General features: G+C 38.3%; 3 protein-coding genes across 13 annotated transcripts in view; all 3 read left to right on the top strand.

Annotated features, from left to right (window-relative positions):
- Positions 1-7,488: 7,488 nt before the first annotated feature.
- On the top strand, positions 7,489-72,139 carry LOC125153524 (zinc finger protein 585A). Of its 9 annotated transcripts, none has more exons than XR_007147500.1 (6): positions 41,117-41,415; positions 44,632-44,847; positions 55,017-55,143; positions 55,403-55,495; positions 57,228-63,911; positions 72,128-72,139. XR_007147500.1 is itself a non-coding variant. In XM_047836746.1 (6 exons), the coding sequence occupies exons 3-6, from the start codon at positions 48,398-48,400 to the stop codon at positions 59,561-59,563; spliced, it is 2,604 nt and encodes an 867-aa protein (XP_047692702.1). In that variant the 5' UTR covers positions 41,117-41,415; positions 44,632-44,847; positions 48,359-48,397; the 3' UTR covers positions 59,564-63,930. The 9 variants fall into 9 exon arrangements, 8 of the variants coding, with proteins under 8 accessions (XP_047692705.1, XP_047692702.1, XP_047692697.1 ...); XM_047836746.1 differs by lacking the exon at positions 72,128-72,139 and adding an exon at positions 48,359-48,445 and having other exon boundaries at positions 57,228-63,930; XM_047836749.1 differs by lacking the exons at positions 41,117-41,415; positions 44,632-44,847; positions 55,017-55,143; positions 55,403-55,495; positions 72,128-72,139 and adding exons at positions 7,489-7,578; positions 7,946-8,072; positions 8,404-8,499; positions 19,922-21,082 and having other exon boundaries at positions 57,600-63,930.
- Positions 72,140-98,627: 26,488 nt separating this feature from the next.
- Positions 98,628-123,651, top strand: LOC125152567 (zinc finger protein 573). The gene is made up of 4 exons (XM_047834647.1): positions 98,628-98,660; positions 99,947-100,079; positions 101,167-101,265; positions 121,940-123,651. Exons 1-4 carry the CDS (start codon positions 98,628-98,630, stop codon positions 123,649-123,651), a joined length of 1,977 nt encoding a protein of 658 aa, XP_047690603.1.
- An 8,728-nt stretch (positions 123,652-132,379) lies between these two features.
- Positions 132,380-144,179, top strand: part of LOC125153549 (zinc finger protein 420-like) — a 22,066-nt gene continuing 10,266 nt past the window's right edge. Inside the window, exons 1-4 of one of the 3 annotated variants that reach the window (XM_047836817.1) lie at positions 132,380-132,858; positions 138,335-138,417; positions 140,159-140,285; positions 142,864-142,962. In XM_047836817.1, the coding sequence (XP_047692773.1) occupies positions 138,409-138,417; positions 140,159-140,285; positions 142,864-142,962 (235 nt within the window). In that variant the 5' untranslated portion in view covers positions 132,380-132,858; positions 138,335-138,408. The other 2 variants (XM_047836819.1, XM_047836818.1) reach the window with 2 other exon arrangements.

A 144,179-nucleotide genomic window follows, 5' to 3' on the forward strand; every position in this document is an offset into this window, starting at 1 on the left:
CATTTATATTTGCTCTGATTTTTGCTATTTCCTTCTTTCTGCTAGCTTTGTGTTTAGTTTGTTCTTTTTCTAGTTCCTTAAGTTATAAAGGTAGGTTGTTGATCTCAAATATTTCTCTCTCTCTCTTTTTTTTTAATGTTTATTTTTGAGAGAGACAGAGACAGAGCATGAGCAGGGGAGGGGCAGAGAGAGGGAGACACAGAATCTGAAGCAGGCTTCAGGCTCTGAGCTGTCAGGACAGAGCCCAATGCAGGGCTCAAACTCAAACTAGATCATGACATAAGCTGAAGTCGGACGCTTGACCAACTGAGCCACCCAGGCACCCTGTTCTTTCTTGCTTTTTAATATAAGTATTTATAGATACAAGTTTCTCCCTTAGCACTGTTTTGCTGTGTCCTGTAAGTTTTGGTATACTATATTTTTGTTTTCATTCATCTCTCAGTATTTTCTTTTTTCCACCTCTGAGTATTTTCTAATTTCTCTTGTGATTTCTTCTTTCATACATTGATTGTTTAAAATTGTGTTGTTTAGTTTTCACAATTTTGCGAATTTTCTAGTTTTCATGTTATAGATTTCTGACATCATCACATTGTGGTCAGAGAAGATACTTTATATGGTCTGTCTTTTAAATCTATTGAGATCTAATCTGTGTCCTAACGTGTGGTTTATCCTGGAAAATATTTCACGTGCACTGAGAAGAAGAATGTATATGCTGTTGTTATTGGGTGGAATGTTCTGTATATGTCTGTTAGTTCTAATTGGTTTACCTTGTTAATGGTCTCTATTTCCTTACTTATGTTTTGTCGTGTTTTATCCATTATTGTGAGTGAAGTAATGAAGTCTCCAATTATTATTGTAGAACTATTTTGCCCTTTAGTTCTGTCAGCTTTAGTTTCGTATATTTTGATGGTCTGTCATTAGGTTTATAAATGTTTATAATTGTTATATCTTCTTGGTGTATTGAGCCTTTTATTAATATACAATGTCCTTTGTCTCTTGTACCTTTTTTGAATTAAAGTCTATTTTGTCTGATACTAGTATACCCAGTTCTGATTTCTTTTGGTTACTATTTGCATGGAATATCTGTTACCTTCCACTCACTTTCAACTGGTTTGTGACTTTGGATCTCAAATGAGTCTCTTGTAGACAGCTTATATTTGGATCATGTGTTTTTCTCCATCATGCTGATCTCTGTCATTTGATTGGAGATTTTAATCCATTTACCTGTAATCACTGAAAAGGAGGGACTTACTTCTATCATTGTGCTAATTGTTTTTATAAGCTCTGTAGCTTTTTTTGTCCCTCATTCCCTAAATTCCTGTCTCCTTTTGTGTTTAGTTGATTTTTTTGATAGTGAAAAGTTTAAATTCCTTCTTAATTTTCTTTTGTGTATATTCTCCAGCTATTTTCTTTGTTATATTTAACATCCCACAGTTACAATATTCTAATTTGAATTTATAGCAGCTTAACTTCAATGACATACAAAAGCTTTTCTCCTTTACATCTCTATCCCCACCCCTTTTGGTTGTTGATGTCACAGGATTACATCTTTATACATTGTGTGCCCCCAATCATAAACTGCTAATTCCTTTAAATGCATTAATCTCCTAATTAACCTAGTGTAGAGATACACACTAAGGTCACAGTAATACTAGCTATTACAGTAATAATTGCTTTTTTCTATAAATGTATTAGTTTCTTAAATTGTGTAGAAAACAAAAAAGTTACAAGCCATTGTTACAATAATACTAGCTTTTGTAATTTCTCATTTATTTACCTTTATTAAGATCCTTATTTGGGGGCCCCTGGGTGGCTCAGTCAGGCATCTGACTCTTCATCTCAACTCAGGTCTTGATCTCAGGGTCATGAGTTCAAGCCCTGCATTGGGTGTGGAGCCTACTTAAAACAAAACAAAACAAGAACCTTTAAGATCTTTATTTCTCCATAGACATTCAAGGGGTACTGCCTAGTGTTCTTTTTTTTTCTTTATGCAAATATTTATTTAAATTTGAGTTAGTTAACATACAGTGTAATGTTAGTTTCAGACGTAGAATTTAGTGATTCATCACTTACATACAACACTCAGTGCTCATCACAAGTGCCCTTCTTAATATCCATCACCCATTTAACCCATCCCCCTCCCACTTCCCCTCCAGCAATCTTCAGTTTGTTCTCTATACTTAAGAGTCTGTTTTATGGTTTGTCTCTCTCTCTCTCTCTCTCTCTCTCTCTCTCTCTCTCTCTCTCTCACTCTCTCTCTCTCTCTCCTTTCTTTTCACCTTGAAGAACTCCCTTGAACAGTTCTTGGATGGCTTCTCTAGTGTTCACAAGTTCCATCAGCTTTTATTTATCTGGGAATGATTTGATTTCTCCTTCACTTTTGTAGGACAGTTTTGCTGGGTATAGGATTCTTGGTTGACAGGATTGTTGTTGTTGTTGTTTTTCCATTGAGCACTTTGAATATATCTTCCCATTGTCTTCTGGCCTTCTGTTGAATAATCCTATTGAGGATCCCTTGTATGTGATGATTCACTTCTCTCTCTCTACTCTGAAGATTCATTCTTTGTCTTAATCTTTTGAAAGTTTGATTACAGTGTGTCTCATTGTAGGTCTTGAGTTCATGTTATTTGTAGTTCATTGAGGTACTTGCATATTTATATTCATTTTTGTCATCATATTTGGGAAGTTTTCAGCCATCATTTCTAATATGTTCTCTCTGCCCCTGTCTCTGTTCTCCTTCTAGGACTCACATGACTTGTATGTTGGTCTTTTTGATGGTGTCCCATAGGTCCCTGAGACTCCATTTGCTTTTCATAAATCTTTTTTTCTTTCTGTTCCTCAGAGTTGATAATTTCCATTGTCTTATCTTCAAGTTCATTGATTATCCTGCTTGCTTAATCTGCCTTTGAATCTCTCTATTGAAATTTTCATTTCTGTTATACTTTTTGGCTCCAGAATTTCTTTTTGTTTTCTTTTTAGGTTTTCTATCTTTTTCTTGATATTTTCATTTTGTTTACATATTGTTTAATTGACTTTCTTCAAATCTTTAGTTCTTTGAACAGTCTAAGGCCATTATTTCAAATGCTGTCTAATATATCTGCCGTGAGATCTTTTTTAGGGACAGATTCTGATGAATTATTTTTTTCCTTTGAATGGGACATACTTTCCTTTGTTTTTGTATGCCTTGTGATTTTTTTGGTGAACACTGGACATTTGAATCTAATAATGTGGTAACTCTGGAAATCAGATTTTCTTCTTTCCTCCAGGGTTTGCTGGACTTTGTTGTTGTTGTTGTATTGATTGATTGATTGATTGGTTGGTTGATTGTAGGCCATTTCTGTGCCAAAGATAAGCTGGGTATGTAAACTTAAAGCCTTCTTATGTTTTTTCTGAGCCTTTCTTTAGGCATGCACAGTAACTTTCTAATTTTTCCTGTATATGCAGCTATTTTCTTTTGTTTTTTAAATTAAATTTTTAATTTTAATTCCAGTATAGTTAACATACAGTGTAGTATTAGTTTCAGGTGTACAATGTAGTGATTCAGCAATTCCGTACATCACTCAGTGCTCATGATGATAAGGATACTGTTTAATCCCCATCACCTATTTCACCCATCTGCCCACTCATCTCCCTTCTGGTAAGCATCCGTGTGTTCTCTATAGTTAAGACACGGTTCCTTGGTTTGTCTTTTTTTCCCCCTTTGCTCATTTGTTTTGTTTCTTAAATTTCACATATAAGTGAAAGCTTATGGTATATTTGTCTTTCTCTGGCTGACTTATTTTGCTTAGCGTTATACTCTGCAGCCCTATCCATGTCATTGCAAATGGCAAGATTTCATTCTTTTTAAGGCTGAATAATGTTCCATTGTATATATGTATGTGTAGATACACACACACACACACACACACACACACACACACACACACCCTGCATCTTCTTTATCCATTCATCTATTGATGGACAGTTAGGTTACTTCCATAATTTGGCTATTGTAAATAATGCTGCAATAAACATACGGGTGCATATATCCCTTTGAATTAGTGTTTTGTATTCTTGGGGTAAATACCCAGTTGTGTGATTGCTCGATAATTGTGTAGTTCTATTTTTAAGTTTTGAAAGAACCTCCATACTGTCTTCCACAAAAGGAAATAGAAGCAGAACAGCAAAGACAGCCTAAACCCAGCAGAAGAAGAGAAATAATAAAGATCAAAGCAGAAATAAACAATATAGAATCTAAAAAACTGTAGAGCAGATCAATGAAACCAAGAGTTGGTTTTTGAAAAAATAAACAAAATTGATAAACCTCTAGCCAGGCTTCTCAAAAAGAAAAGGGAGATGACCCAAATAGATAAAATCATGAATGAAAATGGAATTATTACAACCAGTCCCTCAGAAATACAAGCAATTATCAGGGAATACTATGAAAAATTATATGCCAACAAACTGGACAACCTGGAAGAAATGGTCAAATTCCTAAACACCCACACACTTCCAAAACTCAATCAGGAGGAAATAGAAAGTTTGAACAGACCCATAACCAGCGAAGAAATTGAATCAGTTATCAAAAATCCCCCAACAAATAAGAGTCCAGGACCAGATGGCTTCCCAGGGGAGTTCTACCAGACGTTTAAAGTAGAGATAATACCTATCCTTCTCAAGCTATTCCAAAAAATAGAAAGGGAAGGAAAACTTCCAGACTCATTCTATGAAGCCAGTATTGATTCCTAAACCAGACAGAGACCCAGTAAAAAAAGAGAACTACAGGCCAATATCCCTGATGAATATGGATGCAAACATTCTCAATAAGATACTAGCAAATCGAATTCAACAGCATATAAAAAGAATTATTCACCATGATCAAGTGGGATTCATTCCTGGGATGCAGGGCTGGTTCAACATTCACAAATCAATCAACGTGATACATCACATTAATAAAAGAAAAGATAAGAACCATATGATCCTGTCAATCAATGCAGAAAAGGCATTGACAAAACTCAGCAACCTTTCTTAATAAAAACCCTTGAGAAAGTCGGGATAGAAGGAACATACTTAAACATCATAAAAGCCATTTATGAAAAGCCCACAGCTAACATCATCCTCAATGGGGAAAAACTGAGAGCTTTTTCTCTGAGATCAGGAACACGACAGGGATGTCCACTCTCACTGCTGTTGTTCAACATAGTGTTGGAAGTTCTAGCATCAGCAATCAGACAATAAAAGGAAATTAAAGGCATCAAAATTGGCAAAGATGAAGTTAAGCTTTCACTTTTGCAGATGACATGATATTATACATGGAAAATCCGATAGACTCCACCAAAAGTCTGCTAGAACTGATACATGAATTTAGCAAAGTTGGAGCATACTGTCTTCCACAGTGTTTATATTCCCACCAACAGTATGTTATGTTCCCCTTTCCTCATATCCTTGCCAACACTTGTTTCTTGTGTTTTCTATTTTAAGCCGTTCTGTCAGGTGTGAGGTGATTTTTCAATTTTGGTTGTGATTTGCATTTCCCCGATGATAAGTGATGTTGAGAACCTGTTCATCTGTCTGTAGGCCATCTGTATGTCTTCTTTGGAGAAATTTCTGTTCGTGTCTTCTGCCATTTTAAAATTGGATTGTTTTTTGGCTGTTGAGTTATATAAGGTCTTTATGTAGTTTGAATATTAACGCTTTATTGGATATGTCATCTGCAAATATCTTCTCCCATTCAGTAGGTCTTCTAGCTTTGTTGATTTTTTCCTTTGCTGTGCAGAAGTTTGTATTTTGATGTGGTCCCAACAGTTTATTTTTGCTTCTATTACCCTCATCTCAGGACACATATCTAGGAAAATGTTGCTACAGCTGATATCAGAGAAGTTATTGCCTGTGCTCTCTCCTAGGATTTTTATGGCTTCAGGTCTCACATTTAGGTCTTTAACTCATTTTGAGTTTATTTTTGTGCATGATGTAAGAAAGTGATCCGGTTTCATTCTTTTGCATGTTGCTGTCCAGTTTTCCCAACACCATTTGATGAAGAGACTGTCTTTTCCCCATTGCATGTTCTTTCTTTGTCTAAGGTTAATTGATCATATAATTGTGGGTCTATTTCTGGGTTTTCTATTCTGTTCCATTAATCTATGTGTCTGTTTTTATGCCAGTACTATACTGTTTTGGTTACTTGTAATATTACTTGAAGTCTGGAATTATGATACCTCCAGTTTTGTTTTTACTTTTCAAGATTGCTTTGGAGATTTGGGATCTTTTGTGGTTCCCTCCAAATTTTAGGAATGTTTGTTCTACTTCTCTGAAAAATGCTATTGGTATTTTGATAGGGATTACATTAAATCTGTAGATTGCTTTGGGTAGTGTAGACATTTTAACAATATTTGTTCTTCCAACCCATGAGATACATTTGTTTTTTAATGTACTAGACTTTAATGTCTGACTCTCCAAAGGGGAAAAGTGAAACATGTGAGGCGAATAGAGGGATACTGGCCTTTTAAATCTCTTGGAAGTCATTTCAGCTGGAGAGGAAGGGGCTTGCAACAAAGGAGGAATTGCAGCAACAATAACCTGCTTCTTTGTCTGCATCTTTCGGATCAGAAGCAACAATCAGCAATCAGAGCACAAATTCCTGACATCTGGAGGACAGCATCCTTTTCTTTCACCCTAGCTCTTGTAAGCTATGTGCAAGCAGCTCCAAGGAAGTGCACAGGTGACTGCCACTTGGCTGGGGATGGATATCTGCTACTTTTCCAAGAGCTGAAATTGGCTAAAATTGACTGTAATTTACTATCCAATTCTTTCCTCGCAAGCCTTCAACAGACTCCGGGATTCTAAAAACAGTTACATCAGGCAGATTCTGCCAAGCAAAATTGTCATCTAGGTGGGGAGACAGATTCTGGTCCTTCCAACACCACCATCTTCCCATAATCTGAGGTCTTCTCTATTTCTTCATTTCAATAATGTTCACTCTTGCTTGTTACAGCAGAGTCATAAAAGCTTCTTTAAAGTAATTGATAATTTTAACCATCTGTTTCATTTTAACATTCCCATCTATTGGTTGTTTTTCTCTTATAAGTTGAAGTTTTTTTGGTTCTTTTACTGTGTGTTTGGAAAGCCATTCCTTCAAGAGCTTCAAATCCTTAGTGTAGGGGACAGCCATTAAGTTCTACATTCCCTCATATGATCCTTGTGTTTATTATGTTTGTTAGTAGTTGGCATGGACAAGGAGAAATGGACTAGGAAGGAGAGAGAAAATGATAGTTCTGTTTTAAAAAAATGCAAAATGTAACAAATAAAGAAAACTGCCATCTTGGCATCATGATGTATAAATGTATACATTTATACAGTATAAATGGATAGCTTAATGAATTATTACAAGGCAAATATTCTTGTAGTAATGGTAGTTGTATGTAACCTGATGATTCAGAGAGCTGTTAGCAAGTCTGATTTCTCACTTCCCTTTCTTTTCCTTTCTTAGTTTTGTCTTCTTTGAACTCAGCCTGTCTTCAAGGGAAGAGAGAGTAAAGCTGAAGAGAGAAGAAAGAAAAGAGTGGAACTGAATAGTATTTGTAATTCTAAGTCATGGCTGAGGTTATTGGTATTTTTTTCTCTTTTTCCAAGATTACAATAATTTCTTTCCAGGCCATTATATAAAGTTTCCTTATATTGAAACTTTCTTTCAAACTGAGCCCCATCCTGGAGCCTGGTTCCAAGCTCCTCCCTTCCAACAGTGGTGGGACTCATAGTCCAGAGCCTCAGTCCATACCATTCTCTTCTTTTTACACCTTTCCATATTCATTCAGTGAATCAATGAGCAATGAGCAAATATTGGCTCAGTCTTTTAATACGAGCACTTCCCTTAAGGAACCATGAAGTCATCCCTCATCAGATTTGGGCTTTAGTGAAGTAGAGATTATATGATGAATTTTATAAGTAATGCATAGCTTTGTTTCTACAGCAGGTAGTGATGTTCAGGGATGTGGCTGTAGACTTCTCACAGGAAGAGTGGGAATTTCTGGACCTGAAGCAGAGAAACTTGTACAGAGATGTGATGTTGGAAAACTACAGCAACTTGGTCTCATTGGGTAAGGACACCCCTCTCCCGTCTCCCAGTAATTAAGATTCTGCTTTATGTACAGATCTTTGTATAAACAACTTTTATGTATGCATATAGGACAGCTTTTTTGAACTTAGTACATAAAAGTAGTTGATACTGAAAAAAAAAAAAAAACCTGTTACCTAGAATGTCTCCATCCTCTGCTGTAAATTTTCTAGATGCCTTTCATCTTCCCCATCCTTTAGACAATCTTGACATATTTATCTGAGTTTTGCCCTTCTTCACCAAGGAATTAGGTCTGAATTTTGGATATCCTTGACATAACTAAGTCCTGTTTCCTTTTTTATTGTTTTCAATAGGACTCTCTCTTCCTAAACCAACTTTGATCTCCTTTTTGGAACAAGATAATGAGCCTTGGATTGTTGAGAGAGAGTCACCAAAAGGCCTGTACCCAGGTAGGTGAGGGAAATTTAGAGAGGGGGAAGCTGTGCAAGAATAGACCACCTGCTCAGTGAGATGATAGCCCTTAGGTGAGAGCATCCAGAATGTTCTTCAAAGAGGGAGGTGTTCTCTTTTTTTCCACAGTGACAAGTGTTCTGACTATAATTAAGATCCAGTTCTTTCCCTGTTTCTCTTTCTCTTTTGGTCTTAAATAGTTTCTCCATCTCCTGGTGTATGTATTTTCTCTAAATATTACTCTTATTTTAGCTACTTTCCAATAATCTGCACCCATTTCTTCACTAGTTTTTCTTTGATTCAGTGTTTTATTTATTCCATTTTTTGTCAGATCATAGAATACATTCATTTTTCTATGGTGGTAAAAAATACCCACATACATAACATTTGCCATTTTAACCATTTTTAAGCATTCAGTATAGTAGTGTCAATTATATGCACATAAGTTGTCCAACAGAGCTATAAGATTTTTTCATCTTGCAAAATTGAAATTCTCTACCCATGGAACAACCACTTCCTTTTCCCACCTCCTCATCCCCTGGCAACCATTTTACTTTCTGTTTCTAAGAGTTTGACTACTTTAGATATCTCATATAAGTAGAATCATGCAGTATTTGTCTTTTTGTCACTGGGTTATTTCACTTAATGTCCTCAAGGTTTATCCATGTTGTAGTATATGACAAGTTTCCTTCTTTTTAGGTCCAAATAAGATTCCATTATATGTATATACCATATTTTCTTTATCCATTCTACTGTCAGGACATTAGGTTGCTTCTACGTCTTGGCTATTGTGAATAGTGCTACAATTAACACGGGTGTGCCAACATCTCTTCAAGATCCTGTTTTCAATTCTTTTGGATATATACTCAGAAGTGGAATTGCTAGAACGTATGGTAACTCTACTTTAATATATTGAGGAACCTCTCAGGTTTCCATAGTGGCTCTACCATTTAACATTCCCACCAATAGGGCATGAGGGTTTCAATTTCTTCACATTCTTGTCAACACTTATTATTTTCTGTTCTTTTTTTTTTTTTAATTTTTTTTTCAACGTTTATTTATTTTTGGGACAGAGAGAGACAGAGCATGAACGGGGGAGGGGCAGAGAGAGAGGGAGACACAGAATCAGAAACAGGCTCCAGGCTCTGAGCCATCAGCCCAGAGCCTGACGCGGGGCTCGAACCCACGGACCGCGAGATCGTGACCTGGCTGAAGTCGGACGCTTAACCGACCAGGCCACCCAGGCATCCCTATTCCCAGACATTTTAATATGAATCAAAACCACAACGAGATTACCTCACACCTGTCAGAATGGCTAAAATTTACTACTCAGGAAACAACAGATGTTGACAAGAATGTGGAGAAGGGGGAACACTTTTGCATTGTTCGTGGGAATGCAAACTGGTACAACCACTCTGGAAAACAGTATGGATGTTCATCAAAAAATTAAAAATAGAACTACCCTGTGACCCAGCAATTGCACTACTAGGTATTTATCCAAAGGATACAAAAATGCTGATTCAAAGGGGCACATGCACCCCAATGTTTATAGCAGTGCTATCAACAATAGCCAAATTATGGAAAGAGCCCAAATGTCCATCGACTGATGAGTGTATACAAAAGATGTGGTGTATATATACAATGGAATGTTACTCAGCAATCAAAAAGAATGAAATCTTGCCATTTGCAACAATGTGGATGGAACTAGAGGGTATTATGCTAAGCAAAATAAGTCAGTCAGAGAAAGACAAATATCATATGATATCATTCATGTGTGGAATTTAAGAAATACAATAGATGAACATAGGGGAAAGGAAGGAAAAATAAGATAAAAACAGAGAGGGAGGCAAACCATAAGAGACTCTTAAATACAGAGAACAAACTGAGGGTTGCAGGAGGGGTGATAGGTGGGAAGATAAGCCTAATTGGGTGATGGGCATTAAGGAGGGCACTTTTTGGGATGAGCACTGGGTGTTATATGGAACTTATGAGTCATTAAATTCTACTTCTGAAGCCAATACTACACTATATGTTAACTGACTTGAATTAAAAAAGATTTATTCCCAGGTATTTTATTATTTTTGGTGCAATTATAAATGGAATTGTTTCCTTAATTTCTCTTTCTGCTACTTCATTATTAGTATATGGAAATGCTACTGATTTCTGGGTATTAATTTTATATCCTATAACTTTACTGAATTCATTTATTACTTCTAGTAGTTTCTTGGTGGAGTCTAGCATTGTCTATGTATAGTATATCATCTGCAAGTAGTGACAGTTTAACTTCTTTATCAATGTGGATGCCTCTTGTTTCTTTTTCTGGTATTATTGCTGTGTTTAGGACTTCCAGTATTTTGTTGAATAAAAGTGGTGAGGTGGATATCCTTGTCTTGTTCCTGATCTTAGAAGCTCTCAGATTTTCACCATTTAGTATGATGTTAGCTGTGGGTTTTTCATATATGGCATTTGTAACATTGAGGTATGTTCCCTCTAACCTACTTTGTTGAGTTTTTTTTCCTGGATGGATGTTGAATTTTGTCAAATGCTTTTGCTGCATCTATTGAGATGATCATAATGATATTTATCCTTCCTTTTATGGATGTGGTATATCACATTGATTGATTTGCAAATATTCAGTCATCCTTGTATCCCCAGAATAAATTCCACTTGATCGTGGTGAATGATCCTTTTAATGTATCGTTGGATTTGGTTTGCTAATATTTTGTTGAGGATTTTTGCATTTATGTTCATCAGGGATGTTGGCTGTAGTTTTTTCGTGTGTATGGTGTCTTTGTCTGGTTTTATTATTAGGGTAATGCTGGCTTCATAGAATATATTTGGAAGCATTCCCTCCTTTTCTTTCTTTGGAATATTTTGAGGAGAATAGGTATTAACTCTTCAAATGTTTGGTAGAATTCACCTGTGAATTCATCTCAGAGATACTACACTTAAAACAGTTGTCCCTTTGATTTACCATAACAATCCCAATTTTTAAAAAAGTTTTTATTTAAATTCCAGTTAGTTAACATACAGTGTAATAATAGTTTCGGGTGTACAATATAGTGATTCAGCACTTCCATACTAAACCCAGTGTTCATCACAACATGTGCACTCCTTAATCCCGGTCACTTATTTAACCCATTCCCCCCCACACCTCCCCGCTGGTAACCTTCAGTTTGTTCTCTATAGTTAGGAGTCTATTTCTAGGTTTGCCCCTCTCTTTTTTTCCCCTTTGCTTGTTTTGTTTCTTAAATTCTACATATGAGTGAAATCACATGGTATTTATCTTTCTCTGACTGACTTATTTCGCTTAGCCTAATACTCTCTAACTACATCCAGGTCATTGCAAATGACAAGATTTCATTCTTTTTTGTGGCTGAATAATATTCCATAATATGTATATACAAATATATACACATATACACACACATACACATACCACATCTTCCTTACCCATTCATCAGTAAATGGACACTTGGACTGTTACCATAATTTGGCTATTGTAGATAATGCCATATAAACACTGGGGTGCATGTATCCCTTTGAATTAGTATTTTTATATTCTTTGCATAGATATCTAGTAGTGAACTTGCTGGATTATAGGGTAGTTTTATTTTAACTTTTTGAGGAACCTCCATACTGTTTTCCACAGTGGCTGCACCAGTTTGCATTCTCACCAACAGTGCATGAGGTTCTCCTTTCTCCACATCCTCACCAACACCTGTTGTTGATTTTAGTCATTCTGACAGGTGTGAGGTGATACCTTACTGTAGTTTTGATTTATATTTCCCTGATGATCAGTGATGATGAGCATCTTTCATGTGTCTGTTAACCATCTGTATGTCTTACTTGGAAAAATGTCTATTCATGTCTTCTGACCATTTTTAAATTGGATTATTCATTTTTGGAGTGTTAAGTTTGATAAGTTATTTATATATTTTGTATACTAACCCTTTATCAGATATATCAGTCATTTGCAAATATCTTCTCCCATTTTGTAGGTTGCTTTCAGTTTTGTTGATTGTTTCCTTCACTGTGTAGAAGCTTTTATTTTTATGTAGTCCCAATTGTTTAATTTTTCTTTTGTTTCCCTTGGCTCAGGAAACGTATCTAGAAAGACGTTGTTATGGTTTTGGCCATAATTAATTCAAATAATTCTACTTGTCTCTCTCTTCTCCTTCTGGTATTCTAATTATGTGCCCTCTTGACATTATACCGTAAGTCTTGGATGATCTGTTCTGTTTTTTGTTTGTTTTGTTTTTAAATTCACTTTTCTTTTTGCATTCATTTTGGCAAGTTTCTATTGACCTATCTTCAATAGGGAAGAGGGAATCAGAATTCAGTCAAGATGCATACTTTGCATTTGGTGATTCTGTGTATTTAATCTCTTTGGATCTAGAACCATTTTTTTCTATGATAGTAAATTTAAAAAAAAAAAATTTTTTTAACGTTTATTTATTTTTGAGACAGAGAGAGACAGAGCATGAACGGGGGAGGGGCAGAGAGAGAGGGAGACACAGAATCGGAAGCAGGCTCCAGGCTCTGAGCCATCAGCCCAGAGCCCGACGCGGGGCTGGAACTCACCAACCCTGAGATCGTGACCTGAGCCGAAGTCGGACGCTCAACCGACTGAGCCACCCAGGTGCCCCGTCCATGATAGTAAAATTTTAAGAGTACATGTCAGTTGTCTTATAGAATATTCCACATTCTGAGTTTTTCTAATTCCTCACTTACAATATTCTTTAACCTGTACCTCTGTATTCTGTACTACCTGGAAGTTAGATTTCATAGCTTGTTTGGATTCAGCTTAAACATTTGTGATAAGAATACTTTAAAGATGATGCTGTGTATTTTTATATTGCATCACATTTTCCATCCACCCTTAGTAGAAAATAGAGGTAAATATCTTTCAGACCTTGAGGTGGGAAATGACTTCTTAAATAAGATGCAAAAATAACTGACTATAGAAGAGGATAAATATAGCAAGTCGTTACTGATTTCTCAAGTACGCATGGCTTTTATATTGTTTCTATTTGCATTTTCACTTAAAAATCCTGTTTTTATAAGCTGTTTTATAATTTAATATCTAATAATATAAGAGCCCCCATTTTATTTTGTCAGAATATTATTATCTATGGTTGTTATATAAATACCCTTGTATATACATTTTTAATCACCTTGTCAAATATTATAAAAGTCCTTTTGGGCTTTTCATTAGAGTTACACCAAGTTTTATATCAATTTGGCAAGAGTTGACATTTTTCCTACATTGAGCATCCCTTCCATAAATGATGATCTTTTATGATCATCATTAAGAATTTTAAATTTTATAGTTTTATCCATGAAAATCTTTGAACATCTCTGCTAAGAGTTATTCCTTAAAACTTGAGAACTTTTGTTAGTTATTATAAACAAAATCATTTTCCTGTTATAATTCCTAATTGATTATTGCTGACATACAATTTATTTTTCACAGCTGTTTTTTTTATAATCCTTCCATCCTTGCCAAATTGGCTTATTACTTCCATTGGTTTATGGGGTTTGCAGTTTTTGATACCTGATTTCCTTTGTCTTAAGAACCCAGGCTCCTTTCTTGTTGTTTTCCTATCTTAATGTATAGCTCTGATAAGGAGTCTCCTTCTTTGACCAAAGTTTAGTCAGGCTCCTCTGAGCCCTCTTCTTGAGTAGACTTTATTTTTTGGCCTTCTGTCCAAGGTCTGCTGAGCCCATTTCAGCAAGAATCCTGCCAAGGCAGTTTAGCGAGAATTCCCACACTCCTGATACCTAACCAAGTTACTCTGAGTAATTTTCTATCCAGTGACTCCTTCAATCTGCCTGTTGGCTATAAATCCCCAGATGTCCCTGTTGAATTTAGAGTTGAGTTCATCGTTTCTACCCTTGGAATAGTTCAGACCCTTACTGCAGTAATCTTGAATACAGTCTTCCTTGCCTGTTTAACTTGCAATTTTCTTTTTTTGTTTGTTTGTTTGTTTCTTTTTTAAACGTTTATTCATTTTTAAGTCTTTTTAAAAATTTATTTTTGGGGCGCCTGGGTGGCGCAGTCGGTTAAGCGTCCGACTTCAGCCAGGTCACGATCCCGCGGTCCGTGAGTTCGAGCCCCGCGTCGGGCTCTGGGCTGATGACTCGGAGCCTGGAGCCTGTTTCCAATTCTGTGTCTCCCTCTCTCTCTGCCCCTCCCCCGTTCATGCTCTGTCTCTCTCTGTCCTAAAAATAAATAAACGTTAAAAAAAAAAATTTATTTTTATTTATTTTTTATTTTTTTTAACGTTTTTATTTATTTTTGAGACAGAGAGAGACAGAACATGAACGGGGGAGGGGCAGAGAGAGAGGGAGACACAGAATCTGAAGCAGGCTCCAGTCTCTGAGCCATCAGCCCAGAGCCTGAAGCGGGGCTCGAACTCACAGACCGCGAGATCGTGACCTGAGCTGAAGTCAGATGCTTAACCGACTGAGCCACCCAGGCACCCCTTTTTAAAAATTTTTTAATGTTTATTTATTTATTTATTTATTTATTTATTTATTTATTTATTTTTAATTTTTTTTTTTAAACGTTTATTTATTTTTGGGACAGAGAGAGACAGAGCATGAACGGGGGAGGGGCAGAGAGAGAGGGAGACACAGAATCGGAAACAGGCCCCAGGCTCTGAGCCATCAGCCCAGAGCCCGACGCGGGGCTCGAACTCCCGGACCGCGAGATCGTGACCTGGCTGAAGTCGGACGCTTAACCGACCGCGCCCCCCAGGCGCCCCAATGTTTATTTTTGAGAGAGACAGAGTGTGGGGGGGGGGGTGGACGGGCAGAGAGAGAGAGACACACAGGAATCTGAAGTAGGCTCCAGGCTCTGAGCTGTCAGCACAGACCCTGATGGGGGGCTTGAACTCACGAACTGTGAGATCATGACCTGAGCTGAAGTCAGACGTTTAACCGACTGAGCCACCCAGGTGCCCCAACGTTTATTCATTTTTGAGAGACAGAGTATGATCAGGGGAGGGGCAGGGAGAGAGGGAAACGCAGAATCCGAAGTAGGCTCCAGGCTCTGAGCTGTTAGTACAGAGTCCAACGTGGGGCATGAACCCAGGAACTGCGAGATCACGACCTGAGCCGAAGTCAGAAGCTTAACCAACTGAGCCACCCAGGCGCCCTACAGTTTTTCTTTTGACATTCCCATCCTCAAGGTGATCTCATGATCTGAAAAGCCTGCTGCCACTCCAGCAAACACATCTGCATTCTGAAAAGAGGAAGGAAGAAAGAGGTGGTAGAGGGCAAGAAGTGTACATCTCTCATTGGGGTCAGCTCTCTTCAAGTAGTCCTCTCAGAAAATACCATAGAAAGTACCACACAAAACTTTTGCATATATCTCAGGGACCAGAACTTAATCACATGGACACACTCAACTGCATGGATAGTCTTTCAGCTGGGCACATTGCTGCTTCATTTAAAATCAGGATTCTGCAGGTACCTGAGTGGCTCAGTTGGTTGAGTGTCCAACTCTTGGTTTCGTCTCAAGTCATGATTCCAGGGTTGTGGGGTCAAGCCCCATGGTGGCGCAGAGGCTGCTTGGGATTTTCTCTCTCCTCCTCTCTCTGTCCTTTCCTCTCCCTCCCCCTCTCTCTCAAATAAATAAAATGAAAAAAAATTTTAAATCAGGATTCTGTTATTAAGGAACAAAAAGGAAGATGATATATTGGGTATCAAGTAGTAATCATTGCCACTGGTGGTGGGGGTGAAATTAAAGAGACCATACAGGAGTTACTGCAATTCAGATGAGAGATTAGTTTTTTCAGCTTTACTGAGATATAATTGGCATATAACATTGTGTAAGTTTAAGATGTACAACATAATGATTTGCCACATGTATATACAGTGAAATGATTACAATAAAGTTAATTATCACATCACCTCACATAATTACCTTTGTGTGTGTGTGTGTGTATGCGTGTGCGTGGTGAGAACATTTAAAATTTACTCTCTCAGCAATTTTTTAAAAATTTTTATTTATATTTGAGAGAGATAGAGACAGAGTGCGACCTGGGGAGGGGCAGACAGAGAGGGAAACACAGAATCTGAAGCAGGTTCTAGGCTCTGAGTTGTCAGCACAGAGCCTGACGCGGGACTCAAACCCACAAACCATGAGGTCATGACCTCAGCCGAAGTCAGACGCTTAACAGACTGAGCCACCCAGGCGCCCCACCTCTCAGCAACTTTTAAGTATGCAATACAGTATTAACTATGATCACCATGCTGTACTTTAGATTCCAGAACTTATTTATAACTGGAAGTTTGTACCCATAGATCAACATCTCTCCATTGCCTCCACCCTTAGCCCCTGGCAAGCACCAATCTACTCTCTGTTTCTATGAGTTTGGCTTTTTAGATTTCACATATAAATGAGATCATGAAATACTGGCCTTTCTCCATATGACTTATTTCACAGCATAATGCCCTCAAGGTTCATCCATGTTGTCACAAATGGCAGGATTTCCTTCTTTTTTGTGGCTGAATTACATCCCATTGTATATGTAAACACCACATTTTCTTTATTCATTCATGTGTCAGTGGACACTTAAGTTGTTCCAGGTCTTGGCTTTTGCAACTAATGTTGCACTGAACATGGAGGTGCAAATATCTCTTCAAGATAGTGATTTCATTTCCTTTGAATACATATTCAGAAGTAGGATTGTTGGATCATATGGTAATTCAATTGTTAATCATTTGAGCAACCTCAAATTTTCCACAGTGGCTGTAACAATTTACATTCCCACCAGTAGTGTGCAAGGGTTCCCTTTTCTCCACATCCTGGTCAGCACTTGTTATTTCTTGTCAATTTGATAATAGCCATTCTATCAGGTGTGAGGTGATATCTCATTGTGGTTTTGATTTGCATTTCCCCAGTGATTAGTGATGTTGAGCATATTGTCATGGACATTTGTATGTCTTCTTTGGAAAAATGTCTGTTTAGGTCCTTTTCCCATTTCTTAATCACACTATTTTTTTTTTTTTTTTTTTTTTTTTTTGCCATTGAGTTAAATGAGTTCCTTATATGTTTTGGATATTAACCCCTTATCAGATAAATTCTTTGCAAATATTTTCTTATTTGAGAAATCATTTATGCTTCGGTTTGAGTATTGGCAGTGGATATCAAGAAATGAGAAAAAAAAGTGAAGACCTGTTTAAGAACTAGACAAGACTTTCTGAATGTTGAAGAAGTTGATGCCAGAATAATGTTTACCTTTTGGCTTATGCCTCTCAGCCTGGCACTACTTTGATGTCTTCAAAATAATTTCCCTTGTCCACTTTTGTCATTTTTGTGAAAATATTTTTTTCCTTTATTGTAATTACTACTTATTAAGCGTTTAATTTTTTCCAGGGACTTTACCCAAGTTATTCTCTTCTTTTCTTTTTATTACAGAAATTTTCAAATATTTGCAAAAATACTGATGTACCTATCACTGAGCTTCAAACAGTTACCATTATTTTTCTCAGTCTCGCTCTAAATTACTGTTAATTTTAGCAATTAACCTATGTTAAGCGTTACCATCATTTTACAGATATGGAAATGGTACTTACAGATTGTAAGTAATTCTTCCAGTGACATAAACCTTGTAATTAGAGAACTGAGACTTGAAATCCAGTCTCTATGATACAGTTCCTTGGATCTTCCCACCATGCCACTGTGCATTTTATTCTGTCATGCTATCTGAAGGTTGCTTTTACTTCAGACTGTAAGTGGCTGTTGCCATTGGTGAGGCTACTTGTTTCTTATCCTTGGCCAACATCGTCACATGCCAGGCAAATGGTGTTTTATATAGTATCTACTCTAGATACAAAAACTACCTCCTTGTTATCTGCTCATAGCTGACTCATTCCGCCCTTTGAAATTTCCCCAGGATATTCTCCACTTTGTATTGCCATCATCTTGCCCCATCAACTAAGACCAAACATTCTTTTTATTAGTTTCTAGCTCATTAGCAACTGAGACACCCTTTGTCCCATTGGAGGGTATCCTCTAGTTTTCCTACATCAACAAATCTATATGTTCATAATTACATGAAACTTTGGTTATATAATTTTGCCACAATGCATAAAACACCATAAAGATTCTTCGAAAATAATGACTGTGGAGCTTAATTGTTTTCCCTATTAATTTCCTGATATTTTCCTATATTCCCATTCTAATTCCTTTTCCTTAATCCTCACCATTCAATAGCTATTTATTGAACACCTGTTATATGGTAGATATTGTGCTAAAAGCTAATTAAATAGTAGTGAGTTAAACAGACATGATGCTTTCCAATAGGAATCTTACAGTCTAGCATAGAATGAGAAAAAATAGATGAGAAAAATCGTGAAGGTTATGATTAGTCATTTGGGCACTAGAATAAGATTTGGTGTTGTCCAACACAGTTTGAGAGGGGGGATTTTTAGTGTTATTTGTAATTATATTTACACTGAGACAAGAAGGGTGAGAAGGGGCCAGCCATACAAGGACAGACAGTACCTCCAAATGGGGTGCTTGGCTGGCCCAGTTGGAACAGCATATGACTCTTGATTTCAGTGTCTTGAGTTTGAGCCCCACATGGGGTGGAGAGATCACTTAAATAAAATTTTTAAAAAATTGAAAAACAAAAACAATACCTGCTAGAGAGAACAGCAGTGGAAATCACACTAATATAGAAAAGTATTTTATCTGCTCTTGGAACATAGCATAGTGAACTGGGGAAGAGCATAGTTCAGTGATATGTTAGCCAGGGCCAAATCATGACATCACCTTTGAGTTAATGGTAAGTTATTCAAATGTTATACTAAGTACAGAGGAAAACCTTAATGATTTTCCAACCTCAGGCTACATCAGAATCACTAGAGATTTTTCTTTTTTTTTTTTTTTAATGTTTTTTAATTTATTTTTGAAGGAGAGGGAGAGACAGAGCATGAGTGGGGGAGGAGCAGACAGAGAGGGAGACACAGAATCCGAAGCAGGCTCCAGGCTCTGAGCTGTCAGCACAGAGCCCGACGCGGGCTCGAACCCGCAAACCATGAGATCATGACCCAAGCCGAAGTTGGACCCTTAACTGACTGAGCCACCCAGGTGCCCCTAGAGATTTTTCTTAAAGCTAAGTTATATTCCTGTAGTTTGATTCAATTGCTTTGAAGTGATACTTGTACCATTTCTGTTTTTAACAAGTTTTCCAGTAATTCTGATCTGAAGCAACATTTTAGAAACAGTTACCCTGCTTCTTTAATCACCTCTGTGTCCACACTATGCTCACCTTCCATAGTTATATTTGAGATCTTGTCAAGCCATCAATTTCTTATAAGTAATGTGTTCATATTCCTATTCATAAATTTTGTTGTTCCAGGAACTGGAAAAAAATGCATATTTTCTTTCTCATTACTTCTCAGATATGAAATCCCAATGTACAACAAAGGAGTTATCACCAAATGATGACAATTATAAAATAAAGTCATCTCAGTGGAAGATAATGGAAAGACTTCCAACCCATGAATTTGGATGTTCCATTTTTCAAGATGATTGGAAGTATAATCACCATTTTCGGACAGAACAGGGAAATAAAGAAGAATATCTTAAACCTGTGACAGTCACCCATGAAAATATGCAAAGTCTCAGTCAACAAACATCCTATAGTCTACATCAGATATATCATACTAGGCAAAAACCCTATGAATGCAGAGAATGTGGGAAAGTCTTCAATTACCACTCACTGCTAATTCACCATGGGAGAAGACATACTACAGAAAAATGCTATGAATGTAAGCATTGTGGAAAGGCTTTTAGCAGTTGCTCAAAACTTACTGGACATCAGAGAATTCATAATGGAGACAAACTCTATGAATGTAATGAGTGTAGGAAAGCTTTCCACCACCCCTCAAATCTCATTCGACATCAGAGAATTCATACTGGAGAAAGACCCTATGAATGTAAGGAATGTGGAAAGGCTTTTAGTCGTGGCTCACATCTTACTCTACACCAGAGAATTCATACTGGAGAGAAACCCTATGAATGCAAAGAATGTAGAAAAGCTTTCAGTTACCACTCATCCCTCATTCGACATGAAAAAACACATACTAAAGAAAAACACTATGAATGTAAAGAATGTGGGAAGGCTTTTAGCAACACTTCAATTCTTAAGGGACATCAGAGAGTTCACAGTGGAGAAAGACCCTATGAATGTGGTGAATGTGGGAAAGCCTTCCATCACCACTCAATCCTTATTCAACATCAGAGAATTCACACTGGAGAAAGACCCTATGAATGTAACAATTGTAATAAAGCCTTCCGTTACCACTCAAATCTTATCGGACATCAGAAAATTCATTTAAGAGCAAAACTCTTTGAATGTAAGGAATGTGGACAGTCCTTTAGTCATAACAGGGAACTCGCACACCATCAACGAATTCATACTGGTGAAAAGCTTTATGAATGTAAGGAATGTGGCAAATCTTTTGGTCAAGGATCACAACTTATTCATCATCAGATAATTCATACTGGTGAGAAACCCTATGAATGTAAAGAATGTGGGAAAGCCTTTATCCGTGGTTCATGTCTTATTCGACATGAGAAAATTCATATTAGAGAAAGAAAATCTCTAGTACTGTAATGAATGTAGTATTTTGCTTCTAAGTAAACTCTTATGGGACATCAGAGAATTACCAGATGAGAACTCTGTGAATATAGCAAGTATAGGAAGGCATCAGAGAATTCATTCAGGAGAAAGGCCACATGAATGTAATATGTAATAAATTTTTATTTATCTTAATTCTTATTTATCATGTCAGTGATTTATATTAGCATGAAATTATACTCATGTAAATAATGAGGAAAAACTTAGTTTAAGTTTATACTTTATTCTACATTATAAAGAGTCTTTATAATGAATGTAACAAATGTAGGAAACAGTTACCAGGATTTTACTTAACATTAGGGCATTATAAAAACATTCTTTAATATAAAAAATATAGGAAAGTCATCAGTAACCACTTATCTTTTATTGAACATCAAAAGAAAAACTCTGACAGAAAGGCAATAAGATGATAAATCAAGTAAAAAAGTTGATCTAAAACAAAATACTACGCTATCAACTTGGTAATTTAAGGAAGAAACTAAAAGTAAACAATACAGAATTTTTAGTAATGAATGGTATTGAGAGTAGTACATATCAAAAGCTGTATAATGTGATCCAAATCTGTACTGATAGGAAAACGTATATCCTTTGATACATGGATATAATTTAATAAACTATGCAGAAAAACAAACTATGCATAAAACAAGGTAGAAAGCAAATAAAATAACTTTCAAAACAAGAGAAGATAATGAATTAGTAAAAGATAGAGATTAAATCAAGTCAAGTTTAGATTTAGTCCAAATCCAGAAGTGTTCTTTCTAGAGGTCAGAATATGTGCGTGGTCAAGAAAAAAATTAAAAACTAAAGACATTATAAATGAGGAATTTTATTTAACTCTATAAACCGAGATTCTTCTTAACCATTCCACTGCTTTATACAAGTAAATTTGAACGTCTAGAGCATGATTTTCACACTGCTGACATTGGGATCAGATAACTCTTTGTTATAGGGGGCTGTCCTGTATAGAGTACAGTGTTTAGTAGCCTCCCTGTCCTCTGCTAACTAGATGTCAGTATTCTCCCCTTCCCTCTAATTCTGACAAATAAGAATGTCTCCAGACATCGCCTAAAGGTCTGGAGTAGAGTGGAGGGTAAAATTGCCCCCAGTTGGCAACTACTGATCTACATGAAATTAATCATTTTCTAAGAAAATAACCTAATTTTATTCAGGAAGAAGTAGAAAACCTGAATAAAACATAACCAACAGGAAAAAAAATTAAAATATTTAGCAATCTAACCCCTTAAAAGGCCAGATGTTTTTAAGAACACAGAATGCCAGGGGCGCCTGGGTGGCGTAGTCGGTTAAGCGTCCGACTTCAGCCGGGTCACGATCTCGCGGTCCGGGAGTTCGAGCCCCGCGTCGGGCTCTGGGCTGATGGCTCGGAGCCTGGAGCCTGTTTCCGATTCTGTGTCTCCCTCTCTCTCTGCCCCTCCCCCGTTCATGCTCTGTCTCTCTCTGTCCCAAAAATAAATAAACGTTGAAAAAAAAAAAAAAATTAAAAAAAAAAAAAAAAAAAAGAACACAGAATGCCAATACTTCAAGTAATAGATAATTTACATATTATATAAATTCTTCCAGAGCCTGGGAAAAAAATAGAATGCTTACCAACTTATATAAGAGGTCACTAAAACTTGGATAGTTAAATAGGGCAAAGAGTATGTTATAGTTCGAATTATGTCCCCCCAAATCCATGTTGAGGACCTAACCTCCAATACCTCAAAATGTGACTCTATGTGGAGATAAGGCTATTAAAAAAGATGATTAAATTAAAATGAGTCCCTTAGGGTGGATCCTAATCCAACCTGACTGATGTCTTTATAAAAAGAGGAAATTTAGACACACAAAGACACCAGGAATACACGTGCACAAATGAAAGACCAGGTGAAGACCTAACAAGAAGGCAGCCATCTGTAAGGCAAGGAGACAGGCCTCAGAAGAAACCAAACCTTGATCTTAGACTTCTAGCCTCCATAACTATGACACAATAAATTTCTGTTGTCTAAGCCACCCAGTCTGTGATACTTGTTATGGCAGCCCTAGCAAGCAAATACAGAGTACATAATTAACATCAAAAGCCAATTTGGCGGGCACCTGGGTGGCTCAGTCAATTAAGATCAGACTCTTGATCTCAGCTCAGGTCTTGATCTCAGAGTTCTGAGTTCAAGACCCACATTGGGCTCTGCACTGGGTGTGAAGCCTACTGAAAAAAAAAATGTAGGGGCAACTGGGTGGGTGGCTCAGTTAGCTAAGCGTCTCTTGATCTCAGGCTTGTGGGTTCAAGCCCTGCTCTGGGTTCCACATCAGACATAGAGCCTACATTAAAAAAAAAAAAAAAAAAGGCCAATGTAAAGGACTTTTTACATCTTTATTTATAAAAAGAGATGTAGGGGCATCTGGGTGGCTTAGTCAGTTAAGTGCCTGACTTTGGCTCAGGTCATGATCTAACGGTTCATGGGTTCAAGACCCTTGTAGGGCTCTGTGCTGACAGCTCAGAGCCTGGAGCCTACTTCAGATTCTGTATCTCCCTCCCTCTCTCTGTTCCTCCCCTGCTTGTGCTCGTGCTCTCTCTCTCTCTCTCTCTCTCTCTCTCAAATAAATAAACATGTTTTAAAAAATACAAAGAGGGATGTAAAAATCCTAACTGATAATTAAGAAATCAAACCTACCACTGTATTAGAGTTTACTACCATATAATTTACCCAGATTGTCCAGGACCTAACCTGCTCTCTTTCTTTTTTTACTTTTGTTTGTTTCAGGAGTAGAATTTAGTGATTCAACACTTACATATAACACCCAGTGCTCATCATAACAAGTCTCTCCTTAACGCCCATCACCCATTTAGCCCATCTAACCTGCTTTCAATTAATGATATTTCTAGGGTCTGTTATATCTCAAATCTAAGAAAACACAATTTTCAAAAGACATGATCTAGCCCCATCTTCTGGACTCATTTGTTGTATATTTATATAGTCTAAAGAGTTGCAATGTGTAATGTTTATTTGCATAATTTAAATTTTGAAGTATTACAGTAACTAGAATATACAATATTTTTAAGAATATACAATATTTTTAAATATGGTAATCCAAGCTCCCACCATGCTTTTTTTCTTTTTGTGCCTAATCTCAGGTATTTGTTCTTCTATTGCTTAGAATTATATAAACTATTTATATTATTAATTGAATTTTTATTTTTCTTAAATGTTCATTTATTTTCGAGAGAGAGAGAGTGAGCACATGTGCACAGGAGGGGCAGAGAGAGAGGGAGGCAGAGGATCTGAAGTGGGCTCTGTGCTGACAGCAGAGAGCCTGATACAGGGCTTGAACTCATGAACAGTGAGATCATGACATGATCTGATCCAAAGTCAGATGGTTAACCGACTGAGCCACCCAGGCGCCCCTATTTGAATTTTTATTCTATTAAATCTTTCCAACAAGAAACATGGCTGGGGCATTGGTTAAGTGTCCAATTCTTGATTTCCACTCAGGTCATGATCTCATGGTTCGCAGGTTCGAGTCCCACATCAGGCTCTGTACTGATGGTGCAGAGCCTGCTTGGGATCTCTCTCCTTCTCTCAGCCCCTCCCTGGCTCTCTCTCTCTCTCTCTCAAAATAAATAAATAAACTTAAAAAAAAAAAAGAAACACGGTCTTTCACACTGATTTTTCAGATCTTATTATATTCCCTTTAGTAAAATTTTGTAATATTTCATATGATCTCATTGCTTTCTTGTTCAGAACTTGTGTTTCATGACTTTGAAACTAAATATATATAGATATATAGATATAGATATATAGATATATATAATTCATTTTAACTGATTATAGCTTATATAGAAAAGTGTTAATTTTTATATCTGTATCTTTTTTTTTTACTTTATTTAAATCCAAGTTAGTTAACATATAGTATAATAATGGTTTCAGGAGAATTTACTAATTCATCATTTACATATAATACCCACTACTCATCCCAACAAGTGCTCTCCTTAAATATTTCTGTATCTTATATTTAGTCATCATACCAAAGAATATTTTCCTAAAGTGTCTTGGTTTATACAGATGTGCAAATATATGATTTAAATAGAAATAATTCTGACTCTTCCTTTCCATTGTTTACATCAGGTTTTTTTTTTTTTAACATTTATTTATTATTGAGAGACAGAGAGAGACAGAGCATGAGCATGGGAGGAGCACAGAGAGGGGGAGACACAGAATTTGAAGCAGGCTCCAGGCTCTGAGCTGTCAGCACAGAGTCCGATGCCGGGGTCAAACTCACAAACCGCAAGATCATGACCTGAGCCAAAGTCAGGTGCTTAACCGACTGAGCCACCCAAGTGCCCCTACATCAGTTATTTTTTAGATCTATCGATTGCTTTACATTTCTAAAGCCATGTTTAATAGCTGCAATAAGTGTACTCATCCTCATCTCTTTTCTGATGTAAATGGAAATGTCTTCAGCATTTCAATGAGTAGCATATTGCCTGTGGGGTTTGGTAGACAGCTTTGATCATAGTAAAGGGTGGCCTTTTTATCTTTATATGAATTTTATTAGAAAGGACAACTCAGTTTTTATCATATGCCTTTTGGGGATAATCATAATAATTTTTATCCTTTACCTTATTGAATAATAAATCATTTCCTGATATTAAATAAGTACACTTTATTACAACAGAAACTCTATTTTGCTATAATATGAAAGCTAAATATCCCATGTGTTAAGTTTTAAGACAAAGACTATTACAGAGTTATTTAATTTTTAGCATTTTGATTGAAGGGCAAAGTTGAGGATATAATAAATCTGAAACCTCTCTGCATATCTAGGAAAATCCAGCTATTTATAACTTGGGTTATGGTCAGTTCCATTGCAGAAGGCAGCTAGTTAGCAAGCCTTGGAGACTGACAGTTCTCTTGCTAAGCAAATAACACTGAACTGTTGGAGATCAGGTGTGTACAAGAGAATGTTCACCCATGTTATCACAGTGCAGTAAAACCTTGGATTGTGAGTAACTTGGTCTGCGAGTGTTCTGCAAGATGAGCAAACATTTCTAATAAATTTTAACTTGATAAGTGAGCGGTCTTGCAATACAAGTAGTACATGATGCCAAATGTCACATGATCACAACTGAGCCAATGGTTCGTGAAATTCACTTTGATATACAAGTGCTTTGTATTACAAGCATGTTTCCAGGACAAATTATACTCACAAACCAAGGTACTTTAAGTAAAGAAGTACACCAGAAAGTTTGCAGAATACAATAATCTGATAACTGGGGTATATATATATCTGATAATCTGATAACTAGAGTTCTGTTTTTGTTTTTGTCTATCTCCAGTTCAATATTTTAATACTCTTAGTCTCTAGCTTTTGCAAAAAATGTTTATAAATTGCTGCTCTGCTCAGAATTTTGTTGCTGACAATACTGACTCTTTTTTACAAGCTCATATTTTACAACTCCAGCTTCAGCCAAGACTGAACAAAAATAAGTTATGTGTGTGTGTAATAACATAGGTTATAACACACATCCATATAACATATACATATATCTAGTAGACAAAGAACTGAGAAAGAATATAGTAATCAGAGTTCTACATTAAGAAAATGTGAAATTACAACTTTCTGCCTCTCCATAGATGAGTTATTTTTTTAGATGAGTTATTTTAATAACTTATACATCATGTGATAACATTTAGAATTTTTGCATCTTTATTTTTTTTAATGTTTTATTTATTTTTTTTTTAATTTTTTTTTCAACGTTTATTTATTTTTGGGACAGAGAGAGACAGAGCATGAACGGGGGAGGGTCAGAGAGAGAGGGAGACACAGAATCGGAAACAGGCTCCAGGCTCTGAGCCATCAGCCCAGAGCCTGACGCGGGGCTCGAACTCACGGACCGCGAGATCGTGACCTGGCTGAAGTCGGACGCTTAACCGACTGCGCCACCCAGGCGCCCCAATGTTTTATTTATTTTTGAGAGAGAGAAAGAGACAGAGACAGAGCATGAGTGGGAGAGGGGCAGAGAGAGGGAGACACAGAATCTGAAGCAGGCTCCAGGCACTGAGCTGTCAGCACAGAGCCCAACTCAGGGCTGGAACTCATGAACTATGAGATCATGACCTGAGCTGAAGTCGGATGCTTGGGGCACCTGGGTGGCGCAGTCGGTTAAGCGTCCGACTTCAGCCAGGTCACGATCTCGCGGTCCGGGAGTTCGAGCCCCGCGTCGGGCTCTGGGCTGATGGCTCAGAGCCTGGAGCCTGTTTCCGATTCTGTGTCTCCCTCTCTCTCTGCCCCTCGCCCGTTCATGCTCTGTCTCTCTCTGTCCCAAAAATAAATAAACGTTGAAGTCGGATGCTTAATGGACTGAGCCACCCAGGTGCCCCTGCATCTTTATACATAAGAGAAATTGGTGTGTAAATGTGGATTTTCTTCCTATTTCAAGACTTATTTTTATCATAATTTAGGACTAACGCTTATTTTCAAAAAATGAACTGGGGAGTGTTTCTGTCTAATCTGGAATAATTTGGTGGTCTTAAAGTTAGCCTAGTCTAGCACTTAACTAGAACTTCCAGTTGAATGTGGGCTCTGTTAAGGGCCATACTTGTCGTGTCCAGACTTAATGTGAATGCCTCTAGAGGCACCTGGGTGGCTCAGTCAGTTAAGCGTCTAACTCTAGCTTTTGGCTCAGGTCATGATTTCACTGTTCGTGAGTTAGAGCCCCACGTCAGGCTCCCAGCTGGCATTTTTGTGGAGCCTGCTTGGGATTCTCTCTCTCTCCTTCTCCCTCTCCAGGCCCCTCCCAGCTCACTTGCTCGCTCTCTCTCTCTCAAAGTAAATAAAATAAAACTTAAAAAAAATACCTCTAGTATTTTATCCTAAAGTATGTAATACATTTTGGGTTGTTGTTAGAAATATTTTATCAGGTTTAAAATGTTCTCTTCTATATCAGGTTGGGTAAATTTTTTGTTTTGTTTTCAAATTAGGAAGTCGCATTTAACATTATCAAATTCTTTTTTAAAAGTTTTAATTTAAATTCATTAGTTAACATACAGTGTAATACTAGTTTCAAATGTTTTTTCTATGTCTACTGGTGTGCCTTCTAGAGTTTTCTTATTAAGGAAGATGTTTCCAATGGGTTTTATTAAGCTTTTATGAAATTAACAAGTTGTCCCCTATTTCTAGTTACCCAAAAGGGGCTTTCCCCGCTCTTATCATGAAGTAATTTTGAATTTTATCAACCATTTTTGCTCCTTTTGCTGAAATACATGATTTGTCTTCATTAATCTGATAGTGTAGTTTGTTCAGCTGATATATTTCCTGATATTAAATTTATCTTTGCATTTCTGGAATAAACACTACCTTGTCACAGTATGCCTTCTTTTAACTCACAGCTATAATTTATTTCTTAATATTTTATCTAGGATTTTTGCATATATGACAATAAATGAGATCAGTGTATAATTTTCTGTTCCTTGGGTTTTCTTTGTGTATCTGTTATGGTTACAGTAATCTCAAAGTGCATTCAGTAGCTTTCTTTTTGTAGTCACTGAAACAATTTTTGTAAGATTTGAAAGTATCTTTTCCTTGGAGGTTAAAAGTTTACTTATGATCAGGGCACCTGGCTGGCTCAGTTGGTGGAGTGTGCGACTCTTGACCTCAGGGTTGTGGGGTGGGTTCAAACACTAGATTAGGTATAGAGATTACTTAAAAATAAAACTAAAAAAACCAACCTTACCATTTATGCAAGGTATGTTTGGCTGGAGAGTTCTTAAACTACTATTACTTTTCTTCAATGGCTAGTGGCCTATTGAGATTTTGTTTCTTCTCGAGAAACTTTTGATACTTTTAAAAAGTTGGCCATTTAACCTAGGTATTTAAAACATTAGCATTAAATCCATTTACTGATTTTTTTGAGGGTGAAGCAGGCAGAAGGAGAGGGAGAAAGAGAATCCCAAATAGGCTCCATGCCCAGCACAGAGCCCCACCAGGGGCTCAATTCCATGACTGTGAGATCATGACCTGAGCCAAAATCAAGAGCTGGACACTCAACTGACTGAGCCACCCAGGCACCCCTCCATTTACTGATTCTTAATACCTCCCGTAACTATCTACAGTTAGTTAAATCTCTGATAGTCCTAATTTTTATAGCTTTCCTTTTGCTTGATGAATTATATTAAAGTTTTGTTTATTTTTTTCCCTCAAAACCAGTTTGCAAAAAAAAAAAAAAAAAATTAAAAAAAAAATGGGGCGCCTCGGTGGCTCAGTCAGTTAAGCGGCCGACTCCGGCTCAGGTCATGATCTCGCGGTCCGTGAGTTTGAGCCCCGCATCGGGCTCTGTGCTGACAGCTCAGAGCCTGGAGCCTGTTTCAGATTCTGTGTCTCCCTCTCTCTGACCCTCCCCCGTTCATGCTCTGCCTCTCTCTGTCTCAAAAATAAATAAACGTAAAAAAAAAAAAATTAAAAAAAAAAACCAGTTTGCATTGTTATAAATGATACCTTCAGTATATTTGCTTGCTACTTATTATTTCATTAACATCTGATGTTTATTATTTCATTTCTTCTTTCTTTGAGTTTCCTTTTTAAAAACTATTTGAATAGAAAAATGCTTTATTTTCAACTTGTTTTGTAGTTAATGTATTTGAAGCTATTAATTTTAGATGTCCATTTTGACATAAAGTTCTTTTTAGTTTTTTTTTTTTTTTTTAAATTTTTTTTTTTTCAACGTTTATTTATTTTTGGGACAGAGAGAGACAGAGCATGAACAGGGGAGGGGCAGAGAGAGAGGGAGACACAGAATCGGAAACAGGCTCCAGGCTCTGAGCCATCAGCCCAGAGCCTGACGCGGGGCTCGAACTCACGGACCGCGAGATCGTGACCTGGCTGAAGTCGGACGCTCAACCGACTGCGCCACTCAGGCGCCCCAAGTTCTTTTTAGTTTTAAATGTTTTCTGATTTCCTTTACAATTGCTTTTTAACCTATTAAAATTTTAAGATTGTTCTGAGTCTCCAAACATATGTGCTTTATTTATTTATTTATTCCAATTTAATTATCTTGTAGTCTAGCAGGTGGGCCATACGATATTTAATCTCTGGAGTATGGGCAATTTAGGAGAAATACTATGTTTCTGCTTGTGAAGAAGTATAAAAAAGTATTTTTGCAGAGAAGCTTTCAAAATATAGCTTATAAATCAAGATAGTTGTGTTAAATTTTAATGTATTCTTACTGTTTCTAGTTAATCTATCAGTTTATGGACTTATGTTAAAAAAATCTATGATTGTAGACTTGTTAATTTTTCCCCTTGTAATTCCCTCAAGTTGTGCTTTACATACCTTGAGACTATATTAAAGCCATACACGTTCTTCACTATTAAATCTTTGTGGTGGAGTATTTTTTTTGCATAGGACATTTTTTCCTTTACTTTCAGTCTTTATTTTTCTTTCAATCTGCTCTTAATGTTTATCTTTTATAAGTACTATATACCTAGTTTTGTTTTGTCACCTTTTCTATAATCTCTTTTATTTTTTTAAGATGATTTATTTATTTTTTGAGAGAGAGAGTACACGTGCACACGTGAGTGGGGGAGGGGCAAGGGAGGGAGAGCGGGGGGGGGGGGGGGGGAGGGAGAGAGAGAGAGAGAGACTGACTTAAGTGGCTTCACGGATGTGGGGCTCAATCCCACCACCCCAGGATCATGACCTGAGCCAATATCAAGAGTTGGATGCTCAACTGACTGAGCCACCCAGTCGCCCCTAATCTCTGTCTTTTAATAAGTGAGGTTAATCTCTTTGTATTTATTGTAAGTATGATATTTGAATTATTTCTGCCATCTTGTTTTGTTTTTCCTTTAACATGTTTCTTGTTTCATTTATTCCCTTCTTGCCTTCTATGAGTTGACAATATTTTCTCTTGTACTATTTTTAAAATTAACTTATTTATAAGCTATTGATCTTTTTCAAGTGCAGATTCTCAAATGACACACAGTCTCCTTTTCGCAACAAATATTTTATTACAACTCTTTGCCTTCCTAAAATTAAGTTCACAGGTAGTATAATCCCTCACCATTCATAATTTTTTAAAACTCAATATAATGCCCTAACTTGACATAAATAGGAACATTAATGGAAAGAAAATTGTAATACAAAAATGCCCAAGACAACTAACATATTGTTACACCTGTATATACACTTACCATAAACATTACAGCTACAAATGCAGACTTCTACACGTATGTTGGTGATGTAAATACTGTAAGCAGTGTTGCCACCGTTAATGTGATTTTTCCAAAACGACAAAGCTCATGATAAAGTTCTGAATAGAAAGTGCAATTTTGCCTCAACTGCCTTGGTAGTTACATACCTAGAAAATTTAGTATGTATTGAAACCATCTAAAAAAAACACAACACTGTGTTTATATGTAAAATAGGCTATAGGCTCAGGTAATCATTAGCAGGTTTTCACCTATTTAAGTATCCAGCAGGATATTAAAAAACTGTGGTGGTGTGGGACAATTCTTCATTTTACAAGAATGTTTTTTGCATTTCAGGACATCAGCATTTGTGGGCTCCCCACATTTAATGGCAGCAGTTGTCCCACAAATGTCCAGCTCCTCATTCTTGGATTGGTTTCACCCTTACTGAGAATCCCTGACCTTCATGAATGTTCAGTAATGTATTCAAAAGAAAGAGAGAGCACACAAGCAGCAGGGGCGGGAGTATGGGGGGCAGAGAGGGAGGGAGAGAGAGAATCCCAAGCAGGCTCCATGCTGTCAGCACAAAGCCCAAAATGGTGCTCAAACTCACAAGCCATGAGATCATGACCTGAGCCAAAATCAAGAGTCAGTCACTTAACCATCTGGGCCACGAAGACTCCCCAGTATTTCATAAATTTCTATGTTTATTATTTCTTGTATGAGTTCTTCCTGGTTTCTCTTGTTTACTATTCTTGCACTTGTGGTTTCATGTTCATTCACACTTGTCCATTTATCTGATATATTCCTCACTCACAGTATCTTTATAATTTGGTCCCTCAAGCAGGTTTCTGCTTTCTTCTTACCTCCTCAGCATGGCTTCCTCTTGGTCAATCATCAATTAAGAATACCTTCATCTGCTACAAACTATAAACCAGGGCAACTTTTCTTATATAACAAAAAAATCTGCGGAGAGACACCCCAGGCTGGAACAACATAACCACGATGTCATCTGTGTCCCAGGCTCCACTATTTCTGCTCTGCCATCCTTAGTGTGAAGTGTAATTTGTCTTATGCCATGTCCCCATATCCCTGGGCAGTAATTGTGGCTTTTTTTTTACACACATCCCCCTTTCTTGGGCAACATCCCACACTCTACTTCCATACCGAATTTCCCTTTCATTTCCCACTGGGGGATGCGGTGCCATGCAGAATTGATCCTTATGAGCCTGATGGCGAGGCCATCAGCATTCAAGTGCAGCAGGTCTCTGTGGTACCAGCTTTGCACTGTGTGCCTAGCACTGGCGGTGCCTGTGCCCGGCATCAGCAGCAACTGTTCTCCTTGGAGGGGTCTAATGGTTTAATTCCTGACCACATAGCCTCCAAGCCTCATTCTCTGGCCCTCATACACAGAGAGAATGAGTTATTCAGTATCTTTTAACAAATCCTGTTTGGGGTTAAAATTAGCAAGAGTAGGTTGTTCTGTTTGCATCCAAGTACTGTGACTGGTACAAAGAAGTGGCATTGGATGTGATAGCAAGCAGCATACCTTAAGGAAATGAAATTATGGGACTGTTTTTGTGGCCTGGTTGGATTTAAAGGCCAGCAGAGACCAAGAAAAACAATTAACAGCTAGAAATAAGGTGGTTACAGTTAAGGGCAGCAGGGTCTGAAGGTTGATTAATGATAATTTAGGCTGGGACTAGGATGAGGCAAGTGAGATACTTGCCATGGGTGTAAAATGTAAAATCACACCAAAAAAACCCCTCAGTAATCAAAATACATAATATTTTAACACAGTATTTTTTTAATTCAAAATTAGTACCTAAATCCCCATGAACAAAATATCAGTATCATGCCAAGCCACATTGAAGCCTGAGGCTAAAAAAAAACATCAATACTGATTCTGTCTTTCTTTAAAATTTTGATATTTTGCACCCTACTCTCAATTTGACCCACAGGGACCATTAGCACTGAAAAGACCACAAAATCCAACTTGACCTGTACAGCAGTCAAAATCTAGCTCTGGTGGTGAAGGCCTTGCCCAGTTTCAAGCATGCCAATAAGACCTGGAGAGTAGAAAATAGCAGCTTTTTAGCTGCATTGGTAAGACAAATGAATGAAGGCGGTAGGAAATAAAGTCCCCAATTACACAGAGACTTGTATTTTCATGGGTTTTCTGCTGCCAAATGTCAGGGTATCTCTCCTCCCAAGGTGAAAAAAAAGTTCCTGAACTTCCCACCATGTATCTGTTAAGACAGAGGGACAATGCTTGTTTTCTTTGGATTTTGGAGAGCAGCATGGTTGGGTCTATTTACTCTGTGCTTCATAAGGCTATATGGTCTGAGTGGGACTCAGAGAAAGAGAAGGCTTTGCAGATGGTCCAGGCTGCAATACAAGCTCTTTGACCACTCGGTCCTTAATCAAGGATCCAATGGTATTGAGAATGTCTGTAGCCAATCAGGATGCTGAAGGAGTTTGTGGAAATCCCAAGTAGGAGACACTATGGCAGAGGCCCCTAGGATTTTGGAGTAGATCCACACTCACTTTGATAAGAAATTATCATCCTTTTTTGTGAAATAGCTCTTGCCTTGCATTGGGTCCCTGGTAGAGACTACACACCTATTTATGGTACACAGACAACTGCAACCTGGGTCCATATTATAAGCAGAATGTCATCTGGTCTACCATGTTATTAAGGCAGGATCAACAACATTTCATCAAGTGGAGGGTTATAAATAGGAAAGGCCCAAGCAAGTCCTAAAATGTCTCATACCCCCAGTGTGTGTACTCTCATTGCTACTTCTGCCTCTCTCAGAGCTACAGATTCATGAAGAGTTCTGTATGACCAGTTGCAAAAAGTTGAGCCTGATCTCTAGATAATGGCACGATATGCTGACAACCACTAGAAATATACTGCTGGAGATTTGCAACCCCTCATAGGGAGTTTTATAGACTGATTGGGAAGGGAAATTCACCCAATGGCCAGAACTTGGAGAGCTAAATCTCATGTGTGTTCTACATTTTAAAAAGACAGCATGAGGTATCTACACTGATTCATATCCAGAGGTTAGTTTTGAGGATAAATGACTTGAAAAGAGCACACTTGGGAGTACCGATAGCGAGTGCATTTGGGAAGAAGTATGTGGAAGGACCCTTTGCAATGTATTGAAAGAGTGAGAATATTTGTATCTCTTCTCTTTGTCTTACCTCTGTAGAAGTGCTTTGTGATTAAGAGGTGAGGATGACATGCTCTGTGGATATTAGCTTCATCCAGCCACCCCAATGCTTGCTCGTTGGGTTCATGAACCATATAGTTATTCACAGTATTAACAATGTGGATTTACCCTTACTAAGGATTACCTCACTACCGTCAGTTTGCTATAGTATCCAACCATGAGCAACAGGATTATGTCATCACCATGTTGACCAGTCAGCTAGATTTCTTCCACTATGAAAGAGGTGATGATTTTTTTTCTCCTTACTGGGGTAGATACTCCTTGGAAATTAAATTTGCTGCCAGCTATGGATATTATGAATTCCTTATTCATGATCATGCTTCCCACATAACATTACTTTGGACCAAAGAGCTTCTTTTATAGTGAAAAAAGTAAAGCAATGGGTTGATGCTCTTGAGATTTGCTGGTTTTATTCAGTGCCTCATCACCCACAAAGCTCAGACATTTTAGAGCTCTACTATTCTAAAACTGTTAAAAACTGAAAAAGAGTACCATCTAGAAGACCATGCTTTGCAAAGGTGGGTATTGCCCTCACATCCAGTACATGGTCTCATCAGAACCAATATGTGGTATTTTTTTAGGGTCTGGGTACCCAAAATGGAGACTGGGATAGCACCTATTAGTATTAACACCTAATTATCTACCACTAAAATATTTGCTCCCTCCTATTTAAAAAATTACCATCTATGGGCTTTGCTGGTGAGGTCTTAATGTTCAAGGAGAAACTATTCCCTCATATTTATTCCATTGAATTTGAAATTGAGAGTGCCACATAGCCATTTTGGTGTCCTCAAAATCACTGAGTAACATGATATAAAGAGGGTTCAGCATTTAATGATTAATTCTGATTTGCACAAGGAAATAAGGTTCCTGCTATCCAAAAGGCAGGTAACAGGTTTTCCAGGTAGTTTTAAAAGGTTATTGGCTCGGGGCGCCTGGGTGGCTCAGTCGGTTGAGCTTCCGACTTTGGCTCAGGTCATGATCTCACAGCCTGTAAATTCAAGCCCTGTGTTGGGCTCTGTGCTGACAGCTCAGAGCCTGGAACCTGCTTCAGATTCTGTGTCTCCCTCTCTCTCTGTCCCTCCCCTGCTCATGTTCTGTCTCTCTCTGTCTCAAAAAGAAATAAAAACATTAAAAAAAAAAAGGTTATTGGCTCTACCTATATTTTCTTTCATACTTTGTCTTCTACAGATTCATAATATATTAGAAATTTATTATTACCTGTCACCCATCCCCCTACTATTTTATAAGGGGCATATTATTTATATCTTAAAAAAATTATTTTTATGTTTATTTATTTTGGAGAGAGAGGGAGGCAGAGTGTGAGCAGGGGAGGGGCAGAGAGAGAGAGGGAGACACAGAATCCGAAGTAGGTTCCAGGCTCTGAGCTGTCAGCACAGAGCCTGACATGGGGCTTGAACTCACGAACCGCGAGATCATGACCTGAACCAAAGTCAGACACTTAACTGACTTAAGGCACACCACATCTTAACCAATTATTCCACAAGATAGGATTGTGACAGAACCAGAAAATGAATGAACATCACCTAGAAATTCCAAATATGTAGTTAGATGTATTGACTAATGTTACCTGGGATTCACTCTTTTGGAGACTGCATATTTTGATTTGTACAAGTTACAGTTGCATTATTTGAGGGAGCATTTTTGTTTATTTGGTTTATGTTTGGAGGGAGAGTACATACTGATGTTGGGCAACAAAGGGATGGACTGTAGTGGGCATTAGTCATGCCTTCTGGCTGCCTGGCACATTTTGCACACCCTATATTCACGGGGTTTGCTACATTATGAGACCCATCTCCTGAAGCTCCTAACCAGAAACTCCCCTCAAGGTAAGGTACCCTTGGCTCAGAGAAGAATGATGTGGAGAATAAAGGCATACATAGAACTGATTCTGCTGAGTGTCAAAAAGATGCACCAGAGGCCATAGTCCTAACTGCTATATCCCATATCTTTGTTAGCAATACAAGCTGTGGTACCTGTGCACAGTGGAGGTAGAAGTAGCAGTAGGTAATCTGGGCTACTGCAGAATCTTCCCAACTGATCTTCTTGCTTTTTCCCTTGTCTTCTTCCCCTCAACTCATAAAAAGCAGCAAAAGGGATCCTGTTAAAAAGTTAATTAAATGATGTCACTCCTCTTTTCAAAATCCTCTATGGGTCTCATTCACAGTAAAAACTGATGTTCTTGGGGGTGCCTGGGTAGCTTAGTTGGTTAAGTGTCTGACTTCAGCTCAGGTCATGATCTCATAGTTCATGAGTTCAAGCCCCATGTCAGGCTCTGTGCTAACAGCTCAGAGCCTGGAGCCTACTTCAGATTCTATGTCTCCCTCTCTCTCTGCCCTCCCCTGCTTGCATGCTCACTCTCTCTTTCTCTCTCTCTCTCTGTCAAAAATAAATAAACATTTAAAAAAACCTGATATTCTTTTTTAATTTTTTTTATTTATTTTTAAGACAGAGAGAGACAGAGCACGAGTGGGGATGGGGCAGAGAGAGAGGGAGACACAGAATCTGAAGCAGGCTCCAGGCTCTGAGCACAGAGCCTGACGCAGGGTTCGAAGTCACAAATTGTGAGATCATGACCTGAGCTGAAGTTGGACACTTAACCAACTGAGCCACCCAGGTGCCCCCAAAAACTGACGTTCTTAGAATGGTCTTCAAGGTCTGCAACCTGGCTCCCTCATCACCTCTTTGACCTCATCTCCTTATCATTTTTATCCTGGCTCACTCTACTCCCACTGCACTGGATTCTTTGATATTCCTAAAAGTCTTTGTATCTGTGGTTCGTTCTTTCTGGACACTCCCTAGACACTCATATGATTCATATAATATTCATGTTTATAATATTCATAGTATTGGCTAACAGGTTTCCTCTTCTATGAAATGCCTCTTTGTATCTTTTGCTGTATATGTATTGGGTTTGTTATGCTTTACTTTTTTTAAAGATTTTATTTTTAAGTAATCTCCACACCCAACGGGAGGCTCGAACGCACACCCCCAAGATCAAATGTCTTATGCTCCACCAACTGAGCCAGTCAGGTGCCCCTTGTTACGCTTTACTAAATGATTTGGAGTTGTTCCTGCTACCAGTCTCCTATAGGCTTGTATTCTATCTGTCCCAGTTTATAACTTATCTTTTCATTCTCTTTACTGTCATTTGAGGAACAGAATACTAATTTTAAGATAGTCAAATTTATTACTCTCATATTTCTTTTGTGTTCTGTTTAAGAAATCTATTACCATAAGGTCTAAAAAATATTTGCTGATATTTTTTACTAACAGTTTTATTAAAATTATGTTTTGACATTTGAATCATTAATCCTTCTAGGGTTGATTTTTTCATATGGTGCCAAAACCATTTTCTTTATGGTTTTTGGCCTGTCCAGCTTCCCTTCATATGGCAATTACTTCCTCTATGCTTTTTTTAGAAAGCTTTGTATTTCAGTAAGGCTTTCAAAGTCATTACTCAAAATAACCATAGAATTCTCCTGACTTTCAAATTCTTTCTCTATAGGAATGTCCCCCTTTCTTCCTAATGTTGTTTGTGTGTATCTTCTCTATTTTTTTTTTCATCTTTCTTAAAAAAATGACCTCACTCTTTTACAGAGAACCAGCTCATGGTTTTATTATCTATAGTAGGGTTTTTTTTCCTATTTGTTTTATTAACATCTGCTTATCACATTGATTACTCCTTCCCAATTTCTTTGGGAGTATTTTTTTAAAGTTTATTTATTTATTTTAAGGGGTGGGGGGGAGAGAACAAGCATGTGAGCAGGGGAGGGGCAGAGAGGGAGAGAATCCCAAGCAGGCTCCGCACTGTTAGTGTGGAGCCCAGTGGGATCCAATCCCACGAACCACAAGATCATGATCTGAGCCTTCATCAAGAGTCAGAGGCTTAACTGAATGATCCACCCAGGTGCCCCTCTTTGGGAGTATTTAATAGGACTTTAGTAGAATGTGATGGAATTAAAGCTTAATTAATGTTTTCAGTCCTCCTGGCATCCTAATTTTAGGTTAGATTTTCTTCTGGATATCACTTTGGTCCATCCCTTAGATTTTTCATGTATATAGTACTATCATTTCCCTCTTCATTATAAATAGTTCGCAACATCCCATATTATGTTGTCCTTAACCCAAGGGTTATTCAGATGTGTGTATTTTAATGTACATGCATTTGGAACATTTTACATATTCTATTGTCTGTTGTTGGTTTCTATCTTCATTTTTATGTAGTCTGAGACACGGCATATGTGATATCAGTTTGGGGACTTTATGATGTCTTTTATGGCCTACTTTTTGGAGAATTTTTATGATTGTTCCATGAATGTTTGAAAAAATGTAATTTTCTGGTTAAAAATAAAAATAAAATGTAGATATATATCAAATTAGTTATGTTATCCCAATATAGTCTTATACCTACTTTTCTTCTATTTGATCTGTTTCTGAAAGATATGTTAGTTACTGTGATTGTGAGTTCCTCAAAATTTCCCTGTTTTACCAGCTTTTGCTGTATATATTTCAGAGCTATATTGTTAGATAAATTTTATTAGTGTTTTATGCTCTTGGTAGCTGCATCTTATTAAAACATGGAACATCTCTGTCAATAGTGTTTGCCTTGAAATTTGTATAATCTAATACTATCAACACACCTGCTTTCTTCTTGATAATATGCCCTTGTAAATGATTCTTAAATTCATTTCCTTTTTAAATTTTTACTGTGAAATTTTCACACAAATACTAAAGAAATGAGAACATTATAATGAGCTTCATGTACCTATCAGCTGCTTTCATCATTTACCAACATTCTGTTTTTGTTTTATCCTTTTACCCTCCTCAATCAAGTTTTTTAAGCTGACATTTTGCTAGTATTTCCACATAAATCACTAAAAGATTACGTCTTCTTGTAAACATAATCATATTACCAACAAAATTAACCGTAATTCTTGGGCCTCTGGTAAAAAAGTGCGTTCACTAATAGACTTCCACAGATTTTTCCTTAAACCAGTTTTGGGAGAAGACAGACAAGCTGGTGAAAGCACAGTCCAACCCTGTAACTGGCCCAGTTTTGAAGCTAAAGCCCAGAGAGGGGCATAAATAGCCCGAAGATACCCAGCATGCCCACATCAGAGCTTAGGTCTCGTTCCCTCAAAACACTTCCCACCGCTGCGACTGCTAAAAGACTTTTTTTTTTTTTTAATTTTTTTTTCAACATTTATTTATTTTTGGGACAGAGAGAGACACAGCATGAACAGGGGAGGGGCAGAGAGAGAGGGGGACACAGATACGGAAACAGGCTCCAGGCTCTGAGCCATCAGCCCAGAGCCTGACGCGGGGCTCGAGCTCCCGGACCGCGAGATCGTGACCTGGCTGAAGTCCGACGCTTAACCGACTGCACCACCCAGGCGCCCCGCTAAAAGGCTTTCAGAAGAACCTCCTACCACTGTCAGATAGAACGTCCTGGCAGAAGCCAGTATTTAGCTGGGTTTTATTTAAAAAAATTTTTTTTTCAACGTTTATTTATTTTTGGGACAGAGAGAGACAGAGCATGAACAGGGGAGGGTCAGAGAGAGAGAGGGAGACACAGAATCGGAAACAGGCTCCAGGCTCCGAGCCGTCAGCCCAGAGCCCGACGCGGGGCTCGAACTCCCGGACCACGAGATCGTGACCTGGCTGAAGTCGGACGCTTAACCGACTGCGCCACCCAGGGGCCCCTTAGCTGGGTTTTAAAGAATGTTTAGGAATTCGCCAGATGAAAGGAATTGTGTCTCTGCAACCTCCCCGTCATAAGCACCCCCGTGGACTTTAGGCTTCATTCACATAATAATGACGTTGTTCTTAGATTTTAATTTACAAATAAACAAAAATTGCAGTTTCCCTTAGGTGCTTTTCGTCACACGTTGACGACATTAAAAACTATTATTATTTTTGTAATTGTCGCTGCTAATGGAAATGAATGAGGATTCGAGGCTCCATTTCCCTCCACCAGCCCTTTGGAAAGTGCCGTCTTGCCCTGGCGGCATCCCTCAGGAGAGAACTAGACCACACCGACTAGTACCTTATATCCCCGGGGGGGGGGGTTCTCCCACAAAAGGCTAAACTACCCTGCCTGCAGCTGACTGCCCATTCTGACATCTATGTTGCCGGTGGTTTCGCCCAGAAACGGGGCTCCCACTCTGACCTCTCCACATTCTCCCCGAGGGTGTCTCCAAAAATCAGATTGTACTGTCGTGACTTCTCCCCTCATCCGCCGATTTCTCCCAGGATTCAGCCGTAGCACATAAGACGTTTGTCCTCATAACTTGGTGATTTTTCCTCCCTTGCTCCCCTCATCCCCGGTGGTTTCTTCCAGCAGAAAATTAACTCTCAGCCGAGCGGTTTATCCCGGAAGGCAAATTAGCTTTTCTAAATATGACACAGAGCACCATACACCATAGCCAAGACCTCCCTCCTCCCAGAAGCCTACCTCGACCAGAGCCCCACCCCTGTATTCTACGTTGCAATCCCCGCCTCGCGCTGAGAAAACGCGCGGGAGGCCTATTCCTCCGCCGTACGGAATGGACACGCCTCAAAGATGGCGGCTCGCGCTCAGAAGCACCATTAGGCAAGGCCGTGTTCTCGGCCCGACAGCGTCTCTTACGGAAACTACGCCATGTTGGCTATTGGCATATGCGGCTTCCAAGGTAACTCAGAGCATGCGCGATAGCGACTGTCCGTGAGAGGACGTGCCGAAGGTCAAACCGGAAGCGGAAGCGGTCCTCGAATGCTTTTTCGCCGATGATGTCTGGAGCTTCTCCGCTGTTTAATTCCGAGAGATCTCTGAGGTGATTTGGTTGGTCGTGATTAGGGGTTCTGGGGGTCCGTGACGGGTGTGTTGTCCGTGGGGTGAATGATGGTGGTTTCTGGGTCTGTGGCATCCGTTGCTGTGAGGGCAATGATAGGAGTCTCTTGGTTCAATGATGGGGATCTTGAGATGAGTGTGGGATTTGTCGGCTCAGTGATGGGAGTCTGTGGTCAGTGACTGATCTGTGGCGTCAGCTATGGGGCTCTGTGAGGGCTATGATGAGCTCGCTTTCCAAGCATTAGTAAGCTGTGGTGTGTAGCATTTTATTGTTCAAATCTAAGTACTGTTTTTTCTTCAGTTTTAGTTATTTTTTTCTTTCAGTCATGAGTTATTTAGAAGTGCATTCTCTATCTCAAATAATGTCTCTGGGTAATGCTCGAATTTAAAAGTTGCTTTACGGTCTGGTTCATGGTCAGTTTTCATAAATGTCATTTCTATTACATCAAAGCAATGTGTGTCCTCTGTTGTGTTTCATATATAGTCTCACAGTTTATCTTGTTTGCTTGACTAATTACAGAGAAAGGTGAACTCGTGGAGGTGATATGTTCACTTGTCCTTTCTGCTGTCAGTTTCTGCTTTGTATATTTGAAACTATTATTAAGATGGGTTGTTTATTTTTAATAATAAATATGACTAATAACTAAAAAGATACAGTAACAATTCAAGCTGTCACCAATAATTTATAAAAGGGGTCATTTTCCCAATTTCCAGCACTGGATTTTTTTTTCAACTTTTTTTTTTTTTTTTTTTTTTTTTGGGACAGAGAGAGACAGAGCATGAACGGGGGAGGGGCAGAGAGAGAGGGAGACACAGAATCGGAAACAGGCTCCAGGCTCCGAGCCATCAGCCCAGAGCCTGACGCGGGGCTCGAACTCACGGACCGTGAGATCGTGACCTGGCTGAAGTCGGACGCTTAACCGACTACGCCACCCAGGCGCCCCACACTGGATTTTTTAAAAATAAGTTTTTGCTATTCTGAGGTGAAATTATATCTAATTGCTCTAATGCATTTTCCTATTAGTAAAATGGTATCTTTTTGGTTACTTACCATTTAAATTTCCTTTTCTGTGAATTTTCATATCCTCTGTTCAGTTTTTATTTTTCCAGGGCTTTTTTTTTTTCCATATTGATTGCTAGATTTTTTTTAATTCAGAGATAATCTATTTTCACATTTTGAAAAAATATATGTATTTCTTCATTTTTATTTTTATTTATTTATATATCTTTAAAATTTTTATTTATTTTTGAGAAAAAGAGAGAGAGAGCATGAGCAGTGGAGGGGCAGAGAGAACAGGGACAGAGGATCCAAAGCAGGCTTCATGCTGACAGCAGAGAGTCATGCAGGGCTCAAACTCACCAATCCTGAGATCATGACCCGAGCCAAAGTCAGATGCTCAACCGACTGAGCTACCCAGGCGCCCCTTCATTTTTATTTTTAAAGTATGTTTTAACATGTAATTAGGAAATACCATCTAACCAGAAATATCTGGTTTTTTTTCTTTTAAAGCATCTGGGTTTTCTCACATGTGTACTAAAAATTCCTCCCACCCCACCACAATGTTGATACAAACTATACTACTAAAATTTCATTTTTTTAAATACAAATACTTAAAATGCTTAGTTCTGCTGGAATTCAGTCTAATATATAGTGTGTGATAGCAATCTGGTTTGTTTTTTTCTAGGTGGATGGCCAATTATATCAGTGCCACTTATACAATAAATGTTCTGTGCGCACTCAGTTGAATGCCATTTTTATTACATACATAAGTCAGTACTGTCTGAGCTATTGTTTTCTGTTTTGATTACATTGTTTTTATATTTAAGTTTTAATATCTAATAGAGAATGGTAATTGCCAATATTTATTGTCTGCCTCTTGCGTGCCAGGGAGATGTTGACTACTTTACAAGCATCATCTCTTTTAATTTTTATAACCTTTTTTTTTTAAATGTTTATTTATTTATTTTGAGAGAGAAAGAAAGTGAGCAGAGGAGGGGCAGAGAGAGGGAGGGAGAGAGAGAGAGAATCCCAAGCAGGCTCCATGCTGTCAGTGCAGAGCCAGACACGGAGCTGATCTCATGAACCATGAGATCATAACCTGAGCCGAAATCAAGAGTCGGACGCTTAACTGACTGAGCCACCCAGGTGCCCTTAATTTTATAACTCTTGAAATAGGTACTTTCATCCTCGTTTTTGAAACTAAAATGGAAGTAACTTGTTCGTATTCTCATAGCTGAAAGTTAGCAGAGCTGCAGTTCTAATCTTTTTAAAAAAATTTTTTTTTTCAACGTTTATTTATTTTTGGGACAGAGAGAGACAGAGCATGAACGGGGGAGGGGCAGAGAGAGAGGGAGACACAGAATCGGAAGCAGGCTCCAGGCTCCGAGCCATCAGCCCAGAGCCCGACGTGGGGCTCGAACTCACAGACCGCGAGATCGTGACCTGGCTGAAGTCGGACGCTTAACCCACTGCGCCACCCAGACGCCTCTGCAGTTCTGATCTTAAGGAATATTACTCCGTATCTCATTGACCAGTACTCATCACGGGTTTTGTTAAACTTTACGTTCTCCACAGCGGTGGTTCTCAAAGTGTGGTCCCTGGACCAGCAACATCAACATGACCTGGGGACTACTTCAAAATGCTAATTCTTGGGCCCTGCTATGGTCTGAATGTTTATGTCCCCCCAAAGTTTGTATGTTCAAATCCAGAAATACCGTATAAGGAGGTGAGATCTTTGGGAACTGATTGGGTCACGAAGGTGGACTACTCATAAATGGGATTAGTGCTCTTGTAAAATAGATCCCACACAGAAGGTGCTGGCTGTGAACCTTTAGTGAGGTCTCTCACTAAAATGTGACCACACTGATGCCCTGATCTTGGACTTTCCAGCCTCCAGAACGGTGATCAATAAATCTCAGGTGTTTATAGGCTGCCCAGTCTGTGGTGTTTCATTATAGCAGCCTGACTGGACTAAGAAAGTTGCTCCCCTAGGCCTGTTGAATCAGAAACTGGGAGTGAGATGGAGGGTTTTTACTGTATCTTAACAAGCCCTCGAAGTGTTTTGAATCCACATTAAAGTTTGAGAGCTTCTGCTCTCTGTGTCTAGTTCAGGGAACTTCACCTTGGTGCCGTGGTGTTGGCAGGAAATGTTTATGTGATGAATATTGAGTATGTGACCATGTGGACATTGTCTTCTAGGTTTCTTGTTGTCTCTGGGGAGCCCCTGGGTTAGATCTTTCTCCAGACTTCAGCCTGCCTCCCCCCAGCAGCTCTGCTTGGATTTACAGATGCCTACCAGGCTTTAGGCTCCTGAGAGAATAAAGTTTGAGACCTACCATGACGATGTCAGCTAATCAGACCTCGCCCCAAAAATCCCTGATCCTGGTTCCAGAGGAATATGACAGTTCATATGAGGTGAGAAGGAAGAATGTCGGGGGTAAGAATTCATCCTGGGAGTAGATACCTCTGATATGTCACCAGAGCCTCTGGGCAGTGGCAGACGGGCCACAGGAAGCAGCCACACTCTCTTACTACCCTGAAGCAAATCTTAATCTTTCTGCCAAGAATAAGAAACACATGGGTATTGTCTCCACATCTAGAGACCAACTGTATGATAGTGGAGAGGTGAAATGTCAAAAACTGTCTTTTATTCTGTCCTCATGCTATATTGATCTTTTGGCTGAGGATAAACTTCCTGATTAGAAATAATTTTTGTGCACGATGTTGAAATTATTTTATTTCTTCTTAAACTGTTTCTCCCACATACATATTTCTCTATTCTCTTTCTGAAATTTAGATGTTGGTTCTCTGTTGATCATTTTTATGAGCTACTTCCAAAAACTTCTTAATCCTGGCAGATAAAAAATATGAAACTTTGCTATAATATTGATTTTATTCTCTAACCAAGAGCATTAAATTAGAAATAAGAAGTAAAAGACTTTTGCACGGAATTGGGAATAGACTTAATATCACTGAACTATACATTTTAAAATGGTAAATTTTGTTATGTACATTTTACCACAATTTAAAAAAAGTAAAAGGCTAGCAAAAGAAACCCCTATATGTGAAAACTTTGAACATTTTTTTTCTACATAAATATTCTTTAAAGGGAAAACCATAAAATGTCTTAGAAAATTCTTTGAGTTGAATTTCAGTTAAATAAAGAACTACATTTTATTTTTTTTTATTTTTTTTTTTAACGTTTATTGATTTTTGAGACAGAGAGAGACAGAGCATGAAAGGGGGAGGGGCAGAGAGAGAGGGAGACACAGAATCGGAAGCAGGCTCCAGGCTCTGAGCTGTCAGCCCAGAGCCCGACGCGGGGCTCGAACTCACGGACCGCGAGATCGTGACCTGGCTGAAGTCGGACGCTTAACCGACTGCGCCACCCAGGCGCCCCAAAGAACTACATTTTAAAGTTGGTGGTGAAGCTAAACTACAGAGGAGCAAATCATAGATTTAAATGCCTTTTTAAGGAATCTTTGAAGTTTAGGGGGGAAAAGATGTAAGATATGAGTAACGCTTAAAACTGAAGAAGTTAAAAAAAGAACTCAATAAATATAAAGTAACAATAAGGAGTAAAAAACAGTTAAGGGAAGAAATTAGTCACATGGAGAACAAAACTAATTGATGAAGATGTCTGGTAGAAGCATAAGTGGCTTCTACACGCTGGTAATCAAGAACAGAGAGTAAAGATACACTTAAAGAGTGTAACAAAACATCGGAGACAGTTACTGCTTCATCAAAGATTAAAACCATTGTGAAAAAAAAAGATTAAAACAATTGTGAATGAATATTATATAAAATCATATAAACAACAGGAATATAGCTTTACAAAAAATAGATGTCAAAATTGGTGGATACAAATGGTTCAGAAGCCTTTCAGGAAATTAAAAAGTTTATTGAACACACAGTTAAAAGTGGTGGTAAACTTCATGGGGATTTACATTTGGCCCGTATGCCAAAGTTTGGGTAAAGATGGTATCTAAAAATATTTCCAGCCTTGTTTGTGGTATTTGTTTTATTTTGTTTACTACCTTAAACTTGATGCCCAAACTAATCAAGGACAGTAAAAAAAGAAACAACTGGAAATTATGAACATAGATTCAGAAGTCAGATGTATTAATTAACTGAATTCAAGAATACATGAAAACAGTAGCCAAATAGGGCTTATCATAGGGACACATGTGAAGCAGACACTACTTTCTCATTTAGTAGTCAACTCCAAATCAAAGAAGTTAAGATAGTAAAATATCTAAAACAACAATAATAACAATACTGTATATCAAAATATATAGCAAAACAGCATTGAGAGATAATTTAGAAAAATAATTTGTGTCACGCAAATAAATGTAAAAATATAGATGAAATGGATGACTTTCTAGAAACATAGTAAATTTCTCACCAAATCTTTAATTACTGTTTTCCACATTTTCACTTTTAGATATTAAGATTTTTAGTTAAGTAATTCTGTTTTTTTATTTTTTATTTTTTTTAATTTTATTTTTTATTTTTTAAAATTTACATCCAAATTAGTTAGCATATAGTGAACCAATGATTTCAGGAGTAGATTCCTTAATGCCCCTTACCCATTTAGCCCATCCCCCCTCCCACAACCTCTCCAGCAACCCTCAGTTCTCCATATTTATGAGTCTCTTCTGTTTTGTCCCCCTCCCTGTTTTTATATTATTTTTGTTTCCCTAAGTAATTCTATTTTTAATAAAATTAGGATTGCAGCTTTGGAGAGATTTATTTGCACTGATTTTATTCTGCTTCTTGGAATGTTAAGTTTTGTGTAAAGTGCGTACGTGTGTGTGGGCAGATTTTATGTTCAATATTTCTGAATGTTACATAGGCACCTGAAAAGACTGTCTCAGGATATAGAATTTGCTGTCTTATCAATAAGCTATCTTATGTAGTTATGAAGTTTTACAAATGTGGTTTATTTATTTTTTACTTTATCTGTTGGAACTGAGAGATACTAAGTTTCCCACCATGAATATATTTGTCTATATTTATCTGTAGTTTCTGTGAATGAATTTGGATGCTATGAAATTTGTGCAGTGATAGTAATGACATCTGAAATTAATTTTGGATTATGTTCTTGTTATGTTTAATATTTTTTTCCCTAGAATTCAGCCGTGTCTGATTGGAGGCTCGTTTCCTTCCTGTTGGCATTTTGAGATACAACTTTTGCTCATCCTTTTTCTGTCCTCGGAGTCCTTGTGAACTTTTTTTGTATAGCATTTAGAAAAGATGTATTTTATGTACACTTTTGATAAAGATAGTTCTTTTATAGATCTTTCACCTTAGACCTTGTATTCTTGCTTTTATTTCTTTGTCCCTTTCAGTAATTTGGAAGGTTTGGTTTCTTTTTTGTATGGCTGGCCCTCTTAGTGTGATCTTTATCACATTAACGTCTTGAACTAAATCTTTTCTCTTGTTTTAGACAATATCTATTAAATTTATACTGTGAAAAATGATAAAAGTTCTATGTTTCCACTTCAAGGATTCTTCTGTTTATTAGATGTTTTTATTAAATTCTATTTTTTTTTTTCTATCTTCCTCTAAAAGTTTCACGTTGCTCAGTTGTCTTAATCTTATCCTTGTCGCTTTTTGTGTTTTCACGTGGTGTTTTACTGCTTTCAGAGAGACCTCCATTTTTGTGTTGCTTTTCTTTTTCACCTCTTTACAGAGTGCTGCCAGTTTATTTTTCAAAAACTTGAATAACCATTTGCTTTAGCCTGTTTTTCCATTATTTCTTCCTTGGACTCTGAGATTTCTATTTATTTTAGGTAGTTTTTTGTTTGTTTTAGTGAATTCCTTGAAATCATGGTGAATGTGTTTTCTTCTGTCATGTGACAATTTATTTCTAGCATGTTCCTTTTAATTTCTTCTTTTTTTCTCTCATTCTTTTTACTTATAGTATCTTTGTACATCAGGCGATGTTTATTATTATCTTTGAATGAGGAGATTTTTTCCTGGACAAACTGTTTATAAGAAGCTCATTTTGGTAAGGAGTCAAAGCTACTAATATAACATCTTCTTTATTCGCCATTAATTCTGATGATGTTGGGCTTGGGGGCTGGGGTTTTGGTGTATGTAGGGTATGACTATGCCAGTGTGTGAAAGAGAAAAATCGGGGCACATGTATTTTTGCAAGTATATAGGGAACATTTTCAAAGAAATGACAGTGTTTTAAGCCCCATAATCAACACATCATAAAGAAGCAGACTATAATCTCTAAACACAATTAAATGAAGAAATAAAAAAGATAGCTTTCAAATAACATAATTTTAGTCATGAAAAGCCACAGGTATCTAAGATATACTTCCCAAAGAGAGAGATATACTTCTGTATTCCCTTGTCCTTCCTCTATGCTCATTCCGTCCCCTGAATTCAGTGGCCTGCTCTGTACATACAACTCCCGAATCTTTATCTCCATACTATCTCTCTATTCAGCTACTTAGTATATACCCTTATACATGTCTTATCACCTAAATTTCAATATGTACAAAATTTAAATCATTATTTCTTGTCTTGTTCCCCCAGCCTCCTCCTCTAATCCTTAAATCCATCGGTGACACCAAAATCTACAGTTGGACTGAACTAATAACTGATATTGGACTGAACTAATAACTAATATTTATTTGAGTCCCTTTTTCTCACCTTCACAGCTGGTGTCAATTTTATCTTCTTAATATCAATTCCTTCTATAGCCTTACTACTCCAGTCTTAAGTTTAGTTAAGTAAGAAATTCATATTCTCTCACATGAATTGTGCAGTGGGTCTCATGACTGATTTTCCACTTTTGTCTGTTCCAAATTTTCTGTTTTAAGAATACACTTTCTTCAATATATTTTTTTAAACTTTTTATTTATTTTGAAACAATTATAGATCCTAAAAGGGATTGCAAAACATACTACAGTGGTGGTGCACGATTCTTTTTTTTCATTACTGGTTGTAATTTGATTTTTTGAGGATGTTTGCATCTAAGGTCATGAGAGATAGTGATCTGTAGTTTTCTTTTTTGTACTATCTTTGTCTAATTTTGATATCAAGGTAATGCTGGCCCCACAAAATTATTTGGGAAGTGTTCTCTTTTGTTTTCTGGATAAGACTGTAAAAATAAGGCTAACTCTTCTTTAAATATTTAGTTGAATTCTCTAATAAAGCATTCTGGGCCTGGAGATATCTTTTTTTCAGGAGCTTTTAAATTAAGACTTTAATTTCATGATTATAGGATCATCTTTTCTGTTCCATAATAGTTGTGTTTTGTTAGTTTGGGGTTTTTGAAGAAGTAATATATTTCTTCTAAGTTTTTGGATCTATTAGCATAGAATTTTTATATTCTCTGTATTTCCTTTTAAATGGCAGCTGCATCTATAATATTTCTTTTCCTTTTTTTTTTAAAGTATTTATTTATTTTGAGACAGAGCATGCGCATGTGCACAAGTGGGGGAGGGGTAGAGAGACAGGGAGAGAGAATCCCAACCAGACTCCTAGCTGACAGCATGGAGCCCCACTTGGGGCTTGATGTCACAAACCACGAGATCATGACCTCAGCCAAAATCAAGAGTCAGATCTTTAACCGACTGAGCCACCCAGGTGCCCCAGTATTTCTTATTTCGCTACTGACATTGGTGATTTGTATCTTGTTTTTATCTTTGCCAGTCTAATAGCTCAGTCAACAGAGCTTATCAATTTTCTTGATTTTTTTCAAATAACTGCATTGTATTTTATTGATTTTTCTTGTGTTTTTTTAAAATTTTTGTTTTTAATTTCATTGATACCTGCTCTTTATTTTTCTTTCTTCTCCTTGCTTTGAGTCTATTTTGCTCTTCTTTTTCTAGTTTCTTGATTTAACAATTTTCCCCTTTCCTTTTTTCTTAATTGATACATACTTGACATAAAATATTATATGTTTCAGGTATATAACATAATACAATGTTTCTATATGTTGTGAAATCATCACCACAATAAGTCTAGTTAACATTCATTACTGTACATAGTTACAGTTTTTTGTGTGATGAAAAATTTTTAAGATTTACTCTTAGCAACATTCAGTATACATTACAGTATTACTAACTGTAGTCACCATGCTGTAACATTATAGCCCCATGATATATTTATCTTATAACTGAAAGTTTACCTTTTGACTGCCTTCACCCATTTTGCCCACTACCCATTCCCCTCCTCTGGTAACTACCAGTCTGTTCTGTGTATATGTGACTTTAGGTATTTTTTATTTTGAGTTTCACATATAAATGAGATCATATGGTAATTGTTCTTCTTTCTGACTTCTTTCTCTTAGCATAATATCCTCAAGGTCCATCCATGCTGTTGCAAATGGCAAGACTCCTTTTTTACGGCCAAATGGTATTCCATTGTATATATATACCACATTTTCTTTATCCATTCATCCACTGGTGGACACTTAGGTTGCTTCCATGTCTTGGCTGTTGTAAATAACACTATAGTAAACATGGAGGGATGCATATATCTTTTTGAGTTTGCTTTCATTTCCTTTGGATGAATATCCAGACATGGAATTGCTGGGTCATATGGTAGTTCTAGTTTTAATTCTTTGAGGAACCTCCATACTATTTTCTGTAGTGGTTGCACCAATTTGCATTTTTTTTTTAATTTTTTTTTTAACGTTTATTTATTTTTGAGACAGAGAGAAACAGAGCATGAACGGGGGGGCGGGGGCAGAGAGAGAGGGAGACACAGAACTGGAAGCAGGCTCCAGGCTCTGAGCCATCAGCCCAGAGCCTGACGTGGGGCTCAAACTCACGGAACGTGAGATCGTGACCTGAGCTGAAGTCGGATGCCCAACCGACTGAGCCACCCAGGAGCCCCTGCACCAATTTGCATTTTTACCTATAGTGCACAAGGGTTCCCTTTTTTCCACATCTTCATCTGTACTTGTTAATTCTTATTTTTTGTTTTGTTTTATTTTTTGATAATAGTCATTCTAACAGGTGTAAGGTATCTCATTATGGTTTTAATATACATTTCCCTGATGATTAGTGATGTTGAGCACCTTTTGGCCTTCTATACGTCTTTGGAAAAATATCTATTCAGATCCTCTGCCCATTTTTTAAATAGTTTCCCCTTTTCTAATGTAAACATTTAGTGCTATGAATTTCCCTTTCAGCATTGCTCTATCTGCATCCCACAGATTTTGAAATATTTTCACTTTCAGTTCTATGTATTTTCTAAATTTCTTTTGAGAATTCCTCTGTGATTTATAAGTTATTTAGAAATGTGTTACTTCATTTCCAAATATTTTGTGGCTTTCTGGATAGCTTTTGTTACTATTTTGTAATATAATTCCTTTGCAGATTTTTCTGTTGTCTTTGTTACCGATTTTTGGTTTGATTCCATTATGATCAGAGATGCTATGTGTTATTTTAATTCTTTTATATTTGTTAAAGTTTGTTTCACAGTCTAGGTTATGGTCTGTCTTGGTCAGTCTTCTGTAGGTGTTTGAAAAGAATGTGTACTCCACTGTTGTTAGTTGGAATATTCTGTAAATTTCAGTTAGATCCTATTGTTTGTTTCTTCTATATCATTGATTATTTCCTGTCTACTGTTTCTATAAATTGCTAAGTGTGGGTATTCAGGTCTATATAATTATTTTTTAAAATGTTCATGACTTTAGGTAGAAATAGCCATTCCTTCAATTATGCATTTACAGATGAAATTTTTTAAATATGGAGGATCATGTTTTTAAAAAACATTTTATTATGAAAAAAGTAAACATATACAAAAGTCAAGAGAATAGTATCAGGAGCCCTTGTATTTCTCGTGCCTACCACCTAGCTTTATTAGTCATCAATATTCTGCCATTTAAATTCCATCTAAAACCACCCCCCCACTCCCTCAGCTGCTAGATTATTTTAAAGCAAATCCCAAACACCATATCTTATCTGTAAATAATTTGACATGCATCTTTAAGAGATGAGAATTCTTTTTTTCTTTCTTTTTGTTTAACATAACCACTAAGCCTTTATCACATCTAAAACAACAGTAATTCCTAGATATCATCTAATACCTGGTTATCGTTTGAGGTTTTTATTTATTTTTTTTAATCTTTTTTTCAACGTTTATTTATTTTGGGGACAGAGAGAGACAGAGCATGAACGGGGGAGGGGCAGAGAGAGAGGGAGACACAGAATTGGAAACAGGGTCCAGGCTCTGAGCCATCCGCCCAGAGCCCGACGGGGCTCGAACTCACCTACCGCGAGATCGTGACCTGGCTGAAGTCGGACGCTTAACTGACTGCGCCACCCAGGCACCCCCTCGTTTGAGGTTTTTTTGTTTTTTTTTTTTTTTTAATTTTTTTTTTAACGTTTATTCATTTTTGAAACAGAGAGAGACAGAGCATGAACGGGGGAGGGGCAGAGAGAGAGGGAGACACAGAACCGGAAGCAGGCTCCAGGCTCCGAGCCATCAGCCCAGAGCCCGACGCGGGGCTCGAACTCACGGACCGTGAGATCGTGACCTGAGCTGAAGTCGGACGCTTAACCGACTGAGCCACCCAGGCGCCCCTAAAACCCATCATAAATATCTTCTTAATGTTGGTTTGTTTTAATGAAGGGCCAAACAAGGTCCTCAAGTTGCGTTTGGTTAGTATGATTCTGAAGTTTCTTTTAATAAAGAAAAGCTTCCCTTCTATTATTTTTTCTATTGTAACTTATTTATTTATTAAAGTTTATGTATTTTGAGAGAGAGAGGCAGAGAGAGAGAGATAGAGAATCCCAAGCAGGCTTTGTACTGTCAGCGCACAGCCTGATGCAGGGTTCAAGCCCACAAACTGCAAGATCATGACCTGAGCCAAAATCAAGAGTTGGGCACTTAACTGACAGCCACCCAGGCGCCCTTATAATTTATTTTTTGAAGAAAGGGGTCATTTGCTGCCTTCTGGATTTAGCTTACATTTCAGTCTTAATATTGTTCAATATGTTTCTCTCACTTTCACTTTACCTGTGAATGATTTGTTAGATTTAGAGGCTGAATGAGATTCAGGTTGGATTTTTCTTTTTCTTTGTTAAGAATACTTAATAGATGGTATAATGAAATCAATTACTATATAATGTCAGGAAGCACATATTTGGTTGTCTCTCTTTTTGTGATGTTAAAATTGATTGTTGAATGTAGATGTTATTAGCTGGTCTATCATTGTAAACTTCTCTTCAGTCTTTCACCTGAAACAGTTAAGCAATTGTTTACTGAATTAGTGAATACTGAATAAATTAATGATTACTGAATAAATTCAGTATTTCATTAGGAATTACAAAATTATGATATTCTAATTCTACCCTAACAACTTCATTTATTTGCTAGAATTGTTATGTAAGAAACTTCCTTCATCATTTATTTGGTTATCCTGCAATAGGGATCTTCTATGGAAAAAAATTCACATAAATCTGATTACCTTAATCACCTTTACTAAAAGTAAAAAAAATCCCTGTTTTATGATCAAACTGTTTTTTCCATAACCACCTTCCTGACATGTCATGCAGACTTCTCTCCATTATATATATATTATTGGTGTTCCCCAAACTCATCATGTATTTTCCTGTCTCCTCACCTTTGCTTCTGTCTTCTCTGGGAAGTGACCTCCTTTACCCCCCATTCTTTATTACACTTATCATATTTCAACTTAAATTCAACTAATACAAACTCACTGCCCCATGTCGAATACACTTTTTCCTTTTTTGGGTCCTCAGTGTGTTGTTCCATTTGAGAGATTTACTTTTTGACACTTAAGTGAACTTGTGTCTATTTTTTCCCTTCTTTTAAATCTTAGGTCTTTTAAGTTGCTGGAAGATTAGAAACATAAATAATCCATTTCTTTGTTTTTAGGACTAGCATAATGGCTGGTCCTAAATTGCTCAGAAACTGTATCATAGGTCATTCATCCACTTGCTAGAAGACTAAGAGAGAGCCTATTCTTCAGTTTTGAAAAATAAGTAATTGACTGGCTGTAGTATAGAATAAATAGCAGAAATTCCTTCTTAGATTTCTTTCTCCCACAAAATGATTGTGTAAAACTAGATATTTTAATATGCACCCTGAATGAAATACCATTTTTTAAAAGTTTCTGTACTACACAGGTGTAAGCATTTATCAGAACTTCAAATGGTACATTGTGGATTTGTACATTTCATGGTGTGAAAATTTTACCTTAAAAAAGGTAGACAAACATTATACTCTAGTTAAATGATTTGCATTCTGATGTATTTAGGATGAAGTGTACTGGCATCTACACTTTACTCTGAACTGAATAAAAATGAGATGGATTGATGATAAAAGGATGGATGAATGTATGATAAAACAAATAGAGCAAAATGTTAATGATGGATTCTAAGTGGTTGGGAAACAGGTTTTCACTCTACAAATTCTTTTAAATTTTCTGTATGTTCAAAATTTTCCATAATAAAATGTTAGGGAAATGGGAGGTGAGTTTTTAAAAAGAGGAAATAAATTAATAACAACAAAACCCACATTCCATATTCTAGTCTCCATCCCCCAAAGCTAACTATTCATATTGAACAGGAAATGTGCCCTTACAGGGATCGGTGTCCTTCAGGGATGTGGCTGTAGATTTCAGCAGAGAGGAGTGGCAGCATCTAGACCTTGCTCAGAGAAACTTGTACCGGGATGTGATGTTGGAGACCTACAGTCACCTGCTTTCAGTAGGTAAGCACAGTTACTCAGATCCACAGTGAGAGTATTTCTGTTCTCAGTTGCTGAATGCTGTGAGATATCTGAAGTATGTAATGTTTTTGACTTTGATTTGTCTAGGGTTCTTTATCCCCTTGGGCATTCTGAACATTACTCTGTTCCAAGAAATAAATGGTTACATTCCTGAAGAACAAAACTTCATTGAACAAGACTATTGATTACATTTTGAAACACAATTAGCTGGATCCAGTCTTTTATCATTTCTCATAAACAGGGTATGAAGTTCCCCAACCAGAAGTTTTCATGTTGGAGCAAGGAAAGGAGCCCTGGGCATTGCAGGGTGAGAGCCCACATCAGAGCTGTTCAGGTGAGTGTGCATGACCAGACAGGTGGGAGAAAGGGGAGCTCTCAGCTGTCTTGAAAAAGACTGGCATCTTTAAAATGCTATTAAGATGACTGTTTTGGAAGGTTCTAATTTTTTTGTTCTAATTTACTGCTTGAGGACCCTTGACATTGGCCTCTCAAATAACTAAATGCTTTCATCATTTCTAACCATCTTCTTTGGCTTTTTGGAGTCTGGATCACATGCTAATCTGCCTCGTTAAGGATTTTTTTCTTTCTTTCTGTCTTCCCCATTGTCTATGATTCTTTATGCATTCAGGCATTCATGGATCTGCTTTCTTTCAAACTTACTATATGTCACACTCCCGTTCCCATAGTCCTCTATCATTTCTTTTTTTCTACTATGGGATGCTTCAGAATATTATGTCCATCCAGGCTCTCTTCCTATTTTCTCCATAGGCACTGACATAAGATTTCTTATTTCCTTGTTCCCCATGTCTTTCACCCAACTGATGACTTGGGGGTTAATTGTCACTTAACCTTTAGAAGTACTTTTCTGCTATTTCCTTCCAATATTGGTTGATGTTACACTAACTGGGGTCTCTCTGCCTCATTGCCTGATTTTTGTAATTGCTTTATTTCTGTACTTCACGTGATGAAATTTGAGTTTAATTGTGGTCCTCATTCAGGACACACTGTCATTATCAGTCTGGGTAAAGATTCTCTATGACTGCAGTTTCACTTTTTATGGTTTTGATTACCCACAGTCAGCCATGGTCTGAAAATATTAAATGGGAAATTCCAGAAATAAACAGTTTATAAGCTTTAAATTGTGTGCCTTACTGAGTAGCTTTGTGAAATCTTATGCCATCCCACTCCATCCTGCCCACGAGTTGAATCATCCCTTTGTCCGGCATATCCACGCTGTATATACTACCTGACCACTAGTCACTTAGTAGCCTTCTCGTTTGTCAGATTGACTGTCATGATATTGCAGTGCTTCTGTTCAAGTAACCCTTATTTTACTTAACAGTGGCCCCAGAGCAAAAGAGTAGTAATGGTGGCAGTTGTGGTATGCCAAAGAGAAGCCATAAAGTGCTTCCTTTAAGTGAAAAGCTAAAACGTTCTTCACTGAATAAGAAAAAAAATCAGGTTTGGTACCTCTGAGGATTCAGACAGACATCCACTGAGTGTCTTGGAACGTGTCCCCTTCCGATAAGGGAAGGGACTCCTGTATTTTGTTTTTTGATTTATTCCCATTTCTTTCTTTTCCCCACACCCATCTCACTTCTCACTGTAGGCAACTGTTTTATGTGATGGAAACATATTTTTTAATTCGTGCATATTCTTTTAAAATTTAAAGTGACTTGGGGTATGTATTATTATATAAATGTTACTGTGCTATATAGCTTGGGTTTTGCCTTACTTTTTCTACTTCTGTCCATGGTGGATTATGTTCATAAAGTTTATTTCCTCTAACCATTTGATTGTATCCCAGAATGTTCCTATCACCACTGTTACCCGCCTCCTCCTCAAATGAGTCACCCTCACCCTTTTCTCTGTGTTCAACTTGGATGATCCATATGACCCTCCCCTCTAGCCTCTGCTAGCTGCTCTTTCAGCTAAACCATCATTCTCCTCTGTGAAGGAGAGTTTAGATTGCAGACTTCACAGCAGAGAATCCATGAAAAAGCTTCTTTTCTACATTGAGAAGGAAGGTGATGCTACAAGTGATATTTTGTTGTATTTCATTCTAGAAGAATTGTGGCAGATTGATGACCAGACAGAAAGCTATCAGCAAAGAGAAAACAAATCTTTAAGCGATGTTGTTTTCATCAAGAAAATACTGACTGCAAAGAAGGATTATGAATATAAGGACATTAGAAAAATAATCCATGTGAGCCAAAACATTCTTTCCCCCAAAAGAGCCCCTCAGTGTGATTCATTTGGAAATGCTTTGAAGCATAATTTAGATTTACACAGTCATTATAGAAACAGTGCATCAAAGAACATGAATAAGATTACTGAATATGGTAAAATTTCTTCCTCTACTGACCCTGAGTGTTCTCCAACAGGAGAGAAGTTATGGGACCATAATCAATGTGGAAATATCCTCAGCTATAAACAAGCACCCTCTCAACATCAAAAAATTCATACTGGGGAGAAATCTTACGAATATGCTGAATTTGGAAAGATCTTCACCCAGAAGTCACAGCTCAGGGTACATATGAAAGTTCATACAGGAGAAAAACTCTATGTGTGCATTGACTGTGGGAAAGCTTTTGTAAAGAAGCCAGAATTCATTACACATCAGAGAACCCATACTAGAGAGAAGCCCTATAAGTGCAGTGAATGTGGAAAAGCTTTTTTCCAAGTATCTTCTCTCTTAAGGCATCAAAGAATTCATACTGGAGAAAAACTTTATGAATGCAGTGAATGTGGAAAAGGCTTCTCTTACAACTCTGATCTCAGTATACACCAGAAAATTCATACTGGAGAGAGACACCATGAATGCAGTGATTGTGGCAAAGCATTTACACAAAAGTCCACGCTCAAGATGCATCAGAAGATTCACACAGGTGAGAGATCTTATATATGTATTGAATGTGGACAGGCCTTCATACAGAAGACACACTTGATTGCACACCGAAGAATCCATACTGGAGAAAAACCATATGAATGCAATAACTGTGGGAAGTCCTTCATTTCTAAGTCACAACTCCAGGTACATCAACGAATTCACACAAGAATGAAACCCTTTATATATACTGAATATGGGAAGATCTTCAACAATAGTTCCAATCTCATTACACATAAGAAAGTTCAAATTAGAGAGAAATCGTCCATATGTACTGAATGTGGTAAGGCCTTTACGTACAGGTCAGAACTGATTATACATCAGAGAATTCACACTGGGGAAAAACCTTATGAATGCAGTGATTGTGGAAAAGCCTTTACTCAGAAGTCAGCACTCACAGTGCATCAGAGAATTCATACAGGAGAAAAATCTTACGTATGCATGAAATGTGGACTAGCCTTTATCCAGAAGGCTCACTTGATTGCACATCAAATAATTCATACTGGAGAGAAACCTTATAAATGTGGCCACTGTGGGAAATCCTTTACTTCCAAGTCACAACTCCATGTACATAAACGAATTCACACAGGAGAGAAGCCTTATATGTGCGCTAAATGTGGGAAGGCATTCACCAACAGGTCAAATCTCATTACACATCAGAAAACTCATACAGGGGAGAAATCCTATATATGTCCTAAATGTGGAAAGGCCTTCACACAAAGGTCAGATTTGATTACACACCAGAGAATTCATACTGGAGAAAAACCTTATGAATGTGGTACCTGTGGAAAAGCCTTTACCCAAAAGTCACACCTCAATATACACCAGAAAATTCATACCGGAGAAAGACAGTATGAATGCCATGAATGTGGGAAAGCCTTCAACCAGAAATCAATACTTATTGTGCATCAGAAAATTCATACAGGAGAGAAACCTTATGTATGCGGTGAGTGTGGTAGAGCTTTCATCCGGAAGTCAAACTTCATTACTCATCAGAGGATTCATACTGGAGAGAAACCTTATGAATGCAGTGATTGTGGGAAATCCTTCACGTCCAAATCTCAGCTCCTGGTGCATCAACCAATTCACACAGGAGAAAAACCGTATGTGTGTGCTGTGTGTGGGAAAGCCTTTAGTGGCAGATCAAATCTCAGTAAACACCAAAAAACCCACACAGGAGAAAAGCCCTACATCTGTTCTGAATGTGGGAAGACCTTCAGACAGAAGTCAGAGTTGATTATACATCATAGAATCCACACTGGAGAGAAGCCTTATGAATGCAGTGACTGTGGCAAATCTTTCACTAAGAAATCACAACTCCAAGTGCATCAGCGAATTCACACAGGAGAAAAGCCTTATGTATGTGCTGAGTGTGGGAAGGCTTTCACAGACAGGTCAAATTTGAATAAACATCAGACAACACACACTGGAGACAAACCCTATAAGTGTGTAGTCTGTGGGAAAGGCTTCGTCCAGAAATCTGTGCTCAATGTCCATCAGAGTATTCACACTTGAGAAGAACAGTGTGAGAAAACCTCAGTGAGATCAGGTCTGATTGTATATCATTAAATTTGTTAGCAGAAAAATATGCATATTATAAGTAGAAATACCCCATCAAAGTGTCTCACATTATTGTAAAGAATAGGGCCCTGAATGAAGGGGGCCCTTCCCACATTAACACCACCTTCATTAAACCTTGAAGCGTTCATACTAGGAAAATTGATAGAAGGCTTCTCATAAAAATATGATGGGACATTGTTATCAGATTCTGCATAGGAGAGGTTATATTAAGTCATGTTAATGATAATCCTGTTTACTGTGGAATAGGCAGGTTACCAACAGGTTGAATGGTACAACTACATAATGTATATGATAGTGACAGATCCTAAGTTCTGTGAGATGTTTGCTGCAGAACACACTATCTAACACTGTTTGGGGTGTTTTCTCATTCTTCTGCTGAATCTAACATGGTTGTGTGTGTCCGGTCCCCCATTGAGTATTTCCATCAAGAAAGAGATAACTCAGTAAAAAAGTTCTTTATGTATGCAGACACAAACCTCCGAGTGTATGTTGACCCATTATCCTCTAGCATCATGACTGGTAACCCCACCCCTTATCATCTCTACCACTAAAGTGTATTTGACCCTCATTAGTTCCTAGAATATTGTCTTCTGACACCCACATAATTGCATTAGTGCTAAATACTAATGTCTGTTGACTGCCATTATCTCATTTAGCTCCCCACATAGTGTTTTGTGAACCTCCACTACCCTCAGGAAAGCTTCTGAAAAGAATTTTCAGGTCATTTTGGTCAACTTTTCATCTCCATCTCCCTTTTGCTGTCATAGTTCTTCCAGCTTATTTGTCTGCCTTAATGCCCTGACATTTATAATAATAACAAATTAGAAACTCATATTAAAACACACCTCAACATTTGTTCAAGTCTTCTCTGTGTCCCATCTTTATGCCATGGACTCCACAAGCACCTTCTCCCCGTGTGCCTCAAACACATCAGTTCAGGTCCTGCCTCAGAGCCTTTGCATCTACAGCACTTATATCTGTGTGGTTAGCTCCTTCATGTCTTCCAATGGCACCTCTTCACAGAGGCTTTCCCTGTGCTTTCCTGCCTGGTTTAAAATTTTGACCCTCTCCCCTCTATCCTTTATCCTTCTCCATAGCACTTATTGCCACGATGCCCTGTATATTTTACTTGTCTCTGGCTCCTACGTTAGAATGTTTTTCTGTTTTGTTCACCACTGTGAACCTTGACCCGTGCCTGACAACAACAGACATTCCATGAATGCACACTGTGAAGTGTTGACCCTGCTCATCACAACTTTCCTTTAATCTTTTCTGTATTGCAGCATACGATGCTGCAATGGGGAGAACCAGCTTGCCTAAAACACCAGGCTTTTTCAGCTTGTTTTTACCTGGCCTCTGCCTCCCTTCCCCAAAGCTGAAACATTATTATAAACCTTTTTGCCTGATGCCAGCCAATTTAAAGAAGGGAAAACTGAGACAGGAAATCCCACATAGATGCTTGGTGTTCAGGATTTCCTACCATGATTGTGAAATTCGCAGCTCCAAATACCCCACCCCAGACCCTCATCTACAGACCCACTCCTCATGTCCCGACAGGACCACAGCTCTAATAGTATGAAGAGGCTGAGAGCAAACAGGGCAGACCTTCCTGGGAAGTTAGGTGTCTGACCCAAGACTGGCAGCAGTGGTCTCTCAAATGCAGGCAGAGGGTCTGACTGAACACTCAGCTGTTGGGCAGCCAAATTGGAAAGAGCAGAATGGTTCCTCCAGGTCAGTCCACTGGTAACAACTGGGAGTGGCAAGTAATGGGGTTGTGCAAGGTGCTGTTGCCTTTGTGAACAACAGCATTGTGGTTGAGGATGGGGACAGAACCTTGTCAGGGGGCAAGGCTGGGAATACTCCTGAACCCTCTCACCCAAATTTGGTAGTGCCATTACTCCACCTTGGATCGATGTCTGATCCATCCCTAACTCCCTTCATCTCACTATTTGACAGTATCTGATGATCCACCATACTCTTATTCCTATCTTAGAACAACGTATGGTAGGTGATCCACTGCTAACCCCCTTTATCTCATTCGGTACTGTATCTGGGGCTTCACTAAATGTCTTGCAACCCACCATTATGCCTCAATTTATGGCAGTGTTTGCTGACCCCCTCAAGAGAGTGTCTGAAGGACACCACCCCCCCCCCCACTTCTTACCCCACTGCAGCACAGTATTTGTACACCCATTATCCCTCTTTCACTCAGTACTACGTTTATCACCCCTCCTTAATTCCAGGAAATAGTGTCCTGGAGATGTCATTACCTCCTCCACAACTAACCTCCAGCATGATGTCTGTCACTTCACTTGTGACAAAGCCTAGTAATCTCCATATTCCCCATTTATTCCCACTTTTCACGTAAGTCTAACTGATGACCACTTCCTACAATCTGCAGAATAGGAAACTGTGATATACCCCACCTAATCCAACTATTAATAATATCTTCTGATACTTTTACTACACTTCTAGTAGGATGCTTTGTGATCCCCCTTCATTACTTGTCCATTGCAACAATGGTGACTAATGATCTCCCATTTCCCCATCTAGCAGTGTTTGTAACTGTCCCCAACCCAGCATGTGGTGATGCCCTCAATACCTTCTCTGAACACTGGTGTCATTAACCTGCTTCCCTCCACACAAGTAAGGGCAATGACTGATAATGCACCATAAACTCCACATTATCCATCTGCATTTTGGAGCCTCCACTATCCCCCTCTATAGTACCTACATTAATAACCAGCAAAAAGTCTGCTGATGTCCATTACCTATTAAAAGTGTCTGTGAACCTTCCATTAAACCTTCCATTAAGTCCTGGTAGTTTGCTTTTCCCCATTGGTCTCCACTAACATAATGCTGGTTCCCCATTGCCCATAGTGCTTCATGAGGCCCCTGTGTGGCTACTGCCAAGTTCTCCAGCATTGCTTCTCCACATCCCCACTGTTTACATGGACGAGAAACCTGGAAGAGAGAGAAGGGATGAGGATGAGGTCCTTGCCTCATAGTAGGCCCCTCTGGGGAATTAGTGACCCAGAGTGGGCTGGGGAGGATCTGAGGGGCCCCGGAGACCACCAGCTGGGATTCCCATGATGCAACCAGAATAGAGAAGGCTGTGGATATGGATTCAAATCCTGGTGCCAACACTGATCTGCTGAGGATTCTGGGCCAGTCCAGCAAAACTTCCCCCTGAGCCTCAATTGCCTCACCTGTAAAATGGAATTATTGAGAATGAAGTGACTTAATCAGGGCTGAATAAGGGAGCAGGGCTAGTGGTTACCAATTAGGGTATCCTGTTGTTAATATCATTACTATTTATAAATGGACACAGCATCTGACCAACATCCGCATGACGGTGCCCAAACCTCACAGAGGGAAACATGTTATTTTTTTTGTCAATTAATTCAAATTATTTCTCTTTTATATGTATTATGATATTATAGTACTGAGATATTTTTAAAGTCAGATTTATTGAGGTGTGGATAATCACCCTTTTTAGTGTAGAATTCTGAGAGTTTTGACAAATGACAATTATGTAATTAACACCACAGTCAAGACAGAGAACATTTCCTTCACTCCCCAGCATTCCTTCCTATCCCTTTTTAGGCAGTCCCCCTACTTCAGCCTCTTGCAGTCACTAATTTGATCTGTTTCTGGTCTCTATAGTTTTGCCTTTTCCACGGTGTTACAGAAATATATGGGTATCTGTATGTACATATGTATGTATCCTTTTGAGTCTGACATCTTTCATTTTGTGATGTATTTGAGATTCATCCACATGGTTGTATGAGATACAGGTGAAAATAAGCTGATGATAAGATGCTCAACATCATTAGTCAGGAAAATGCAAATTAAGACCGTGATGAGATACTACTACACACTTAGAATGGCTTAAAATAATTTTTTTTAAATAGTACCAAAAGTTGTCATGGATGCAGAGCGATGGACACTTTAATGCATTACTGTTGGGAAGGTAAAATGATATATCCACTCTGGACAAAAATTTGGCAGGTTCTTATAAAATTAACCATATACCATATACTATGAACCAGCAGTTCTGCTCCTCAGTATTTAACCTAGAGAAATGAAAAATTATATATGGACTCAAATGTTGACAGAAACTATATTCACTTGCCAAAAGATTGGAAACAACCCAAATGTAGTGGGTGAATAATTCAATAAATTGTAGGACATACAATGAGATACTACTTACACATAAGAAGGAATAATTTATTGACACAAGTTACAATATGGATGAATCTCAAAAAGTATGTTTTACCATGTGATAATTTAAATTATATTTGATAAAAGATTATTAGATATTAGATTATAAATATATGTTTGTATAATTTTATATGTGCATATTACTATTATAGTAATGTATATTTACAATATATAGCACATTATATTTATTATATATTAAAATGTTTATTTATATAATATCTAATATGTATGATTACTGAATTATGTAACTTTTATATCAGACTTTCACACTTCAGTTATTTATATTTTTACATGTTTACATTTAATGTTTATAGTGTAAAGTTATAACTATAATAAAAGGGGCATACGGTCTGGAGAGCCTGCAGTTGTAGCTGGTCAGCATTTTTATTATTTGTCAGCAGCTCAAGCATCAAGAAACCTTGTTCCACTTTGGACCTTTGCTCAGCTGTGTTCTCTGAGAGTACTCTGCTTCCCCAATGCCCATGCTGCAGCTTGCTGTCTTTTTCTATTCTTTGGAGAACCCCCTGCCACCACCATCTCCACCATTATATGTGGAGTAATATATAACACTTCTTGGGATCACTATTTTGTACTATATTTGTATTGCAAGTACCACTATCTGACCTGATATTAAATGTTTCTGGTTTGGGTTTATCATTCCCCCCTCCCCACTGGACTGTCAACCTCATGATGCCCAGGCTTTGTCTTCTTCCAACTGTGTTCAGGGCACCCAGCACAGCACTAGCACAAAGTAGACACTCAGTATAAGTTTAAGTGGAAAAATGAATGATAGTAATAACATCAAGGTTGACCACGTGCCCCACACTGAGTGAGCTAAACTCCAGGGGTAGGGGATGAGGAAGGGAGGGTGGGTTGGTTACAGTCCCCTAATTCAAGATTTGATGCCCCTCCCCACACTTCAGTACACCTAAGCCCTAACCCTTTCTCACCCAACCACCCCATCCTTCCCGTCCCCAGTGTATCTGACTTGCATCCTTCCCCAGTATCCACAAGGTCAGTGCTGTCTCCGTACTCAGTTTCCTGGTTGCTGTGGGCAGGCCGTGTAAAGTGGGGAGGGACAACAGTGGGGAACCAACAGGCAGGGAACCATTCTGTCCTCATCCACCCCAGAACTTCTGTATCCCATCATTCCATGTGGTCTGCCCTCCATGAGGTCTACCTCCTCCACCAGAGGAACCACCAGTGGGTATGAAACCCTGAGGACAAGAGGAATGTGGCAGGGCTGAGGTTTCCCAGCCCCAAGCACATTGCTGGACAATAAACATGACACAATGTGGCAGGTGTTGACATTTATGGCAAGGTTGGGTTAAAGCCATGATTGTCGGGGTGCCCGGGAGGCTCAGTCGTTTAACTGTCCGACTTCGGCTCAGGTCATGATCTCACTATTCATTGGTTTGAGGCCCGCATCAGGCTCTGCTGACAGCTGAAAGCCTGGAGCCTGCTTTGGATACTGTGTCTCCCTCTCTGCTCCTCCTCTGCTTGTGCTCTGTCTCTCAATAAATGTTAAAAAAAAAAAAAAAAAAAGCCATAATTGTCATGGGCACTTGCCTTAATGGCAGGATAGGCTGAGCACTCCAGCCTCAGCCATCAATTGGGACTACTGGTGCTGGTGTGGCTGTTACCTATATTATACCCTACCCCACCCCACCCTACTTCCCATGCCATACATCATACCATACCATAACCATACCATACACTTACTAACCATTTTACATAATTCTATAACTATATTAATTATATTATTGTACTGAAGTATAATTAACATAATTTAGAAAAGCTCTGTCATTATTTGTACTATGCCTGTAATTGTTAAGATACCATGTTTAATACCAACTCTGATGCTAAGAAGTCCTGTATCCCTTCCGCCTTCTGCCACCTTCAGGTGGCAGCGATGTTTGCATTATATTTACACCATAGTGCTACCTCTAGAAGTGACGTTTTCCCCCCTCTGTCAAATGAGCTCTATTAGATTACTCCCTTAGTGATATTATAATTGTACTATTTTAATATTTATTATAATAGCATTGCTATTAAAACAAAAATTGGTGTTTCCATCCGTGAAATGGGACAATGTAATCACCACTTTAATACAATCATTTGAATTACATTAAGGTTATGACTATAATTGGGGTGCTTGGCTGGCTCGGTTGGTAGAGCATGTGACTCTTGATCTTGGGGTTGTGAATTCCAGCTCCATAGTGGGCATAGGAATTACTTTTTTTTTTTTTTTTTAATTTTTTTCTTTTTTCAACGTTTATTTATTTTTGGGACAGAGAGAGACAGAGCATGAACGGGGGAGGGTCAGAGAGAGAGGGAGACACAGAATCGGAAACAGGCTCCAGGCTCTGAGCCATCAGCCCAGAGCCCGACGCGGGGCTCGAACTCACGGACCGCGAGATCGTGACCTGGCTGAAGTCGGACGCTTAACCGACTGCGCCACCCAGGCGCCCCTAGGAATTACTTTTTAAAAAGCTTATGACTATAATTAATGTCAATTCTGAAAACCTATGGTGTGTTCCATTACACTCTGGAAAATGGCATGTTTATAATGCATCCCTGACTACATTATTAATTGCTATGTAACAAGCTACTCAAAACTTAATGACTTAAAACAACAATAAATATTTATTCTCTCAGTTTCTGAGGGCCAGAAATTTGGGAACACCTTAGCTAGGTGGTTCTGGCTTAGGAACTCTCAAGGGGTTAAGTCACACTGTCAGGAATGATGACAATTTTATAAACCATAGGGAAATAGTCCACATATTACAAGGTCTCTGTGAGGTTTAAATGACAGAACCCAGTACACAGTACTATTAGTGATTGATGATGATGGTGATGATTTATTAAGTGAGTGCACCAGTCCCTGTTCTAGGCACTTTAAATCTATAATAAATCCATCCACACAACAATGCTTAAGATGGGCTCATTATTCCCATTTCATAGATGAAGAATGTGAGTTGTAGAGAAGTAAAGTGTCATGGACTCTGGGTCTGGAGTTCTCGCTTGTCCAGCAGGACAGCAGACTCAGGATTGAAATGTGAGAGGCTAATGTCTGGGAGGAGACAAGAGCCTCGAGTAAGAGTTCTTGCTCCGTTTTTATTGGGATCAGAAGGCTTACAAGTGTGATGGACGTGCACAAAGAGACAATGAAACCATGAACATTAACTCATGGGTGTGAGGGAAAGGGGGTTTTGAAGATACGCAGTGTTAGGGGTTTGGATCAATACAAAACAAAATCCTGGCACCAACATCCTTGCACCGGGCAGATGGTTTCTTCATTTATTTTACAGCAGGCATGAGGCGCCACCTCTGTTTACCTAAACTGGCCTAGGGGACAAGAAAGACTGAACATGCTACCTCAAGGTCAACAAGGCATGTTTCTTTTGCTAATTAGCTCCATTCTGGGCAATTTCACCCTGCTGCGGGTCTATAGCCTTGTTTACCGATTTGCCTATGTTGATCCTTCCTTCCTGTGAACGCAGCTTTCTGCTATTGTACTAAATTGGAGGGTGCTTCCACCCTGAATACCTAATCTTGTTTACCTAATCTTGGATGTTTTCATCCTGAGATTTCCTATTCCTCTACCTTTGTCCTATACTGGGGGCCTTTGCCCTGTTTACCTAATCTTGTTTACCCAATCTTTGGTGTGTTCATCCTGTGGCTTTCTAATTCTTTATGCCTTGTTAACCTATCGGTGCAACCTCAGGGAATTCCTAAATTTATTCCCCACAGTAAAGGAACTTGCTCAAGATAGAAAGCTAGTAAATAGTATAGGGGGATTCAAGCCCAAGCCCATTGGCTGCAAGATCCATTATATTAATCCCCTTGGAATGCTGCCCCTTAAAAGTCATCGTTAGTATAATCACTTACAATTTGAATTCTAGTATATACAACTATAGTTAAGGCGTGGTTGTAATACTTCTCTCTGAATAGGCTGGTTATTCCTATACCCCCACTGCACCCCAAGAAATAGTACATCATTAACATCATTATTATCTTAATATTATAAATGGTGTAAGCCTGGGGGATTCCTAAACTTATCCCCCACACTTTACAAAGAGGAGTCACAAGTATTCACACCCTGGAGAGAATGTAGTTATATACTGACCCATCATTCCTGAAGGAGGGAAGGCAGAAGGTCAGGGTCAGAAGCAGTTAAGAGATTAAGGGTGACACAAACTGGAAAATGGCATCAACCTCCCATCACCAGAAGCCTCCTGAGACTGTTTTGTTGACACAACATGGTAATGAATGGCTTAATGACATTAGTGATTATGATCACACCAGTTCTAGAAGCTGTTGAGAAGAAAGGACATTTTCTGTTTCTTATGCTAGAAAGTAGTAGGAAGGCCTAGAATTATTAAACTTGAAACACAGAAATTGCATAGTGAGTGCTGACTGCAAAGGGAGCTCCCTAAGATACTTAAACTGTGGACAGGGATGAAGGGGATGCACACAGAAAGAATTATACTGGGGTTCTCTAGGATGTTTGTTGTTGTTTTTAATTATTATAGCTGAGTACATTGATATTGGGCCTCACTACTCATATCTAAATTATCTGGATGATTTTTTAATATATAGATTTCTGGGCCCCACCACCAGTTTCTGTTCTAGCATATGTGAGCTGGGGACCAAGAATCTAAATTTCTCACAGGTTCTCAGGTGATGGTGATACTGTTGGTAGTCAAGTCACACTGTGAGCAACAAAGACCTAGAGAGGTCAGTGGTTCACTCAAAAGCATAGAGCTTAGTTAAAGGTAGATGGCAACTAAAGCCAGCAAGTATGAGTCTAGAAACTAAGGGATATCTAAGAGAGAGGATGGGTGGCAAAAGTTCAACAAATATCCTCCTGTTAGAGGCCTGGTAAGATTGATCCAAGGAATCTCTCCTTGTCCCCCAGACAACTCAATGAAGTTGAAGAACATGTCTGGGGCAATCAGTCTTTAGTGGTTAGGAGGGCACTGGAAGGAAACCTAGTTGTATTAAAAATGAGATGTTGGACTGCCTAGAAGTGGATAAATGTGATGAAAACCATGACTATGCTTAGAAGAGACAGATGTAAATCTCTGTAAGCCTGGATTAAGCAACAGTTTCTTAGATGACATTTAAGCACAAACAAAAAAAAGGAAATTAGACTTTACCAAAATTAAATACTTTTGTGAGTCTAAGGACGTTATCAGGAAGATGCAAAGACAATCCACAGAATGGGGACAATATTTTCAGATCATCTCTCTGATAGGAGTCTAGTATCCAGGACATATAAAGAACACTTAGACAGTAAAAAGACAACTCAATCTCAAGCAAAGAATTTGAAGACATTTCTTCAAAGGAGACATACAAATGAGCAATAGCCCATGGAAAAATGCCCAACATCATTAAAGAAATGCAAATCAAAACCACAACAAAATACTATCTTGTTCCCATTAGGATAGCCATTTTTAAAAAATGGGAAATAGTGGAGTGCCTGGGTAGCTCAGTCAGTTAGGCATCCAACTCTTGATCTCACAACTTGTGAGTTTGAGCCCTGCATCAGGCTCTGTGCTGACAGTGCGGAGCCTGCTTGGGATTCTCTCTCCCTCTCTCTCTCCCCCTCCCCCACACTCTCTGTCTCTCTCAAAAATAAATAAACTTTTTTAAAAATGGAAAATAGTAAGTTTTAGTGAAGTTGTGAAAAAAATTGGAACCCTCACAGATTGCTGACATAGATTTCATATACCTGTTGGCCATTTTTATGTCTTCTTTGCAGAAATGTGTATTCAAATCTTTAGCCCATTTTTACATAGAGGTACTCAGTGGATTTTGTTTATTGTCTTGCTATTAAGTTGTAGGAATTTCTTATATATTTTAGAAATTAACTCCTTATCTGATGTGGTTTGCAGTTATCTGATATTTTCTTCTAGTCCACAGGTTGCTTTTCACTGTGTTATTTCCTTTGCTGTGCAGAAGCTTTTTAATTTGATGCAGTCTCACTGGTCTGTTTTTGCTTTGGTTGCCTCTGCTTTTGGTGTTGTACCCATGCTGTAAAGCTTTTCCTCTATGATTTCCAGGAATTTTATAGTTTCAGAACTTACATTTAAGTTTTTAATCCATTTTGGGTTGATTTTTATGTATGGTATAATACACAGATCCAATTTCATTCTTATGTAGGTGGAGATCCAGCTTTCCTAACGTAACAATTTGTTAGAGACTGTCCTTTTCCCATTGTGTATTCTTGCCATCCTTGCTGAAGATCAATTGATCTTGTACGTGTGGATTTAGTTCTGGGCTCCCTGTTCTGATCCATTGGTCTATAAGGTCTGTCTATATGTCTGTCTTTTTACCAGACCATAATGTTTTAATTACTAAGGCTTTGAAATACATTTTGAAATTAGGAAGTGTAATGCCTCAGTTTTGTTCTTCTTTCCCAAGATAGTCTTGGTTATTTGGAGACTGTTTCCATGTGAGTTTTAGAATTCTATTGTAAGAAAGTAGCCCAGTCTCATTCCTTTGTATGTAAAAAATTTCCCAGCACCATTCATTGAAGAGACTATCCTTTCCGCCATTGTATTTTCTTGGCTCCTATGTTGTAAATTAATTGACCATCTACATGTAGGTTTATTTCTGGGTTCTCTATTCTGTTCCATTGAACTGTATGTCTGTTTTTATGCCAGTACCATATACAGTTTTGATTACTATAGCTGTGTAATATAGTTTGAAATCAGGAAGTGTGATGCCTATAGCTTAGTTTTCTTAAGAATGCTTTAGCTACTTGGAGTCTTTCAGTTCCATCAAATCTTAGGATCATTTGTTCTATTTCTGTGAAAAGTGCCATTGGAATTATAAGAGGGATTACATTGCATAGTATGGAAATTTTAATATTAATTCTTCTAGTCTAAGAACATGGAATATCATTCCATTTACTTGTGTCTTTTTCATTTACTTTTATCAGTGTCTTACAGTTTTCAATATGCAGGTCTTTCACTTCCTTGGTTAAATTTATTCCTAGGTATTTTATTCTTTTCAATACCACTGAAAATGGGATAGTTTTCTTAATTATTTCTGATAGTTTGCTACAAGTGTATAGAAATGCAAGTGATTTTTGTATATTGATTTTGTGTCCTGCAACTTTACTGAATTCATTTATTAGTTCTACAAGGTTTTTTGGTGAAATCTTTAGGGTTTTCAATAGATATGCTCCTGTCATATGCAAATAGTGATAGTTTTACTTCTTCCTTTCCAATCGAATGTCCTTTATTTCTTTTTCTTTCCTAATTGCTTTGGCCGAGACTTCCAACATTATATTGAACAAAAAAGGTGAGTGTGGATCCTTGTCCCTGATCTTAAAGGAAAAGTTTTCAGCTTTTCACCATTTAGTATGATGTTGGCTGTGGGCTTGTCATACATGACCTTTATTATGTTGAGGTACATTTCCTGTCTACCCAGTTTGTTGAGAGTTTCATCATAAATGGATGTTGACTTTTTCAAAGGTTCTTCCTGCATCTATTGAGATGATCATATGACTTCTGTCCTTATTTTTGATAGTGTGGTTTATTACATTGATTCATGAATGTTTAATAATCCTTGCATACCTGGAATAAATCCAGGTCATGGTGTATGATCCTTTTAATGTATTGGTGAATTTGCTTTGCTAATACTTTGTTGAAGATTTTTACACCTATGTTCATCAGGGATCTTGACCTGTAATGTTCTTTTCTTGTGGTGTCCTTATCTGGTTTTAGTCTCCCACTACTGCTGGCCTCATAAAATGAGTTTGGAAGAATTTGAGAAGGATTGGTATTAATTTTTCCTGAAATATTTGGTGGAATTCACCACTGGAGCCATCTGGTCCTGGAATTTTGTTTGTTGGGAGGTTTTTAATTACTGATTCCATTACCTTACAAGTAATTAGTCTGTTTAGATTTTTGTGTTTCTTCACGATTCAGTATTAGTAGATTGTATGTTTCTAGGTATTCATCCATTTCTTCTAGGTTGTCCAATTTTTTGTGTGTATAATTATTCACAGTAGTCTCTTTTTTATTTTTTTTAAATATTTTTTTTTATTTTTTTTAACGTTTATTTATTTTTGAGACAGAGAGAGACAAAGCATGAACGGGGGAGGGTCAGGGAGAGGGAGACACAGAATCTGAAACCGGCTCCAGGCTCTGAGCTGTCAGCACAGAACCCGACACGGGGCTCGAACTCATGGACTGCAAGATCATGACCTGAGCCGAAGTCGGCTGCTTAACCGACTGAGCCACACAGGCGACCCCACAGTAGTCTCTTATAATCCGTGGTATCAGGTGTAATGCCCCCTTTTATATTCTGGTTTTGAGTCTTCATTCTTTTTTTTTTCTTTTGTGCGTGTGTGTATGTGTTGCTAAAGTTTATATTTTTTAAAAACCCAGCTCTTAGTTTAACTGATTTTTTCTATTGTTTTTAGTCTCTATTTCATTTATTTTCACTCTAATTTCTGTTATTTCCTTCCTTCTACTAACTTCCAGTTTCATATGGTATACTGCATTTCCATTTTCTTTGTCTCAAGATATGTATATCTTTCAACATACATTTTAAATTTCACTTTTTATTTCTTCTTTGATCTATTGGTTGTTTAGTAACATGTTGTTTAATCTCCATATATTTGTGAATTTTCCAGTATTTTTTTTTTCATATAATTGGATTCTAGTTTCATATTATTGTGGTCAGAAAAGATGCTGATATAATTTTAGTCTTTCTAATTTATTAAGACTTGTTTTGTGGCCTAATGTGATCTATTCTGGCAAATGTTCCACATGCACTTGAGGAGAACACATATTCCGTTGCTTTTGGATAGAATATTTTATATATGTCTGTGAAGTCCATCTGTTCTAACATGTTGTTTAAGGCCAATGTTTCCTAATTGATTTTCTGTCTGGATGATGTATCCAGTAATTAAAGTGTGGTATTAAAGTCCCACAGTATTACTGTATTACTGTCTATTTCTCCCATTAGGTCTGCTAATATTTGCTTTATATATTTAAGTTCTCCTATGTTGGGTACATAAAGATTTACAAATGGTGTCTCTTCTGGTTGAACTAACACCTTTATCATTATATAATTGACCTTTTTGACTCTTATTATAATCTTTGTCTTAAAGTCTATTTTGGCTGATATAAGTATAGCTGCCCCAGCTTTCTTTTGGCTTCTATTTGCATAAAATATCTTTTTCCATTCCTTTACTTTGAGCCTATGTGTGTCCTTTCTCTGAAGTTAGTCTCTTGTAGGCATCATGTAGATGGGTCTTTTTTTTTTTTTAAATCTATTCATCCATTTACATTTGAAGTAATTATGGGTAGTTATGTACTTACTGCCATTTCAGTTATATTCTGGCTGTTTTGTAATTCCTGTTTCTGTCTTCTCTTGCTCTCTTCCTTTGTGATGATTTTCTGTAGTATTTAGCTTAGATTTCTTTCTCTTTTGTTTATCTACTGTAGGTTTTCACTTTGTAGTTACCAGGTAATCTTACAGAAAACAGCTTGTATTTATAATAGTCTATTTTAAGTTGATAACAACTTAAGTTTGAACACATTCTAAAGCTCTACAGTTTTACTTCTCTATCCCCACATGTTTTTTTGTTTTGTTTTTGTTTTTGTTTTTGTTTTGAGACAGAGTGTGAGTGGGGGAAGGGCAGAGAGAGAGGGAGACACAGGATCTGAAACAGGCTCTGGGCTCTGAGCTATCAGCACAGAGCCCCATGTGGGGCTCAAACCCACGAACCATGAGATCATGACCTGAGCCAAAGTTGGATGCTTAACCGACTGAGCCACCCAGGCACCCTCTTTTTAAATACTAATAAATAGAATCCTTGGGGTGCCTGGGTGGCTCAGTTGGTTAAGCGCCGACTTCGGCTCAGGTGATGATCTCAGGGTTTGTGGGTTCAAGCCCTGCGTCAGGCTCTGTGCTGACAGCTCAGAGCCTGAAGCCTGCTTCAGATCCTGTGTCTCCTCTCTCTGTCCCTCCCCCACCTGCTTGAGCCCTCTCTCTCTCTCACAAAAATAAATATTAAAAATTTTTAAATAAATAAATACTAATAAATAGAATCCAATAATATAGATACAATACATAATATAGCATAACTCAGTGGAGCTTACCCGATTAAAACAAGTTGGATTAACATTTGAATATCAATTAATATAATTAAACACATTAATAGATTAAAATGCAAAATGATAAGATCACTTGAATACTTAGACAAAATTCAACACAAAGTCATCATGAAAGTTCTTATCAAACCAAGAGTAAGATGGGAATGTACTTTCTCAAATAAAGGGCATCAAAAATCTATAACATCATATTCAATAGTGAAATATTGATGGCTTTCTCCTTTAAATCAGAAGCAATGGGAGTGAATGATATGTTTATAATCTTTATGATGATGGTTTCACAAATATACATCAAAATTTGTCAAATTGTATCTTGGGCCTTTGAGGGAAACTTTTCATACAGTATCTCAAAGGAAAGACACTACTCTGACTGGTTTGGGTTCCTTGCAATGCAATCCCCTATTGATCCCAACACTCTCACTTACTTGGACACCATCCTGCTTCTCTACCCAGCCAGGGTTCCTTCCTTGTTCCAAATGGGAAATCATTGCTGGCTTAGAAATAGCAAGTCATGTTCAAAGAAACAGAGTATTAAAAATGAATATAGTGTCAACTATATGTAATTAGAATGAATGAATGAATGAATGAATGAATGAATGAATAAAAACTTTTTTTGATTTAGAGTTGGTTTCATTTTTTTTAAGGTTTATATATTTATTTTGAGAGACAGAGCATGCACACAAGCAAGGGAGGGGCAGACGAGAGGGAAAGAGAGAATCCCAAGCAGGCTCCACACCATCAGCACAGAGCCCGATGTAGGGCTCAATCTCACAAACTGCCAGATTGTGACCTGAGCTGAAATCAAGAATTAGATGCTTAACAGACTGAACTACCTGGGCGCCCCAAGAGTTGGTTTAACCTAAGCAAATTCAGATCAAATTGTTCATCAGAAAAATGATGGAAACAGCAAATCACCATTTGGCAAATACCAGAGTAATAACTGCTGCATGCAGCAATCATCATTGGAAACTAAAATAAGAGGGAAGTTATCATGAGAAAAAGGACAGATGCAGAGTCTTCTCAACAAGCTACTCAATGAATGCAATGGTAAACGAGTGGCTTTATAGTGCAGAAGTCTGGAGGACACTCCTTTAACCAACTGATTAAAAGTAGCATTGGTTTGGCCTGTTAGTTCAGTTGGTTGGAGCCTGGTGCTAAAAGTATCATTGCTAGTAATCAGATACATGAACAACCTGATATCATACACTGAAAAGGCCATAACATCACTTCTGTGGTATTCTCACTAAAAATATATAATCTTAATCTAATCAAAATATTAATCATAAAATGTCAGACAAACCCAAATCCAGGAATAATCTATGTAATAACTGACCAGCACAGTTCAAAAGTGTTAAGATCATGAAAGAGAAAGGACTTATCTAAGAATGAAGAAGACTACAGAGACATGACAGCTTAAGTGAATTGTAGGATCCTGGATCAGTACAAGTACACTACCATGATAACTGGTGACATTTGAATAAAGTATACAGGTAATTTTTTTTTAATTTTTTTTAATGTTTATTTTTGGGAGAGAGAGAGAGAGAGAGAGCATGAGCAGGGGAGGAGCAGAGAGAGGGAGACAGAGTCCTAAGCAAGCTCCAGGCTCGGAGCTGTCAGCACAGAGACTGACTCGGGGCTCAAACCCATGAACTGTGAGATCATGACCTGAGCCCAAGTCGGATGCTTAACCGACTGAGCCATCCAAGTGCCCCAAGGTATACAGGTAACTTAACAATATTGTATCAAAGTGCAATTTCTGGTTTAGATCATTGTACTGTGCTTATGTGAGTTGTTATCATTAGGGGAAACTGGCTGAAGCGCATGTAGAGTCTTTCCTTATGGCTTAGTTCTAACTCTAGAATAACTTAAAAATAAAGTTTAAAACCTGGGCCTCAGAAAAGCTTCTAGATGAAAAAATAATGAGAGGGTTGGTATGTCGTCATATTAGGCTGATTTAAGAATCACCAGAACAGGGGTGCCTGGGTGGCTCAGTCAGTTAAGCGTCCGACTTCGGCTCAGGTCACGATCTCGTGGTCCGTGAGTTCGAGCCCCACGTCGGGCTCTGTGCTGACCGCTCAGAGCCTGGAGCCTGTTTCAGATTCTGTGTCTCCCTCTCTCTCTGACCCTCCCCCGTTCATGCTCTGTCTCTCTCTGTCTCAAAAATAAATAAACGTTAAAAAAATTAAAAAAAAAAAAAAAAGAATCACCAGAACAAAGAAGAAAACACCATGGGAGGAAGGTCTTATTTAAATTTAAATATACATGGGGCACCTGGGTGGCTCAGTCCATTAAATTTAAATACATATGGATTCTATTGCTAGTTATTTTGGTAAGAAAAACAAGAGGTTTCACGACATAACTAATGGTTCTTCCTGTGAAATTTCTTTAATATTAAGTGCAAAATGCCTAGAATGTAGCTTTCAAACACAAAAATACCATGGTATGTGTTTCCCTAAAATTTCTATAATTAAAGTAGGAAAGTCAATTACATACATAAAGAGCCAGAGGAAGGTGTGAAAGTCAGTGATAAAAGATATGAAGGTGACTGAGAGAGATGTTATTCCACACAACAAAGCTGAAACCAATTTTCTAAAATAGGGAACATAAATTTAGATATTTAATACAGCCTTAGAATTTCAATGGAGAGAGTACTGTATTTTCTGAATTATAGGGGAACAAATGAACTTACCCAGTGATGATACAAAGTTGCTATAGTCTCCAGCATCACATCTCTGTATAAGTCTCTCTGAGCAGAGCTCAGACATTCCCACTCTTCTTGAGAGGTCTACAGCTACATCCTTGAATGTCATCAAACCCTGAAAGGAAAAATCCATGTAACATCTCTAATAGTAAAACAACAACAAAAACAAAAAACCCTGTATTTCAGATCAACAATAAGAATATAAAAAAGCATTTTCCTGGAGGGATTTTATAGTAAACAATAGGCTGGAATGGGATCCTTAAAATACAGGAAGGGGAAGTAAGGAAATTAATACATCTATGTTGAATATCACTGTGCTTTGGTGTGGATATAGCCTCCTGCTACTGTGGGAAACTTCTGAGTCAGACGTGTAGTGAAGCAAACAAAGTAAAGCATGACCGTTAAGATCCATTAGTTCTATAAATGCTAAACACCACATTCTTCTGTAGAGTAAAGGGTTAACTCAGCAGGTTAGGACAGCTCAAACCATACGCATTCCAAGAAAGGACTAGCCTTTGACTAGTTCCTGGAAGGTAATTTTTTTTTTCCTGGAAGGTAATTTCTGAGCCCTTATAATAGCCTGCCTGATAAAGTATTTTCATATGCTGAAGAACTTGGGCCATAACAATTTGGTCTCTATGGGTCTACAGGCTGAATAGCTAAGGTCCGATGGCTGCTGGGAGCTCTGAGAGCCAATAAATGGGTCCTGATAGGAATAGACACATAACATTGGACTAGACTTTGCATGGTAGATGTAAATGCTCAAAATACTATAAAAGAACTTGAATAGAAGACTGTATCAGTTGAGACCACCGTGTTATATTTCTTCAGACCAGGAAACACACCTTACACCCCCAGTGTCCAATAATGTACTAAGAGGTACCATATCAAATGGACATATTATGTTGCATATCATCCTCAGAGTAGTAGTGGTTTGATAAAGAACTGGGAACAGGAGAGTAATATACTTGTTAAGACATGTTCTCCATGCCCTCTGCCCACTTAACAGATGAGGTCAGAGAGACACTAGCATCTTCTACTCATCTTTATGTCAAAAATAAAGTCAAGGTTGAAGCTACAAAAACCAGGGCTGCAAACTCCTCAGAGGTCCCAGACATCAATCTGGGGCAGTCCTGTCTTGGGAGGGTTTCTAGGAAGTATAATTTCTTCTATAGAGCTCCCAGAAGGATCCACTCTTCCTCAGGTGTCTCTCCTTGATATGGGGTCTCCTTCAGCTCTAAAATTCTAACCCAAGAACAAAGCTGTGGCTCAGGGCTAATGAATTTTGGCTGTTAATCTCACCCTGTGGAACGATGACTGTGAGAGCATCCCCTGTTCACACCATCACCCCCTTCTGTATCAATCTATCCCCTAACCCTGACTTCACCCCACAAACTCACACTTCATCCCATGCCCTCCATTCCTACAGAGCCAATAATCACAGTGTGAACTATCTGCAGACAGCTTCCCACATCACACTCAGAGGTTTCTCTGTGGACCTGCCCACCTCACAACCGATACAAATGAAGAGGTTCTTGACCTGCTAATTCCAGGTCCAATGGCCTCTAAGAACATAAACTCAAACTGAGAGAAGTCTCAGAAACATCAAACAGTTTCAGCAGGCATGGGTTGGGTACATGTGTACGTTCTGGAGAGAGATGTCGCTCTTGGCGTGAGTCTCCCAACACAAAAAAGACCTAGGAATTTAACACTTGGGTCCCTGAAGCTTTGGAGAATTCTGGCCCTCACTCAGAATGCACATGCACTTTCTATGGCAGCTGCTTCCTGGCTGAGCTTTATTCTGGTGGGTGTTTGGCCCTAGCCTTGGCATATGCCCTTAGGTCGCATTATTCTGAGTGATCATGTACTTGCAGGCATGTTTGTATTTTTGCTATACTGCTCTGTGTGATGCTTTTTCTTGTTTTGTCAAATTGGGGATGAGATGATTAGGATTTGAGACTGCACACATGTTAGAAGCTTCAAAGAGTAGTTTGTAAGTTTGATTTTTGAGACTTAAACACTATCCTTGGATGCAGCAGATCTAAGATTCCATCCCTTGGAATCCTTCCATGCTTTGATGGGCCAAATTTTTATTTATATACTGATTAGAAAGAAAATGAAATGGTGACATAATCCTTTCTTTATTAATTAGCTTTTTTCTTCTTGGCATTTTCAATTATTTTTTTTAAAGTTTATTTATTTTTGAGAGAGAGAGATAGGGTGTGAGTGGGAGAGGGGCACAGAATCTGACGCAGGCTCCAGGCTCTGAACTGTCAGCACAGAGCCTAACGCGGAACTTGAACACATGAACCGTGAGATCATGACCTGAGCAAAAGTTGGACACTTAACCGACTAAGCTAACCAGGCGCCCCTTGATTATCTTTTTAATGTCTGCAGGATTCAGAGTGACCCTAGTTTTGTCTCTTACTCTTTCTGTCTCTCTGTCCATCTGATGGAAACGGAAAAGTAATGTGGCATGTTTTATACAAGGAAAAATAAATGTAGCATTAGGACACAAAAATGAATAATAAATAACCTAGAACTACATGCAACAGCATACAATGGGTGAATCACACAATGTTGAACAAGAGAATTCAGACACAAGAGTATTTACTGTGTAATTCCATTAATATAAAATAAAAAGATTGCCAAGCCAATTTTTGCTGTTAGAAATCTGGATACTTTATGATGCCGAAAATGTCCTGTGTCTTGATCTGGATAGTGAAATAAATGGATGTGTGCAGTTTCAAAAAATCCATCCGGCAGTACTTTGGCTGTATGTGCCTTTTAGGTATGTATATTACACATCAAAGAAATTACTATTACCAAATCAGGAGGGCTTCTGCTGTTTTGCTCCAAAACGTAAAGAGCTTATAAATGATCACTACTACCCTCACAGCACCAAAATGTTAAGCAAACTGAACACCAACTGAGTGTGGACCAGCTTGAGAGTTAAAAACTTCTACAGGCCCCCACTGTCTTGAGTTTGACCTCTGAGAACACCACCACTTTCTCAGAGAGAAAATCGGAGGAAATTCCCCACAAGCTTCTAGCAGAGGGGAAAGTAACCATTTTGAAATATTTCTAGATATTCTGTTGTCCACCTGCCCGCAGGTGATGAGAGAAACAAAGACAAAAGTAGCATGAATTAACCTCCTTACAGCTTACCCACTGACAGACACCTGAAACATGCAGAGCAGAGAGTGACCATCCTCAAGCACCTCATGGATGCCTTATTTCCTTCATGTTTTTGTTTCATTAAAGACTAAAAGAAACCTTATCTTAGCAGCAGCTAGTCCCTCAAGGTCCTGAAAGCCTTGCTTCCAAATGCCTTAGAACCTTACTTTATCTCATTCCCCCCAACACCTCCCACAAACCTAAAAATATATAATCAGTCACTCCTCACAACCCCAGGGCAGCTCTTTCTGTCCCGCACCCGTCCTGTCCCCGTGCTTTAATAAAATCACCTTTTGCACCAAAGACATCTTAAGGATGCTTTCTTAGCCCTTTGCTCAAGAACCCCATCAAAGGGAAACTACCAGAGACTAACCAATGTAAACGAAGGGAAATACCCAGCCCCCTCTAGCCATCATGTGTCACCTAACTGGTTGGGGGAGGAGAGGTCCTGAGAAGAACTTGTGCAGGTCGCAGCTCAGGGTCGCAGGCAAATTGAGAGAGGAAGACCCAACCATACTAGTCTAAAATGCTTCCCCAACCCCTACATTGACACGACTCATGTGTAAGAACAGGATTAAAGCGGAACAAAGAAAAACTGATGATTATCTCAATTGTTCAGAAAATTATTAACAAAATTCAACGCCCTTTCATCATAAAAACATTCAACAACAAAACCCTTCCTAATTACTTTGTGGATATCGACAAACTAATATTAAGGTTTATATGGAGAGGCAAAAGACGGAGAATACCCAATACAAAACGGAATGAGAACTAAGTGGAAGGTCTGACAAAGAACCGTCCAGTCAAATCTTAATATATATATATTACATTTCTCTTTGGTTATGCTTAGCAAAACTATTCCTACACCGATATTACAAACATACAAAATTTTCACCAGATCACTTTTACATTTAATTAAGTCCACATTGAATATAAAAGTATTAACTTAATACTACTTTACTCCTAGTCACTATTATTAAATGTAGCTAACACGATGTAGTGAGAAAGCCAGCCCATTTCTGGCAATATCAAAAGTTACTTTCCTGTATGTTATCACCAGGTTGCAGCTACCTTAGGGAACACTACACCAGATCCCCGCCTTGGCCCTGGGGGCCGCAACCAATGACCCAACCTTGAGGCTCTGCACCCACAGGCCTGAGGCTTCGGACAGCCGGACAGCCGCCAGTTCCGGATCGCCCTTCTCTGCCTTCTAGCCTAATCTGGACCACCAAGACTCGCACCCTGCGCCCTCGTCTGTTTCCAGGCGAGCCCTACCCGCCCTCGCGTGACGCGTCGCCGGGCCTGGGAGGTTCCCTAGGCCGACTAAAGTTCTAGCAAGGCTGCTGGGATTTGGGCTACTTCTCCCATGAGCCATCACGGCCACGGACAAGCAGGCCCGAACTACATTTCCCAGAGGGCAGCGGTCAAGCGGATCTTCGGCTTCTCTTCCATTTTCGCGCCATTCTGGAGCTGTGCAAGGTGAGTTGAACTCCCCTCGGGATGTAAGAGGCACGGAGTGCCGACAGGCTGGGCTCTGGACAACAAAGTTCATGAGGGGTGTGGGAGGAAGTCTTTGAAGTATGGAAGCCAGTAGTAGGGGCGACTAGTTGTTACCTTGATCTCAGGCCTGAGGTTCAAGCACCACAGGGGAAGGTGGTGTGTACCGGTGGGGCCAGATTGGGGGTATGGGGGGCGTGTGGGGGGGGGGCATGGGGGGCGTGTGTGTGTGTGTGTGTGTGTGTGTGTGTTAGAAAAGCAGAGATGAGAAGCACAACTTTACTCTAAAAAAGAGATAGAATTGTTTCTTTTGTAATAATGAATTAGAAAACATGAAATGTTCTTCAGTAAAATAGCTAACATATTAATATAGTATTACAGCATATTACTAAGTTTTTATAGAGATTATCTTTCTCCAAGATATTCATATTTAGTAGGTGATTTTCATACTCTGGATTTTACAATGAGAAACCAAGGCAATCAAATCTCATAGACTCTAAGAACATTTTCTTTTTTTTTTAATTTTTTTTTTTAACGTTTATTTATTTTTGAGACAAAGAGAGACAGAGCATGAATGGGGGAGGGTCAGAGAGAGAGGGAGACACAGAATCTGAAACAGGCTCCAGGCTCTGAGCTGTCAGCACAGAGCCCGACGCGGGGCTCGAACTCACGGACCGCGAGATCATGACCTGAGCCAAAGTCGGACGCCGAACCGACTGAGCCACCCAGGCGCCCCTCTAAGAACATTTTCACATTTAGAAAATCTGAATAGGTTCTGTCTTAAATTCAACAGGATACCTACCTTGGATACATAATTCCTACATTATGTATACTTCTTTTAAGCCTGGACTGATATCATGATGAATAATGGTATGTATACCATCATATAAAGAACCAAATTAACCTGTTACCTACTGTTAGGTTTTTGTGTAGATATTTAATTAATATAAATTCCTAGGAATAGAATTTGGGACAAAAAAATCAGACTCTTGAAGTGCCTGGGTGGCTCAGTCGGTTAAGCCTCTGACTCTTGATCTCAGCTCAGGTCTTGATCTCAGTGTGGTAAGTACTGGCCTCACACTGGGCTCCATGCTGGGCTTGAAGTGTGCTTAAAAAAAAAAAAAATCAGATTCTTACTAAATGCTTTTAAGATATGCCTAACCATACCATCTTAGTATTTGGGTTGATAAAAAGACTCGAATGACATGGTTGATATTTTTATGTTCCTTTTAGTAAGTAAGGCGAACACTGAATGGAAATAAATGCATCTAAGTCCACTAGGGAGGTTCAGATACTGTGCCTTGGGAATTCATAAGGCAGTGATGTTACTCAGAGTAGCCACCACCGTCCGCTTACTATCAAATTATGCTGACCTAAAAAAAAGCACTGTGATGGTAAGGAATTTCTGTTATAAATTTTTATCTTTTTAAATAGATATAATTCTTTAAGATACACCTTATTTTCATTTATTTGTTTGTTTACCCATCCACCCACTCAGCATGGAGCCCAACACAGGGCTTGGACTCACAACCCTGAGAGCAAGACCTGAATGGAGATCAAGTGTATTCAGTAGTCTTTAATGTAGTCACAGGGTTGTATAACCAGTACCACTGTTAATGCGCCACTATTAATTATGTATAAGTACTTCATTTGTTTTTTTATGTAGTAAAGTGTACATAATAAAGTTTGGGGCACCTGGGTGGCTCAGTCGGTTAAGCGTCTGACTTCGGCTCAGGTGGTGGTCTTGCAGTTTGCAGGTTTGAGCCCCGCATCTGGCTCTGCACTGGTTGTGCGGAGCCTGCTTGGGATTCTCTCTTTCCCTCTCTCTCTGTCCCTTCCCCATTTGTGTTCTCTCTCTCCCTCAGAATAAATAAATAAACTTAAAAAAAGTATACCTAACAAAATTTGACATTTTAACCATTTTTAATGCACAGTTCTGTCGCATTAAGTACATTTGTATTGTTCTTGCAGCCATCACTACCATTCATCTTCAGAACTTTTTCATCTTCCCCAACTGAAACTCTACCCATTAAACACTTCCCATCCCCCATCTCCCCCTAGTCCCTGGCATCCACTTTCTGTTTCTATGAATTTGACAATTCTAAGAATCTCATATAAGAGGAATCATACAATATGTGTCCTTTTCTTTTAAATATTTATTTTTGAGAGAGAGACAGAACGCGAATGGGGGAGGAGGAGAGAGAGGGAGACACAGAATCCAAAGCAGGCTCCAGGCTCCGAGCTGTCAGCACAGAACCCAATGCAGGGCTCAAACTCACAAACCGTGAGATCATGACCTGAGCTGAAGTTGGCCACTTAACTGACTGAGCCACCCAGGCACCCCAATATGTGTCCTTTTGTGACTAGCTTATTTCACTTCACATAATGTCTTCAAGATTCATCCACGTTGTAACTGATGTCAAAATAACCTTCATTTTTATGGCTGCATAATATTCCCTTGCATGTATATACCACATTTTCTTTATCAGTTTATGAATATTTGGGTTTCTTCCACTTTTGGGCTGTTATAAATGCAAACATTTGTGTAAAAGGTTGTGTGTGTGTGTGTGTGTGTGTGTGTGTGTGTGTGTGTGTGTGAATGTATTTTTTATTCTTGGGTATACACCTAAGGGTGGAATTGCTGGATCACATGGTATCTCCTTCATTACATGTTTTATTCTTATGATGTTACATTCGGCAGCTTTTTGGAGCATGTGACTAATGGAGTGGGAAATAGTTCTGTGAAGTAAACTTCCCTAAGGATATAGCAGTGAGACCAGCATCAATACAAGACTATTCTCAGAAACTATCCATATTTTTAGGCAGTAATCCAACAATAAGCATACATAAAAATCTTATAGAACATCATATTACTGGTAACTGAAGAAAACAAGAACCATTTAGCAAAATAATTCAAACTTACTGTACTCCAAGACCAAGTAAACACTGTTTAAAAGAATGAACTTTGCACATTTTGGAAAACAGCTTCCACTTATAACAAATGTTCATAATGCATATATATTTTAAGACATGGCCATTGAACTGATAACTTTATATACTTAAATTCTCATCAAAATCAAAATATATTGTATATATACACAGGGGAATATTATTCAGACATTAAAAAGAAAAACTTACCATTTGCAACAATATGGGTGGATGTTACCCTAAATGAAATAAGTCAGAGAAAGACAAGTAGCAATACTGTATGATCTCATTTATATGAGGAATCTAATCCCCCACCCCTCAACAAAACCTGAACTCCGATACAGAGAAAAGATTGTAGTTGCCAGAGGTGGGGGTTGGAGGGTGGGTAAAATATGTGAAGGTGGGAAAAAGGTACACATTTCCAGTTATAAATGAATCATGGGGATGTAATGTACAGTGTGGTGACTATAGTTAATACTGTATTATAATAATAATACTATATTGTATATTTGAAAATTGCCAAGAAAGCAGATCTTCAAAGTTCTCATCACAAGAAAAAAAATAACTGTATGGTGATGGATATTAACTAGACTTAACTGAGGTGATCATTTTGTAATATATAAACAAATTTTGAATCCTGCTATATGCCTGAAACTAATTTAATGTCATATGTCAGTTATCTGTCAAAAAATATCTAAGTTTTAGGTTAGAGTCTAATGCAACAGTATAGTATCTCAAAAAAGTGGTTACTGAGGCACGACCTTCTTGAGGTTACCTTAGGTATTTTCTGTCAGCTTTGTTTTCTAAGTATCTAGTTATTTGATCCCTGGTGAAATTTTGAGATTTTATGATTCAGATAACATAACAGTATTTTGGAACACAGACACATACACACGTATACACACATATATATACACACACATACACTTTGGCTAAGATTAACCATGTGAGCTTCACCTTTCTTCTATTCATCAGTACTATGAAATGTGTACAGCAAAAGAAATCTTCAAACATATATGTCATTGAAACAGCAAAGAAACCTGCCTCTTTTATGTAGGCAATTATTACTTTTCAAGAAAAAAAAAGATCAAGAGAAAAAGACAAGCACTGTTAATGTATGGGTGTTTTGCTTTCTGGACTTTCTCTGTCTACTGAAATCTGATGATCTGTCAGTCTTTCAATATTGAAGTATGCATGTATCTTACAAATAATGTAGTGTAAATATGGTTTCATAATGTGATTTTTCTATTGACAGTATTTCTGGAATATTTTCCATATCTTCATTATTTTTCCCTTACTTCACATTTGGTATGTGATATATCTCAGCAGTTTTTCTGGATTGTTGTACCCTGCCTGACCCAATTTAATGTCTTTTCTAACCTGTATACTTTTTCAACCTGTTCACCCTCACCTGATCCCAAAGCCAGGAAGTAAGGTGTGGTTTGGATGATGTAGGTCCTTTTCAGTCCTGAAAGCCGTGAATGAAGGGGGAAGCATGTGTTCAGGGCAGGACTGAGCAGCACAGTCTCAGGTGCAGAACAGCTTTCCCAAAATGGAGCACTGACCAGAAAGCTATCTGCTGAAATATCTGGATTTCCTGGGGATTAGGGGAAGAGTTTCAATTTATCTAAAATCCTTCTAATCTTTTGCAGTTGTGTGTGTTTGTGCTGAAGGAGATATTAAATAAAATGGAATGGAGAAGCAAAACATTTAAGTTGTTAAATAGTAACACTAAAGCATGCTTGCTCTCACAATCTCTTTTTCCTTTCCCAGGTCTGGATTCTCTGTTTTTCTCCAGTAGGGAAACCCGTGGGAGAACAGATCAGTTTTTGCAGACATCAAGCTATGACATATGTAAGTTGGTGTTTCCTTCTTGTTGAAATAATGTGATATAAATGTTTTCATTAGTTGTCCTAGAAGCTTCCTACCTAAAAGAACCCCAGTCAATTATGAACAATGGTTCCAGATAACCTCATGTTCTCCGTATGTGGCCCAGTCTCCTCCAACCAGTGTTTATGTATATACTGACCAGAGTATTCATTATCTCCTCTGTGCCTAACTTATTTTAAGAGCAGTGGAGGGAGAATGAAAAAGTAAAGTCCTGTAAAGAAATGATTTGAGCTTTGCAAGTCAGGATTGTAGTTGATGAATTAGAGATGAGGATCCCATATGGCCAGACTTCTGAAGATTCTGACATTCTCACAGACATGAGTTTTCTAGGTACATGTGACAAAGCCTGGTAATAAATGGTATCTGTCTTAGTGTAGATTGAGATTAATACTTTGTGAGGCTTTTAAAATTGAATAGACATGTGATTTAGAACTTGCAAATATATGGATCATGGGTTTTACTATTAGTTTTTATTTTATTTTGTGAGAGAGAATGAGGAGGGAAGGGGCAGAGAGAGAAGGAAAGAGAATCCCAATAGGTTCCACGCTGTCAGTGGATGATAAGCCTGATACTCAACTGACTGAGCCACCCAGGCACCTGTAGATCATGGGTTTTAGTAAGGAATTTCTAAATGATAAATATCATGACTACTGCTGACTAGATAGGCTGAAACTAACTGACTGATATAATTCTGGATCAATCTTAGTATCCTCTAACTCAGAAACCGGAAGAGTGTTAAGTGAGGGATTGTTGATGGCCATAAAAGAGAATAAAATCATAATTAGTAAGTTAACAGAGGTCAAGAACTGTGTAAAGACCCTAGAAATGTTGTCCAACCTAATGCATACACCTAATCATCTCAAGATGATTAATTATAATTCTTAAGTTAGAATGCTATGCAGTCATTCAAAATATTTGTCAAAACAAGAAAACTGTGTGATAGGATTTAACATAAAGAACTTGAGGACTGAAGACATCCCTTAGTTTTCTCAAACTATTGTTTTTCTATCCCTTGTGACAATGTCTTTTTTTTTCCAAATGTAGTGTTTAGTCCATTTACATTTAATGTAATTACTGACACAGTAATCCATTTTATTTTGTTTGTTTCCATCTGACTTTTGTTCCCTTGTGTCTCAACTTTGTCTTCTCTTGCATTAAATACTTATTTAAAATTCCATTTTAACTTGTTTTTCACTATGCTTTGTGCATATTGTTAGTGGTCACTGTCTGTATTAAAATATATATTCTAAACTATTCACAGTCTACTTAGAGTTAATATTGAACCACTTCACATAAAGTGTAAGAACCTTGCAATGCGTAGGTCCATTTATAGCCCCTATCTTCTATATTATAGTTGTCATATATGTATTGTACATAGATATGTATGTACATAGATATGTATTGTATCTATGTTCATTTAAGACTATAATACCATGTCTTTAACAACATCTCTATTGACATGTAGTACATGGCACATATTTAAAGCATACAGTTGGATTCAATTTTTTTAATTGAGAGATAATGGCATATAACATTATACATGGTTCCCAACTGAATTTTTCAACTTTATGATTGTGTGAAAGCAATACCCACACAACCATTTTGTTTTTCACTTTCAATATAGTATTAAGTAAATTACATGAGATATTCAACACTTTATTATAATGTAGGCTTTGTGTTGGATGATTTTGCCCAACTGTAGGCTAATGTAAGTATTCTGAGTTAGTAGGCTAACTGTGATGTTCAGTAGGTTAGGTGTATTAAATGCATTTTTGATTTATGAGATTTTCAGCTTACAGTGGGCTTATCAGGATGTAACCCCATCATAAGTCAAGGAGCATCTGTGTATTAGTTTCAGGTATACAGTATAATGATTTGATATTTGTTTACATTGTGAAATGATTACTACAATGAGTCTGGTTAACATCCATCACCACACAGAGGTACAAATGGATTCATTTTGAAATGTGTATATATTCATATATAGATAATGAATATAATCAGAATAATGAACAAATTCACTGCCCCCGAAAGTCTTTGCAATGCTTCCCTCCCAGCCCTCCCTGGCCCCTCCCACTCTGCTTCCAGGCAATGACTGATCTACTGTCTATTAATAAATTAGGTTGCACTTTCTAGATTTGTATGTAAATAGAATTGAACAATATGTACTTTGTCTTATTTCTTCCATTCAGCATAATTATTTTAAGATTCATCCATGATGTTGTGTATCAGTTCAATCCAAAATATGGTTGAATAGTATTCCATTATATGGATATATCATAATGTATTCATCCTTTCTCCTGTTGACATTTTGGTTGTTACAGTTTTGTGTTATTATAATGAAAGCTGCTAAGACCATTGCTGTGAAGGTTTTTGGGTGGGTCTAAATTTTTATTCCTCTCAGGTAAACTCTTAGATATGAAGTTGCTAGGTAGTATGATAGTTATGTGTTTGACTTTATTTTATTTTTTTAAGTTTATTTTATTTTGGAGGGAGAGAGTGCATGTGTATGCACGAATCAGGCAGGGGCAGAGAGAGAGGGAGAGAGAGGATTCTAAGCAAGCTCTGCACCTGCAGTACAGAGCCTGATGCAGGAATCAAACTCATGAAACATGAGATCATGACCTGGGCTGAGTCGGAAGCTTAACCAACTAAGCCACCCAGGTGCCCCATGTACTTGACTTTAGAATGAATTGCCAAGCTGTTTTCCAATGTTTAAACCTATTTCATAGTCTCCTATTAATGTGTAACAGTTCCAGTGACTCCACATCCTTGTCACTTATTTTCAGTATTTTGAATTTTAGCCACTCCCTTTAAGCCCCCCCCCCTTTTTTTTAGCTGAATGTCACAAATTTTGATGTGTTATCTGTTCATTATTATCCAGGTGAACTTCTCAAGCTGTGGGTAAATGGAGAGACATCACTCAGAGCGGATTCCAGATACAAAGACTTGGAAGGCCAGGGGGCAAGAAAGAGGATAGTTAAGAGGTGAAGGGGAAATCACAGGAATGTTAATTCCTTTGAATCTAATTAACGAACACCCAATACACAGAAGGCTCTATTCTAGTTGATGAGAACATAATGGTGGAATAGACAAAGTCTCTGCCTTCATGGGGGCTCTGTTTCAGTGAAAGAAGGTGTGTGGAGATAGTGTTTAAGGTTGGAGCTGGGGTGGGAAGCCTTATTCTTAGGCATTTATATAAACAAAAGGGTGAATTAAAAGTTTGCCTTGATAATGGCAGAGATTTGAGTTCTCCTGAATGAGGAGAAAGGATGAGACCTGACTGTGACCTGTGCATTGAATTTAGAAACACCTAGGTTCCAATCTGTATCTATCCTTAAACACTGATTTGATCTTGATACTTATCTATCAATTTTCTCATCTTCAAATTTGAGATACAGATACCCACACTCCAAGAGCCTTTTGAAAAAAATTTTTTTTTTTTTTTAAATTTTTTTTTTTCAACGTTTATTTATTTTTGGGACAGAGAGAGACAGAGCATGAACGGGGGAGGGGCAGCGAGAGAGGGAGTCACAGAATCGGAAACAGGCTCCAGGCTCTGAGCCATCAGCCCAGAGCCCGACGCGGCGCTCGAACTCACGGACCACGAGATCGTGACCTGGCTGAAGTCGGATGCTTAACCGACTGCGCCACCCAGGCGCCCCTGAAAAAAATTTTTAAACGTTTATTTATTTTTGAGAGATAGAGACAGAGTACAAGTGGGGGAGGGGCAGAGAGAGAGGGACACAGAATCTGAAGCAGGCTACAGGCTCAGAGCTATCATCTCAGGGCCGGATGCAGGGATCCCAACACACAAACCATGAGATCATGACCTGAGCCAATGTCAGAAGCTTAACTGATTGCGCCACCTGGGAGCCCAAGCCTTTTGAAATCTTAAAAAAAAAAGAGGCCCTATAAACTGCCTAACATGTATTTGTTGTTGGGTCATTGTTTTGTATTGACTGCCCTTGTTATGCGCAGAATTCGTGATCCCCAAAGACCACCAGGGAGCCAAGTCCGATGCAAAAGCAAAAGAGCCTTTATTCGAGCTAGCTCGAGCTCAGTCCCCTACCTGCACCGAGGCAGCGGTGAGATACCGGGGGGAGAGAGCGAGTTTCAAAAGCACAAAGGTTTTATAGGGGTCTAGGGGCAGCCGATTGGCTGGGGAAGGGTCATGGCCTCGGCCAATTGGCTGGGGAAGGGTCAGAGTCCTGTTACCCAGGTCGCTGGGCGTGTTTTGATCACGAAGTTTGAACGGGTGATCGGGAGGTTACTCAAGGGGAGGAGGCGCGATCTGAGGTTTCTGTGATTTTCCCGGCAAAGGGGTCATGTCGGGGACATAGTCACTCAAGGTGGAGAACACAGAACAAGATGGAGTCGGCCGGCGTAGGCCCGCTGTTTCACCCTCAACATTTTTTTTTTTTTAATTTTTTTTTCAACGTTTTTTATTTATTTTTGGGACAGAGAGAGACAGTGCATGAACGGGGGAGGGGCAGAGAGAGAGGGAGACACAGAATCGGAAACAGGCTCCAGGCTCCGAGCCATCAGCCCAGAGCCTGACGCGGGGCTCGAACTCACAGACCGTGAGATCATGACCTGGCTGAAGTCGGACGCTTAACCGAATGCGCCACCCAGGCGCCCCTCACCCTCAACATTGTATCTGAAATTAGGAAGATACTATTTTGTTCCCAGCTGTGCTCACTTAGTATTTGGAGGATTCCAGATATTTAACTGAACCTTAGTGAGCCTTGGTTTTCTTGTCACTGAAATGAGGTAAAAACAGCACCTAACTTGTAGTGCTATTGCTGTTTGTCAACGGACATTTGAGAAGCTCTATATGCATAGTTAGAATTAAGAGTCAGGCTGTGTGTGGTCTTTCAGCCATGGTTTCAAATATGGATTCCATAGCATACTAGAAATGTATGATATAGGGCAGGTTATTTAACCAACTTCTACAAAATAGGAATAATAATAGAATTCAGTTCCTTGTGTTGAGGAAAGTAAACTTTAAGATCACTGCCCTTCACGCTTTAAACCCTGACAGTTAAACCCTGACAATGTTTTTGAAAAGTATGTTTTTATATTGCACAGTCACACTCCCTGGCACATAAAGGAATGGCTTGGATTTGAGGTTTGAAATCTGTCAAAAACCTGTACCCAAGAGGCATAAGGAAACCCCAGTTTCTGGCACATTACGTAATGAGCTTTCCTAGTCAATAAACCCATCCAGGGCTGTCTGAGAAAAATCGTTATCTGTAGGGCACCTAGTCCAGGAATAGGGGCAGCACCAGAGACTGAAATACAGTAAGTACCTTGAGGTGGTGAGGCTCTCACCTGGAGGATGGCCGCCACACTCCGGGTCCTTCCCACACACCCCTGGCCATTAGGATAGCACTGGACAGCTGCCCGAGGCCCCAGACATGCCTACATGGCTTCAGATTCCACAGTCCCCTTTGGCTTTCTGGAAAGACCAGCCGATTTACTGTTGCAGCCTCAGCAGGAAGCGCCAGCAGCTCTTTGCAGACAGGGCTTGGCTTGTTTAGGGGCGGGTCCAAAATGCAGTAAAGCCCTTTGAACGTGAGGCGCCCACAGCCAAGAATTCTCTTGAAGGCCACATTTCCCAGAGGTCACTGAGGGGGGGGGGGGCGGGGAATGGGTGGTGCTCTGGGGATTATGGGGCCACAAGGTGCGATGGTGGTGTCAAAGGAAGAAACCACCGCGGGATGTCCTGTACCCATAGTTGATGCCAGACCTAAACCTGCAGTGAGATTAGAGGTCGAAAGTTTAGAGCTGCGCTAGGTCAGAGGGCCTAGTGGGTAGACACAATGTGTCACATTTGCATGTGCCTGAGAAGCAAAAGAGGGGATTGTGAGACAGGGTGACCGAGGGTGGGACCGAGCGTGCGGTGTGCGTGTCTATGTGTGTAACAGGCCCGGGTGGGACTACGGTGACGTCCTATGCCATTGTGACCCCCGAAGGAGTGTGTGATTGTGTGCCTTTGACTATGAAGAATGGCCTTTATGTGAGCATGCATTGTGGCCTCTGTGCGTGTCTCTGTGCCCAGTGGTTATGTACTGGCTCCTCTACCCTCTCATTGCACAGCCACTGTGCAGCTGCAACAAAGAAATGACCCCAAGAGAGGTCACATTTTGCACTAGCATAAAATGAAGGTTTCCAGCAAGAAAGCGCACACCTCAACTTGGGGTAGTAAGTTTTAGAGCCTCAAGGTGCCCCTTAGACCAGGCTCTTGTAAAGACATTATGGGGCCATCAGAGTCACACACTCTGGTGGAAGCCCTGCCCTTGGTGCCTGTGGGAACAGCTACAAGTCCACAGCATTGCCACAGGTCTGACCCCAGGCACCCACGGTGAAATCAAATACAGGTTTCAGCACCCCTTCTGTTTCCGGGTTTGTATGTGAGGTTATGATTCACTTCTCCATTCTTGCCATTCTCCAAAAGAAGCAACACAAGGAGTAGGAAAGAGATGTTGCATTGTAATGCACGTTAAATATTGTTGATGCCAAAAAAAAAAAAAAAAAATCAAACTTCAGGTGAGTTTCCTTGTTCACACACAAAAATTTTTTTTAATATTTATTTATTTTTGACTGGTTTGGGGGAGGGACAGAGAGAGAGAAAGGGAATTAGAGAATCCCAAGCAGGCTCTGCACTGTCAGCACAGAGCCCAATGTGGGGGCTCGAACTCACAAACCATGAGATCATGACCTGAGCCAAAGTTGGACGCTTACCCGACTGAGCCACCCAGGCGCCCCACAAAATTTTTATTTGGGTGTGGAACATTTGATTTTCTTTGTCTGAAGTGGGCTAGGTGGAGACAACCTTACGCCTCCCGTCCCCAGTCCATGATGGAAGTCATTGAGGTAAATCCTCCCTCAACAGTGGCTCTTATTTTCTCTGTCTTCTCCAGGTAATAATCACATATTAATTGAATGTCATTTGAATTATACAGTTGGTCTTTATTTTAGTTGGTGATTAAGCAAGGCAGCAGGGTTTATGGGGAATCACACACCAGATATCTTTGATTTTCTGCAGAGGACTACTAATCAGCAAATGACAAAGGCATCAGCTTTGTGAAGCTTTTGGAAGGGGGATTATAATTGGGGATTTGAGGATAGAGATCTGTGCCAACAGTGGAAGGAATGTGTTCAGGTGATCTCTAAGTTATAATTAGTAGTACTAGTCAGGTGTTAACTTGTGGTCTGGCAGCCTGAGTGTTTTCAGGTATACCATTGTGTGGATTGTGAGGGGCAATGTGGTGTGATATTGAGGAGGATGGGCCCTGAATATCCAATATTTGGTTTGAATCCTGGCCCTGCCACTTCCTAGCTGTATGAGCTTGGTGTGTCCACACAGCCTCTGTGTTCCACGGTGCTCAGATGTACGTTATAACAGTACATACATCATAGGGATATAACAAAGATAAAAATGTAAAGCTCATGGCAACAGAGCTTGGAACATAGGAGTGTTCAATACATATTAACTGTTGTGATTCTGGGTGATTCCCCTTCAGGGTCCAATAGTAACGACAATATGAAGGTAATTGATGGTTATTTGCAAGGTAAGAAAATTATCCAGAGGCTCAACTGGTTAAAAACAGAGGTTCTTGATCTTCAATTCTTTGATTGCTCTTATGAGCTTTCCAGGGGCCCACAGATCACTTGAAATGGTATTCAGAAATGTGTATTTACTGATTATCAAAGGTAAATATAACCAAAATAATTCAGAAATACTGGTTTGGAAACAAAATGGTAATAATGGGTACAATCTTGTATAAAATGTTCAAGATTACAGAAATGGTTGAGTAAATCCCACTACATACTATATACATACATGAGATAAAATAACGTACAGCTAATGAAATTATAAAGATTCTTCATAAGAAGGAAAAATATATAAGGTAATATGAAGCAATATTCATAGCTATGAAAAGTATTACTCAAAAGCATTTTTAAATTATGTATGAATCTCATTTAACACTAGAGAGTTATGTAAGACATTTTGCAAGGTTTGTATCCAAAATGGCATTTTAATTATATATGTGTGAAGGAGACATCTGTATCTACATTTATTGAGAATCTACTGTGTATAAAACTCTTTTCTATCTGCTTTTTACACATTCATTCACTCTGCTAATTCCACTTACCTGAATAATGTTCATTCACAGAAAAATCTTGATAGTGAAACTTTTGAATTATACTGATGATATTATCTCAAGGATTGTCCCAGAAATGGTAGGTGAAATTTATTTCAATAACGTTGTTTTTCCAATTCAGAGTTAGAGTTCATAGTTTACTTTATAAGTGGAAAGATTCTCCCTATAATTTTACTTAAAGAGATATGTTGGATAATATTGATGCTGTATTTCCAGGTAGGAATTATATCTGACTGTTGCAGGAGAATCCAGTAACCTAAAGAATTAATGAACAAGCCAGGTGCCTGAATGGCTCAGTTGGTTAAGCGTCCGGTTTCGGTTGAGGTCATGATCTCACAATTCGTGGGTTCAAGCCCCGCATTGGGTTCTGTGCTGACAGCTCAGAGCCTGCAGCCTGCTTTGTATTCTGTGTCTCCCTCTCTCTCTGCCTCTCCCCTGCTTACACTGTCTCTCTCTGTCTCTCAAAAATGAATAAACGTTAAAAAATTTTTTAAATTAATGAACGAGAAAAATAAAATTACCCATGGTATGTTGTCATCATGTCCTTCTCCCTCCCTGCCCCCCCACCATTAGTCACCAATTATATTATATATATTTTTTCCAGTTTTTATCTTGATTTGATCATGTAAGGTGACAAAGAATTTCCAACTCTCAATTTATAAAAGGAATCCATAGATTTCATTATGCCTCTGTGCATGTAAAGAGAAGGCCCTTGGTTCCCTTCTTACTTGAAAAACCTTTCTGATTTTTTTCATCTCCTAGGAGTATAGATTTGTCAGTTTAAATCAATTACCAGAATATGGGGTTATTAGCTAACAGCATTTTAAAATCAATTTTTAAAAATGAGATTAAATATCATTTCACAGAGCATAGAAAAGATCTAGGGGGCACCTGGGTGGCTCAGTCGGTTAAGTGACCAACTCTTGACTTTGGCTCAGGTCATAATCTTACAGTTCACGGGTTCAAGCCCTGCATCGGGCTCCATGCTGATAGTGTGGAGCCTGCTTTGGATTCTCTCTCTCCATTTTCTGTCTCTCTGTCTCTCAAAATAAATAAACAGTGGCACAAAAATAGACACTAAGATCAATGGAACAGAATAGAGAACCCAGAAATGGACCCACAAACGTATGGACAGCTAATCTTTGACAAAGCAGGAAAGAATATCCAATGGAACAAAGATAGTCTCTTTAGCAAGTGGTACTGGGAAAACTGGACAGCGACATGTGGAAAAATGAACCTGGACCACTTTCTTACATCATACACAAAAATAAACTCAAAATAAATAAACTTAAAAAAATCTGATGTCTGGATTATTCCAAGTATCTGTTGTATGAACAGTATTTCCAATGATGGATTTCTATTAACAGAAACATGGGATAGATAGTAAAAGTTATGAATAATCAGGTAAATCTCCACATTGTTCCAAAAAACAGTATTTAGACTCATTAAAGTTTTAATTTGCACCTGATCAGATTCTCTCAACTCCTTCAGGATACTGAAATGGTTTTTCTGAAACTGCCTGGGGCAGAGGCATATTTTCTCCTAACGTGTTTGAGAATATTTTTTGTTTATATTGTGTAGTGAGAATTACATGCTTAAAGCCAGGCTTTGATATTTTTTAGTTAGCATTGTAAGAATGCAGACCAAAGGAACTTAAATTTTATTGTAAGGAAAAATGGAATTAGCAGAATTGTGTTTCTTTTAAAACAGTAAATTAAGGAACTTGGAAGTTTCTCCACTTCAATTAGTAATAACTAACTTTAAGCAATTATTTTATTACATATTTTATATAGATTACTTAATCTTCAGACTATTTTATATGCTGTATGATATTTTTTCCCAATTTGTCAATGAGACTTCAACGGACTGGCATGTTAGTAAATACCAGAGTTTAAATCTGAAATTCATGTCCTAAAAGTCTGACAGTGTCTATATTTATTACAGCAAGAGACTACCTCCCAAATATTGATTATTTTTAAAAGCTCTCTGCCTCACTCAGTAATTCATCACAAGTGTCTTTTCTTCACTTGTGTGAACCAATCTCATAATTATTGATAACCACATAGTATGCCAGAATGTATTACAACATAATTTTTTTAATGTTTATTTCTGAGAGAGAGAGAAAGCGTGGGTGGGGAAGGGGCAGAGAGAGAGGGAGAGATGGAATCCCAAGTAGTCTTCACGCTGTCAGCACAGAGCCCAACACAGGGCTTAATCTCATGAACCCGTGAGATCCTGATCTGAGCCAAAACCGAGTTGGCCACATAACCGACTGAGCCACCTAGACGCTCCAACAACATAACTCTTTTAATATGTTGCCTACTGTTACACGTTTTTAGTTTTCTGTTATAAAAAATTTCTCTGAAAAACGTTCTTCTGCATATAATTTGTGTACTTTTATTTTTATTTCCTTAGGATAAATTTTTAATAGTGGACTTTCACATAAGAAATCAGACATTTTAAGGGCCTACAATATTGTCTGACCCTGTAATATTAGCATTTGGCTTGATTAAATGACTAAACGTACTTAGCTGTTACTTTTAAATGCCAATAATCCAGCAAGGGACATAAACTATGAATAGAAACAAATGTAAATCAGTGTACAGTAAATACCACAAAAGACAGGTGACATACCTTGGGAATTCATGGGAAAGTGACATTGGTTGGATTTGGGCCATTACTGTAACGTTGGAATAGGTTATACTGAGCCCATGGAATCTCTCTGAAGATAAGTGGGATTTATTGTGTAAACTTTGCCTTCTAATTTTTTTTCCTCAACTGATGTTTAGATGCAAAATGAGAGTGATAGGCGTATGAAAGACATTGTTGCTAAATGTCAAAATAAAGCCTCCTTAGGGTCAAGAAGGCTCAAGAGTTTTTTTCCAAGCTCAAGAAGAGAGTGTTTTAAAAATAAATGAAGTCTCTACTTTTTGGAGAATAGCTTCTTTTAACACATACATTTGTGTATGTATATATTTTTAAGTTAACATATGGCCACTGTTAAAATAATTATGAAGTATATTTATTTTTTAATTATTTTTTTAAATGTGTATTGAGAGAAAGTCAGAGGGTGGGGGGAGGGGCAGAGAGAAATCCCAAGCAGGCTCTGCACTGCCAGTGCAGAGCCCGAGGCAAGGCTTGAACTCACAAACCCTGAGATCATGACCTGAGCCTAAATCAGGAGTCAGGCTTAGCTGACTGAGCCATCCAGGAACCCCAATTATGAAGTATATTTAAAACCAAAAGAAAACCAAGATTACATCTGTTTAAAAATAGTCATGGTTACATAGGATTGTATAACATAACAAAATGGAAAAATTACCAAACCTTTCAATCTGTTGATATCCTATGCCTGTCTCCCAATGTCTGTCTCTTTTTAAATGATCTAATCATGTTGTTCTATTTTTTAAACTTATTTTTCTATTAATAATATTTGGAAATGCCCTTAAATATGTTTTCCTATTTAGCATTTAATGTTTATTTATTTTTGAGAAAGACAGAGAGAGCGAGTGAGTGGGGGAAGGGCAGAGAGAGAGAGGGAGACACAGAATCCAAGGCAGGCTCCAGGCTCTGAGCTGTCAGCACAGCGCCCGACGTGGGATTCGAACCCACAAACCATGAGATCTTGACCTGAGATGAAGTCGGATGCTCAACCTACGGAGCCACTCAGGCACCCCTCCTATTTTGCATTTAATGGTTGCTTTATAGTCTGTGGCCTGTATATTTGGTATTTAACTAGTCAGCTTGGCTGGACTCAAAACACAGATCCTAGGCCTACATAATTCTTTCTATGTTGTGTTCATTGCCCATATGTGGACCAACTTCAACTGACCCTGAGGCTGTAAAAGAGCCTCTAATTTGGATGATGAGCCTTTTCTCAAGCTTGGAAGGTGGGAGTGAAAGAGGTAGATCCACTCGTGGAAAGACTGAGCAGCCCAATCTCAGGCCTAGATCAGCCTTCTCAACATGGGACCTTGTCCAGATCTCCTGCTCCTGTGTTTGGATCTGGCTTCAATGCCAGAAGTGACTTATTCTACAACTACTTTTGTGTAGTCTGGTGTTTGGGACTTGAGAGAGATCTTAGATCCGTCTTCTATTTTCCCTAAATTCTGTGTTAGTACTGGAGGCTAATTTTGGAAGAAGAATGGAGGAACAAAAAGCCCTTATTAAATTAAGTCATATTGGGAACAGTAAAACCTTTTTTCTTCTCTTAGCTCTGAATTCTCTGGAGTTTGCATTTTTTCCCAATGGAGGAACACTGAGGAGCACTGATGAGGTCTTACATTTCTAAAACCATGACCTGTGTAAGTTGATGATTCCTGTCTCCTTTCAATATTACAGCGTTAGTCTATGTGGCTTTATTCATTAATTAACCTAAAGCTTCCTACTTAAGAAGGCTTCATTCGGTTATTTGCTCTACAGTTTGCCCTAAAATCAAAAAGAGTGATAGCAAATAGCTCAGTTTCCTCCTGATAAATGTTTGCTATCCAGTGTTTTTGTATTTATTATCTAATTTACTCAATCCACTTCTTGTGCTTAGTCTTTAATCAAAGGCTATGATGGAGCAGTAGAAGAGTGAAGTCCCATGAAGGACATAATTGAATTTCCTTTATAGGTCTCTGGTTTGATGAATTAGAGATGTTGATCCCATTTAATTACCACAGGTAGACTTTCAAATCCTCCACAGACCTGAATATTCTAGGCAGATGAGATGGAAATTGGAAGTTGGTCTCATTCTTAGTATGTGATGGTATCTCATGTTCTTGAGAATTGTACAATTGGTTGGAAGCTTTTATATTCTGCATCTTTCTGAGAAATTGAGAGAAAGATATATCTATTTTGTGGTACAATGTGATCTGTTGAATTTGGATAACGTTTATTTGATTATGGCTCCTCCTTCATCAGGGTATGCTTAGGAACAAGAAAAAATATTGAGTAACTGATGGACGATAACAGTGAATGAGAACATTATCCTAAGGAATGTAAACGTGTTGATTTCTAGAATTGATGAAGACCTTTGAAATTTTGTCCAACCAAGTATATAAATGTCAGGGATGGATTAAATCTAAGATATCTACAATAAAATGGATTGTGACACAGCCAAAATTTATTTGTCAAAACAAAGAAAAATACTTACAATATATTCTGACAAAAGATGAACTCAATGCTTGTAGAAATGTCAAACTTTTTTGAAAAGCATTTTTTTTTTAACACAGAAATTCTTACATTCAATATAGGAGGAAAATCCTATCTTCTTTTAACTCTATAGGGAAATAATTTAGAACTTCACATTTTTTGAGAATTTCTACATCATGCAACTAGCTGACTACATGATTATGCATTATACTTTATTAAATAGGAAAACTTTAATTTCATCCATTCCCCAGTAAGTCTGAGTTATTGTGATAGCTCACAACCTGCAAAGACTTATCTGTAGCAATAAGTTTCTTCAGGAATATATAGACACTCTGCTTGGATTTTTCTAGCCCACTTGTACCTTATCACTCCCTTTCTCTAATTCATTCCTATAATCTCCTGTCTTTACATCTTGGAAATGTTTTTTTCAATTTCATACTACATGGGTTTGCAGTTTCAGGAATTAGTGACATTCAGGGATGTGGCCATAGACTTCTCTCGGCAGGAATGGGAATACCTGGACTCTGTTCAGAGGGACTTATACAGGGATGTGATGTTGGAGAACTATAGAAACTTGGTCTCACTGGGTAAGTTCATTTGTCACGAGAAATTTAGAATGTGCCCTGTGGTATGTTAACTTTCAACACAGTGAATTTCAAAGCTGCCTTTCAAGACATAAGTTGAATGAATACCTTTTTCTTGTTCCCAGAGGAAGGTTTGAGGTCTGTCAGTTTGTCAGTGCCTCTGCCATTAACCATGGTCATTTTCTCTTTTGGTGATATTCACATCTCCCTCTGGCCCTTCTTGTCATAGCCTCCCTTTCTTACTGGCCAAGGGGTGGACAAAAATTCCTTATATTTATTCCATTTATAGCTATTGTCCAAGAGCCTGGTTTCCCATTATGTTCACACTGAAGATTGCTATAGATTTGCTGTGTCTTCCACCTGTAGGGCAATTGTTAGATGTAGATTTGTAATTGGCTGTGACAATGAGAAGAGTCTCTATAACTTATATAGTGGTGGATTGGATAAACAATATTCATTTAAAACTGAAGAGTACACATTTCATTTCCAATTTTATATGATTTATGGTTGAAAGTTACAGTTCATGAACATGACATTTATAATTGAATGAATATTTTATAAGTGAATCAGGGTGCTTCTTATTTTCCTCTTAAGGCAATAAAATAATTATAATTGGTATTATGTCCCAGAAACTCTTCCTTGGGAGGGGGGAGCAGGGAATATATATACATACCTACAAATTTAATCATCAAGTAACCATGTGATAATAGTATTATACCCATTTTACTTGCCAACATTGTGGAACAGTGTGTTAAAATGACTTCCTCAAAATCATAAGGTTGGTAGGTATTAAAGGAGAAAGAATTTGGGCTCAGGCCCTCAGCTCTAAAGAATATTCTCAAACATTGTTAACTTTTCAATCACTTTGTTAAATGTTCTCTTAAGAGGAAGAGTCCGTATTAAATTAAAATAAAATTTCATCATACCTGCCTGGTTCCTTAAATCATCTCATCCTTCTATTATCTGAAATCTGTATCGGTAACATTTAACCTCTATTTCATTACAGATTTAAAGAAAACTAAAGATTTTGTGAGTTTTGCTTATATTTCTATACCATGTGGCCTTTTTTTTTTTTTTTTTTCCTTGCAAGCAGGACAGTCCATTTCTAAGCCAGATGTGGTTGACTTATTGGAGCAAGGAAAAGAGCCCTGGATGATTGTGAGGGAAGAAACACAAAGACAGTACACAGGTAAGGAGGGCAAAAGGAGGCCGTCAGGGCTGGTAGCAGCCTACATGGTAATGGGGAGGCGTACATCTCTGTGTTGTTTGTAAAGCCCTCCAAGGCACCAAGACTTGTGGAGCACGGGCTTGTGACCTGGGGAGGAAATAAAGGTCTCAACATGAACTATAGAGGAAACTTCAATTTTATTTACCAAGCACGTTATTTCTCTTACATTTCAAACCCATTTTCAGTGACAAGGAATCTCATTTTTCATTAGTGCAATCTTTTACCTGTATGTTGGATTCAACTGCTCTCCAGCTCCTCTTTTACGTACACACACATATCAATGCAATGATAGTGAACACGACTTACCAAGTCCCTGCTCTCATGGAATTTACATTGTATTAGAGTGAGGATAACAGTAAACAGGTAAATAGACAAATAATATTAGGCAATGGAATGAGCTATGACAGAAAGTAAGAAGAGATTGGGCCATTTGAGATAAAGTGGTTGGGGATGACTTTTCTGAGGTGATAACATTTGAGAGGAGACATGACATAAGGGCCCAGGACATGTGTTTGGGAAGAATATTCCAACCTAAATGAACAGCTTAGAAGACTCAAGAGGTGGCTGGGGGCAGTGAGGGAAAGGAATGAGGAGACTGGAGGGAGAGGGCCAGAGAGAGCTTTGTGAGTTTGAGCAGCACCATTGTACACCAGAATAGAATGCCTAAGGGGAGCGTAATTAAGTCTTATTTATTTTTAAGAGAGAGAGAGATAGAGTGCAAGCAGGGAAGGGGCAGAGATAGAGGGAGACACAGAATCTGAAGCAGGCTCCAGGCTCTGAGCTGTCCGCACAGAGCCCGATGTGAGGATCAAACTCACAAACCGCGATATCATGACCTGAGCCAAAGTTTGACACTTACCTGACTGAGCCACCCAGGTGCCCCTTTTTGTATTTAATTAACTTTTTTTTTTAAATCTTGTTTTTAAATTTTAAATTTTATATCATTTATTTATTTTTAAAAGTTTATTGGGGCGCCTGGGTGGCTCAGTCGGTTAAGTGTCCGACTTCAGCTCAGATCATGATCTTGTGGTCCGTGAGTTCAAGCCCCGCATCAGGCTCTGTGCTGACCACTCAGAGCCTGGAGCCTGTTTCGGATTCTGTGTCTCCCTCTCTCTCTGACCCTCCCCCGTTTGTGCTCTGTCTCTCTCTGTCTCAAAAATAAATAAATGTTAAAAAAAATTTTATTTTATTTTTTTTTAATTTTTTTTTTTTTCAACAGAGAGAGACAGAGACAGAGAGAGACAGAGCATGAACGGGGGAGGGGCAGAGAGAGAGGGAGACACAGAATCGGAAACAGGCTCCAGGCTCTGAGCCATCAGCCCAGAGCCTGACGCGGGGCTCGAACTCACGGACCGTGAGATCGTGACCTGGCTGAAGTTGGACGCTTAACCGACTGCGCCACCCAGGCGCCCCAAAAATTTTATTTTTAAAAGTTTATTTATTTTAGAGAGAGAGTGAGAGAGAATGGGGGAAGGGCAGAGAGAGAGAGAGAGAGAGAGAGAGAGAGAGAGAGAGAGACTCCCAAGCAGGCCCCCCACTGCCAGCACAGAGCCCAATGTGGGACTCAAACCCACAAACCATGAGATGAATGACCTGTGCCGAAATCAACAGTTGGACACTCAACCCACTGAGCCACCCAGGTACCCCTAAATCATTTTTTTAATGTTAGTCAGGGGCCTCGGGTGGCTCAGTCAGTTAGGCATCTGACTTTGGCTCAGGTCATGATCTCACGGTTCAGGAGTTCAAGCCCCACATTGGGCTCTGTGCTAATGGTTCAGAGCCTGGAGCCTGCTTCGGATTCTGTGTGTGTCTCTCTCTGCCCCTCCCCTGCTCTCTCTCTCTCTGTCTCTCAAAAAAATTAACAAATGTTAAAAAAAATAAAAAATTAAATAAAATGTTAGTCAAATACAGTGACATCTGGGTGGCTCAGTCAGTTAAGCATCTGACTCTTGATCTCAGCTCAGATCTTGATCTCAGGGTCATGAATTCCAGCCCTGAGTTGGTAGTGTCTCAAAGGGGGAAAGGCAAGGATGGATGTTATTGACATGGAAGTTTTGTTTAGGGCCAGTTTTTCAATGTGGACCCTAGGATTGCGTGAAGATCAAGATATAACAGTGGGAAATTAGTGGAAATTACATAAGAATTTTGAGGCTCAGGATTCAAAGAATCCTAGAGCACAAATTCTGTTGATGTTTTCCATTGAAGAGTTGATGGATCTTTCCTGGTAATGAACTTTCTGGTAATGAACAATCAAGCCAATTGCCTGTATAAGAAACTCCAGGAAAGTAAAATTGTGCTGTGAAAATAGTGGGATAATTACATCGTGTTAATGTAGACAGGAGGGTACATTCAGGGATTGGCAGTTCTCTGTGTCTAGGCTGAGTTGAGGGGAGCATGTCCTTGCAAACACCCTGAAAAGTATGCCTAGAGAATCCTTACATCAGACTTTGTAACCATCTGTGGAGCAGCCCACTTCTTAAGTCAGGGCAGTGCCCCCTCTGAGACATTACCAAAGCTCTTTAGAGGTGGTGTTTTCCTTTACCACATAAAGGTGACATGTGTCTTGTTATATTAATGAAAGTGATGGGCACCTGAGTGACTCAGTCAGTTGAGTGTCCAGCTTTGGCTCTGGTCATGGTCACACGGCTTGTGACTTTGAACCCTGTATTGGGTTCATTGCTGTCAGTGCAGAGCCCACTTCAGATCCTCTGCCCCCTTTCTCTCTGTGCCCCTCCCCCACTCATGTTCATTCTCTCTCTTTCTCTCTCTCAAAAATAAGTAAAACGGTTTTTAAAAAAATGAAGGTAGGGACACCTGGGTGGCTCAGTCAGTTAAGTGTCCAACTTTGGCTCAAGTCATGATCTCCCAGTTCATGTGTTTGCGCGGTCTGTGAGTTCAAGCCCCGTGTGGGGCTCTGTGCTGACAGCTCAAAGCCTGGAGCCTATTAAGGATTCTGTGTCTCCCTCTCTCTCTCTGACCCTCCCCTGTTCATCCTCTATCTCTGTCTCAAAAATAAATAAACATTAAAAAAAAATTATGGGGCGCCTGGGTGGCTCAGTTGGTTGGTCGTCCAACTTCAGCTTAGGTCATGATCTCACAGTTTACGAGTTCAGGCCCTACATTGGGCTCTGTGCTGACAGCTCAGAGCCTGGAGCCTGGTTGGGATTCTGTGTCTCCCTCTCTCTCTGCCCCTCCCCCACTCAAGCTCTGTCTCTCTCTCTCTCTCTCTCTCTCTCTCTCTCTCTCAAAAATAATAAATAAACATTTCAAAAAAATTTTTAATTAAAAAAATCAAGGTGACTTCTGGATCCCACCCAAGGGCAGGGGCTGGAGGACCAACCATGTGTTGGAGGGTTTCAGTCCCAACCCCCAGACTCTTGGGAGGGGAGAGAAGCTGGAGGTAGAATTAGCCAATGGCCAATGAGTTAGTCATGACTATGCAATGAAGTCTCCATAGAAACCAAAAGGACTGTGTTCTTCTGGCTTGGTGAACAAGTGTAGATATGGGGATAGTGGCACACCTGGAGAGGACATGGAAGCTCCAAGCTTGCCCTATGTACCTCTTCATCTGACTATTGATTCCTATCCTTTAATAAACTGATTAACATAAGTACACATTTCCCTGAGTTCTATGAGCCACTCTAACAAATTAAAAGAACCTAAGGAGGAGGTCATTGGAACCTCCAATCTATAGCTGTTTGGTCAGAAGCACAGGTAATAAACAGCCTGGGGCTTGTGACTGGTGTCTGAGTGGGGGATGGAAAGCAGTCTTGTAGGGATTGAGCCCCTAACCTGTGGAATCTGATACTATCTCCAGGTAGGTTGTGTCAGAATTGAGTTGAATTCTCAGACACCCTGCTGGTATCAGAGAATTCTTGGTGCTGGGGGTGGGAGGTAGGGAGGGGAGGAAAGGAGGGGAGTGCTTCTCCACCACCATGTTGGAATTGTGCTGGGAAACTGAAAGAGTCGATGTCAGTAAAACTATATATTGGCGCCAGCTCTTTTCTCGTATGCTTCTACACTTATGTTAACAGACACATATCTTAAGGAAGACTTTAGTTGAAGGACACATTGGGCCCAGTTTAGTTTCATGAATTAAGCACAGGGCCATTCCAATATGCTTCTATGGATAAGTTTACAAACACCTACATCTCAGTGAATGAAGAGGTTACTTGCAAAAAAACCCAAAAAACTGTAATATTCTTACAACATTATGAAAACCCTTGGGTGATCTAGGCAAAAGATTAACAAAACACTTTCCCATTCTGTATAAGGATTTGGTCTTTTAACTCTGCTTCCTTAAAAACAGACAAACCAGAATGTGTCGACTATTTTAATCAGTCTCATTATTTACGGTAAAATTGACCCAGTTGCGGAATTGCACCTGGCCAGACGGAGAGAACACTGTATTTTGGCTTCCTCTAAAGACAGTATTTATTGGGGCGCCTGGGTGGCGCAGTCAGTTAAGCGTCCGACTTCAGCCAGGTCACGATCTCACGGTCCGCGAGTTCGAGCCCCGCGTCGGGCTCTGGGCTGATGGCTCAGAGCCTGGAGCCTGTTTCCGATTCTGTGTCTCCCTCTCTCTCTGCCCCTCCCCCGTTCATGCTCTGTCTCTCTCTGTCCCAAAAATAAATAAACGTTGAAAAAAAAAATAAAAAAATAAAGACAGTATTTATTTAAGTACATTTATCGAAACTAAGTAATGAACGTTTGTACCATACTATTAATACTATTTAATCATAGACTTTGTTCAGATTTTACCAGTTTTCCACAAATGCCTTTTTTTCTGTTCTCCAATCAAATCCAGGATGCCATTTGGTGTTAGTCAAAATGTTTCTCTAGTCTTTACCAATCCGTGACAGTTTCATGGGCTTTCTGGTTTTTCACATCCTTGAGACTTGCATTTATTATTTCAGATATTCCTGAAGTCTGCTACTGGACTGCTATTTACTGATAAGTACATTTTTGTTCATTTTTGGTGACAGTCCCACAGAAGGGATGGCATGATCTCAGTGCATATTAGAGGGTCCATGACATAGATACGTGTTGTTACTGTTGCTGTCAATGTTAAACATTCTGTTAAGGTACTATCTGCCAGGTTTCTCTACTGTAAAGTGACTATTTTTCCCTTTCTAAATTTTTTTTTTTTATGTTTTTGTTTTATTTTTGAGAGAGAGACAGAGTACAGGCAGGGAAAGGGCAGAGAGAGAGGGAAACAATCCTTAGCAGGCTCAGCGGGTCAGCACAGAGCCCGATGCGGGGCTTGAACTCACAGACTGTGCGAGATCATGACCTGAGCCACCCAGACACCTATTTTTCCCTTTCTAATTGATAAACATCTTGGGGGAGAAACTTTGAGACAATGCAGATAACCTATTTCTCTTCCAATTTTCACTCGGTTTTCTGCAGCCACCAGTGTGGATTTTGCTTGGACTCATTTCAAAATTTTCAACCTCTTTTTCTATGGGAAGCAAATTTTACTATCCAGAATACAATATTTGCACAGTTCTCTTTTCCTTTAGCAGTACAGTATCCAGTCAAAATGATGTTTTCTAGAATTGTTTAGTTCTTCTTCATCCTCTTCAATGTGATTATATTATCCATTTTTTGTAGAATTAGCTCACTTTGTTATTTTAGGTACCTCTCCTGCCCTACATCCTGTTTCATATTTATTTATTTATTTCAGGTGTATGTGAACTATTACAGTGGTTCTAAGAGTAAGAACTATACAGAAAAGAATTCTCATGGGGCGCCTGGGTAGCTCAGTCGGTTGAGCATCTGACTTCCGCTCAGGTCATGATCTCACAGTTTGTGGGTTCGAACCCTGCATCAGGCTCTGTGCTGACTGCTTGCTTAGAGCCTAGAGCCTGCTTTGGATTCTGTGTCTCCTTCTCTCTCTGCCCCTCCCCCGCTCATTCTTTGTCTCACTCTGTTTCTCAAAAATAAATCAATGTAAAAAAATTAAAAAAAAAAAAAAGAATTCTCATGAAGTGTTGTTGCCCTTTCAATTTTGTTTTGTTTTGTTTTTATTTATTCATTTTGGGAGAGAGAGAGAGCATGTGCAAGTGGGGGAGGGCCAGAGAGAAAGAGAAAGAGAGAGAGAATCCCAAGCAGGTTCCATACTGCCAATGCAGAGCCTGATGCAGGGCTGGGACCCACAAACCACGAGATCATGACCTGAACCAAAGTCGTATGCTCAACCAACTGAACCACCCAGGCACCACCCCCCACTTCAATTTTGATACCCTGGTCTCATTTTTTCTACCCTATTCCCACTCCTTCAAAGTAAGTGATCCCATCAGTTTCTGGTTTATTCTTCCTGATTTCGTTTACATAGATACTTTTATGAGGTCCCATTCTTACATTGAACCTTAGCATATCTTAGATTCTCAATTACTCCTTGCTGTTTTCCCTTAATAATTTATCCTGGAAATTACTTCTCTTTTTTAAAAAAATTTTTTTTAACGTTTATTTATTTTTGAGACAGAGAGAGACAGAGCATGAACGGGGGAGGGTCAGAGAGAGGGAGACACAGAATCCGAAACAGGCTTCAGGCTCTGAGCTGTCAGCACAGAGCCCGACGCGGGGCTCGAACTCACGGACTGCGAGATCATGACCTGAGCCGAAGTCGGCCGCCCAAACGACTGAGCCACCCAGGAGCCCCTGGAAATTACTTCTTACAGCAGATAGAGAGCTTCCTCATTGCTTTGTGACTGCTTAGTACTCCTATATGTGGATGTGCCATTGTTTATTCAGTGACTTTCTTCTGTTTAGGCTTTTAGGTTGTTCTCAATGTGTTGTGGTTATAAATAACACAAAAGCAAATAGTCTGACCCATATGTATTTTTGTAGTATCATTGGAAGTTTAGCTTCCAGGTTGATTCCTAGAAGTGTGGTTTCTGGTTCCAAAGGTACTTGCTTATGTGTTTTGTGTGTGTGGTTGTTGTTTTTTTTTTTTAATCTTTATTTTAAGTAGGCTCCACGTCCCATGTGGGGCTTAAACTCATGATCCTGAACTCAAGAGTTACATGCTCTACTGACTGAGGCAGCCAGGTGCCCGATGCGTATGTGTTTTTGTATGATATTGCCAAAATCACCCCCCAGTCGGGTTTTACTAGTTTGTGTTTCCACCAGCCATGTATGAGAGTATCTTAACAACAGGAAACATATCTATTGTTCAGATCATAAAAAAATACTCTGAATAAAAACTCAACAACAGAATATATTGTCATACTTTTAACTTTTTACAAACCCAACATTTTTTCATATGTTTAAGAGCGATTTCTGTCTATTTCATGAGTTGTTGGGTTTGTGTCTCTCCCCCATTTTCTTTTTGTTTTTTAAAGTTTATTTATGAGAGAGCTAGACCAAGTGTGTGAGGGGCAGAGAAAGAGGGAGGGAGGGAGGGGGAGAGAGAGAGAGAGAGAGAGAGAGAGAGAAGGAGAGAGGGAAAGAGAATCCCAAGCAGGCCCCACCCAACTGTGGGCTCACTCTCACAAATCATGGGATCATGACCTGAGCTGAAATCAAGAGTCAGACGCTTAACCACCTGAGCCACCCAGACACCCCTTTATTTTTTAAGTAGGCTCCAGGCCCAGCATGGAACTCAACACAGGGCTTGAACTGAGATCAAGACCTGAGCTGAGATCAAGAGTCGAATGTTTAACTGACTAAGCCACACAGGTGCTCTTGAAGATTTTATTTTTACGTAATCTCTTCACCTAGCATGTGGCTTAAAGATACAACCCTGAGATCAAGAGTTGCATGCTCTTCCGACTGAGCCAGTCAGGTGCCCCCAAGAGTGATTTTATATATTAAGAGTATTAGCCCTTTGTCTGAAGTGTATGTTGCAAATATTTTCTCCCAGTTTCTCAATTGTTTTTTTTTTTTTTTTTGATTATGGGAGTTTATTTATTTCTTAATATAGTCAAATTCATCAGTCAGTCTTATTATCTCCGAATTTTGTGTCGTGGTTAGAAACTATCTCAAGGTTAAGGATAAATATATATATTGTCTTCCATTACTTGTATGGTTTTATTTTTTACATGTAAATCCGTAAACCATTTGGAAATTATTCTTGTGTATAAAATAAGGTCCTGGGGCACCTGGCTGGCTCATCAGTTAAGCATCTGACTCTTGGTTTCGGCTCAGGTCATGATCTCCCGGTTCACGAGTTCTGGCCCTGAGTCAGGTGTCTGCTAACAGTGCAGAGCCTGCTTGGGATTCTTTCCCTCTCCCTCTCCCTCTCCCTCTCCTCCTACTGCGTGCATGGTCTCTCTCTCTCTCAAAAATAAACTTAAAAAATAAGTAAAAAACATAAATAAAGAAAGTAAGTATGGGTCTAATGAAATATTTTTCCGTATGGCTACCCCAGTTGTCCCAACACCATTTATTTAAACATCTATCTTTGTTCCCTTCATTTGAAATGCCACCTTTATCAAATAATAAATTTCCATATATTCTTGGGTTGTTTTCTGAGCTTTCTATTCTGGTCTACTGTTTTATTTGTGTATGCATGTACCAATACTGCATTGCTTTTATTATGGGTACATTGTAGCACATTTTAATGTTTGTTAGAGCTAGTCCTCCCTTTTAGATTTTCAGTGTTTTTCTGCCTATTTTTGAATGTTTGTTTTTCCATGTAAACTTGATTATTAACTTTTCTAACTCCATGAAAAGCTTGTTGGTATTTTATTTGCATTGCACTAAATTTACAAAGTAATTTATGAGGAACTGAGATCTTTATAATGTCTTCCAATCCAAGAAGAGGGGTTGTTTCTCCATTTGTTTGAGGCTACTTCTGTGTCTTTCAGGAGTGTTTATAATTTTTCTGAAATAGGTTTTACGTATTTTTATTAATTTTATTCTTCAATGTTTAATCTTGTTCTTTACTGTTATAAATCACATTTTCTCTCCCATTTTGTACTTTACCTAGTTATGGTTTTCCAGTAGAAAGACTCAATTTTTTCAACAGGTTTATTGCTATATAATTTATGCAACATGAAATCAGTCTTTGAAAATGAACAAGTAAAAAAAATTTTTTTAAGTTTTTATTATTTGTTTTAAATGTTTATTTATTTTTGAGAGAGAGAGAGAGACAGAGTATGAGAGGGAGAGGGACAGAGAGAAAGAGGGATATATAGAATCAGAAGCAGGATCCAGGCTCTGAGCTATCAGCACAGAGCCTGACACGGGGCTCAAACCCACGAACTATGAGATCATAGCCTGAGCTGAAGTCAGACGCTTATCCAATTGAACTACCCAGGCACCCCATTTAAAAAAATATATTCATTTATTTTTGAGAGAGAAGAGAGAGAGAGTGTGTGAGCAGGGAAGGGGCAGAGAGAGACGGAGACAGAATCCGAAGCAAGCTCCATGCTCTGAGCTGTCCACACAGAGCCCTACTCGGGGCTTCAACTCACTAACCATGAGGTCATGACCTGCGCCTAAGTCAGTTGCTTAACTGACTGAGCCACCCAGGCGCCCCCTGCCCCACCCAAATTTTTCTTAAATAAAATGAACAAGTCAGGGATGCCTGGGTGGCCCAGTTGGTTAAGTGTCTGACTTTGGCTCAGGTCATGATCTCCCGGTTCGTGGGTTCGGGCCCCACAACAGGCTCTGCACTGACAGCACTGAGCCTGCTTCAGATCTTGTTTCCTTCTCTCTGCCCCTCCCCAGCTTTCGTGCTCTTTCTCTCTGAAAAATAAACATTTAAAAAACAAAAAAAGGGCAAAAAGCTCTTCCTTAAAGTGAACAAGTCAGTGTTTTTTTGTATAATCACATTTTGTGCAACCATCACCAGTGTATAACCCATCACCCCATGAAGAAACCTGATACCCACTAGCAGTCACTCTGTATACCCAGCATCTGATAAACCACTAGTCAACTTTCTGTCTCTAAATATTTGATTATTAGGAATATTTTTATATACATAGAATCATGTAATATGTAGCCTTTTATGAATCTCTTCTTTCATAATATTTTTGAGATTCATCAACATAATATGAAGTATCAATACTTTATTTTTTGTGGCCAAATAATATTCCATTCTATTATTTCTTTTGTTGCTTTGCTTTTAGTATCATACTTAGGAAATCATTGTGTTATCCAAGTCTCAAAAATTTACTGCAGTGTTTTTTTTCTAAGCAGTTATTAGTTTTAGTTCTGACATTTGGCCTTTGATCCATTTTGAGTTAATTTTCATGTGTGCTATACGGTGTGAGGTTCCAACTTCATTCTTTTGTGTGTGAATATCCACTTGTTCCTAACACTGTTGCTTAAGACTCCACTGAATTTTTTTGGTTCCCTTTTCAGTAATGAATTGATCATAATTTGAAATTTTATTTCTGCACTCTGCATTCTATTCCATTGATCTATATATCTGTATATGCCAGCACCATACTGTCTTGATTTATTGTAGCATTGTAGTAAGTTTTGAAATCAGGAAGTGTGATTTCTGTTATTTTGTTCTTTTTTGTTTGTTTTCAAAATTATTTTGGCTATTTGGAGCCTCCTATATTTCTATATAATCAGATTGTCATTTTCAGCGACAAGAGCAGTTGACATTTTGATGCAATGGATTGCATTGCATCTGTTGATCAGTTTGTGGAGCATTGTAATCTTAGCAGTATTGTCCTTCATGAACCTGAGAGGTCTCTCCTTTTATTTAGGTATTTAATATCTTTCCACAGTATTTTTAAATTGTCAATGTATAGATCTCAGGCTTCTTTTGTTCAACCTATTCCTACATATTTTATTCTTTTTTATATAATTGTAAATGGCATTTCTTTCTTAATTTTGTTTCTGGATTGGTACCCTTGGTCTTATTTTTAAAAAGTTTTACCCTTTATATCCTGGTATACTATTATATCATCTATAAATAGGGATAGTTTTATTTGTTCTTTACCTCTTTTTCCTATCTCTGATTTATCTTGTCTAATCAAATAGTTAATATCTTTAGTACAGTTAAACAAAATTTTTTTTAATGTTTATTCATTTTTGAGAGACAGAGAAAGAGCATGAGCAGGGGAGGGGCAGAGAGAGAGGGAGACAGAGAATCTGAAGCAGGCTCCAGGCTCAGAACTGTCAGCACAGAACCCAAACCGGGGCTTAAACCCACAAACCATGAGATCATGACCTGAGCCAAAGTCAGACGCTTAACTGACTGAGCCACCTCTTTAGTACAGTTTTGAATAGTTGCAGAGATAGTCAGCTTCCTCGATTTGTTCTTGATCTCAGCAGAAATCCTATGTTTCCCCACCTAATAAGATACTAGCTTTAGAAATGAGAGAGAGAGAGAGAGAGAGAGAGTGTGTGTGTGTGTGTGTGTGTGTGTGTATTTTCTGTTGTGGAAGTATCCCTGAGCTCCTGTTTGCTTGGATTTTTCTTTGTTAGTATTTTATACGGTCTCTCTTGATATTCAGAAGTTATTTTGGCCCATATTTTCTTTTAGTGTCTCTTATCAGGTTTAGATATTAATATTTTTTTCATAAAAATTATAAAAGAATTAGGAAGCTTTCCTTCTTTTTCAATGACCTGGAACACTTTATGGAGCATTAGCTCTATAGCTAAAAGCAGTCATGGCCTTCTGCGACTTGTCTCCCAATAGGTCCTCCAAAAAGGACAAATGAATGAAAAAGTAGTAAATCTAGACAATCCACATCCTAGCATATCTTTAAGGCAAGATACCAAAGTTCCAGATATCTGTAAGAAAAGGACTAAAGTTAAAAACTCCAGGACACTCTCCCAGTAAAGGTGGTTTTTCTTGCTCTATAATAGTAAAATTAATTAGTATTCAAAGTGCATAACCATGAAAATGATTTTTACATAAATCACCAACTGATAAGATTTTGCCATATCTATTTTATTTCTCTCTACACTACATTTATGGAGGTATTTGAAGGCATGTCTTAGGTATCATGACTTGACCCATGAATCATTCAGCAAACGTCTCCTGAGAATAAGGATAGTTCCACAAATAAGGGTATTTTTTCTTTTTTTTTTTTTTTTAAGTGTATGTGTATATATGTTTGTATATAATCTCTACACTCAACATGGAGCTCAAACTCATGACACAGAGATCAAGAGTCACATGCTCTTCTGACTGAACCAGCCAGACACCCCAAGGGTGTATGTCTAAAAATTAATATAAATATTTTTCACAGAGAGGAGGTTCTGTTTTACATAATTGCTAAAATTATTCTCAGGAATTATTCTTTATGCATTTATTGACATAATCATGAGATTTTTTTTTCTCCATTGTTCTGTTACTGTGTTGAATTCTGTTTATTGACTGAATTCTGGAATCCAGTTCTAGTCATGGTGTGTTGATATATTATCCCTTTTCAATATTGTTAGATTTGAATTTTTAATATTTCCTTTACGTTTCATGAATGAGATTAAACTATATTCTTTTTAAGATTGGATATAATGATTATGTTAGCTTTATGAATGTGTTTAGGAGAATGTACCCTTTCTTCCCCCTTTTGACATGGTTGGGTTAATGAAATATTCCAGAAAAACCATCTGGGCCTTCAGTTACCATTGTAGATTTTTTTAAAAAACTTACTCAGATTGGGGTACTGGGCTGGCTTGGTTATTAGAGCATGTGACACCTGATCTTGGTGTTGTGGGTTCGAGCCCCACACTGTGGGTAGAGATTACTTAAAAAAAAAAAGTTTTTTTAAATAATAAAACTCAGATTACACCATGCTAGAATTGTTGAAGTTTTCTGTGTGTTGATTTTATAGAGGTTACTTTCTAGAGATTTATGCATTTCATTCACATTATTAACATAATGGGTTTTTTTTCATGATGTCACTTTACTGCATTTGAGGTGTGGAGGGCCGATAAGTGAGGTCCCTCTTAGCTCACATCCCTGCATTGGATATTGCTGCAGTCTCCTTCTTCTTTATCAGTCTTGAGAGAATCACATTAGTAACATTGCTTTGAAATACAATATCGGCATTGTGGATCCTCTATGGTTTTTGTGGGCTCTATTTTGTAAGATGACTTTTATCTTTCTTTCTAATTTGTTTTTATTTTGTTGCTCTTTTTCTGGCTTTTTGCAATAAATGTTTAGGTGATTAATTTTCATGTTTTCTCACATGTATGCATATCTGTTGTATAAATTTTTTCTACTGTAACTACATTAGATTGGAATGGATGCAGATATTATAATTTGGTTTAAAATTTCTTTGTTTTTAATGTTTATTATTTTTGAGAAAGAGATGGAGTGTGAGCAGGGGAGGGGGAGAGAGAGAGAGGGAGACAGAATCCAAAGCAGGGTCCAGGTTCCAAGCTGTCAGCACAGAGCCCAACACTGGGCTCGAACCCATGAACCGCAAGATCGTGACCTTAGCCAAAGTCAGATGCTTAACTGACTGAGCCACCCAGGCACCCCTTGGCTCAAAATTTCTGTATAAAAGTTTAGGAAATACTACCTTAGGTCTACTATTTTCTTTCTCCCAGCTTTTTGTTTTTAAAATTCATCAAACCAAATGAGAATATTAAAAACATATATGTAGTTGAGGTGCCTGGGTGGCTCAGTCAATTAAGCATCCAGCTCTTGATCTCAGCTCAGGTCTTGATCTCAGGAGTTTAAGGTCATGAGTTCAAGCCCCGTGTTGAGCTCCATGCTGTGTGTGAAGGCTACTTAAAAAAAAAAAAAAGTATATGTGTATATACGTGTGTGTGTGTGTGTGTGTGTGTGTGTGTATGCATATATATGTTAGTTAATTAGCCTTCACACAGATTTGCCTTTTTCTCTCTCTATATGCACCTTTCTTCTTGGCTCACTTGATGGTAAGTAGCAGTTACCATTAAATTTTACCTCTCAAACACTTCTGTATGCATTTCCTAAAACTAAAAACTTCTATGTAGTCACACTATTATTATCATAGCAATTCAGCCCTACATCTAACATAGAGTCCATATTTCAGTTTTTGAACTTTTCTCCAAAAATGCCATTTGTAAAATTTGTTTCCAGGAACCATTCCAGACTCATATACTGTATTTGGATGTGAGGCTTTGTATCTTACTGTCATCCTACCTTTTTTTTTCCCCTTTGAGTTTGATTATTTTGTAGCATCCAGTGTAGTTTTCTCATGGAATATCTGCTTTCTAGGTTTGATGTTTTCTTCTTATGATTAGAATAAGGTTAAACATTTTTACCCAGACTACCACAGAGGTGGTATGTAATTATCTTTTTTTAGTAAACTTTATTTTAGAATGATTTTAGATTTATAGAAAGTTACAAAGATAGTAGAGAGACTTCTGTATATATCTCCTGATTTCTGTCATTGTCAACAACATCATTCAGATACATTTGTCAAAACTAAGAAAATGACTTTCATATTAACTAAACTCTAGATTCTATTTGTGTATTTCACCAGTTTTTCCATTAATGTCATTTTTCTGTTCCAGGATCCTTCCATTCTGGGTACCACATTGCATTTATTTTTCATGTCTCCCAGTCTCTTTTCCAGTCTTTCCTGGTTGGTGACAGTTTTTTAATCTTTCCTTGTCTTTCAGGAATTTGACTATCTTGACAGACTCTACCAGGTCCTGCAGAATATTCCCTATTCTGAGTCTGTTGTTTTTCTCATACTTACACTGGAGATAGGGGTTTTTAGAAAGACTGCAGCAGAAGTGAAATGTCCTTTTCATCGCATCATGTGCGGGGTACATGATATCCACTGGTGATGTTAACCTTCTTTCTCCCCTCCAAAGTTACTATTTTTCCTTTTCTATACTCTACTCTTTAGAAGCAGCTCACTAAGTCTAGCTTACCCTGGGGGGCAGGGGGCCTGGATTGGGAATTAAGCTTCTGTAGGGTAGGAAATCTATATATTTTATCCGGAATTCTGTATAAAAGATTTGTCTCTTGGGGCACCTGGGTGGCTCAGTCAGTTGGGCGTCCAACTTCAGCTCAGGTCACGATCTCACAGTCCATGGGTTCAAGCCCCGCATCGGGCTCTGTGATGACACCTCAGAGCCTGGAGCCTGCTTTGGATTCTGTGTCTCCCTCTCTCTGCCCCTCCCCCGCTTGTGTGTGCTCTCTCTCTCTCTCTCTCTCTCTTAAAAATAAATAAAACATTTAAAAAATTAAAAAAAAAAGATTTGTCTCTTCCCCCTTTATTTCAGTGTGGGCTTATCCATATTTATTTTAGACTTTGAGTTACAATTAAATGTTATTTCTTTTGCTTTGAACATTGATAGCTCTTGTGTCCATATAATATCCCCATCCTTTTGTTTTTTGAGGATTTCTTTCCTGGTACTGTTTTCAGATTCATTTTGTTTTTTCCCCTTCCCTGGTCCTAGAATCAGCCATTTCTCTTAAGAGCCCTGGTTTCTTTTACTGGAAGATAGTATTTAGAAACCAAGATTTGAGAACTAGGTATACTAATTGTTGCTGGTATGCCATTGCTGCTATGCCCTCTAAACAACCTAACTAGGTAATAAATGTCTGCATAGTCACCCATGTATATATACATGTATCTGTAATTGTTTTATTATCTATCTGTCTGTATTTACATTAAGCTAAACATGAGTTCTTACTGATGTCTGCAACTCCCATCCAGTATTTCAGGATGCATTCTAGCCTTCTTGTCTCATTTATCTGTAACTTTCTCCTCCAACAGTGACAAAACTGGGTTCTACCATCCATCATCCATTTACTTATTTGTTCACCCCCAGTGTACATGGAACATGGCTTCAGAATTGTTTTCCCATGAGAAACAAATTTACTAACTTGGTAGTGCTTATGTGCAGTTCCATTTGCTTTTAATTTTCATTCAAAACATTGATTTTTAAAGTTTATAACTATTATTGTAGTGTAGGGCACAGTTTGTTTTGGTGCATTGATCAACTACGAGCACTTCTTAATTTCCCAATATATGTTGATAATATATATTTTTTATAATATTAATTTCTAGTATAACTTGTGATCAGACAACATAATTTGTATGCTTTTGATCCTTTGAAATATGTAGAGACTTGATTTATAGCAGTTTATGGTTTGTTTTTATAAGTAATTTGTGACTGAAAAGGAACTGAATTCTGCAATATTTGGCTTATAGCCATTAAGTTCTAGGTCCACGTTTATTAAATGTCGCACCCAGAGTTTGGATTGTGTCAATATTTGGTTTATTTCAGGCTGTGTTAATAGATGAACACAAAATTAATAACCCTTATTAAGCAATCCTCCATGTGCGTTGTAGAAAATTAGAAAATAGAGACAGGCAAAAGTGTTTTCAAGATATTAAAATACCTTATTCCTACCACTTTAACACCTTAGTGGATATAAGACATACATGCATATACATGTCCCTCTTTTTATTAAAGAGACATCATATTCTTACTGTTTTATAACCTGATTTCTTTATCAGTGATTTTTCTATTTTATATTTCTATTACATTTTTATTTTATTGCATCTTCAAAACCCAAATCCTATTCATATTACCCCATTTGGCCCAATCTGATTTGTTCAAATCAGTATCCCAATGCAAGACTGTGCATTGTCTCTTTATATCACTGAAATCCCTCTTAATCTAAAACATTCCCTTTATTTCTAATACTAATCCTTTGAAGAGACAAGGCCACTTATATTGCAAAATTTGCCATCTTTTGAACTTACCTCAGTATTGTCCGTGGTATAGTTTGTTTATTCTCTACCCTTTGTATTTTTGTAGATTGGAAATTATTTTCTCTCTTGAGGGATGTAGATTGGAAATTATTTTCTCTCTTGAGGGATTCACATTAAACATTTGTGGCTCAAGTACATCATAGGCGGTTATGGGTACTCTATCAAAAGACACAACATGTATTGGATTACACTGCTAGTTTTGGAATGTTAAAACTTTATTAAGCTAACAGCTTGATTCCTTCATCATTCAGTTATATTTTTTGCTTTTGTAACTGAACAAAAGTCCCTCTGATCTTGCTTCGGCATTATGACAGCAATCAGTTCTGCAGCGATTACTCTCTTCATAGTTGTAAGAACAGTATACTTAATACGATTGGGAATTGTAAGGTAGTTGTTTCTTTCAATTCTATCATGATTTCTACAGTTTTTTATTGACACGATCTATTTGGCTATTTGGTTATGTTGAAATATAAATTGATTGGAATACACAGGAAAATATATTTGAAAAAAAAAGAAAGAATATATTTGATTTTTAGTTGCACATTATTTAATGAAAAAATAACTGGGAAATGGCTTCTGTTATCTGAAAAATAATGTGTTTTTTTTTTTTTTTATTTGAGAGAGAGAGCAGGGGAAGGGCAAAGGGAGAGAGAGGGAATCTTAAGTAGGCTCCACACTCCACGTAGAGCCTGAGATGGGGCTCATTCCTACGACCCTGGGGTCATGACCAGAGTCGAAATTAAGAGTTGGTGGCTCAACTGACTGAGCCACCAGGGCACCCCATCATTATATTTTTATCTATCTTTCATTTACTTAATATGTTTAATCCAACATGATCACTTTTCCTGCTTTTTTTTTTAATTTTCACAATTATGACCAAACACAGCATAATATTCAGAAGCGTGTGTTTTTCAACAAAGCCATAAATCTTTTAAACTTTCCTTACTTTTTTAGCCCAAGATTTGTGAGCATTATCTTGTATCTTCCCTGCCTTGGTCTTGGAATCAAACATTTCTAGGGGCGCCTGGGTGGCTCAGTCAGTTGAGCGTCTGGCTCTTGATTTCAGCTCAGGTCATAATCCCAGGATTGTGGCATCAAGCCCCACATCAGGCTCCACACTGAGCATGGAGCCTGCTTAAGATATTCTCTCTCTCTCTCTCTCTCTCTCTCTCTCTCTCCTCATAAAAATAAATAAATATTTCTTTAAGGATTCTCTGATCATAATATTGGATATTTAGAGATGACAGTGTAAATGATCAGGGTGCTGATTGCTATACTAGCCTTTTTTTCCTTTTAGAGAGAGTGTGCACGTGAGTAAGGAGAGGAACAGAGAGAGAGAGAGAGAGCATCTTAAGCAGACTCCACACTCAGTGCAGAGCCCACCACAGGGCTCAATCCCTTGACCTGAGTCAAAATCAAGAGTTGGAAGCTCAATCAACTGAGCCACCTAGGTGCCCCAACTACTAGCCTTTTTGACATTTTTTTCTATTCCATGAAAATTGACCTGTTTCAGATTTTTGTCCTTTGTAGGATAGTTTTTGATCAATATTTTCCTGTTTGTCTTTCCCTTTCACAATTTTAATTTTTTGTTTGTTCTCCCTTTTGTTAATTAGTTTAGCTAGTGTACCATCACATGTTGATTTTTTTTCCCCAAGAGATACCTTTTTGAATTTGTTTGTTGATTTTCTGTTTCCAAACTCATTAAAATCTGGTTTTTTATCTTTATTCTTTTTGTTTTCCTCTCACTTACTTTGATGTTTTTTCTAAGCTTTTATTAGTAAATTATTTATTTAATTTGTGTCAAGGTGACAGCTTTTCTCTGGGCATTAGGGCTGGATGTTGTACCTTCTGAAATGTAGTATTTTCATCTTTTGCCTGGTTATATTTCTCTACTTTCACTGTTTATTTCCTTAGTACAATAAAGATACTGACTCTGTTTTTTTATTTTTGACTGCTGACAGCTTTCAAGCCCCACCTCTCCTTCTGCTCCACTTTTGGGGAAGCTGATAAAAAGCCTGAGAGCTCCCTACATTGGTCCCCATGGAAAGTCCAAACCATGCAAACCCCTGCCCTGGAACCCTCAGCCCTGCACCACACCCTAACCAGCATAAAAAAAAAAAAAAAAAAAAAAAAAAAAAAACCTAAGTCAATCTCTTTCCAATCACTCAAGTCCTTTTCAGATGTATTTAAGAACCACTCTGCTCTTTCTAGGAAGCCTCATTATACGAGTAATAAATCGTTTCACACTTACATGATGTATGCATGTCATCATCAGTCTTGACGTCCAAGTCAAAGTTTGTGTGGTTATCCATTCTGCCTCTGCTGGTTGTCCACTACATTTATTGATCTAGCATTTAATTAGTAAAGAGCCTTTAGTTTTCTAGATGGAGTGCTTTTTGTTTTCTGATGTTGCTCTTATTTTCAGCGTTATTTTCTGAGGTCAGAGTATGTATCATTCCACCTGCTATACACATCCCACAATTGAGTCACAGATGAATACTCTTTGCCCTTGACTCATGCCCCCTTCATTGTGCACTGATACTCCTGAGTCTTTTCCTGAATCTCGATTGCCATCTTCCAGCTTATATCTGATATTTCCTTTTAACAGTCAGTCCCAGACACTCTGGTACCCCAAAACATTCCTCCATATTATAATTTCTTGATTCTCTCCAGCATCTCCACATGGAAGGAATTTCTTATTTGATTTGAGTACATATCTGTGAATTGACTGAAAACATATCAAAATACTTATCCGGGAAGTAGAAGGATGGCTGGTCTTGAAAATAAGGAAAAGGAAGAGAGGATGTGGTAAAGGAGATGAACCAACACAGATTTAGTATATTTAGAATGGAGAAGGGATAACAGAACTGAAGATAAGCAAGATCAATTAATTATTTAGCACCTATAATACATCATAACCCTGTAATTCAGTGATGAAAAAGGAAGAATTGTGTCTGCTCTGGGGGAAGTTTAGGGAACTGTTTAGAATATCAAATAAGGAGGGGCGCCCGGGTGGCTCAGTCAGTTAAGCATCCAACTTCAGCTCAGGTCATGATCTTGCGGTTCATGGGTTCAAGTCCTGCGTTAGGCTCTGTGCTGACAGCTCAGAGCCTGGACCCTGCTTCGGATTCTGTGTCCCCCCTCTCTCTGCCCCTTCCCTGCTCACAGTCTGTCTCTCTCTCTCTCTCAAAAATAAACATTTAAAAATTTTTTTGTATCTTAAAAAAAAATATCAAATAAGGAAATTAATGATATCATAATTGGAAACAAAGGGATGGTGGAAGGAATGAAGTGCTAGAGCATTAAAAGGGAGACATGGATATAATACTTAGAGTTAGCAGGTGCAGCCTTTCTAAGGGTAGGATATTCATCCTGAGACTAAAGGATGAGAAGGGTCAACCTACAAAGTGCTCAGGTCTAAGGATTCTGGTCAGATGAAATCGTCTGTGGAAAGCATCAAATGATAAGGAAGTTTGTACCATATTCTAAATGCTGTAAAGAAGGAGACAGGGCGCAGAGGGGTCGGTGTTTGGACATGATGCCATATAGGTAAGGAGGAGTCCTGCTATCCTCAGAAAGGGGTTTGGATCGTATTCCAAGAGTAAAGAGAAATCACTGGACAAACCTCGGATGAATTCTTAACCTTTGATCTGTATTTAAATCAGTGATAGATTCAAAATAAAGATGCCATCCAAGGTATTTTTTTCCTCTCACTTCTAATGTAGTTGTCCGTGACACAGCAGGATATCAGATTTATAACAAGCTTGCCAAAGATCGTGGTCCACACCTAAATTTCAGAAACTTCACTATCTTATGTAACTTCACATACATCTCTGAATTCTTGACCTTTCAACAAGTTCATAACCATATTTTACAATTCAATAAGTGCTTCATTTATTACAAGTGTTGGTTCATATTTCTTTCACAGAAGTCCCATATTCTCTGTATAAGAAATATAAATATTTTTTGGTTTTCTTCTTTTCTTTCAGATTTGGATTTACATTGTGAGGTAATCAGCTATGTAGAAATGCCCACTTATGAAAAAGATGTATCTTCTACACAACATCAGAGCATATATAACAGAGAGAAACTCTATGAGTGTAAGAAATGTCAGAAGAAATTTAGTAGTGGCTATCAGTTTATTCTACATCACAGGTTTCATATTGGCGAAAGACTCTATGAATGCAAAGAATGTGGGAAGAACTTTCATAGTGGCTATCAACTTACCCTACATCAAAGATTTCATACTGGCGAGAAACCCTATCAATGTTCAGAATGCAGGAAGAACTTTAAAAGCGGTTATCAACTTACTGTACATCAGAGATTTCATACTGGTGAGAAAACCTATCAGTGTAGGGAATGTGGGAAGGCCTTTATTTATGCCTCACACATCATTCAGCATGAGAGAATCCACACTGGCGGGAGGCCTTATGAATGTCAGGAATGTGGGAAGGCCTTTAGTCAAGGTGGACACCTTAGAATTCATCAAAGAATTCATACTGGTGAGAAGCCCTATAAATGTCAGGAGTGTGGGAAGGCTTTTAGTAGGCGCTCAAACCTTGTTGAACATGGGCAAATCCATACTGATGAGAAACCTTATGTATGTGAGAAATGTGGAAAGGCCTTTAAAAGAGGTCATCAACTTACTGTACACCAGAGTGTTCATACTGGTAAAAAACCATATGAATGTAAAGAATGTGGAAAGGGCTATACCACTGCCTCATACCTTATTCTACATCAGAGAATTCGTAAAGGTGGGAAACCATATGAATGTAAGGAATGTAAGAAAACCTTTACCTTGTATAGAAATCTTACTCGACATCAGTGTATTCACACTGGCGAGAAACTTTTTGAATGTAGGCAGTGTGGGAAGGCCTATACTACTGGCTCAAAACTTTTTCAACATCAGAAAACTCACACAGGTGAGAAGCCTTATGAATGTAAGGAATGTGGAAAAGCCTTTAGTTTATATGGATACCTTCATCAACATGAGAAAATTCATACTGGTGTGGAACACTTTGAATGTAAGGAATGTAAAAAAGCCTTTACTTTGTATAGAAATCTTATTCGACATCAGAGTATTCATACTGGTAAGAAACTTTTTGAATGTCAAGAATGTGGGAAGGCCTATAGTACTGGCTCAAACCTTGTTCAACATCAGAAAACTCATACTGGTGAGAAACCCTATGAATGTAAAGAGTGTGGAAAGACCTTTAGTTTGCATGGGTATCTTAATCAACATCAAAAAATTCATACTGGTGTGAAACCCTATGAGTGTAAAATATGTAGGAAAACCTTTACTTTCTATAGAAATCTAACTCTACACCAGAGTATTCATACTGATGAGAAACCTTTTAGCTGTAAGGAATGTGGGAAAACCTTTAGACGTAGTTCACACCTTACTGCACATCAGAGTATCCATGCTGATAAGAAACCCTATGAATGTACGGAATGTGGGAAATCCTTTAAAATGTATGTATACCTTACACAACATCAGAAAATTCATACTGGTGGGAAACCCTATGATTGTAAGGAATGCGGGAAGACCTTTAGTCGTGCTTCAAACCTTGCTCAACATGGGAGAATTCATACTGGTGAAAAACCCTACGTGTGTAAGAAGTGTGGAAAAGCCTTCAGATATGGTTCAGCCCTTAAAGCACATCAGGGAATGCATACAGATAATGAAACTCTAAGAACATAAGGAATGTGAGAATGCCTTTAGGTATGGCCCAAACTTTTTTAATATCAGCCAGTTCACAGTGGTGAGAAATTATTGAATGTTAGTCTTTATAGGTATGTCTTCACCAAATGAGAGAATTCATAATATAGTTATGATTTCAGTGTCACTCCTGTTTTAATGGAATATCTGACTATTTAAACAATGGCAAATTAAACCCTGAATAGCCAAAGCAGTCTTGAAAAAGAACAAAACTGGAGGTGTCACAATCCCAGATTTCAAGATATACTACAAAGCTGTAGTAATCAAAGCAGTGTGGTACTAGCATAAAAACAGACACATAGGTCAATGGAACAGAATAAAGAACCCAGAAGTAAACCCATGACTATATGGTCAATTAATCTTCAACAGAGGAGGCAGAAATATGCAACTGAAAAAAAAAAAAAAAACAGTCTCTTCAATAAATGATGTTGGGGAAACTGGACCACTTTCTTACACGATACACAAAAATAAACTCAAAATGGATTCAAGACCTAAATGTGAGATAGGAAACTATTAAAATTTTAGAAGCCAGCATAGGCAGTAATTTACATCATCTGTAGCAACATTTTTCTAGATAGGTCCCCTGAGGGAAGGGAAGCAAAAACAAAAATGAACTATTGAGATTACATCAAAAGAAAAAGCTTTTGGGGTGCCTGGGTGGCTCAGTCGGTCAAGCGTCCAACTTTGGCTCAGGTCATGATCTCACAGTTTGTGAGTTCAAGCCCCATGTTGGGCTCTGTGCTGACATCTTGGAGCCTGGAGCCTGCTTCGGATTCTGTGTCTCCCTCTCTCTGCCCCTCACCTTCTTTCGCTCTGTCTCTCAGGAATAAAAAAACATTAAAAAAATTTTTTTTAATAAAAAGCTTTTGCACAGCAGTCAACAAAACTAAAAGGCAACCTACTGAATGGGAGAAGATATTTGCAAATGACATATCCGATAAAGGGTTAGTACCCCCAAAATATAAAAATTTGCAGAACACACACACACAATGTAATTAAAAAATGAGAAGACATGAACAAACATTTCTCCAAGGAAGACAAGATGACCAACAGGCATGAAAAGATGCTTAACATCACTCATCATCAGGGAAATGCAAAACAAAACCACAATGAGATACCATGTCACAACCGTCAAGATGGCTAAAGTCAGCAACACAAGAAATAGCAAATATTGGTGAGGATGTGGAGAAAAAGGAAACCTCGGGCACTGTGGTGGCAAGGCAAACTGGTGTAGCCACTGAAGAAAACAGTATGGAGTTTCCAGAAAAAATTAAAAATAGAATTAACATAGCACCCAGTATTTTCACTACTGGATATTTACCCAAAGAATACAAAAACACTAATTCAAAAAGATGTATGCACCCCATGTTTATTGCAGCATTATTTACAATAGCCAAACTATGAAAGTGGCCCATGTGGTCCTCAACTGATGAATGGATAAAGATGATGTGGGCATATCTACAGTGGAATATTACTCAGCCATAAAAAGCGTGAAAATTTTGCCATTTGCAATAACATGGATCTACAGGATATAATGCTAAGTGAAATAAGTCAGAGAAAGACATACCATATGATTTCACTCATATGTGAAATTTAAGAAACAAAACAAGGGGCACCTAGGTGGCTCAATTGGCTAAGCATTCAACTCTTGATCTCTGTTCAGGTTACCATCTCATGAGATCAAGCCCTGTGTCAGACTCTGCACTGACAGCGCAGAGCCTGCTTGGGATTCTTTCTCTGCCCCTCCCCAGCTTGCACACGCTCTCTCTCTCAAAACAAAATAAATAAACTTAAAAAAATAAGAAACAAATGAAGAAAAAAATAGACAAACCAAAAAACAGACTCTTAACTATAGAGAAAAAACTGATGGTTACCACTGTGGGGAGTAGGGGAGGATGGATAAAACTGGTGAAGGGGACCAAGAGTACACAGATCATGATGAGTACTGAGTAATGTATAGAATTGTTGAATCACTATATTGTACCCCTGAAGGTAATAAAACACTATGGTAATTATACTGTAAAAATTTATTTATTTATTTATTTATTTATTAACGTTTATTTATTTTTGAGACAGAGAGAGACAGAGCATGAACGGGGGAGGGTCAGAGAGAGAGAGGGAGACACAATCTGAAACAGGCTCTAGGCTCTGAGCTGTCAGCACAGAGCCCGACGCGGGGCTTGAACTCACAAACCGTGAGATCATGACCTCAGCCGGAGTCGGACGCTTAACCCACTGAGCCACCCAGGCGCCCCTAAAAATTTTTTTAAAATAAATAAACAATGACAAGGGAAAAAAAATAGGAATCTCAATTTTTTCATGCCTACAACCTGCATGGAATTTTCAGTTAAATTTTTGGCAAGGATACTACATAGGTGATGCATTAAAAAGTATATTAGTGTTGGGTTTTTCCAGTATTAAGGAGGCAAGATGTTATGGTTATAATGGTGACTGGTAGATGTTGCTACCATAGAGATCTATTTTGTCACTTCCTTTTCAAAGTTTATAATATCATGCATATGCTCTGAAGTAATGGGAAATTTAAATTGAAGTTAGGGCCAGAAGAATGAAAATCAAAGTCCCATGTATCAGTTGGGAAATTGCCAGTCTCCTACTCTTTGGAAATTCAAGGCATGTGGGGAGCCGAGAATGAATGATAGAACTTTGTTTCTGTTCACTAATCTATTTCCAAAACCTATTCAATGCGTGTTACTTTGCTGGCTTGGTAAAATTGATAAAATGATGAATAAGCATTCAATGTACAAAGCTAGAAAAATAACAAACTCTCAGCCAATATAAAGCAACAGTGGATACAAATAAAGAATTAGAGTTTAATGATAGTAATCAAAATAGCATTCTTTCAAACATTTTCCCTGTGAAAAGCAAGGAATACTCAAAGGGCGGACCTACGCCAGCCGACTCCACCTTGTTCTGTGTCCTCCACCTTGAGTAACTTCCGGATCAAAACACGCCCGGCGACCTGCGTAACAGGACTCCGACCCTTCCCCAGCCAATCGGCTGAGGCCACGACCCCCAGCCAATCGGCTGAGGCCACAGCCATTACCTCACCAACTGCCCCTAGACCCCAATAAAACCTTTGTGCTTTTGAAACTCGCTCGCTCTCTCTGGCATCTCACCGCTGCGTCAGTGCAGGTAGGGGGTTGAGCTCGAGCTAGCTTGAATAAAGGCTCTTTGCTTTTGCATCGGACTCGGCTCCCTGGTGGTCTTTGGAGATCACGAATTCTGGGCATAACAAATACGTCTTGAAGTACATTTTAGTGATTTGAAGATGAAAGTAATCTTTGGAGGTGTGCCGCTGGTCTCAGACCTTGCTGGCTTGATGATTTGCTACAAGGACTCATGATTTAGACTCAAAATTTAGAAAAGTTGCTCTACTTAAGTCTAAAGTTTATTAGAGTGAATGATAATGATTAAATAAAGGGGAAAGATGAGCAGCGTCTGTGAGGCACTAGGTCAGCTTCTAGGTGTCGCCTCTTATTAGAATTACATGAGGATGTGCTAATTTCTAACAGCAATTATGTGTGATAACGCGCTTAGTGCCAAATATAGAAGCTCATCTGAACCTGTGTCCCTGGCTTTTACTAGGGCTCTTGTAGACATGGCAGTACCCACATGACTGACCTGAGCTTCTCAATCTCCAGTTCCTCAGAGGTCAAACTGATAATGCTGGCTGAGGGCTTTGGGCATACAAAAGCAAGCATTCACCCTAATTTGCATTGTTAGTATTAATTATCTGGTCAAACCAGTACAGCATATCAAGGCAACTATTCCAGGGACTCAAAGGTTTTCTCCTGGAAGCCAGTCAAGGGCCAGTTTTCCTTAACATAGGTCTGTCTTTGGAATGTAGAGTGTTTAAGCACCCTGAATCTGCTGGATAATCCTTTATTGTACAATCAGGCAGTTTTCAGCATTCTGATTCAAATCACTTGATTGCTTAAATACATTATAAAATACCCAGGCAAGAAATGATAGGAAAAAAAATTATTGAGGACATGGAAAATGTCTCAGAAAAAAAGTCAGTAGAAAAATCAGGTTACAAACTATATGTGCTATATACTATTTGTAAAATGTATGCAGGATTCAATGCAGAATTACAGACCGTTAGACTTAACTAGGACAAAGAAGTCTTGAGTGTTATAAACCCATATATTAACAATGCTTACGTTTTTGTTTTGGTCTTGGTAGAGTTTTTTTATTTAAATATATCATAGTTTTTGGTTCAGTGCCCATGCCTTACTTGAAGTATATGTGTATGTGAACATTTTTATGTTTTAAGAGGAAGCTATTCTTCAAAGAAGTAGAAAGGTCATTTATTGAAACCATCTATACTTGGTCTTAGACAAATACATTAAATTTGGATTTTTTTCTGTATTGCTTTTGGTTCCTTCAGTTTCTTAGTACCTAAATCTCTAGGATTTCTTTATAAATTCATGCATGCCAGATTTGTCTAAACAAACAAACAAAAACAGGTGAAGTCCCTGCGTAGAGTCTCACTGCTACATCCTTTTCCAGATCTTCTTTACAGAAATATTTCCCATGTGTTAGTCATGATATAAGCCAGACAGCTGCTGAATTGTTTCCTTGTTTTGCTTTTTATTAACATGAAACATTGTTTGCCATTCCAACTTTTCGATCAGAGAAAATTCCTATATTTTTAGCAGTTGTGGACATTCACAAGAAAATTGAGTTTCCTTGCAGCTTTGAACCTTACTGAATTCTTTAAGAAGGTATGGAGAACCAAAGTTTTCCTCAGCAAATTGTATAAAAGCTTTGCTGTTAATTGTCCTGCTTCTAATCTAGAAGAACTACATATCTGATTCTGTACTTTCAAAATAAGTAATAGATATTCAAAATGACTTAGAAGTATTTGGAATTCTTTTTTTTTTTTTTTTTTTTAAATTTTTTTTTTTTTTCAAAGTTTATTTTATTTTTTGGGACAGAGAGAGACAGAGCATGAATGGGGGAGGGGCAGAGAGAGAGGGAGACACAGAATCGGAAACAGGCTCCAGGCTCCGAGCCATCAGCCCAGAGCCCGACGCGGGGCTCGAACTCACGGACCGCGAGATCGTGACCTGGCTGAAGTCGGACGCCCAACCGACTGCGCCACCCAGGCGCCCCAGAAGTATTTGGAATTCTTATGCTTGGAACACTATCCCTATGGTGGAAGTCTGGGCTGGGAAAATACCTTGAAATCAACCTAATAAAGCTTCCGTCTGTTGTCCTGTTCATTCCCTTGCAGCTGAAAATGTTATGGAATTTACCCAATATCCCCTTTTGGTTCCAGGTGATTTTTTTTCCAATTCCAGCCATCACTGAGGCATCTGAGTCTCACATCGTTATCTGGTGCTCAAGGAAGAAGTAACTAAACCAGCTAGCAGAATGTGATCTTGATGAGATCTAGTTCTCTTGATGTTTAACATGACTTGATAATATGCCCCTTCCAGAAAAGATAATCACGTAGATGTGGCAATCCATGAGTATCTTTTGGTTTTTACTCATTGTTGGCTTTCTTTTATACTTAAACTAGTAAAAGGGGTAAAAGAAAAAAAAAATAGAATTGACATGAGAGGAGTAGGTTCTCTTTGACTTTGAACAGAGTTCTTAAAATCTTTAGAACTCCAGGCCTTCCCTCCTGCAATGATTCCCTCTGTGATTGCATTTCAAGACTCACTGTCCAAAACTATTAAAAAAAAAAAAATTTAAGTAATCTCTACACCCAATGTGGGGCTCGAACTTAACCCTAAAATCAAGAGTTGCGTGCTGCACCTACTGAGCCAGCCAGGCACCCCTGTCCAAAATTATTAAAAGAAATGGTAATCAGATATAGTAACATAGGATACTGAGAGCCAAAGCAGATGTTACATACTGATAGGTGTTTTTGTTTTTTAATGCATGCCAAAAAATCCTTACAATGCACATACTAGAGTATTCTGGGAAGATTCTGTAGTAGAAAGCACCAGGAATCTGTCCCTCCACTTGAACAATTCCACTGGCAGAGTCTGTCTGATGTGATGATTTTCTAGCTCTGGAGTCTGCTGAAGACGTAATTGAAGTCTTGGTTAATTTCAGGGATCTGTGCTCTAAAGATGGTGAAGATGGTAAATTTTACGTCTGTTTTACCACCACAACAACAAAAAATTGGAAAAGTGGCACTTGGGTGGCCCAATTGGTTAAGCATCTGACTTTGGCTCAGGTCATGATCTCTCAGTCTGTGAGTTTGAACCCCGCATTAGGTTCTGTGCTGACAGCTTAGAGCCTAGAGCCTGCTTTGGATTCTGTGTCTCTGTCCCTCTCTCTCTGCCCCTCCTCTTCTTGCACTCTCTCTTAAAAATAAATACACATTAAAAAAATTTTTTTAATTGGAAAAAACACTAAAATATCATACTGATTTTTATAGTACAGGTTTATTATGAATATTTAATCTGCTTTTCAGTTCCAAAATTTGAAATACTAATTTTTATAATGAAATTACTAAAGAGCAAATATTTCATGTTTCTTCCTTCTTTATTCTGTATTTTAAGGCCTAAAATTTCACCTGTTGTCTTAATATCTTTAATATCTTAATGTCTTAGCCTCACAGGACCCCCAAAGGCCTACCTGTGAGTTCCCTTGCTCTAACCAGAGATGCCCCAGTCAGTAGGAAAAGCTCTCAGCCAGGTAATCCAAATATTAGCTGGATCAGCTGCACCCTAGTCCTCAACCTAATGGCTTTCACCTCCCTACTAGCCCACAAAATTATTCAAGCAAACCAATCACATCTTCCCATGGAAATAAGGGGCACCTATCTTGCTGCTACAAAATCAGTCTCCCACAGCCCCTGCTGGTTTACTCTGCTCCCTAGTGTAGCCACCCCCATGGTATATGGTGTCGTCCTTCCCTGGGATGTGAGGATATATGATTAATAAACTGCTATCAATCTCATTTATCCAGTGTCTAGATATCATGTGTTCAGACATCTCCAGAACCCTAGGGTGGGACTTCTGTCACCAAGGAAGTGAGGAGGAGGCCAAAAAAAAAAAACACCTTCCTACTCATTTGTACTACTGTTTCATGAGCTTTCTGTGCCCACACTGCGTAGGATTTTTATAAAACTCAAACTTCAAATAGAGATGCTAAATCCTGTCCTCAGCCTAGTTTTTATGTGTTGTCTGAAGTTGAGCTACCTAAAATAATCTTAGAAATAGGTCTTTGATTGAAATTTCATTTTGCTGAGTCTACAGATTTAAGAGAAATATTACACTGTTGTCCTCTTTATAAGACGTATGAGGCTAAAATTACAGGTGTAGAAACCTCATTGAACTTGATTCAAATGAAATAGATGCTTTTTCAGGCTTGGAGAAAGTGGAGCATTAGAATAAGAACTAGGCAAAATGAGTTGTGTTGAGTATGGAAATAAATACTCCATACATTGCTGCGAAAATGTAAAATGGTAGTCATGTTAAGGAGAAATTTGTCAACATCACAAGTCAAAATTTACATAACCCACTTTTGAGAATTTAATTTACATATCAACCTAAAAATAAGCAAACTGATGTATACGTAGGAATACTGATTAGAGTATTGCTTTTAACAAAGGAAATTCTTTAAAATACTTAGAAGACTTGTTTCTTAAATTAGGGTGTAGCCATACTTTGCGCCCTTAGGCAACTGTTGGAAATTATGACACTATGTACTGATTTGGAAACACATTTGTGTGAAAAAAAATACAAACGTATATGCATATAACATATAAATGTACTTGAAATTATGTATATGTGTTTGTGTGTGTATATATGTATATACACATATATACATATATACATTTTATAGTAAATGTGAGTATTTGTATGTGAAAATAAATTCCCCGGAAGGATACACACCAACAAAATCAAAACGTTGGAGACTCTAACGTGAGCTACTGTATGACTGAGATAAATAAATATAAGGAAAGGTTGCTTACCGTTTTAAACGTGTTAATACCTTTTGAACTGCTACACATATATTTCAAATATGTAATAGTGATAAAATACTTCAAATATGTAATAGTGATAAAATTTGGGCATCCTTTGACTAACTTTATATTTCCCATTTGGTAAACTTATGATTCTAAATACATATGGACACAACCCTGATTCTTATGATAGCGCCTTCTTTCTAGATTTTTTAAGTCTGTAGCCAAAATTTATCTTATTGTCCGTCTGCCTGAGACGGAAAATATTTTTCAATGAGATCTCATGACCAGGAACACAAGTTAAAGATGTTAGTTCACCTATGGGCTTCTTTACGGTCAAGCCGACATCATTCACAACACAACAGAAAGGGATGAAAAAATTCCCTGTCACAAAAGTCCGTTTCTGGTGGGCACAATATTGTGAAACGTGAATAAAGTATTTTTTTCTGGATAGTCTTTAAAAGGACCCAAGTTCACTCTCTCTTTCCCTACAAAGAAAAGGCATTATACAGTACAGTCTCACATTATCCACGTTATCTCACCTGGAAACAAAACTTTGCCACTAAACTGTATAACTTGTACACAGTATGTAACCTCCTTTTATCTCAGAAGCTTCAATTCTAAAATGGAAACATAATAGTACCTGTGACATTTCAGGTGTAATGAGGTTTTAGTAAAGAGATACACACCTGAGCATGCATACACGTATACACACACACACGTACACACAGTTTGGCCAGACTATGAACCCACGTTCAGATGTTCACAGCCATGCAAGCACGCCACGGTCCTCAGGGCCACGTCGCCGATTCTACAAGGCGGATCCTCACACACAGGCCTAAGGCCTCGGAAGGGACACCCTTTCTCAGAACTCCCTGGTACAGAACCATCAGGGACTCGCCCTCTCCCCGCCAGGACCAGCGCAGAACACGCCCTCAACCTCAGGTCCCGGGCCCCAGCAGTTCAGTGATCTGCGCCTGCGCACGCCCGGGCCGCGCGGCCGTTCCCAGAAGTCTGCGGGGCTCGGGCGGGGGGCGGACCGCTTTACTTCGGGACTTTTAATGACCCTGCTCTCCGGCTCCCACAGTCGGTGTGGTAACTTGGACACGGGGCTCCTTTGCATGTCCCTTGTTGCGTGCCGCGCGTGAGCGGCCCCGTCTGAGGAAGAAGTCGGCATGAGTCGCGACGGAAAAGGCTGTGCAGACGTAGCGTAGAGCCCACGTGGACGGGGAGCGGCGGTGAGAGTGGGATTGCGGGAGGCGCTGTGAACACCGGAGCCGGGAGCGCGGGCTGAGTCTTCCCGGGGCTCAGGCTTGTGGGTGCTTGAGCAGCAGAGGAGGGTGCTTGTATCCCTGTGAGAAAGACGGGAAGCGAGTGTGTCTATGTGGGAGGCGGAGCTGGGGGTGCAGACTAGGGTAAGGCCAGGAGAGGTGTGTGGGTGCCCTCGTGTGACGGAGACGTAAGGATGCGTGTCCTTCGTGTGAGCTTGGGTTGTGGTGGCTCTGTGGTGAGTGTCTCTCACACACCGTGGCTCTAGTTTTGCGGCTGCTTCCTGGGACTGTCCTTCCTGGGAGTTCTCCGGGGTTCGTTTACATGTTTGAGAATGTCCGCGTTCTCTGAGCCTTATAGGCAAGAACCAGCTGTGGACGCTCTCGCTTTATTGTTTATCTGTATGAGGTTACGGCAGGTGTAGCCATGGAGAGTAGAAGAGAAACGCTCAGCATTGTGGTGACTCTGATTATTCCCCTTCAGGTGTTTGTAGTTAAGCAACGAAAACGTGAAATTTATTGTGACGTGTGTTTACAAGAGACTGAGCCAGAATTCAAGTGTCCGAGAACAGGAGTTCTTAACCAGGCGTCCTTTGTATCTATGGGTGTCGAGGGAACCACAGCTCCCTGAAATTCTGTGGATAATTGCTGCATATATTTGGAAACTTTCATTTTCATGATTCAAAAGGTTTAGACCTGGTTTTATTTAGAATCAAAAAGAACAATTTTGTTATACCTTGTGACGATTTTGCACAAATCAAGAGATTTGATCAAGAGATTGATCAAGAGAATGGGAGTGGTTAAGAAAGCACATGACATCAGTGAGACAGTATTATGCAGATAATACAATTTCTGTTTATAAGAATTAGTCATTATAAAGAAAGATTTAAGTAATTAAACCATCTTCATAGTTGTGGATAATAGTATTCAAGAAAATTTTAAAATAGAATTAAAATTAAAATAGAATGAAATTGAAATTAGAATTAAATTATTAAAATAAAATTAAAAATAGAATTTTGTAAAACCCTTTTGGGAAGATTGTATCCAAAATGACATTTTAATTGGTTATTCAGAGAATAATGGAAGTATGTAGTCATATTTATTGGACAACTTCTCCATACTCAACTTTCCTGCCTACTTTACATACATAGTCTTATTAATCTGCAAAGTCTATTTCCCTTCTGTTAATGGAAAAATCTTTATAGTGAAATATATCTGATTATATCAGTGTAGTACAGCTACAGGATATTTAAGAACAGGTAAATGGTGGTTGTTTCAATCACTTTTTTCACAGCTGGCCTCATATGTACAGATTTTTTTTAACGATGTAAATATAGCATCTGCCATAACAGTGACTTAAAATATTTTAAATACTTTCTAATATCTTTATGTCGTATTTATGATGATAGAATAAATGCAGAATTACTGCAAAAGAAATTAATGTCCTAAGAAATTTAAGAAAATAAGAATACCCTTAATCTTACTGCCTAGAAATAATCACTTTTAATATTTTGGTGTATGTGTTTCCAATTTATTATGTGTGAACATTTCTGTGTGGCTTTGTTTTGACAAAACATAATTGGTGAAACAAAAGACGCAGAGTCCTACTCTTAGTTTGAAAAACAAATCTAGCCCAATCATGGGTTTCCTTTTACTCTGTTAGGGAGGAGGAAATGCCAGGGATCTCCTTGTTTGAATAACATTAAATTTTCACCTTTTAGATATGACGAATGTTACTGAAAATCTTGTAGCACCAAATTACTAAATAATGCATACTTTAATAATTAATTTAGTGCTGGACACAGTGGTGCGTGCCTATAGTCCCAGGTACTTTGGAGGCTGAGCTAGGAGGATCACTTCAGCCCAGTAGTTCTGTCCTGTAGTGCATCATGCCCATAGGGTGTGTGCAGTAACTTCAGCATCAGTATGGTGACCTCCCAGGAATGGGAGACCACCATGTTCGCTAAGGAGGGATGAACTGGTCCAGGTCGGAGATAGAGCAAGTCAAAATTCTGTGCTGATCATAATAGAGATTTAAGGTTACTTACAGAGAAAATAGCACTAAATTCTAATTTAGTGTCTGGCAAGTACAAATAATATTTCCAAAGGTAGTTATTATAACAGAAAATAAAGATTGTAATATAAATCCCCCTATTATGCAGAATAAGATTCACTCATTTGTTATGATTGCATTTTATCACATTCCGATTATAGATATATATATAATAATATATACCCTTTATCACTCCCTAATAGCTAGAGAGAGCAAGAAAAACTCCATTCAGCATCATAAACCACACCTGTGTGTGTTTATATAGCAGCTAGGGAGTGAGGAAAGAAACATACTGTCTTTTCCTGCCTGGTAATCTGTCTCTCTTATGTTACTCATGATTTTATTAAGAAGAATTATTTTTTCTCAAAGATAGGAACTGAAATTTTTTAAAAGTAAAGAGAAAGCCCAAGAAGCACAAATTTTCTATGAGAATAACATGATGCAGCAGAACTAACTTCCATGTATAATAATGGATTAAGGGTAATATAATGACTTTGATCTTTAGTAGTGATTGATAATTTACATTAGCCATCTTGTCATACTTTTTAGTGTTAATATGGATTGCTTTGTTATTCTTCAGAACAGTCATAGGTAGTAGGTAATATTCTTTTTTAAACATTTTTTATATATATTTTTAAGTTTATTTACTTTTGAGAGAGAGAAACAGAGCATGTGCAGGAGGAGGGACAGAGAGAGAGACACACACACAGAATCTGAAGCCGGCTTCAGGCCCCAAGCTGTCAGCACAGTTGGGACTCGAATGCCGGACTCGAACTGTGAGATCATGACCTGAGCCAAAGTCAGACATTTAACTGATTGAGCCACCAAGGCACCCCTGTAGTAGGTAATATTCTTAACTTTTCTTTGCTGATTTTGTAATCAACAGAGGCACTGAGGTATTATTAACTCTGACAGCTTAAAGCTCATTTTCAATTCCTAAAATCTGACAACAGAGCTTGTGTTCTTAATTTCAACAGGGTATCAGCTACATTACGCAAACCTTTTAAAACCTGCCTTCTTCACTGACTTAATATTGTTTTCCATTATTTCATATGGATTATTAATGAAGCCACAGTATGTCACCATATTGCAGACCATAATATGTTTAACCTGTTGCCTTCTATGAGATAGTTATGTTTTTAATTTTTGGTTATCAAAATTATTCTTTGATGCACCATGCCTTACATGCTGCTATAGTTATTTCCTTAAAAAATTTCCTAGAGGGGCGCCTGGCTGGCACAGTCGGTTAAGCGTCCGACTTCAGTCAGGTCACGATCTCACGGTCCGTGAGTTCGAGCCCCGCGTCAGGCTCTGGGCTGATGGCTCAGAGCCTGGAGCCTGTTTCCGATTCTGTGTCTCCCTCTCTCTCTGCCCCTCCCCCGTTCATGCTCTGTCTCTCTCTGTCCCAAAAATAAATAAACGTTGAAAAAAAAATTAAAAAAAATTTCCTAGAAATGGAATTTTATGGTAAAATCAGACTTTTATTAAGTGCCTACTATATGCTAGACCTAGAAATTGTAGGATTTGGGGTAATCATTGGAAAGACATAGTTGCTTCTTTTAAAATGCTTATTATCTAAAATGAGGTAAAATCTGAATAGAAATAGTTGTAAGGCAGTGTGTGTGAAGACCACTAGCTAGATTTAGGTGACCTGCCTTGTGAATTCACAGGAAGACATACCAGTCTATCTACAGCAACAGTCAGGATATAAACAAAATATAGATTCTATGAACTATCTATGGTAATAAGTGGATTTTGTGCTATGACTTTTATATTCACCATTTTCCTTCTAATTTTGTTAGATGCACAGTAAAACTAATAGGATATCACAAAGCAGCAGCTGTCTGGGGGATATGATGGCTTAGCTGACAGGTTTATAAACCAAATAAACCCTTCTGTCAAGAAGACCTGAAATAAAGCTGTATTGAGATCATCAATTCATACAAGAGATTACACAGAGACGGGTTCCTATATCTTCTAGACAGAACTCCCTCATGCCTGAGAAGAAACGATAACATGAGTTTAAATAGTGAGATCCAAAGGAAGCAGACAAAAGATAAGCTGTTCAGTAAAACAGTCTAAATTTAGATAACAAATGATTTTTTTTAATTTTCTTTTTGGATATCTTCCTGTTAACAAGGAAAAATACACATATCTTTCAAGTTAACCTGTGGTCATTGTTACAGTAATTATGAAGTAAGCTTTAAAAAAAAAAAAACAAGGGGTGCCTGGGTGGCTCAGTTGGTTAAGCGTTCAACTTCAGATCATGATCTCCTGGTTTGTGAGTTCAAGCCTTGTGTCAGGCTCTGTGCTGACAGCTCAGAGCCTGGAGCCTGCTTTGGCTTCTGTGTCTCCTTCTCTCTCTGCCCCTCCTCCCTGCTAATGTTCTGTCTCAAAAACAAACATTAAACATTTTTTAATTAAAAAATAAAAAACAAGATCAAAATAAAAAGATAAACACTGTTAAAATGTTTTATAACCTTCCAGATTTTTTAATCTACTGATTTTAATTTGTCTATCACTTTTTCTCTACACTGATTGACGTATTCATATATTTAAAAAAATAATTATATTGGCCAATCTAATTATTCTGTTTTAAAAAAAAATTTTAATGTTTGTTTATTATTTTGAGAGATAGAGTATGCGTGGGGGTAGGGCAGAAAGAGAGGGAGACACAGAATCCGAAGCAGGCTCCAGGCCCCAAGCTGTCAGCACAGAGCCCTACGCGGGGCTTGAACTCACAGACTGTGAGATCTCACAGACTGTGAGATCATGACCTGAGCTGAAGTCAGACGCTCACCTGACTGAGCCACCCAGGCACCCCAATCTAATTATTCTGGACAGTATATCTGGAATATTTTCTCATATCCTTAAATATTTTACCCAACTTCACATTTGATGTCTACTTGGTATTGTAATACAGTGATGGTTTGTCATTTATTTAACTGGTAAGATTTTCTAGACTTAGAGTACAGAACACTGACTTTCCATCTCCAGTGTCTTAACCAACTTTACCCACTTCCTAAAGAGGTTCTCATTAAGATGATATAGGGCTTAGAAGATGAGAATAGAAGGAAGAGGATCTGCTCAGAGCAAGACTGCACTGCCCACTCTTAGGTCTGCTTCTGCCTCGCCAGAGTGATGCAGTGGCCAAAGAACTGCTGATAAGTGCACATCTGACTTTAATGCACATATGCTTCTGTTCTTGACTTTGTTCATCAGAGACCCCTGGGATTTGGGGAAGGAAATGACCTTATCTATAATCCCAATCTACCCAAATTGTGTGTGTTGGAAAGTAGATTTGGAACTTGGAGTGGGAGATCCTAACATTAGTTTATGTCCTGTTGGGAACACTAAAGCAAAACTGGTCTTAAGATCTTTCTCTTTTCCCAGCTCTGGCTTTCTGCATCTGTGCTATTCTGTTAGAGGAACCCTGAAGACTGATCCACTCTTGTAGGCCTAAAACCATGGCCCATGTAAGTTGATGTTTCCTCCCTTGACCTTTTTTAGGTCATGTGAGTATTTTCATTACATTTTCTAGAGTTTACTACCAAGAAAAGGCCTCTCCAATAACCTTTTACCCATCTTTTGTTCTGGTGAAATGTGATGCTAAATTACCCAGCATCCTTTCCATGCGACCTGTTCTAAACTAACCAGTGTTCATGTTATTACTGCAGAGTTATTCAACATGTCTTAAGTGTTCATTCTTTTATCAAGGGCAGTAATGGAATAGTAAAGGAGATATGCCTTTTGAGGTACAGATTTGTGTTATGTGAGGTTGCACGATAGTGTGGTCAAATGGAAATAATGGTTGTATTTGACCATCCATGAGAAAACTTTGAAATTTTCCAGATTTGGGATTTCCAGGTAGATAGGATAGAAATTTGGTATCAAAGGACTTAAATCTCAGTATAGAGTAAAATCTCATAATTTGTTTGAATTGGTATATGATTGTGATTTGCAAATTTGGTCATAGACCTTGGCAGGAAATCTCTAGAGATAAATATGAAGACTCTTCTGTTGTTGGATGAGACATACTAAATTTAGGTGACATCTGCATAATTCATCCTTCTTAAGTATTCTTAACTCAATGTGTTAGTTATCTATTAGCTATGTAACAAATTACCCCAACACTTAGCAGCTCAAAGCAGTAAACATTTATCTCACAGTTTCAGTGGTTCAGAAATCTGGACATGGCTTTGCTGGACTCTCCTGTCTGGATCTCTTACAAGGCTATTAAGGTGTTGGTCAGGGCTGAAGTCATCTTAAGGCTAACATTGGTGTATCTGCTCCCAAGCTCACTCAAGTGGGTTTTGACAGGATCCAGTTACTCATGGGCTGTTGCCTGGAGGCCACACTTAGTTGAGCAAGTGAGACATCCAAAGAGGGCAAGCAGTATGGAATCTATCAGAAATAACATTTCATCACTTTAGTCATATTCTATTTATTAAAAAGCAAGTCACTCAGCTCAGTCCACACACGTGAAAGAGAGTACACAAGGGCGTAAATACTAGATGATGATCACTGGTAACCTAAACGGAAGCTGCCTACCATACTCAGCTAAGCTAGCTGTTCAGTGACAGATGGTAGATGGCAATGAGGAAACTATATGTCATAAGTAGTAGGTGAACATAGAATCACAGAATTGGGGAAGACCTTACAAATGTAATACATCCTACCTGTATAAATTATTAAATCCAGTATGTCCCTGAATTATGTCATGTGCCAGAAAGTACATGGGTTTGTCAAAACAAGAGAGAATATTTGTGGTAATATCTATGAAAATTTAATACTTGAGGGAATTCTTAATTTTATACAAAGTCTGTTTTCTAAAATTGAGACTTCATACTACATTTTGAAAAATATTTGATTAAATTTTCTCTAAAAAGCAAAAATTTTCTTCAACTCATGTTTACTGAGAATTTATGTGACAGATAAAAAACATTATGCTTGTATTCACTATTTAATTTAATAGTCAATGATTATTATTTTTATTCTCAAATGATTCAGATATTTAAGAATATGCCAGGAAATTTGGTCTATTCCAGCAGGCTTCTTCAAAAATATGTATATATTCTGATTCAGTCCCTTCCTGTATTATATATTTTTAACCTACATATTTGCTATGTTGCTTTCTTTCTGCAATATAGTACTTCTCCTTCCATCTTCAAAATATTCCTCTAATTTCCCCACTAATACATGGGTTTGCCGTTTCAGAGATCTGTGACATTCAGGGATGTGGCCATACACTTCTCTCAGCAGGAGTGGGAATATCTTGACTCTGTTCAGAAGAACTTGTACCGGGATGTGATGATGGAGAACTATGATAACTTGGTCTCATTGGGTATGTTCATCAGCCTCTAGTAATTTAAGATAATTTAGAAATAGGCATTTTTTCCACTATGACTTTCAGGGTTGCTTTTAGGAAACTAGATACATTTCTTTGTTGTTATCATCATTATTATTATTATTTTTTTTGCAAAGAAATAAATGATTTGAGTTTTGTCAGGTTGGAAATTGTAGCTCCATTAAACATTGTTGGGGAGGAAGAATTTTCCTTTATGCTTCAAGATTCTTCTAGCTAGTCTAAGAATTAAATTTATGTGAGACAGATTAACAGGAGAAAAAAACCAGAGTTTAATTATGTGTACACAGAGTCTCAAAAATGAAACTGAGACTTGAAGAAATGATGAAAGTAGTCAGGTTTTACACTTTTTAGAGAAAGAGACGACAAACCTGTGAAGAATTGACAGGACAAAGAAAACTTATGTTCAGAGTTTCAATTAGTAAGGAATTCTAAACTGAATTTGGGCTGGGGTAGTAAATTAGTAAAAAGTATTTGGTTGTCGGGGCACCTGGGTAACTCAGTGGGTTAAGCTTCTGACTTCAGCTCAGGTCATGATCTCACAGTTCATAAGTTCAAGCCCCATGTCAGGCTCTGTGCTGTACAGAGCCTGCTTCAGATATTCTCTCCCTCTGTCTCTCTCTCTCTCTGCCCCTCTGCTGCTCGTACTCTCTTTCTCTCAAAAATAAATAAACATTAAAAAAAAAAGTAACAAGGGTTGTTAATAATAGCCTTGTCAGGTCTGAATTCCCTATATCTGTTATAAGGATGTCTTTTTATCTTCTGATACAGAAAGGGTACCTTCCATTAGATTTATTTCTTGCTTTCTGGAGACTAAGTATGGATCATAGTGTTATTTTTGCATTTAACTTTTTTTTTTTTGTAGACTCCATACCCAGTGTGGGACTTGAATTCATCCCTGAGATTAAGAGTCACATGCTCTAACTGAGCCAGCTAGGCGCCCCTACATTTACCCTTTTTAAAATTTTATTATTATTTTATTTTTGAGACTGAGAGCATGCATGCAAGCAGGAGAGGGGGCAGAGGGAGAAAGGTGGGGGGGAAGGAGGGAGAGAGAGAAACTTGAACAGGCTCCATGTTCAACCCTGGAGCCTGACACATCTGCGTCTCATGACCCTGGGATCATGATCTGAGCCGAAGTCAAGAGTCATATGTTCAACTAGCTGCAGGAGCCTTGCATTTAACTTTTAAAATAATCAGTATGCCAAAGTAGCATGTTTCAGGATGGTCTGCCCTTGGCCCCTACAGCATCTTCATCTTCTCTGTCCAGTTATACTCATACCTCCTTTGCAGTGACCTCTTTTTCTTTATGAAGAGGATCTTGTTTAGAATTCTCTGGCATTTATTATTATAACCATTGTTAAATGATTCAGTTTTCCTATTTATTTATGCTCAGAATGTCTATAGAGATTACATTTTATTACCCACTTGCAGGGAAATCAGCTTGACACAGGGTCCTGAATTGCTCTCATTGCCCTAAAAGGGCCTCTACAATTTTTTTTAAAGTTTATTTTATTTATTTTGAGAGAGAGAGAGAGAGAAAGAAAGTGTGAGTTGGGGAGGGGCAGAGAGAGAGAGGGAGAGAGAGAGAATCCCAAGCAGACTCTGCACTGTCATCCCGGAACCCAACTAGGGCTTGAACCCACAAACCATGAGATCATGACTTGAGCTGAAGTCAGATGCTTAGAGTCACCCATGCACCCCAAGAGCTCTACAATCAAAATAGTGGTGCATTAGATAAATGGAATTCATTGAAAACTGAGGCATACACACTCTATTTCATAAGAAATTCTTTCTGTTTTGTGGTTGAAAGTTGTAATCTGTGAACATTACATTTAAAATGGAAAGAATATCCTACAGAGAGCCCTTCTTGTGTACTCTTTGAAAAACAGCAATATCAGTAAAATATTAATAGCTAACATTGTTCTTAGTATGTAATCGGCAACACTCTGAGCGTTTTACACATATGTATCAACTTGTTTGATCCTCCTGACAGCCCTATTCCCATTTTACAAGTGAGGATACTAAGGCACTGGGTTTAAGTGACTTTCCCAAGGTCAGACATAGGTGGAAGGTAGCAAAGACAGGAACTGAACTAAAGCTCCAGATTCTATATTGTAAACTATGGTATTAGCATTCTCTCAAGAAAAAGAGGATTTATGAGTATATGTTAAAAAACAAAACAAAACTTATACCTGATTTCTTGTTCTTTAGTTCCTTTACCCTCTCTTCTCAAAAATCTTATTCAACATCATTTTGACCTTTAGTTTATTATAATTTTTTAAGCATCTCTTTTTTTTAAATACTATTTTTGAGAGAGAGAGAGCATATGTGGGGAGGGACAGTAGGAGAGGGAGACACACAAACTGAAGCATGCTCCAGGCTCCAAGCTGTCAGCACAGAGCCTGATGTGGGGCTGAAACCCACAAACCATGAGATCATGACTTGAGCCGAAGTTGGATGCTTAACCGACAGAGCCACCCAGACACCCCTATTACTATAATTTTAACTAAGCAATGTTTTGTTCTATATCATGTGCATTTTTTTTCTTTGTAAGCAGAACATTCCATTTCTAAGCCAGATGTGATCACATTATTGGAGCAAAGAAAAGAGCCCTGGATGGTTGTGAGGGAGGACACAAAAAGATGGTGTACAGGTAAGTATGAGCAAGGAATATATCTGTGTAGGTAAAAGCTAAGTGGTTAAGGAGAGACCTTGGAAAACTCCATGTTGGAGAACATACTTGTGATCTAGGGAGGAAATCTATGCTGTGCATGAGCTAGCTACCCAGTGAATTTCATCTTTACCCCCTTAACCACTCCCTTTGTTACTCTTGTCATATTTCCCTCCCAATTCAGTAATGGGCACTGTCCTTCTTTCTCATGCACCATTTTGTCTGTATTTTGGACTCAACTGCTCTCCAGATCCTCTTGTGCACTTGGACTTATATATATGGCTTCACTGCCTAAAGATAAATGCATTCCTATATCTGGCTAATGAAATGCAATTTATAGTGTATTAGGGAAGACATAAAATAAACATATAAACAAATAAGTAGGTACATAACATCACATAGTGAAATACAGTGTCAAGGAAACTAAGGACAAGACAAATTAAGGTAAGATGGTCAGGAATGCTTTTCTGAGGAGGTAGGATGTGGAAGGTAAGGCCCAGGCCATTTGAGTATAAGAGGAAGAGCATTCCAAGAAGAGTAGACAAATGCAAAGGCCTGAAAGAGAATATGACCGTTGTTTGTTCAGGAGCAGCAGGTAGATCAGAGCAGAGTTACTGAATGGTGACTAACAAAACAAAGTCAGTATGTTATGGGGGATCATATCATGTTGTGTTGTGATTCATTAAGAAAAATTATAGTTGTTTTTAAGATTATTTCTAAAGATATGATTTGATTAAATTTTTTATCTTCAATGTTCAAAAATCAAACCTTACTAATTATGAGACTTAAAACAGAAATCTAGATAAAATAAACATTAAATGATTTTCCACTTTCTCTCATTTACTTTTTATGTATTTCTTAAATTTTATTTATTTTTATTTTTTTAATATATTAAAAAAAATTTTTTTTAACATTTGTTTTTGAGAGAGAGAGAGAGCACAAGCAGGGGAGGGGCAGAGAGAGAAGGAGACACAGAATCTGAAGCAGCTCTAGGCTCTGACTCAGCACAGAACCCGATGTGGGGCTTGAACGTGAGATCATGACCTGAGCTGAAGTCATCCCCTTAACCAGCTAAGCCACCCAGGCTCTCCTTTCTTAATTTTTATTTTAAAAAGTTTTATCCTAATATTAATCTACTGGGAGTTTTTTTCTTTATAGGTTCTGAAATCATTCTGAAATCATTTTTTCTTTATCTCTGC

This window comes from Prionailurus viverrinus, chromosome E2 (assembly GCF_022837055.1).
Source record: "Prionailurus viverrinus isolate Anna chromosome E2, UM_Priviv_1.0, whole genome shotgun sequence".
Taxonomy (NCBI): Eukaryota; Metazoa; Chordata; class Mammalia; order Carnivora; family Felidae; genus Prionailurus; species Prionailurus viverrinus.

Excerpts from the sequence above, each read along its gene's own strand:
- LOC125153524 (XM_047836749.1), top strand. Across the intron at positions 8,073-8,403 it reads CAGCAACTTGGTCTCATTGG|GACTCTCTCTTCCTAAACCA; the intron begins GTAAGGACACCC and ends TGTTTTCAATAG. Across the intron at positions 8,500-19,921 it reads ACCAAAAGGCCTGTACCCAG|ATATGAAATCCCAATGTACA; the intron begins GTAGGTGAGGGA and ends ATTACTTCTCAG.
- LOC125152567 (XM_047834647.1), top strand. The coding sequence starts at position 98,628 with ATGAGGTCTTACATTTCTAAAACCATGACCTGT. Across the intron at positions 98,661-99,946 it reads TTTCTAAAACCATGACCTGT|TTTCAGGAATTAGTGACATT; the intron begins GTAAGTTGATGA and ends ATGGGTTTGCAG. Across the intron at positions 100,080-101,166 it reads TAGAAACTTGGTCTCACTGG|CAGGACAGTCCATTTCTAAG; the intron begins GTAAGTTCATTT and ends TTTCCTTGCAAG.